General features: G+C 33.2%; 12 protein-coding genes, 1 long non-coding RNA gene and 1 pseudogene across 22 annotated transcripts in view; 5 read left to right on the top strand and 9 right to left on the bottom strand.

Annotated features, from left to right (window-relative positions):
* Positions 1–3,961, bottom strand: part of LOC138339638 (putative disease resistance RPP13-like protein 1) — a 4,007-nt pseudogene extending 46 nt beyond the window's left edge. Inside the window, exons 1-3 of the transcript XR_011212510.1 lie at positions 791–3,961; positions 514–654; positions 1–272 (exon numbers count right to left, since the gene is read on the bottom strand). The exon at positions 1–272 is cut by the window's left edge and continues 46 nt beyond it. The product of XR_011212510.1 is annotated as a putative disease resistance RPP13-like protein 1 (transcript). The remainder of the gene's footprint in view (positions 273–513; positions 655–790) is intronic.
* A 2,100-nt stretch (positions 3,962–6,061) lies between these two features.
* LOC101252656 (putative disease resistance RPP13-like protein 1) lies at positions 6,062–11,192 on the bottom strand. The gene is given in 5 exon segments (XM_026028244.2): positions 6,062–6,329; positions 6,412–6,478; positions 6,592–6,659; positions 7,044–10,906; positions 10,991–11,192. A coding segment is annotated over 1 exon segment (3,825 nt). The 5' UTR covers positions 10,898–10,906; positions 10,991–11,192; the 3' UTR covers positions 6,062–6,329; positions 6,412–6,478; positions 6,592–6,659; positions 7,044–7,072.
* A 5,248-nt stretch (positions 11,193–16,440) lies between these two features.
* Positions 16,441–17,450, bottom strand: LOC112940362 (uncharacterized). Its single transcript, XR_011212509.1, has 2 exons — positions 16,954–17,450; positions 16,441–16,875 (listed from the first exon to the last, which is right to left on the bottom strand). It is a non-coding gene; the product is annotated as an uncharacterized lncRNA (long non-coding RNA).
* A 4,895-nt stretch (positions 17,451–22,345) lies between these two features.
* I2C7 (putative disease resistance protein) lies at positions 22,346–24,282 on the bottom strand. Of its 4 annotated transcripts, none has more exons than XR_011212239.1 (3): positions 22,870–24,282; positions 22,614–22,658; positions 22,346–22,518 (listed from the first exon to the last, which is right to left on the bottom strand). XR_011212239.1 is itself a non-coding variant. In XM_069290701.1 (2 exons), exon 1 carries the CDS (start codon positions 24,148–24,150, stop codon positions 22,891–22,893), a length of 1,260 nt encoding a protein of 419 aa, XP_069146802.1. In that variant the 5' UTR covers positions 24,151–24,281; the 3' UTR covers positions 22,346–22,658; positions 22,870–22,890.
* Positions 22,346–33,292, bottom strand: LOC101256843 (pentatricopeptide repeat-containing protein). Of its 2 annotated transcripts, XM_069291495.1 has the most exons (3): positions 31,674–33,292; positions 22,614–22,658; positions 22,346–22,518 (listed from the first exon to the last, which is right to left on the bottom strand). In XM_069291495.1, the coding sequence occupies exons 1-2, from the start codon at positions 33,133–33,135 to the stop codon at positions 22,615–22,617; spliced, it is 1,506 nt and encodes a 501-aa protein (XP_069147596.1). In that variant the 5' UTR covers positions 33,136–33,292; the 3' UTR covers positions 22,346–22,518; position 22,614. The 2 variants fall into 2 exon arrangements, with proteins under 2 accessions (XP_069147596.1, XP_004251424.2); XM_004251376.5 differs by lacking the exons at positions 22,346–22,518; positions 22,614–22,658 and having other exon boundaries at positions 31,546–33,291.
* CLV3 (protein CLAVATA 3-like) lies at positions 30,315–31,194 on the top strand. The gene is made up of 2 exons (NM_001372139.1): positions 30,315–30,507; positions 30,787–31,194. The coding sequence occupies exons 1-2, from the start codon at positions 30,385–30,387 to the stop codon at positions 30,943–30,945; spliced, it is 282 nt and encodes a 93-aa protein (NP_001359068.1). The 5' UTR covers positions 30,315–30,384; the 3' UTR covers positions 30,946–31,194.
* A 7,983-nt stretch (positions 33,293–41,275) lies between the features above and the next one.
* Positions 41,276–44,705, bottom strand: LOC101256556 (aluminum-activated malate transporter 2). Its single transcript, XM_004251375.5, has 6 exons — positions 44,393–44,705; positions 43,854–43,997; positions 43,465–43,737; positions 42,798–42,913; positions 42,517–42,660; positions 41,276–41,961 (listed from the first exon to the last, which is right to left on the bottom strand). Exons 1-6 carry the CDS (start codon positions 44,652–44,654, stop codon positions 41,554–41,556), a joined length of 1,347 nt encoding a protein of 448 aa, XP_004251423.2. The 5' UTR covers positions 44,655–44,705; the 3' UTR covers positions 41,276–41,553.
* Positions 44,706–47,171: 2,466 nt separating this feature from the next.
* LOC138339583 (uncharacterized) lies at positions 47,172–51,403 on the top strand. Its single transcript, XM_069291392.1, has 2 exons — positions 47,172–47,314; positions 49,679–51,403. Exon 2 carries the CDS (start codon positions 49,680–49,682, stop codon positions 50,700–50,702), a length of 1,023 nt encoding a protein of 340 aa, XP_069147493.1. The 5' UTR covers positions 47,172–47,314; position 49,679; the 3' UTR covers positions 50,703–51,403.
* A 10,588-nt stretch (positions 51,404–61,991) lies between these two features.
* Positions 61,992–67,946, top strand: LOC101256254 (FRIGIDA-like protein 4a). Of its 3 annotated transcripts, none has more exons than XR_738659.4 (5): positions 62,169–62,977; positions 64,733–65,109; positions 65,853–66,028; positions 66,729–67,366; positions 67,745–67,946. XR_738659.4 is itself a non-coding variant. In XM_004251374.5 (4 exons), the coding sequence occupies exons 1-4, from the start codon at positions 62,505–62,507 to the stop codon at positions 67,299–67,301; spliced, it is 1,599 nt and encodes a 532-aa protein (XP_004251422.2). In that variant the 5' UTR covers positions 61,992–62,504; the 3' UTR covers positions 67,302–67,946. The 3 variants fall into 3 exon arrangements, 1 of the variants encoding a protein (XP_004251422.2); XR_003244364.2 differs by having other exon boundaries at positions 66,729–67,654; XM_004251374.5 differs by having other exon boundaries at positions 61,992–62,977; positions 66,729–67,946.
* Positions 67,947–68,241: 295 nt separating this feature from the next.
* Positions 68,242–74,104, bottom strand: LOC101251251 (uncharacterized). Of its 2 annotated transcripts, none has more exons than XM_010315154.4 (4): positions 73,783–74,104; positions 70,414–70,505; positions 68,600–69,000; positions 68,242–68,515 (listed from the first exon to the last, which is right to left on the bottom strand). In XM_010315154.4, exons 1-3 carry the CDS (start codon positions 73,933–73,935, stop codon positions 68,601–68,603), a joined length of 645 nt encoding a protein of 214 aa, XP_010313456.1. In that variant the 5' UTR covers positions 73,936–74,104; the 3' UTR covers positions 68,242–68,515; position 68,600. The 2 variants fall into 2 exon arrangements, with proteins under 2 accessions (XP_010313456.1, XP_004251193.1); XM_004251145.5 differs by having other exon boundaries at positions 68,242–68,506.
* A 628-nt stretch (positions 74,105–74,732) lies between these two features.
* On the bottom strand, positions 74,733–77,812 carry LOC101251545 (uncharacterized). Its single transcript, XM_004251146.4, has 4 exons — positions 77,654–77,812; positions 75,780–75,884; positions 75,378–75,502; positions 74,733–75,228 (listed from the first exon to the last, which is right to left on the bottom strand). The coding sequence occupies exons 2-4, from the start codon at positions 75,859–75,861 to the stop codon at positions 74,995–74,997; spliced, it is 441 nt and encodes a 146-aa protein (XP_004251194.2). The 5' UTR covers positions 75,862–75,884; positions 77,654–77,812; the 3' UTR covers positions 74,733–74,994.
* A 1,466-nt stretch (positions 77,813–79,278) lies between these two features.
* LOC101255958 (sulfite exporter TauE/SafE family protein 3-like) lies at positions 79,279–83,378 on the top strand. Its single transcript, XM_010315304.4, has 12 exons — positions 79,279–80,048; positions 80,851–81,010; positions 81,097–81,297; positions 81,379–81,443; positions 81,695–81,725; positions 81,836–81,915; positions 81,992–82,078; positions 82,204–82,254; positions 82,341–82,562; positions 82,658–82,751; positions 82,826–82,966; positions 83,074–83,378. The coding sequence occupies exons 1-12, from the start codon at positions 79,833–79,835 to the stop codon at positions 83,157–83,159; spliced, it is 1,434 nt and encodes a 477-aa protein (XP_010313606.2). The 5' UTR covers positions 79,279–79,832; the 3' UTR covers positions 83,160–83,378.
* Positions 83,379–84,383: 1,005 nt separating this feature from the next.
* LOC101244454 (transcription factor MYB3R-1-like) lies at positions 84,384–94,730 on the top strand. 2 transcript variants are annotated; one of them, XM_019211094.3, is made up of 12 exons: positions 84,384–84,526; positions 86,886–87,093; positions 87,924–87,972; positions 88,686–88,743; positions 89,263–89,357; positions 89,682–89,785; positions 90,397–90,525; positions 90,655–92,353; positions 92,723–93,042; positions 93,214–93,328; positions 93,453–93,656; positions 94,230–94,730. In XM_019211094.3, exons 2-12 carry the CDS (start codon positions 86,984–86,986, stop codon positions 94,356–94,358), a joined length of 3,012 nt encoding a protein of 1,003 aa, XP_019066639.2. In that variant the 5' UTR covers positions 84,384–84,526; positions 86,886–86,983; the 3' UTR covers positions 94,359–94,730. The 2 variants fall into 2 exon arrangements, with proteins under 2 accessions (XP_019066639.2, XP_069147699.1); XM_069291598.1 differs by having other exon boundaries at positions 84,395–84,526; positions 86,899–87,093.
* Positions 94,731–94,842: 112 nt separating this feature from the next.
* LOC101245918 (8-hydroxygeraniol oxidoreductase-like) lies at positions 94,843–102,663 on the bottom strand. The gene is made up of 7 exons (XM_004251126.5): positions 102,462–102,663; positions 102,214–102,356; positions 102,025–102,062; positions 100,886–101,288; positions 98,929–99,168; positions 97,538–97,696; positions 94,843–95,103 (listed from the first exon to the last, which is right to left on the bottom strand). Exons 1-7 carry the CDS (start codon positions 102,496–102,498, stop codon positions 94,993–94,995), a joined length of 1,131 nt encoding a protein of 376 aa, XP_004251174.2. The 5' UTR covers positions 102,499–102,663; the 3' UTR covers positions 94,843–94,992.
* Positions 102,664–104,657: the final 1,994 nt, after the last annotated feature.

Below are 104,657 nucleotides of genomic sequence, written 5' to 3'. Positions count from 1 at the left end.
TGTGAGCTTATAAAATTTGTAAAATTCCTTAACATATTTAACAATAGCCAAGTGAATACTAACATCAGCAGCAGCAGCATCAATATTAACAATCTATACTGACGTTGCTTTATTTTTCTACCATTCAACGGGGATCTCTTCAACGGTTATAATATCTTCGTTGGAGGTATAAACACTTGAAATGCATTCACAGTTCAAAGGAGAGAACGATGCTCACACACAAAACTTCAGGAATCAGGACTGCTGAAACTTGGAAGCATCGAAAAATTGAACTGTAAAAAAACATTTCATAAAACAAATTAGAAATCGGAGAAGTAACAGAAACAGAAATTTGAGTAAAATAATAAAATCGACATGGGTTTAGAGAAATATTTTCTGATCGAAACGAAGAAAGTGAATTAAATTAAACAAAGAAGAGCCAAGTCTGTGACATCTAATTGACTCGGACACACGTTATAGCTGTTATAAGATCAAAATTTTTAAAATGTGTAAATGAAGCATCATCATTTATACCTCAGGGCGAAGTTCTCTACGGTGATCTATATCAATATTAATACCATCGACATTTTCCTTGATCTTCCGCTATCTCGGAGGAGTCAGTGAGGTTGAGTAATGGACATAATTAGAAGGAAACTTCATAATTACCAAAGCTATCTGAACATCAAAACCATAAAACTCATGTAATAATTACACACATTCTTTCATAAAATTGTAACCAGTCTAACATATGTATATATAAAAAGAAACTGTGAACGCAAAGGGAAAGTAAAAAGGGGAAAGAACAACTTACATTTGTTAAAGAGCCATTTGTTTTAATCATTACAGGCATTCCCCATCGATGTATATGCTGGGAATTTGAGCAATTTCTGTCCAGTATTCCCCCTTTTCAAATTCTAGTAGTGGTGTGAGCAATGGACATTTTGAAATCGATAGTTTAGAGAGGGAAGAGGGCATCCCTTTTAATGGAAGGGATTGGAGATTAGAGCAATCATATATGGTCAGCTGAGAGAGGGAGGAGGGCAGTGCTGATTGAGGAAGTGATTGGAGATTACGGAAATTCATGATTAGTAGAGTTTGAAGCGAAGTGAGGTGCGAAAAGTGGCCTTGTTCCAGCATTGACTGAATTTGAGGTAAATTACCCTCAATACATAGATATTGAAGAGAGGTGAGGCTTTTGAGATGTTGGCTGCTTAATGTTTTCAGATTGGATACCTCAAGTCTTGTAATAGAACAAGGCAACTCCCAATGTTCAATATCTTCGTCACTCCCATCATGAGAGATCAGTAACTCTCTGAGACAGGGGAGTGTCTGTAAACGCCACTCCTTTCGGCGGTTCACCAGTTTCTTGCAATTCCAGATTACAAGTTGCTGCAATCGTCCTCGAGGAAAGGACTCTATTTCTGGACAATTAATCAGTTCCAGTGTCTTAAGAGATGGAAGGAGTTCTGGCAGCCAGTTCAGCTTCTTGCAGTCTCTAATACACAAATACGTCATCTGGGTCCCTCCACATGCCATCGAGAGTTTTTCACATTTCTGAATATAGAGGCTTTCAGTGGCAGTAGGAATAGATAACCTAGTAAGGTTGTGGCAATTCCTAATACTCAAATTGCGTGCTGTTGGGAGCAACTCAGCTGATATATCATCTATACAATCACTTTCAAGGAACTGGGCAGTATGCTAAAAGGTAAGGAGTTACAATCCCTAATATAAAATTCCTCAATCTGTTTCATCCCTTCATCAAAAACAACTCCAACCTTTGGACAACCGATAACATTAAATCTTTTTAAACTTGAAAGTTGGATCGGTGTCTCCAAACTGAGTTCAGGGCAATTTTTAATCAAAAGCTTCTCAAGTGTAGGAAACTCTCCTCTTCCTGGTAGGTGCCATTGCTTCCACTCAGGCATATCTTCAAATCTAAGCTCCACAAGAGAGTTAAAAGGCGACAAACTACCATAGAATTCTTCCGTCACCTCTGTTATTCCATGCATCCCTCTAATCCAAAGAAATTTCAAACAAGGGAGTTGTCCTAGTGCTGGCAACGAATAACAGTTCTTGCAGTTTCTAAGAGACAATTTCACTAGCTTAACAAACAAAGGATCAGCAACCCAATCGGGAAAGTTTGTCCCTCTATATCCAATGATTTCGACTTCTTTTATGTTTTTATGTGGGCGTAGCTCCTCAAGTATGTCTCTTTCTGTATGTGAATTGTCAGCACTAATACTTTCACTCCACTTCAAAGATAACTTGTCAACATGATTCTTCTCCCTCATCTTTGCCTTCTCAGCTTCCCTTCTATCAACCACATTTTCCAACTCTAGAATTGATAGAGATCCATATAAGTTTTGTGCTTCACCCAAATCTTCCGTTCTCCAAACACCTAGAAGAAACTTGGCTCCCACTAACACTTGGAGGCTTTTCAACCTGCTCAGATGTAGTGGCATCTTCAAGCGCCAAGTGTTGCTTATGTCAAGATGACGCAAGTTAATCAACTTGTCCATATGCAGCGGTAGCTCCTCAATATCTGCACAAGAGGACAGGAGAAGTGTCTCCAAGTTATACAACACACAAATGGAATCTGGCAACCTTTTAAATTTCGTGTGAGAGATATCCAAAAATCTCAGGAGCTTTAATTTGATAAACAAGTCATTTGACAACTCCTTAATACTGTAATGAGATAGTGATAATACCCTCAAGGATCTTAGTCTAGGCAGTATGTTAAGCTGCACCCTCTTGCTTAGATTATTGTTGTTATAATAGGGCTGGATATTGATTGGAAGTAATGTCCTCAGCTGCTCTGATTTAAAGAGTGATTTCAATTTCTCAAAGTCACCATCTTCTCCTATTAAACAGGACATGTGCCGACATTGTTCCAACATGTGCGATCCTTTTTTCTCTTCCAACCTTATACAAAGATTTGAAGATGCAATTTGGGACAAATCATTGACAAGGTCATGCATTAAGAATTTCTCTGAATTCCATTCAGAAGACTCGGGGGCCCTTTCGAAAAGTGATCTTGACCTCAACTCGAGAAAGTATTGGTTACCTGAAAGCAACTGCTGTACAAGACCATTAGCAATCCACAGGTGAATAATTTGGTCTTTGCAAAATTGATAATCTTTGGGATATATTGCACAATAAGCAAAACATTGCTTCAAAGGTGCAGAAAGATCATTGTAGCTTAACATCAACGCTGGTAATATACCATTCAAACAACTTGGAAGCTCCCATATTTCACTTCTTAAAATGTCTCTCCACTCATCCACCTCTGATTTGCAGCGTAAAGCACCAGCAAGTGCCTTTAGAGCTAAAGGCAACCCTTTGCATTTGCATGCAATTTGTTTTCCAATCTCTTCAAATTCTGGATGTTCTTTAGGATCCTTATATTCTAGTGAATGTCGTTTCAATAGATCCCAAGAGGCTTCATCAGACAGAGTCCCCACATTGATTGCCCCACTACCCATCATCAAGGCAACACTCTCTTTACGTGTCGTCACAATAATCTTACTTCCTATATCTCCTTGTACAAAAACATTTCTCAACTCATCCCACTCGGTGTAGTTGTCATTCCACACATCATCTAAAACAACAAGAAACTTCTTTCCTTTTAATCTTTCCTTTAATTTGACTTGTAGCTGATTAAGATTTTCATCAGCCTTCAAGTCATATGAGTCAATTTCTTGAAGTAAACTTTTTGTTATTCTAAAAGCATCATATGCCTCAGAAACACAAAACCAAGCTCTCAAACCAAAATAGTCCTTCACCTTCTCATCATTGTAAACGACTTTAGCAAGTGTTGTCTTACCCACGCCGCCCATTCCAACAATTGGAACTACAGTCAGCTTTTTTCCACTTGCATCTTCAGACAATAAACGGTCAATCAATTCCTCTATATCATTCTTCCTTCCAAAGATATCAGAATCATCAACCAAAGAAGTTGAAGGTGTTCTCGTTTCTTGTTTAGTCGAACCAAAATGCTCCTTTAATCCAAGGTCACCAATTTGCTCTTGCAAATCCTTCAATGTTTCAATAGTGTATTCCAACTTGTTCTTTATGTTAAGAAAGAAATCATCACTCAAGCACAGGTTAAGTTCACTTACTTGCTGGTTGCTTGTTTCTCCAAGATTTTGATGCTTACCTTCAGCCTCAAGTCTCAAAGCTTCATAATTGACTTGTTCAATCAAGTTTTCAGCACCATCCACAGCATCTCGAAGCTCATTAAGCCACTCTCTCACAAATTGATTTGATGCTTGCTTATTCTCTGCATCACTTAGCACAGCTTGAAGACCAAGCAAAGTCATTCTCAACTTCTTTAAGAGACGAACATCTTTCTTATGCTTCTGGAACATCTTGAGCAGATCACCCTTAGGTGCAAGCCTATCAAAGATAACTTGCAGGCCTGAGGAGAGAAATGCACCACCAACTGCTAAGCCAACCTCCATTTCTGAAATCTGCAAAGCAAAACACAAAATGATGTTTTAAGAATTTTTAGAAGATGAATGTCTCTAACTTCAATTACTAATAACTTTGATTTACTTGTTTGAATTCTATGAGTAATTTGCAAACAAGAATATTGGTACAACAATAGTTTCTACAGTGTACAACTGACAGCTATAGGGAAAAAAATTAAAGAATTTCTCTTTTCCATGAATATGACATTTCAGCAAACAACAAGACTTTTTTGTCTTCATAATATTTTTTTATACTTGAAAACATGTCAAGAAGTTGGGAATTTGATAACACCAAGAGCCACAGTGAAATGATAAAAGTTTTCCCGTATTTAATTAGAGTTTTCGAGCTTGAATGGTTGTGATGAAGTCCTCTTGATAGTGAGAGCTAAAACACTCCATAATAAATTATTACCAAGCTAATTCAGATTAGGCAAAAACATATTTGTATTTGTTATTTACAACAATAGGTACATAACAACTACATGTGTTCATGCAAAGACTTTTGGGGTTAATATTGACCTATTGGTATAGTGGCAATATTTGTAGAGTAACTTTTTAAAGTTTAGAATTTTAATTATTCAGATTCAATCGATTAAGTTTATTTATCTATTTTTTTCAAAAAATACTTTTAATAGATCTGAAAAGATCAAAACGAATCAAATTTTTTAACAATATTCAGACTTATTTAATACACAACAAAATAATCACGTCATTCACCTATCTCTTTGCGAAACTTCCCATTTCTTCGTTAAGACTTCCTTCCTCTCTTTTCTCGATCATACACCACTTTTTTTAACTAATAAATTTTCGTAATCTTTATAAACATTTTGTTTAGTATTTTTTTTTGGAGGGGGTGGTTGGAGAAAAAAAGTTTTAAAGACCTATAGTTTAGTCTTTGGTGGGGACTGACATACCACCAAATAATAGACATATTTTACAAAAAACGAATAGTGTAAATGCAATATATGATTAATAAATAATATAATGTACTTAAAATAATTGGAAAGAATATATATTTAATAAAGTAGTGATATGACTGATATTAAGGTAAGCAAAATACTGCATATCTCTTATTTCTTGAAAATGTTTGCGACGAATCTTGTATGTATTTCTAAGAAAAGAAATTTCTCTATTTTTTGCGGTCTTAAAAGATCGTGAAAATGCGTAAAAGTTCTTGAATGGAAAAGAGATGTAATTCCAGTTCCTTTAGAGTCAATTCTATATTTCCAATGGGGGCAGTTGACAATTTAATCCGATTTTGACGATTATTTTCATATCACAGTAACAATGCAGAACAAAGGCCCTGGTCCAAGTTGTTTGAGAATAGTGGTATTGAGTTTCTCGACCATCTGATTTAGGGGTTTAGTATTAGTCGCTTCTATTTCTGGGTGCGGATACCAAACACTGAATGAGAAAACAATACATCCAATAAAAAAATATATAACACATTGCTAAGAAAATAATATCCATATCCATCTTCAGTTGCAATTGTTGTTCAAAATCATCTAGTCATATCTCCATCAAATGTCTTCAAACTTTGTAGAGACAAACTCTTTAGACAATTCCAACAAATCTAAACAACACTTCAAATTTCTCACACACACACACATAGATTAAAATTCAAATCCACTTCTTCGAGCTTATTCAACCATTGCGAGTTATCTTTCTAATTTGATTTAATTTTCTGTACACAAATCTTACAAAATGAGTACTCTAACCACTAGTTGAGTCCCAAACATATTTAGAAATCGAGTTTGTCAACTTACAAAAGAAGCTTGCACTAGAAACATGAAATAGTATCAGCGGTACACTGATTGTAATCGCCCTTCTTTGATAGTCGCATCTCAAAGACTTGCCTATAACAACAGACCTGAAAATTCACTGTGGACAACATAATAGCTTTAGTGGAAAGATTTAAAAAAAAAAAAAAACTCGGGAACAGATGTAAAAATAGCAGCAGCACCTTAGAAACACTTCCTACGGACAATTAATGTACCAGACTTGTCGTACTCGCTCTTCAAAATCCACATCTGATTAAGCACAAAACATGTTTAAGTTAGCAACAACACATGAGTTCAAACTGTAGCTTAAAATTGCAAAAGTATATGCAAGAGAAGATATCTAAAGACAGGGATTTTCTAACTCGTTGGATTAACACCCTGCAAATGTATATCTATAGCCCTTACCTATCAAAATGTAGTTGTCTGGTCGCTATACGAAAGAAAAAAGATGTTTCGCTTTTTTTGTCTACCTCTTTTATCTATCAAAATTTCTAGTGACATAGGATGGTTGATGATTACAAGAACTAAAAACTTTTGATTAAACATGGTGGCAATTAAGACTTGAATAAAAACACGGTAAGAGCATAAACCAATAAGCCATGAGAAACATAAAATCATATAACATCTGACAATGGAAGTTGCAGTTATTTCCTAAAACTTGTGATCGAATTATCCTTTCAAAAAGTTAGATTCTGTATGGAGCTTACCTATAAAGCTATGTGTTTGATGATGAGCACGACATGATTTAAAATGAAAAGAATTAAGAAAAAAGCAAAGTGAAATAAAAAGCTTCTGAGGGTAACGAATAGCTTACATCAGTTGGAGAGCCATTTGTTTTAATTGTTAAATATATTCCCAATCGATCTGTATGGTGGGGATATGAGCAATTTGTGGCCAGTATTCCCCCTTTACAAATTCTAGTAGTGATCTGAGCAATGGACATTTGAAAATCCATAGTTTAGAGAGGGAGGAGGGCAGTGCTGATTCTGAAAGTGATTGGAGATTAGGGCAATTGTAGATGGTCAGGTGAGAGAGGGAGGAGGGCAGTGCTGATTCTGAAAGTGATTGGAGATTAGGGCAATTGTAGATGTTCAGGTGAGAGAGGGAGGAGGGCAGTGCTGATTCAGCAAGTGATTGGAGATTACGGATTCGTAGAGTTTGAAGCGAAGTGAGGTGAGAAAAGGAGGAAAGCTGGCCTTGTGACTGAATCTGAGATAAATTACCAACAATACGTAGAAATTGAAGAGAGGTGAGGCTTTTGAGATGTTGGCTGCTTAATGTTATCAGATTGGATACCTCAAGTCTTGTAATAGAACAAGGCAACTCCCAATGTTCAATATCTTCGTCACTCCCATCATGATGGATCACTAACTCTGTGAGTCTCTGTAAATGCCACTCCTTTCGGCCATTCAACAGTTTCTTGCAATATCTGATATCGAGTTTTTGTAAATTGAAGGGCAATTCTCCTTCTATTTCTGGACAATTAGTCAGTCGCAGTTCCTTGAGAGATGGAAGGAGTTCCAGCATATTTTCTGGCAGACACTTGAGCTTCTCACACGCCGAAATATTCAGTGACGTCAGCTGGGCAGCTCCTCCACATGCCACCGATAGTTTTTCAACATTCTCACAATTGAAAATACAGAGAGTTTCAGTGGCAGTAGGAATCAAAAACCTAGTAACGTTGTGGCAACTCTCAATACTCAATTTACGTGCTGTTGGGATAAACTCAGGTGACATATCATCTACACAATCACAATTACTCACACCCAAATACTCCACAAACATCTCACAAACTGGTACCTCAAATTTCAATTTTGGGCAACCAGATATCTGTATTCTCTTCAAGGTAGTGGGCAGTATGCTAAAAGGAAAGGAGGTAACAGAGTTACAATCACTGATATTTAATGCTTCAATCTGCTTCATTGCTTCAAGTTGGAATCTAAACAGTTGAGCATCATCAAAAACAACTGGACAACCAACAACTTCTAACCTTTTTAAACTTGAAAATTGGATGGGTCTCTCCAAACTGAGCTCAGGGCAATTTTTAATTGAAAGTTTCTCAAGTGTAGGGAACTCTCCAATTCCTAGTGCGTGCCATTGCTTCCACTCCGTCATATCTTCAAATTTAAGCTTCTCAAGACAGTTAAAAGGCTTTTTGGAGGACAATCTGCCATAGAATTCTTCCGTCACCACTCTTATTCCATGCATCCCTTTAACGGAAAGGAATTTCAAACAAGGGAGTTGTCCTAGTGCTGGCAAGGAGTAACAGTCCTTGCAGTAGCTAAGAGACAATTTCACCAGCTTAACAAACAAAGGATCAGCTACCCAATTGGGAAAGTTTGTCCCTCTATATCCACTGATTACAACTTCTTTTATGTTTTTATGTGGGTGTAGCTCATCAAGTATGTCTCTTTCTGTTTGTGAATTGTCGGCAATACTACTTTTACTCCACTCCAATGATAATTGCTCAACATGATTCTTCTCCCTCATCTTTGCCTTCACAGCTTCCCTTCTATCAACCACATTTTCCAACTTTACAACTGATAGAGATCCATATAAGTTTTGTGCTTCACCCAAATATTCCATTCTCCAACCAACTACAAGAAACTTGGCTCCCACCAACACTTGGAGGCTTTTCAACCTGCTCAGATGTAGTGGCATCTTCAAGCGCCGAGTGTTGCTTACGTCAAGATGACGCAAGTTAATCAACTTCTCCATCTGCAGCGGCAGCTCCTCAAGTTTATAACAAGATGACAGGAGAAGTGTCTCTAAGTTATACAATCCACAAATGGAATCCGGCAACTTAGTAATCCATGTACAAGAAAGGTCCAAAAATCTGAGGAGCTTTAATTTGATAAACAAGTCATTTGGCAACTCCTTATTCTTGTAATGAGACAATGATAGTACCCTCAAGGATCTTAGTGTAGGCAGTATGTTATGCAACACCCTCTTGCTTAGATAGTGCGATCTGAATTCAATACGTATCGGAAGCAATGTCCTCAGCTGCTCCAATTTGTAGAGGGGTGTCAATTTCTCAAACTCACCATCTCTTCCCATTGAATAAGATACGTGCCAACTTTTTTCCAACATAAAAGATCCTTTTCTCTCTTCCAACCTGATACAAAGTTTTGAAGATGCAATTTGGGCTAAATCGTTGACAAGGTCATGCATTAGGAATAATTCCTCTATGTTCCTTTTAGAAGGATTTGGGACCTTTTCAAATAATGATCTTGATCTCAACTCTAGAAAGTATTGGTTGCCTAAATCTTGATTTATTTCATCTTTCACTGGTACGAGACCATTGGCAATCCATAGATGAATAACTTGTTCTTTCCTAAATGGATAATCTTTAGGAAATATTGCACAAAAAGAAAAGCATCACTTTAAATGTGCGGGAAGATCATTGTAGCTCAACATTAACGCTGGTAATATGTCATTGTCTCGCAGCTCCCATATTTCACTTCTCAAAATACATTTCCACTCATCAATCTCTGATTTGGGGCGTAACATGCCAGCGAGCGTCTTAAGAGCTAAGGGCAGTCCTTTGCACTTGGCTGCAATTTGTCTTCCGACCTCTTCAAGTTCCGGATGTCCCATAGGATCCATGTTTTCAAATGCATGTCTTTTAAACAAAGACCAAGAGGCTTCAGTAGACAAATTGCCCATGCTAATTTGCTCATTTCCCATCATCAAGGCAACACTGTCTTTGCGTGTCGTCACAATGATCTTACTTCCTATATCTCCTTGTACAAAAATATTTCTCAAGTCATTCCACTCGTTGTAGTTTTCATTCCACACATCATCCAAAACAATAAGGAACTTCTTTCCCTTCAAACTTTCCTTCAATTTGACTTGAAGCTGGTTAAGATTGTTGTGGACATCCTTCGAGTCAAATTTGCCAATTTCTTGGAGTAAACCTTTTGTTATTGTGAAAGCATCATATACCTCAGAAACACAAAACCAAGCTTTCAAAACAAAATGTTTCTGCACTCTCTCATCATTGTAAGCGGCTTTAGCAAGTGTTGTCTTACCCAAGCCGCCCATTCCAACAATAGGAACTGCAGCCAGATTTTTTCCCTTTGTATCCATAGACAACAAACGGCCAATCAAATTCTCTATTTCATTCTGCCTTCCAAAGATACCAGAATCATCAACCAAAGAAGTTGAAGGTGTTCTAGTTTCTTGTTTGGTCGAAATAAAATGCTCCTTTAAGCCAAGGCGACCAATTTGGTTTTCCAACACCTCCAATGTTTCAATGGTTTCTTTCAACTTTTCCTTTATGTTAAGAAAGAAATCATCACTCAAGCACAGGTTGAGGTCACTTACTTGTTGATTGCTTGTTTCTGCAAGATTTTGATGCTGGCCTTCCACCTTAAGCCTCAAAGCTTCATAATTGAATTCTTCTATCAAGTTTTCAGCGCCTTCCACAGCACTCTGAAGCTTATTAAACCATTGGCTCACATGTCGATTTGATGCTTGCTTATTCTCTGCATCACTTAGCACAATCTGAAGACCAAGCAAAATGTCCTCCAGCTTCTTTAAGAGCTTAACATGATCCTTATGCTTCCGAAACATGTTGAGCAGATCACCGTTAGGAGCAAGCCTATCAAAGAGAACATTCAAAGCTGAGGAGAGAAATGCACCACCAACTGCTAAGCCAATCTCCATTTCTCAAATCTGCAAAAGCAAAACAAGGAAACACAATATGATTCTTTAACAAAATATATCTTCAAATACTGTCTGTTATGAGCTTTATTTTACCTGCCGAATGCTAAGAGTAATTTGCAAACAAGAATGATCAGCGATTGCTCTCTCTTTGTTTAGTACAACTATGTTCTAGCTAATCTACAAGAAGCAAAACTTTCCTCTTTTCTCTTTTCAAAAAGTTGAATAATTGAGGCAAGTATCTTTTGCTTTATGTCTATTCATTACTTTTGCTTTATGCACTTATTCATTTTTCAACAGCTCAGTGTAGTGTGCTTAATTGAGCCCAGCATATCATGAATACGTTTTAGAATTGGATTCTGTAACATTTTCCTTTTCTCAATGGTATTATTTTTTCTGTGTTTACTTGAGCTGATGGCCTTTCCGAAACAATCTCTGTACCCTACAGATAGTGATAAGGTCTACATACACACCCCACTTGTACGTGGGTTATACTTGGTATGTTGGTTGTTTCTATTTTTCTATGTTGACCTAACATACAAACATCCAACATATACTGTAGTTTTAGCAATATGCAAAACTACAAAATACAGACTAAGAAATAGCTTCTTCTTTTTTTCCTTTTACTGAAGCAACAACTCAACGGATTGAGTACAATTAGCATATGTTTAATATTAATTGTAATAGTGGCATATTTAGTTTTAAAAAATCTATCTCCAACCTTCTCACTCTATAGATTTTTCGCTAGATTACATATAAACTCTCTCTACCAGACACCAATATTTCGGCCATTCACCAGCTTCTCGCAATCGATGATCACAAGTTGTTGTGCAATCCTCAACTGTTTGTGTTATAACTATGTATTCTCTCTTTAAAAAAAAGAAACAAGAATAGGATTCTTATGTTTTTATGAGGAATAAAATGTGTACTAAAAAAAGGGAACTTTCGCAAATAACCAGTATAATAAATCTAATTATGCTTCATTGCTATAATTCACATATTTATAAATTGTAGCTATAGTTTAAGCTTACTCGTTGTATAATTCGCGAGTTTTTATAATTTGCAGGTTTATATAATTCGCGGGTACATTTGTATAATTTAGTTATTTTTGTATAAACTTGAAAAATAACGAATTTATACAATTTACAAACATTTGAAGTGTAAACAGTTTTACAAATTATACTATATGAAATTACATTATACAAAAGTTATACAAATTTCGATTTATACAAACGTGTGAATCAACCTATTTTTTCATTTCAAAATAGATTTGAATCAATTGAAGCATATGAAAATATTTTTGATTTTTTATTTTGTGGTAAATTGAGATTACTAGATAATAATGAGAATTTTTTAAAAGAAAACATTGTCTTAACCTTGAACTTTCTTTAATGAGTGTAGGCTGTAGTTATTTGGGTTTTTTCAAAAATACTAGTTTCTAACAACGTGCGTTGCACGTTTATTTTTTACTATTGTTATATAATTTAAAATTGTGCTATCAAATAGAAAATGTTTAAATCAACAATATTAATTTTACCAATTATATTTCATGTATCAACAAAAATAAATAAAAAGGGATTGCACATTTGGCATCAAGCAAAAAGTATGTAAAATTAATTAATATAATATAGTCTCTTTTAACTTTGTCTAAGTCTTTTTTATGATCTAAATATTAGTGATAACCTTTTATAGCCATAAATGGATATGAAAAATACATGCACACTTATTGATAAGATTGCCTATATTATTTTAATGAGAAATGATAGAGTGAAATATTTATATTATTTTTAAGTAAGGTTCTAAAATTAAAAGACAGTATTATCAAAATTATACAATATTAAAAGCAATTACATTTAAAATATAAAACTGACAGATATATAATTTAAATACTGAACTTCATATATACATCTACTTCAAAAGCTCATAATAATAGTTAAAAGATTACAACACCACAATGAGTTTATTAGAACGCAAAAGAAATTAGAAACAACAATAATCTTCGTGATGGAGAATATATATCGAAAGAGTTATGAGGACTTAGGCATGTCTAAAAAGAAGTCTTCAAGTTCTTCTCCCCACCTCATGTATTCTATTTTTTCATGTCTTTTTTTGCCTATCATAGATGAAATAGTTTTTTGATTATCAGTTGAATTACAATTTTTTTTCATTTTTCACTGGCTATCACCTAGTTCTTAAATAGCAGTAAAAAATGTCTGTTTAAATTCTATATTTTTCAGTTCTAAAATATATAGATAGATGGAAAGATGAAAAATATATGTCATAGTTAGACTTAATAAGAGAATTAACATTACAACTAATAATTATTGCTTTGAACTTGGAATTTTAGTCTAGTTTGAATGAATAATTAAAAAGATGAAAAACACAAATCATTGTAATTAGTAATAAGTGAGGCGATTACAAGTCATCTCAATAATTTATTATTAAGTCATTCATATATAATAACACTTTTAATATCTTAGTAATAATAAATCAAATAAATAAAACCAGTGGCATTAATCAGATAATGGGGGGTCACTCTTTTCATATGCCAGTAATTATTCTAGGATATACATACATGTACAATTAAAATATATCTTTTCACATTCTAAACATTTAATTATTTGCTTATATTTTAATTAAGAATTAATTTAAGGAAATGCAAAAGTCATCTATATTTTTATTAAAATGATACAATTTAACATTTAAACTAAATAATTAAATGCTTTTATAACATTTTAATTTACAGTAAGGGTAAAATTATAATTCAACGTTTAACTTCTTTTGGTTCCCTGTTATAATAATACAAGTTTCTGAGGACGTGCTTCGCACGTGTGTTTCATGTGAATTTTTATAGATACGTTGGAATGACTAAAATTTCATGGAAATATATTCGTAAATTGTAATGAATAATAAAATGTAATAATCAAAAAATAAGAATAAAGACTTACGACAATAAAACATTCATAGAAAACTAAATTAAGAAGTCTAAAAGAGTGAAAAAAAGACAAAAAGAAACAGAATATTTAAGTAAAAATACAATATAGACATTATTCTTATAAGATTGATATATATAGATGAAAATATAAGTACAAAATTAGTACATAACTCTCTGAGTTTTTATCGACTCCTTTCATATCCTATCAAAATTCAAGAGTCTTCATCATCTGTTTTTACTATAGATTAAAATAAATAGCCTAATAATCTTCATAGGGGTTTAATGAGATAAAGAAGTTGAATTTATATAAATAGAATAGAAGGAATATCAAAAGATATCTTAAAATTTTAGTTTAAATGTTTGGAGGTTATGAATATGAAAAGATGAGAGTTGTGAATATTAAGAGTATAAAAGTTAAATAAGTAATTAGAAAATAATAATAAATAAATGAAGAATATGAAAAAAAATTAAAGTTAGCAAACCATGTAAAAAGAACAACTAAAGTTCAAATCATGTAATTAAGCATTAATGAATTTAAATTTGTGAAGCTAGAGTCATTCTTTAATAATAATCAAGAGGACATTATCAATGTGCACCTCCATTTTGTAGATTTGCACCCTTTAAATTATTAAATTTCGTTGTTTCTCATAAAGGATAATACTTTATCCATATCAATTATATTATTCATGAGAGGGGTCAAGGAAAAAGTTATAAGAAGAGGAAAAGAAAAGAAATTTAGGTAAAGATTTTTTTTAAAAAAATTATAATTATTACATACATATAGATTATAGATGATAAATATTAATAGATTAGATATTTAATTAGGAATTAATTTTAGGAAGTCTAAAAGTCATTAACATTTAATTAAATTTATACAATCAAATATTTAAATATTTTATAACAATTTAATTTATAGAAGGGGTAAAACCGTAATTCAACTTTCAACTTTTTTGTTCATGCTTTTAATAATACTAGTATATGGGCAAGTGTGTTGCACGTTTACTTCATAACTATGAATAAAATGATAAACAATTTAATTTTTTTAAAAATGTTTGTAATGTATAGTTAACTTGAAGAATTTTTTTTACATTAGTCCTCCCTTTATTATAATTTTGATTATATATTTGTTTAAAAGATAAAATAAAGTAGCAAAAAACATAAATGGAGGCACACTATCTTATGATTAACTTTCTTAAAATGTCTTTTATGTCTCATAAAAATGTTGAAATTAAATTAATATTTATACATTTCAAGAAGATAAAATGTTTGACATTAATTAGTAAAAGATGAAATTCCCCTTCTCATTAAGTAGAATGCAATTAAGTAATTCAAATTTATAAATAAAAAACTTATTAGAAGGAAATAACTAAGATTTGAAGTGCAATGATTGATATTTAAATTATGTAATTGTACAAATAAAATATTTATATTTAATTAAATAAATCAGATTTTAATTTAATGGAGAGTCAAAATGACAATATTAGTTCTTACAATTAAAAGTTTGTTAAAATATATTTTACATTTTTTTGTTAGAAAATTAATAGGAGCAATATTTAGTCAAAGGATAAAAGATCTTCTAACTTCTTAAGCATTTTGATGTATCATTTTTTTGATTTTGGGATTTGGATCTCATGATAATTTTAATGAAAATTGTCGAAAAACTATAGATTTTATCCACAAGCACATGTAAGAATGATTCTTTACAAATATTTAAAATTTAAAATGCATAAATGTAATTATTAATAAAATTTGAAATTAGAAAATCTTGTAGGCATTAATTGTTTTGCATGTCTTATACACTATTTTTATGATTGTATTTGTCTCATTTTCTAAAGCAAAAATACACCCTTCAATCAAATATCCTTAAAACAATTACAAATACAGAGAAAAAGTATCATATATAGGAGAAAGTTTAGCATAACGCAACCAACAAAAAATAGAAAAATTCTATGACAATCTTTTTTCTTTTTTTTTTTTTTTTTTTTTTTGATAATGCAAATTGAAACAAAGTTATAGTAATAAACATTCAACTTTTGACCATAAAAAATTAAAATATTTGGAAGACAAGTTAATGGAAGTGATATTTAACTACATAAATGGAGGGATCTTACCATAGTTTCGATCTCGACAAATAATTTAAAAAAATAAATACATCAAGCTTCGATACTTCAGTAGAATCACATTATGCCTTGTAATCTTGACATAAATCCTCTTGACTTGAAATTTTCTTCACTTGATTAAAGCTTCTCTAGTCTTCCACACACAAAAATTGTATCACATATAAATCTTTCTATAAAAATAATATTAAGAGATTATATTTATAGGAAAAAATATAGCTTTGGAATGTGAAGATTCACTTACAAGTGTTATAAAAATTAAAGACAAATATTAATTAAGAACATAAATTAATTTAGAAGATAAACCATATACATGTATCTATTTAAAGGGTAAATATTTCAAGAAAATAAATTAAATTAGATATTTTAATTAAGAATTATTCTAAAGAAGTGCAAAAGTCATTAACATTTCTATTAAAATAATGTAACTTAATATTTAAATTAAATAGTTAAATATTTTTATAACATTTTAATTTATAATAAGGATAAAATCGTAATTTAACTTTTAACTTTTTTGATTCCCTCTTATAATAATATATGATATGATAAAATTTTTAGTTTACACTTTATATCGAATATAACTGATATGAGTTGGGGTGAGATAGTTGAGATTTTTCTATCCTTAATTAGAATTTAGGAGCATGAGTCGTAGAATGGGAAAAAATCATGTCAGGAGCGCCGCTCCTTCAAATGTACAAATTCGAATTTAGTTGGACTCCAATGTGGATATCAAGCACCGAATGAGCAAACAACATATCCACTATAAAAATATATCACTACTTCTTGGAGTTTAAGAGCTTAACATGATCCTTATGCTTCTGAAACATGTTGAGCAGATCACCGTTAGGAGCAAGCCTATCAAAGAGAACAGTCAAAGCTGAAGAGAGAAATGCACCACCAACTGCTAATCCAATCTCCATTTCTGAAATCTGTAAATCAAAACACACAAAATGATTCTTTAACACAATATATCTTCAAATAGTCTCAGTTAAGATATAAATTTCTACCCAGGGACAATTATATCATGAATAAGTTGGTGCAACGGTAAATTTGTCTACACGTCACACACAGAGTTGAGCTGTGAAGGCTAATAATACTAATTTTTGTATTAGGTTAGGTTGTATACATCACATTCCTTTGAGATACACCTTTTCCCCCAATCATATTAACGCGGAATGCTTCATATACCAACGTGCCCTTGCCCTATTCCTCTGTGTATTGAAGCACAATATCTTAATTTAAGAGCCTAAGATTGAAAAGTCTCATTTTATTTCGTAAACATCGTGCTCTAGTAAGTAAACTAGGACATTAACATTAAAACAGAGTGAGTACATCAATTCACTGCTATATGGTCTATTGAGTTATTATGAAGTAGTGGAAAAAGTACTAAAGCTTGGGATAAGACAACACAAGTTGTGCCAAAGTAATTTATAAAGTTCAATTGTCACCAAACCTAATAAAAATCAATGAAAAGTAGGGATGAAAATGGAGCGTGATAGATGCGGACCAGGATGAGGCGGGTTTGGACTTATGCGATTGCGGGGTGGGGTGGGTTAGAATAGTCATCGAAAAAAAAAATATCTCTACACAACCACATACACCACATCTGCAAAGCAAAATAAAGAACCACAAAATGGTCTTAAAAAATTAATTTTGAGAAGATAAATGTTTTTATCTTCAAAATTACTAAAGAAACTTTACTTTACCTGTTAATGCTAATTATAGGTCGTTTGGTAGCTTGTTTGGAAATAAATTATGCAAGTTTTAAATTATGTATAAGCGATATCATGTTTGTTAGTTGGTTAAGAGGTAAGTTATCATGTATAAAATTAATTAATACGGTATTTGATTATACTTAAGTATTTTATACGGAATATAAAGATTAAATAAGTAAAGCATGGACTAAATAATACATAGATTTCATTATAATTAATTAAAGGAAAAAACAAAATTGTCTTTATTTCTCTTTTTTAAAAAAAAACAAAATTTTTCACCCAACAAAAAGACAAGACTTTCACCTAACAAGAAGACAATTACTATTCATTATTTTCTCAATTCAATAATTGAAGCAAGAGGGGTAGGGTTATTAATTAGGGGGGACTAAAAAATAAAAGAGTTAAAATAGAAACTTACAATATAATTAACATGTATACTTTACCTTCTTGAAGAGTTCTTTTTATTATTATTATTATTTTTTTAAAAAAATCATTATTTAATAATTTTTTATACATAATAAACCATGACGCACTGCAACAAAAATTATCATTAATAGAATGTATTTTTAGTGGCAGTTGTCACTCTTCGTATATGTCCCTGAAGCCTTTAGCGACATTGGTTCTAATGACACTTAACTAATTTCGATAAAGACTTTAACACTCTTTATTAACGTCAATATTTAATGTCTCTAAAAGATATTTTTATTATAGTGACGTTAACATGTGAACATCATTTGTATGCTTTTGAAACATATTCAACACCCGCAAAGCAAATCAAAGAACCACAAAAAGATTTTTTTAAAAAAAAAAAATTGAGAAGATAAATATTTCCATCTTCAATTTCTAAAGGTACTTTTACTTTACTTTTGATGTGGGTCATTTCGTAGCTGGTTTGGAAAATTATACAAGTATTAAATTTTGTGTAAATGATAAAATGTTTGATATCTGGGTTAGTGGTAATTAATTCATATCTAAAATTAATATTGCGTTTGCTTGACAATTTAGAAATTCACACAAGCAATACACAAATCTATATAGTATTATTTTATACATAATAGAAGATAGAATAAATAAAACATAAATAAGTAAATCATGCATAAATATTAGTACATAAATTCCATTATAATTAATTTTTTTTAATAAGAAGACAAAAACTTTCACCTAACAAAAAGCTAAGACAAAGACTATTCAATAAAATAATTGAAGCAAGAGGTGAAGGGTTCTTAATTAGGGGTGTAGAAAAGGGGGCCAACCCCAAGTGGGGGACTCAATATTAAAAGAGCTTAAAATGATAAATTTTTACCCGAACTTATAATTATATAGTGTTAAAAGTGACCTATAATTTGCAATATTTCTTAAATATTACAGAATTTGAGAATAGAAAGAGCAAACATTAGCAATTTTAGAATATGTTTTTTTTTGTGAAAATACTATTAAGTGTAAAACTTAAATATATCATTGAATTATTAAAATGGCTTATATCTATGTCATTCGTATATAAATACATGCCCCTTGAAATACGCAAATCCAAATTTGGTTTGACTTCGACGTGGATACCAAGCACCGAATGAGAAAACGATATATCCACCGTAAAAATATATAACACGTAGCTAACTACGAAAACAATTGCAACGGTTGTTCAAAATCCGTCTAATCAGATGATTTCAAATTTTATAGAGAGAATCTCTTTAGGCTATTCCAACAAATCTAAACAATACTTCAAATTTCTTACATAAAAAAGACACGATTTGAAATTCAAATTCATTTCTCAGAGCTTATTCAACAATTGCGAGTTGTCCTTTGAATAAGAGTTCAATATTTTGATTTTCTGGACACAAATCTTACAAAATGAATACTCTAACCACTAGTTGAGTCCCAAACGTATTTACAAATCGAGTTTATCAACTTACAAAGAGGCTTGCACTGGAAACATGAAATAGTATCAGCGGTGCAATGATTTTAATCACCCTTCTTTGATAGCCCCATCTCGAAGACTTGCCTATAACAGCAGACCTGAGTTCACTGTGGATGAGATTGCTGTAGCGGAAAGAACAAAAAAAATAAAAAAGAACTCGCAAACAGATGTAGAAATAGCAGCAGCGCCTTAGAAGCACTTCTTGTAGACAATGGATGGACCAGACTTGTCGTACTCGCCCTTCAAAATCCACATCTGATTACTTATTCACCCAAATATTTCATTCTCAAACCACCGCGACTATCCACTACAAACCTGGCTCCTACTAGCACTTGGAGGCTTTTCAACTTGCTCAGATGTAGCGGTTTCTTCAAGCGAGAAGTGTTGCTTATGTCAAGATGACGCAAGCTAATCAACTTCTCCATCTGCAGCGGTAGCTCCTCAAGATCAAAACAAGATGACAGCAGAAGTGTCTCCAAGTTATACAATACACAAATGGAATCAGGCAACATCAGAAAGGTCCAAAAATCTGAGGAGTTTTAATTTGATAAAAAAAGTCATCCGGCAACTCTTTAATCTCGTAATGAGACAATGATATTGCCATGAGATCAATACATGTCGGAAGCAATGTCCTCAGCTGCTCCAAATTGGCGACGAATACAGATTTTGGCGGCAACTGTAGTTGCACTAATAAAGACTTTTAGGTGGCGACAAATATAGTTTGTAGCCGCAAGTATAGTTGCCACTAATAAAGACTTTTAGTGACAAATACTATATCTTTTGCGGCAATAATAGTTGCCACTAATAAGGAATTTTAGTGGCGACTAATATAGCTTTTACCGGCAACTATAGTTGCCGCTAATAAATACTTTTAGTGGCAACTAATATAGATTTTAGCGGCAATTATAGTATAAATACTTTTAGTGGCGAATAATATATCTTTTAGCGGCAATTATAGTTGCCACGAATAAAAACTTTTGGTGGCGAATAATATAGCTTTTAGCGGCGATTATAGTTCCTACTAATAAAGATTTTCAGTGGCGACAAATATCGCTTTTAGAGGCAATTATAGTTGCCACTAATAAATACTTGTAGTGGTGTAGCCTTTAGCGATACTTTTAGTGGCGACTAATAAAACCATTAGCAGCAATTTTAGTTGCCACTACTAAATCTTTTAGTGGTGACTGATAAACTTTTACCGGCAATTATAGTTGCCACTAATAAACACTTTTAGGGGCAACTAATAAACCTTTAGCGGCAATTATAGTTGCAAAATACTTTTAGTGGCTACTAATATATCTTTTACCGGCAATTGTAGTTGCCACTAATAATACTTTTAGGGGCAACTGATAAACCTTTTAGCGGTAATTATAGTTGCAAAATACTTTTAAAGGCGACTAATATATCTTTTTTAGCGGCAATTATAGTTGCCACTAATAATACATTTAGGGACAACTGATAAACCTTTTAGTGGCAACTAATAAATACTTTTAGTGGCGACTAATATATCTTTTAGCGGCAATTATAGTTGACACTACTAAATACTTTTAGAAGCGACCAATAACCTTTTAGCGGTATTTATAGTTGCCACTAATAAATAGTTTTAGTAGTGACTCATATATCTTTTAGCGGCAATTATAGTTTTAGGTGACTCATATATCTTTTAGCGGCAATTATAGTTGCCACTAATAATACTTTTAGTGGCGACTGATAAACTTTTAGCAGCAATTGTAGTTGCCACTAATAAATACTATTAGAGGCGACTAATAAACGTAGCAGCAATTATATAGTTGCCACTAATAAAACTTTAGTGGCGACGGTCAAACCTTTTAGCGGCAACTGTAGTTGCCACTAATAAATACTACCGACAAATAAACCTTTTAGCGGCAATTATAGTTGCCAGTAATAATGTACATGTGTTACATTAAACAACTTTATTCTCATGTACCTTAGGGTTTTATGAAATTTATACACTACATAACCGATGTTGCTTTATTTTTCTATTGGGATCTCTTCAACGGTTTTAATATCTTCGTTAGCGGTATAAACACTTAATATGCATTCAAATTAATAGGTTTGTTTATTTTATTTGAAGACAGTTTATGGGTGATAAGACCTTGGAGTGCGTAGTTAAGAATTCGATAATAGGTTGGGGGGAAATTTGATCATTTTCTCAAATTGTAACATTGTCCAGCTTTTAGTTGAGGTTACATTACTAACAATGCTAAGAATGTTGACAATACATCCTAAAATATTTCTCTGGATCTCGCAATTGTGTGAAGTAATGAGTGTAGGATTTAGGTATTCGGGTTTTTTCAAAAATATTTGCACGATATGAGTTGTGTTGAGATAGTTAAGATTAATTCTCCACTCAAAATTAGAATTTTAGTTGTAATGGAAAAAATCATGTCAAGAGAGCCACCCCTTGAAATGCGCAAATCCAAATTTAGTCGGATTTCAATGTGGATACCAAAGAGAGCACCGAATGAGAAAACGATATATCCACTATAAAAATATATAACACGTTGCTAACTACGAAAACAATTGCAATTGTTGTTCAAAATCGTCTAATCAGATCTCCATCAAATGACTTCAAATTTTATAGAGATAATCTCTTTAGGCTATTCCAACAAATCTAAGCAACACTTCAAATTTCTCTCTCTCACACACACACAAAAAAAAAGTCACGATTTGAAATTCAAATCCACTTCTCGAGCTTATTCAATTATCTAGAGTTATCATTCTAATTTGATTTTGTGGACACAAATCTTACAAAATGAGTACTCTAACCACTAGTTGAGTCCCAAACAAATATACAAATCGAGTTTGTCAACTTACAAAAGAGGCTTGCTCTGGAAACATGAAATAGTATCAGCGGTACAATGATATTAATCACCCTTCTTTGATAGCCCCATCTCGAAGACTTGCCTATAACAGCAGATCTGAGTTCAGTGTGGATGACATAATTTCTTTAGCGGAAAAGAACAAAAAAAAATAAAAAAGAACTTGCGAGCAGATGTAAAAATAGCAGCAGCACCTTAGAAGCACCAGACTTGTCGTAATTGCCCTTCAAAATCCACATCTGATAAAGCACAGAACATGTTCAAGTTAGCAATACCAGCCCCATCGAAGAAAATATAGAATTATATAACATGTGACAATGGAATGTTGCACTTATTTCCTGATTGTTATCCCTGATTTATCTATGTGTTTGATGATGAGCCCAACATTTGATTAAAAAATGAAAAGAATTAACAAAAAAAGCAAAGTGAAGTAAAAAGAATAGAGCTTACATCAGCCTTTTGTTTTAATAATTAAAGGCATTCCTCATCGATCTGTATGGTGGATATATGAGCAATTTGTGGCCAGTATTCCCCCTTGTCGAATTCTAGTAGTGGTGTGAGCAATGGACAGTTGGAAATAGATAGTTCAGAGAGGGAAGATGGCATCCCAAGAGATTGGAGATTAGGGCAATGGGAGATGTCAAGGTGAGAGAGGGACGAGGGCAGTGCTGATTCAGCAAGTGATTGGAGATTACGGAAACCCATGATTCGTAGACATTGAAGCGAAGTGAGGTGAGAAAATTGGCCTTGTTCCAGCATTGACTGAATTTGAGGCAAATTACCCTTCACACAAAGATGTCGAAGAGAGGTGAGGCTTTTGAGATGTTGGCTGCTTAACGTTTTCAGATTGGATATAGAAAGTATTTGAATAGAGGTAGGCAACTCCCAATTCTCACCACCAACAATCTCTTCGTCATGAGAGATCCATAACTCTGTGAGACAGGGGAGTGTCCACTCCTCTCGGCGGCTCACCAGTGTCTTACAATTCCAGATTATAAGTCTTTGCAATCCTCCTTGAGGAAAGGACTCTATTTCTGGACAATTATCCACATACAGATGCTTAAGAAATGGAAGGAGTTGTGGCAGCCACTTCAGCTTCTTACAGTTCCAAATAGTCAGTGACGACATCTGGGTCCCCCCACCGGATAGTTTTTCAACATTCTCACAATTCTGAATAAAGAGAGTTTCAGTGGCAGTAGGAATAGAAAACCTAGTAAGGTTGTGGCAATTCCTAATACTCAATTCGCGTGCTGTTGGGAGCAACTCAGCTGATATATCATCTATACAATCACATTCTACCACACTCAATTCCTCCAGAAACATCTCAACAAATGGCGGATCCAATTTCAATTTTGGGCAACCAGATATCTCTAGTCTCTTCAAGGTAGTGGGCAGTATGCTAAAAGGAAAGGAGGTAACAGACTTACAATTTCCGATATATAATTCCTCAATCTGCTTCATTCCCTCATAAACAAATCCAACTTTAGGAGAACGAATTACTTGAAAACTTTTTAAACTTGAAAGTTGGACGGGTGTCCGTGTCTCCAAACTGAGTTCAGGACAATTTATAATGTCAAGCTTCTCAAGTGTAGGAAACTCTCCACTTCCTAGAAGGTGCCATTGCTTCCACTCCGGCATATCAGAAAATTCAAGCTCCTCAAGACAGTTAAAAGGCTTTTTGGAAGACAAACTGCCATAGAATTCTTCCGTCACCTCTCTTATTCCATGCATCCCTCTAATCCAAAGGAATTTCAAACAAGGGAGTTGTCCTAGTGCTGGCAAAGAGTAACAGTCCTTGCAGTTACTAAGAGACAATTTCACCAGCTTAACAAACGAAACATCAGCTAGCCAATTTGAAAATGTTGTCCCTCTATTAGCGGCAATAATAGTTACCACTAATAAAGAGTTTTAGTGGCGAATAATATAGCTTTTTGCGGCGATTGTAGTTGTCACTTATATATACTTTTAATGAAGAATAATATAGCTTGCAATTATAGTTGCCACGAATAAATACTTTTAGGAAAACGACTAATATAGCTTTTAGCGGCAATTATTGTTGCCACTAACAAATACTTTTAGTGGCGACTAATATAGCTTTTAGCGGCTAACTTTTAGTGTCAGCTAATATAACTTTTAGCGGCAATTATAGTTGCCACTAATAAAAACTTTTAGTGGCGAGTGATATAGCTTTTAGCGGCAATAGAGTTGCCACCTAATTAAATACTTTTAGTGGCGACTAATATAGCTTTTAGCGGCAATTATTGTTGCCACTAACTAATACTTTTAGTGGCGACTAATATAGCTGTTAGCGGCGATTATTGTTGCCACTAATAAAGACTTTTATTGGCAAATAATATACCTTTTAGCGGGGATAATAGTTGTCGCCTAATAAAGTTTTGCGGTGACTTCATAACTTTTAGCGGCGATTATAGCTTTTAGCATCGACTAGAATTGTCACTAATAAAGACATTTAGGTGGCAACTAATATAGCTTTTGGCGACGATTAGTTGCCACTAATAAAACTTTTAGTGGCGACTAATATAACTTTTTAGTGGTGACTAATATAACTTTTAGCGGCGATTATTTATAATATATTGCCATTTGTCTGTTAACGTGTGTGAAACTCAATAGCCTAAATATATAAATAAACAATATGAAAAAGGATATATAGATGTATATGTACAGTTTGGTTTAGATTTTGGATAATAACATAAGTTTGGTGGAAAATTAATTCAACCTATTCCACTTTTTCGTAAGTCGGTAAAGCGTATTTCTGCATCTATGAACCAATTTTTAGGAATATATAAAAAAAACTATAAGATTGACGAATTTTTAAAAGTTAACTTCTAATGTAAAAAATATGCCTCAAAATGATGAAATTATATGTAATATTTCTATCATATCATTACGAAGATTTTTAAAAAGTTTTTTTTTTTAAAAAAATTTAGTACTCCAAGGCGTCAGATTCATGGACTAATACTCATGAGAAAATAAAAAAATCATCTTATTTATAAAAATTGGCTTGTGAATGTAAAAGTATGTGTTATCTAGGTTTGATTCAAAATCCAAGAAACACCAAATTCAATATATTATGCTCATTTAAGAAAAGCCAACATAACTTTTTATTATTCTACTCCTTTTGAAATATATGGAGAATTGTTGGAAAAATGAATTTTGATATCGAAAAAATGAAGTCTTAGAATTCATGTCTAAGTTAATTCTCTTAATATCATGTTTATGGATATGATTTAATTTTCAACATTTAAATTTCATAAAATCAGTATTCTAACCACAAGTTTGAGTCCCAAATATACTAACAAATCGAGAATGTCAACTAATTATAATTAAGAGGTGGAGGCGGTTGGTCCCAAGTAAAATAAAATTGGAAAACTTTCACATATAGCCACTTAAAAATAATTAATTACTCTCTATAGCTATAGTTTGATAATTACAATTTGTAGCTACATGTTATTTGGAGGAGAAAGGCGAGCGAGACTGGGAGAGAAAGAAGAGAGGGGTAAAAGAGTGGGAGACAGATAAATTGTATATGATATTGGTTAGATAATTGTATATTATACATATGTAATAGTATATATGGCAAGAGAGACTGGGAGAGAGAAGAGAGAGGCGAGCGAGAGAGGGCAGAGAGGTAAATTGTATATGTATATAATTGTATATAACTGTATATTATACATATACATTTGTATAAATGGCAAGCAAGATAGGGAGAGGGAGGAGAGAGGCGAGCAAGATTGAGAGAGGGAGGAGAGAGGCGAGCAAGAGAGGGCAGAGAGTGGGAGAGAGGTGAATTGTATATGTATATAGGCTAAAAAATTGTATGTTATACATATTTATTTGTACATCCTGGCGAATTATACATATACAAACATGACTTATTATACAAACTCGAAATCACCCCCCTTAATTAATGTGCAATGTTAGTCGCGAGTGATAATTATAGCAAATTATAGCTATGATGAGTAATTAAATAGTATAAATTTGCTTATCCGCGTAATTTTCCCAATAATAAAATTCAATATTTTTGTCATTTTCTACTTATTTAAACGTTGTGATGGACTAGTAATTAGTAAGTACTCATTTTTAATCAGAGTTCTTGATTTCAAGTCTTCTTGGATTAGAAGATCATCTTTGTTAGAGAGTGTATTACCTTTAACGTGAAACTTTTTGGTGTAAATCCAATTTTAATGAGCTAATATAGATATCGAATATTAAACAGGACCAAAGAAAAACTATACATTTGCTCCATATATTAGTGTTTGCCAGCTTGAAAAATCATGAAATTGCCTTTTGCTGGAATCAATTGCATCATATCTTTCCAATGATGTAAGTAGGATATTCTTCCAGAACTTTATGTTGATATATATATATATATATATACTATGATTTTAAAGGGAAAATGGGATGATATATCTTTCAATTTTGTCATTTAGAGATGATATATTCGTTGTTATGGAAATGGCTTGTATATATTTCTAGTTATAAACAAATGGCTCACATATACCCTTTTCCTCTAACGAGAATTAAAGATAATAATTTTAATCTAATTTTTTATTATTTTTTTCTAAAAAATATAATCTCATATGAATAAATTTTATCCTCGTCAAACATTTTTTTGACTTTTTTATTTTTCAATAACTAATTTAAAATTATTATTTTTTAATCAAATTTATTTATATTTCACTAATATTCTTGTAAAACTTATTGTAGATGACCAAATTTTTTTCTTCGAATACAAAAAATCAAATTACAATATAGAGAAAAAAATAGTTTAAATTTTTTCTTCTTTAAACTAAGGAATGAAAGAAAAAAATAAAATAAGAATATGAAACTCAAATAATTATAATAAAAGAAGTCAAAATAATTTATGTATGAAAAAAATTAAAAATATACCTTAAACTTTGATAGAAGAATCATATATATCCATAAATAATTTTTTTAAAAAAAATTAAAAGTAAAAAATATAAATTTAAAACTAATTTTTTAACTTCCGTTAAATGAAGAGTATATGTGAGCCCATTTTATAACGGCAGGGGTTATATGTGAGCCGTTTGTATAACGGTAAGGGTGTATATGAGTCACTTTCATAACAAGGGGTATATCAGCTCCAATTGGCAAAGTTGAAGGGTATATCAGACCCTTTTCCAAATTTTAAATATTTATAGTGTGATTTGATTAAATTTAAATTCACGTTATAAGGTGCGAGGGCTCATATTTACTGACAGTAACTAATAAAATATTTTTATATTTAAGAATTCAAATTCAAGATCTTTAATTAAATACGAGAGACTCGAATCATCCCTCCGCAATTCATATTGGTACAAGGATAGTACAACTACTATTTATTTGAGAATCTAAGTTTAACAGAAACTACAAGTTGTATGTCAACTTACATACAATCCTAGGTTCCTCTCTTCTTCTTCTTTTTTCCCTTTTTGGGCATATAGTCTTTGTACTTCCAAATTAATCACAACTTGAATTTTAAATATCGTGTATATATATATTACGTATTAACACTTCTTAAGTTTTATATGATTTTATTGAACATTTTAACATATTTTAGTCGATATTTTGGTTTCGTTATTATGGAGATAGTTCTTCCTTAATAAAAGGTATTAGATTGAAGTCTTTGATAGGGATCGTTTACGATAGTAGGGCTTTATGCGGTAAAAATCTGAATTAGTTAGACTTCATCGTAGATATCAGATGTCAATGAAATAATATTTTTTTAAAAAAAAAACTTAAATTTTAAAAATAAAAATGGAAGTGACAGTAGAGCCTTCCAATAGCTGGCTAGTGTTTCAGAAGGTCAATCCAAAGCATCAACTAAAGGTCTCTACTCTGTCTTTCTGGTTAAATATGAATATTCAATTTTATACGTTTTAATTTATTTATCTTATTTTAATTTGATATTAAAAAAGAATTTAAAAAAAGTTAAACTTTTTAATCTTATATCAAAAATATCAGGCAGTTTTGTAGTTTTAAACATAATATATACAATTTAAATTTTTTAAAATTGCTAAAAAAAAGAAGAAATAAAGATTACTTTTATGAAAGTTTTTTTTAAAAGATTAATCAGATTGTGAGTTTTTTTTTTTTTGACTTATTGATGTGATGTTTATATTAGAGAAGCCAGCAATGCAAGTAGCTGCAAAAGGGTACTAATATATATATATATATTATATTATATCATCAATCAACCTTAGATCTTGATATGATGCTAATAATTAATTTTATTATTATTTTTTATTGATATTCGAATTGCGATTTGAAAAAAATAATCTTTCATGTATATTCATTCAATGACGGAGACCAAATTTAAATCGAGTGGTGTCAAAATTATACAACGTAATCAATTGTTTAAAAATGAGAAGAAGAAAAAAACACTCAAGTTAAAACTTGAGCTAAGATCGAAAAACCGATCATTAAGAGTTTTTACAACTCGTTATCTTGTGTCACGAGATGTCAATATTAATATCTATCGAAAAATAATCAAAATTTGATTTATAATTTTCCGATAAACATATATTGTTGGACACGTCATAGACAACATATGTTATCAATAAAAGATCGGATAAATAAATTAAAACGAAAGAAATAAAGAAAATTAATCATATCTAAAGTAATGATTACACTTTGTTTAAGATATTGTCAGTAATATATATTTATCAGTACAACTTCAAATGTCAAAAATTTATCCTCAAATTTTCCTATTGGGTTGGGCAGGTGTCCTTTTGCATGAAATAATCCCTACTAATATTTACTTGTGATAAGATAGGTGCAGTTATTTTCAGATAATAAGCCGTCACTCTGTCTTGTTACTGCAGTAAAAATAATAATAACTATTTTCTTCGTTTTAATTTGTCTGATATTATTCGATCAAATTTAAAGATAAGTTTTATAATAAGGTTGAATATATAGTCAGTAGATCCTACTTATAAATATACAAATAGAGTTTACACACATCAACTTTCTCCAGATCCTATTTATAAAATTATACTGAATATATCGTTATCGGTTATCGATTTGACACAAATTTTAAACATTGAAAAGGTGACAATGAAAGAGATCCATAGTACAGTACTTGGTGGGAATCTAATTAGCATAACTAAAACTGAGAGTTGTATGGGTTTTATATACAGCTACTACTATTATATGATCACTACGTCACAATATCTTAATTATCATTGGTTTATAGTACTTTCATTATAGAATCACTAAGTACAGTTTGATGCCAAATATAATCCTTTTTCTAATTTTAATTTTTTTTTTTTTATACAATATTGTTTTCTATAGTGTCTAATTTAACCATTTAATATTTGAAATTCAATATCCTACAACATAATTTGGTGTTTCGTAGCTAGTCTTACCAGTATTCTCATAGTTTCATGTGTTTCGTATTTCTGTTACTTACATGTTATTTTTTGTGTTTCGATTATCTTGTATTATGTTGATATATAAAACTAATTCTGACTTTAGCTAATAAGTAACTCGAACGAAAAAACAATCTATCTAACCCCATAAAGGCAGGGGATAAGGTCTCTCGCCCTCCTCAAACTCTACTTGAGAAATTACACTGATGTATTGTCGTTGTTGTTATTGTTAACTCAAACTAAACACAAGATAAATTTAATCTCATTATTTCTTAACCAAAGCCTCTTAACTATTTTCTTTGAGCAAAGTAAAATTGAAAGAATCAAATAAATAACTGAGATGAGCTCATCTTTATGTATTGCCTCAGCATGTAGAGGATTTCAGAACTGCACTGTCATATCATAAAAAGTATACTTATGATATACAATAATGGCTGCATGGCTCATCATTTTCTTTTGTTCTATAAATTGGCTTTTACTATCTTCACTTCTTATGCACTCAACTAACACTGATCCATTTTGTTTCATTACACACTTAGATCAAGAACTTGCTTTTTCATTTGCTTCTTGAAAAATGTCTTTGATCAATGCTAAATATTTCAATCTCTTTGTCTTGCTGATCTGTTTTTTAGTAATTCAAGAATCTCATGGTCTGTCTCTAAAGGAAGTTGCTCCTGTGAAACTCCTAAACAGAAAGGTTTTTAACTTTTCATCTTATTCTCATACTATCTTTTACTATTGTCTAATTCATTTATACTGTCTATTCATTCGTGAGTCTTTACTGCCCTGTTTTTTTTTGTTACTTCCCTTATTTCGATCATCCACGAGGTTGTAGAAAGAGAGAAAGGGGGCGGGGTGGCTATCTAGGGGAGTTGTTTCGGTTGTATGTCACGAGAGGTCTCTATGGGGACAAGTGAATCATCGCTTAGATTTCCATGACTAAGTACTAATCGTTGAAAACTATATGTGAATGCAGGTTTTAGAAAGGCAGTGGGCTGCATTTGGGAAGGTATACTACAAGCATGCAGAGAAGATTAATGAGAAGTTTGCTGATTGGGAGCTAAGAGGAGTTCCAGCTGGTCCTGATCCATTGCATCACAATGGTGCTAGTCCTAAGAAACCTAAGACTCCATAATCATGCAATATTAGTATTGTTTTAGCTCTATGTTCAAGTTTTTAGTAAAGGGTAGTATATGGTTTCATCTTTCTGTTTTTGTTGTTTTTGGCCCAATAGAAAAGGAAAAAACAAAAAGAAAACGAAAATGTAAGTATGGGCTTAGGCTTTAGGCTAGCCAAGTTGGAATATTAGGATTTCATGTCTCCCTGATATGTATATAGCTTTGATGCAAAGTTTTCGTTTTTATAACTAGTACTAAGAAAACTCAAGAATGAACATAAGTTTTTGCTGTACTAGCAATGTCATCGATCCAACGAACGTTTTTGAGAAGAGACAAAGTCAGTTGAGGAACAACAACAACAACAACAAACACACATTATAGTCCAACAAGTGGGGTTGTGGAGTTTGGGAAGGGTAGTATGTATGCAAACTTATCCCTACCTTGTGAATATTGAGAGATTGTTAACGAATCAGTTGAGGAAGAAGAGACAAAAAAAACTCGAGTCCAAGACACATGTATAGAGCCTATTGCAAGTCCTTTGTAGTTCACGTAGAAAAGCGTGATTTTTAACCTTATAACGTGTATGTTATGTAGTTCAACTACGTAACTTGATCAGCTAAGTCCAAAGCGAAAAATTACTCTTCTTTATAATGATGTGTATGTAGCAACAAAAACGAAAGTAATCAACCACATTCATATAATTGACTAAAATCATCTTCAACATATCCAGACACTTTTAACTCACCTGACAAATGCTCAAGCATTGCGTAAACCTGCTCCGCATGTAAATGTGATCTATCTCCGGCCACAAATTCATTAAGGACACCATCAATCTCAATGGAACTAGTTCCCGGTCTCTTTTGAATCCCGAGCGCCTTCATTTTCTTCCTCACGGTACTAGCTCCACGCCAACTTCCCACTGCAGCATATATATTAGAAAGCAGCACATGATTTGAATCTCCATCTGGATCCAGTTCGTAGATATAATGCATTAGCCTTTCAGCTAATCTTACATCGCTATGATTTCGACAGGCTGCTAATATAGACCCCAATATAACTTCATTTGGCTTCACGGGCATTTTCTTAATAATGCCTAATGCATCTTCTAATCTTCCAGCACGACTGTAAAGGTCGACTATACAGCCGTAGTGTTCAATCCTAGGAGTAATCCTATGAACTCTCTTCATTGCTTTGAAATACTTCAGCCCTTTTTCGACTAAACCAGCATGGCTACATGCCGTGAGAACTCCTGTAAAGGTCACCCCATCCGGTTGAAAACCTTCATTTTGCATCAAATCGAAATATTGCAGTGCATCTATCGCGTGCCCATTGACTGCTAATCCAACAATGATTGAATTCCACGAAACCAAGCTTCTCCCAGTCATTCTATGAAACACCTGACACGCCAATTCTACACATCCACACCTACAATACATGTCGATCAACGAGTTATTAACACGAACATTATCCTTAAATTCACGTCGTAGGATAAACCGGTGTAACCATAGGCTTATACCAAGAGTCCCCAAATTAGCACAAGCCGAAAGAACAGAGATCATCGTTACATAATCAGGCTCCACACCAGATAACTGCATTTCTCGAAACCATACTAAACCTTCTTCAAAAAGGCCATTCTTGACAAATCCACCAACCAAAGCCGTCCAGGAAATAACATCTCTGTCAGGAATTTCATCGAACACCTTAACCGCGTTCTTGAAATCCCCATTTCTCATGTAACCATCAACCATCGTGTTCCAAGTCACCTTATTCTTAACACCCATATGATCAAAACTCAATCTCGCAAGCCCCACAAGTCCAAACTTCGAATACATGTCGATAACAGCAGTACCCACCTTCACATTCTGAGTATCCAACCCGAGTTTTCGAGCATACCCGTGAAGAGCAGAGCCAAAAGACAGAGCTTGATCAGGAAAATGGGCACAGCCGGAGAGAAGAGTAACGAAGGTAATGTGGTTAGGCTCAACGCCGGAATTCCTCATGCGAGTGAACTCGGCAACCGCCTCGATTAAACGGCCGTTTTTGCAGTGACGGGCAATTAACGAGGTCCATGAAGCTGTAGAGTCATTATTGCTGCGGTAGGTGGCGGCAGAGGCGGTGTTTTTATTATGGAGCTGGAGTAGTTGCAGCGGCGGCGACAGCAGCGGCGGAGTGGCGGCGGCAGTGACATTAATGGCGGGAAGGGCCATTGCATATTTTCAAATTACAGTTGAAGATCTATCCAATATATATATATATATTAGAGAAAAATAACCACTCTCGTTAAAAAAAAATAGACATTATCGTAGAGTTTCAAATTGGATCGAGTGAAAGGTTGAAAGCTTATAAAGGAACTTTAGGATATTATCGCAAAGTTTTACTCGTAAAATTTGAAATTTATGAAATAAAATTAAATAAAAATAATAGTAAGTGCTATTCCAGAATTCACACATACAGAATCATATATAACCACTTGATACAAAATAAAGCCATAATTATAAAGTTTCGAATAGCACGAGTGAGAGTAAGGTAAAACTTCGAATATTGTCATAAAATTTTGTCCGTAAAATTCGAAATCTATGAAAAAATTCCATAAAAAATAATAAACAAATAGTTTTCAGAGATTATAAATAGAGAACAACTATAAAATAGTCATTTTTCAATTATTTTAAACAAAAGTTAATCGATATTATGAAGTTTTAAATTGTAGATGTGTGGAACTTGAATCAATGAAAGTGGTTTCAAAGACATCAACGAAAAGTGATTGGTGGACATTATTTTAAAATTTAACAAATAGATATTTCATAAATAGCCTCTTTTCAATCACCATAATTGAAATTATTTTTGGTCATTTACTGATTCAATATTGATTTGACACTCTTCTTAAAGAAAATTAAATAGAATATTTCACCAATTTAATCAAACAATCTCTATATCATAGATTTTACTTTTGACAAATCAAATATTTTCTTTATTTCAATTTATATGACACTTTTCGTTTTTCAAGAGTCAAATATTTTAAGTTATAATCGGAAATTTACGCATGGAATTTTTTATTTTTTTTAAATAATAATGTATATAGTAGTAAACTACGTAAAAAATAGTATAAGTCACAATAATTGATGATTTAAAATGTTTAACAAATCTATTGAAAATTACGGTCAAAAATCGACTTGTTTGAATCTCAAAACTCGAAAAGTACCATATAAAATGGGATAACGGAGGAAGTATATAATTTAATGTGGACTCACTAATCCAATCATGTTTAGGTTCTATAGTTTGGTAAAAAAAAAAGTTATGTTTTTTAAATTTCATATACGTTTGTTTAGATGTATTTTTATGTATGTTAGATGCAAAAAAATTATTTAATTACTTGCTATCAATTCAAATATAGAATTTCTATTTGCCTCAAAACTTTGTTAATTAAACAACCAAAAAGCCTTTAAAAAAATAGTCATTTTTATACAATTATATATGTGCTTTGTTTTATGATCATTTCATTTGAGGACATTCATTGAAAAAAAATTAACCTTCAAAAATATTAGTCATTTTTTATAAAATAAATCAAGACAATACCGACCTTCAAAGGTTTGTGAGTTTATTTTTACTAGTGAAAATTGAAATTTGTCTTAAAAATAATCTGATTGTCGATTGTTGGATAGCTATATAAGTAAAAAAAAAAGTAATTCAAGATAATTTTATAATGTATATAGTTCGACTATTTTAAAATTAAAGTCAATATCTAATAATTATTATAGATTATTATGTAAAGTTATGTAAGAATCTATATATTATTTTCTAATGGATTTTACATCATGACTTATGCAGGGACAAGGTGTATAATATTAGCTAAGAATTTAGTCGAAACCAAGTGGTTATAGAAATAAAATTAAAAAAAGAGAAAGAGAAATTACCACAAGTTTTTGCATAAATACTATATATATATATATATATATATATATATATATATATATATATATATATATATATAATGCATGACAAAAATGATATCACTATACTTCCCAAAAATGTTTTTTCATAATTAATACCCTAAAACATAGGAAAAAAATACAACACAATTTTACCCCTTCAAGTCATTCAATCTTCATTTGAAAGTTGCTAGTAATATCCTCCTCTCTTTTTGGTTCCAATATCTCTATTAATCATCTTGGATTCCTTTTTTGCCTCTTTTTGAATCCTTTTCTTCTTCTCCCTTCGATTTATAGTCTCATCGCGTATGATTTCATCAGCATGAATAGTGTCATCATCAAAATCATTTTGATCATGACATGTTATGTTATCTTTGAAAACTATTAGTTTTAACACGAGACGCCCATTCTCTCGTGTAGCTTCAAGGTACTCATAATACTCCATGGTTTCATCTTTTAGGATTAATCTTCCATCGACATTATGTCTAGATAGAGACCATGGTACATCGCGAGGCAATGTGCCTCTCTGAGAAGGAATTGGTGGTGGATATTCTTTTTTCGTATTTTTAGGTTGTTTTTCTTTTTTAGGGATGTTGTTTTGGGGTAGTTTGTTGTGATATTGTTGTTCATACTCTTCTAGTTCACTAGGTGAAGCCTCGAAAACACCACTCTCTGAACCTATGAGATCACCACTTGTTGAATACATCCATGGAGAAGAATATGGTGTTGAATCAAATAAGGATGAAAATGTGGATGGTGGTGTGGTTTTTGATTTTGTAGGTGGTAGTAATGGTAGTGCTAGTGGTGGTAGTGGTGGTGTTGACTCGAAATTTGATGAAAATATGGATGGTATTCTAGTTGTTGTCACCCTTGTTGTTGATGGTTGTGGTGGTAGTGGTGGTGTTGATGTTGATGACTCGGATTTCCATATGGATGGTGTTCTAGTTGTCTTTGTCCTTGTTGTTGATGATGGTAGTGGTGCTGATGTTGATGACTCGGATTTTGATACGAATGGTGTTCTGGTTGTCTTTGTCCTCGTTATTGTCGTTGTTGTTGTTGGTGTTGGTGTTGTTGGTGTTGGTGTTGTTGGTGTTGCCCTTGGTGTTGATAGTGGTGGTGGTACTAATATTGATGATTCAGATTTCAATGAAAATGTGGATGGTGTCCTGGTCCTCCTCCTTCTCCTCGTTGTTGTTGTTACTGATGGTGATGCTGGTAATTTTGATGATTCAGATTTTGATAAAAATGTCCTTTGGGATTTATTTTGCACTACTTTTATAGCAACATTTGCATTAAAATGTGGAATGATAAAGTAAGTGATAGTATTTAAAAATGTAGAAATTATTGATAGGATATATCTTCCATTGTTAAGAATCTTTTTTGTAGTAAAATCCATGTTTCAAAAGCCACCAAATCTGTAAAATACAAAAAAAAAAAAAAAAGAGTGTGTTAGTGTTCAAAAGAAAAAAAAAAGTTATCCACGTGGCTAAAAAAAAGTAAAAATTAAATATTAGCTAGCTGGCGTACTTCATCCTATCTGTCTAGAGTTTAGAGTATGATGAACGAGATAATAAATAATTGCTGGCGTAGTTTATCCTATCTGTCTAGAGTCTCTAGCACGGTGAACGAAATGATAAATAGAGTTATTCTTCAAAATTTGCCAACTTAAAATTTTAAATTTCAATCATATAGTTTTGATATTCATAATTTGAATTTGAATACATGAAAAAAGAAAAAAAGTGTGTAGAAAATTATTATCATTCTGATAGAAATTTGTAAGATCTCAAAAACAAATGTTTGCTAGGTGGAGTTTTCCTATTTGTCTGAATTTTGAAAGAAACATTATAACTTATTACTAAAACTTTATTGTGTAAATTTTTTTTACCTCTAGGTAGAAAATCGTAAGATCTAAATAAAAAAAATAACATCAGTCAAATAATTTTTTTCTATTTATCTAAATTTTGATGGACGAGATGTAATAGGCGAAGTGCACCGATTTTACCTGTACAATCTTATCATATTTTTCTATAAAAAAATGCGCGGTCTAAAACTTACCCGCTCCTAAAAAATCATTAGCTAGTGGATTTTTTTTTTTCAAATGGCATGAGTAATTTTTTTTCTTCGATTTCTCCAAAAAAAAAATATACATATCGAGTTTTTACTACAGATCGATGTATTTGATGACTAAAAATCTGAAGAACAAAAAATAATTATTCTTGATACACATGAATAACAAATTCTTCAATGAAAAAAATTAGAAAAAAGAGCAAAAAATTGCAACATTTTAGAACTAAAACAAAAAACATGAGAATGAATTAAGAACAATTAAAAATAAATAATCTAATAATTAGAGTTACCCTTTTTCCAAGAATGTAACACTAGAATTGAAAGAGAATAAGCTCTTGCAAATTGAAAGAATTTTTTTTTATTTTTTTTTGTGAACTTTTTCTTCAATAGAAAAAGAGTGAGTACTCTTTTTCTTTTTTATTTATGATTAAAAAAGTGTAAAAAAAACTCTTCTTAAATAGAGGGTTTCATTATTTAGGTGGGTAACTAAAATACAAAAAAAGGTGATATAAGAACAATTTAGCATATAAATGAGATTCCTAGGCTTTAAACACCTAACCAAATTGGAGTTTTGGTTTTGGTAGGTAAAATAATTTCGAAATTAATTAATATCCATGGTAAAATGCGGAATAGATTAATTTTACATTTTATTTTGAGATTACTGTCCTTATCGCATCAATTAAAACGGCTTCTTAGTGTATTACATGTGTATGGTTAATGCATTATATGCACACTAACTATACAATGACTAGTATTAGTTATTTATTATGATTTTATTAAGTTGTTGCGAAATGTAAAATTCTCATTTTCTTTAGGTACACGTTTAAATTGAACGAAAACTTTAAATGAAGTAAGTAATATCCTACTCAAAAAAGTCTTTGTGGTCTTATTCTTATTTAGTTATCTAATATTCATAATCTACTAGCCTGATTGATTAATTCAGATTTGTGTTGAAGTTCGTTTAAGGAGAATATTGTCTATCAGCAACAAAGTGTTTAGTCTATTATACTTGAAATTCCTAAGATTAGTTCAAATTAATTAGTGTCTTCTTGTGTTTATTTCAGGTAAACCAACCCATATTAATATTTTTCATTTCTAGGGATCAAATACAAAATATTTAATTTAATGTGAAATGATATAATATAAATCTTTAAAACTTGAACATGTGTTACTTATTTCAAGTCGTATAGTTCATATAATAATATCTTGATAATTAAAGACAACGAAAATCAAACATTAGATGAAAAGTTACATTAAAAAGAAAAAGATCAATCAAATATCATAACATTTCTTGATTGTAATTCCATAAGGTTTTGTGCCTTTACATTCTTTTTTATTTGTAGGGAAAAGGGTCTGATATACCCCTTGTTATGAAAGTGGCTCATATATACCCCTACTTGTAAACAAATAGCTCACATATGCCCTTTTCCTCTAACGGAAATGGAAAAAATAATAATTTTAATCTAAATTTTTATTATTTTTTTCTAAAAAATATAATCCCATATGAGTAAATTTAATCTTTGTCAAACATATTTTTTTGACCTTTTTTTGTTTCAATGACTAATTTATAATTATTATTTTGATAATCATATTTATTTATGTTTCACTAATATTCTTGTAAAACTTATTGTAGATGACCAAATTTTTTCTTCGAATACGAAATTAAATTACAATACACACAAAAAAAATAGTTTAAATTTGTTTTCTTTAAACTAAGGAATGAAAGAAAAAACATAAGAATAAGAAACTCAAATAATTATAATTAAAAAAAGTCAAAAAATAATTTATATATGAAAAAAATTAAAATATACCTTGAACTTTGATAGAAGAATCATATATACCCCTAAATAATTTTTAAAAAAAATTACAAGCAATAAATATAAATTTAAAACTAATTTTTAACTCCCGTTAAATGAAGGGTGTATATGAGCCATTTTGTAACGGGAGGGGTATATGTGAGCCGTTTGTATAACGGTAAGGGCATATATGAACCACTTTTATAACGGGGGTATATTAGCTCCAAATGACAAAGTTGAGGGATATATCAGACCTTTTTCCTTATTTGTATTTCATTCGATATTCACTTTGAGTCTAAAGAAATTCGAATTTGTGAGAAAATGTGGGTAAAGTAATCTTTTTAGCATCCTATCAAAACGATGCCAATATTTAGTCACTAGATTTGTTACACTTGAGCAACAGATTTTTAAGAAACAACCTCTCTATCTTTATAAGGTAGTATAAGATTTGCGTACCCTCAATCTTCTTTAGATCTCAATTATGAATTTTCACTAGATATATTATTATAGTATTAATATTTAACCACTCATTTAACATAAAAAAGTTTTGGATATAAAAATTCGACTAAGACACGAAACAACTCTAATAAAATAATGTTGGAATTCAAAGGACTAACATAATTAAGGAACTACTCATACAATTAAAAAAATTTCAAATTAAACCCTAAACGATTTATGAAGTTCAAAACCAACAAACGAGTCTTCGATATTACATCCATCACACCATAATTCATGTCGATGACACGAGTCTTTTCATTAATTTTCTTTGCTAGCAAATATTTTTATTTTTGGGTAAAATTTTTTAAGTTCTAAGAGATTTGAGTTATTAGCTAAAATTTTTAATGGAGAATTGTATAGTAATAAGGGATAATAATTGGTTCCAAATATTAACTCAATTTTTACATTTTTACTTCGCTGTCACGAAATATCGTAATGGAATGAATATGATTTTATCTTTAATTATAAATATTAAATTTAAAAATATTTATTTTTTAACAAGTTTTAAATAATATGAATCTGAGTAGGTGCGACTTCAAAACAAATATAGAAAACAACCGAATCGAAAAAGAAAAAAAAAAAAAGGAGCCAGTTGTTTCCAGCTTCTTTTATTTTTCCCAACAATATTCAGCAACTTCATTAAGTACAATATTTATTTGTTTTTGTCCAAATTAGTTTCTAATTTTTGTCTACATATTTGGTTCACTAAAAAATAAAAATAAAAAAAGTTTCTAATTTATAAAACACTTGGCATACTTTATAATTGTACAAATACGGACAGTTTGAAGTATTAAAATTAAATAAGGTAGATCTAAAATTGCGTAAAAAAAAAGAGTTTTTACCAAAAAAAATATCATATCTTACATTTTATCAATACTTAAAGTGAAAGTATATTAAATCAAAAAAAAATAATGTAAGATCTAAGATTATTCGAAAAGGAGTTATATCGAAAAATCGATTATACCTAACATAAATGCATGTTCATGGAAAAAATATAACATAGTAAAATAACATCAAAAGACATACAACGATAACTGATAAATCAAATCAATAGAAAGAAAAATACTATATAGACTAAAAAAAATTCATATGGAGTTAGTCTTTAGAGGTATTATTTTAAATTTGGGATAATATTTCAAAAAAACCAATTATACTTCTTTAATTAAAAAAATTAGTTATAATTATTTAATTTAAACAAATACAATATGTATTTTAATTTTTAAAACTGTCAGATACATGTATTTTTGGCGAGTAATTATATATCTATCCAATAGACGAACAAAAGAGTTGAGAAGTTGCAAATTTTGATACCGAACTTTTACTTTTAGGCAAATAACAAAAAATCACATACTTTTAAGGTAAATTCAACATTTGGCCTTTGTAAGTATATGATTACAGAAATCTCTCAAATAAATTATATTAGCGTTAACACATTAATTTGATGCACGAGATACATTAATCGTTAAGTATGATACTTATACATTATACGCTAATATGATGCGTGATATACACTAATTTGATGCGCGAAAATGAAGAATTTTGAAGATTTGTAAAACTAACAGGGAATAATAATAATAAGAGAACTTAAAGGTGGAATTTTTGTTATTTTTTCTTTAATCTTTGTCTCTTTTCTTTTTCTTTTCTCTTTTGGGCCTTTAGGTTTGGACTGGGTCGGTTTGTTATTGTACGTAATTATTCGGACAATTATGTAAATTCAATTAGTTTAGAATTTAATTACTAAAATTTACGGTGGTTTTAAATTTCTTTTTTTTCTTGTTGATATATATATATATATATATATATATATATATATATATATATATATATATATATATATATTTGTGAATGCAAAGTATAAATTACAATTTGACCTTATTCACTCACAAGTAATTTATATTGCATTTCATGCCATCTAGATCACTCTATTTACAATAACAATATGTCATTAATGTATGAGTTAGCCATATATAATTATTCAATCATTATCACATAAACAAGATTTTGATATTTAGTCAAGTATAAAAATATAAATAAAAATATCCACTATCCATCTATCGAGCTTTTAACATGAATTTACGAACTATTATATATTTCATTTCATACCATCTCCTCATTTTACAATGACCCCTCAACCTTTGGTCTAACAACAAAAAATTCATAATTGATGTATGAGGTAGACGTACGTCACTAGTTCAAACTTTGTCATATAAACGAAAACCTTATATACTTAATGAGTGTGAAATGATATATATAAACGATACATATCCATTATTCATCTATCGAGTTTCAGACTGTTTAAAGTTTCATTGATTCTCAAAGATTACGATTTTGACCTTATTCACTCAACATTAACCACAAGGTGTGCTTCTCCAATATTTCCACTTGGAATTCTACTCTTGCTCCCTAATCTCTTTGGTTTTGATGACAAAATCTTGAATTTCATTAGTGTAGCAAGTTGATTCACAGAGTTCACAATTTCTATTGAATTTGACACTATGTCTAGCATAAGTGAAGCAATTCTTGTTGATGGGAGTAGTTTTTGCAACTCTAATTCTTCAATTAAATCACCATTTCTAATTATGGATCTTAGTTTTTCAGATGATGATTTTGCTTTTAGAATATGTGAATCAATTGTTGGATAAAGTGTCATTGTCTTCATTGACATTGCTATTTCCTTCAATGCACTACCACACTCTATGCTCATCTTTGTGCATGGTTCTTGAATTATTTTCCTTCCTTCTTGTGTCTGAAAAAAAAAATTAAACATAAATTAATCGACATCTGATTTAAGTTTTATACACTGATAATACATAAGCTGGTGTATAAAACACTTCACGTTCATATAATCATGTAGGATTTGAAAAAATAGTCAAATCTGAAAGGTTGTGATCCAGATAACACAAGCATCAGTGGTTGATTTAGTGGTACGGTGGAGCTAGGATTCAACAAAAAAAATATAATAATTAAATTTTTCTATCTAGCTATATAGTGTAATTATTCAATAAAAGGGGTTCAATTGACCCTAAAAATTTTACTGTTGTTTCAAGACTCCCTTTCACACAATATTCCGCTTATGTGAAGTATATTGATAGTGTATATAAGAAGGGGATCCTTGGACCAACAGTTAAATTGTATTTATGCGACTTATGTCGATCACTAATGCTTGTGTTAGGATATGATGTATCCATATTACACCCCACCCCTTAGGGTGAGACCTGTTAGAATTTTGAATAAACATGAAAAGTTTCGTGTATCGAACTGTTTTTCTTTCGAATAAATATATTGTGTTTAGTATGATTACCATATTGCAAGAGGTAAGATCTGAATTCAAAGCATTGATTTTAATGGCACATTCACGAACAAGATCTCCAATTTTCAAATATTGACCCCATGGATGTCTATATCTGAATTTTCCATGATGTGGCTCCCATTTTGCAAAATTGACCTATTAGGGACAAAATTGTAATTGTCATTAGAATTTTCTGTATAGAAATTAATTTTTCATTTATTAAAATTTTATTTTTAACTTCTCAAAAAATTGACAAAATAAGCTAATTAAATAATAATTTGTTTTTGACTAACCAGATTTTCTTCACTAGCTTTTGAGTAGACAACACATTTGTATTCCTTAAGAGATATTCTCTCTAATTCCTCTTCAGACTTCACATCTATTTTCTTGAAGTATTGTGTTCCATATCCTACAAATTAATGCAATAAAATTTAATAAATAAAATATTCAGTATAATTTTACGAGCGCAAAAATTATGTCTATCATATCAAATCATATAAATAAAATATTCAGTATAATTTTACGAACGCAAAATTATGTCTATCATATCAAATCATATATATATATATATATATATATATATATATATATATATATATATTGATTTGTAGCTATTGGTACACATAACATTGATTTGTTTAACATCTAACAATTTTTTAATACACTCGAAATGATAATTATATTTATTTTATATATATAATAATTTATTTTGACAAGAGGACAACATTTTGATGATACCTAGAATGTCACACATGGCTTAAAAAAATAAGTTGTGGTCTTATTATAAGGTAATAAGATAATTTAGAAATTGAGTTAGATCTGAAATTTACTTTTTTTCAATAATGCATTTAGAGTTGAATTCATTTATTCACATTATTGGTTTTATGTTGAATTTGTTGTTATACTATATATTTTTATAAATAATTTTTTTTAAACGAACTAAAAAGAAAGATGACAGACCTTCAAGAGAAATTCCAAGATCTTCAATATTTGTGGCAATTAAATTGTGTAGATCTTCACCGGCCCATACCGGGTATATAATCACATTAAACATGATCGCCGCCACGCCCCCAATGAGGATCGTAGTTACTCGGGTAATCGCCTTATCAAGCACCACAGGGTCTCGATACCCCGAGACAGATATCATTGAGAACGTCAAAATAAAAATGAGAATGCCATAATCATATCTCGCTTTTAATTTTGGTACGAATCTCAAAAAAGTCGCTATCGCAGCTGTTTAATCCAATCACCAAAATTAATCACATAGAAAGTACTTACACATTTATACTTATACAAATAAATATTAATCTAAAATATATCCATCGTCAGTATTTAAACGTCGATTTTACCTATCGAAAAAACAGATAATCCAAGTATTATTGGTTGCAATTTGTCTGACCCTGTAAAGGTAGCAAGTCTATGAACTGCAACACCTAATGAACCAGCTAAAAATGTTGCAAATCCTCTATTAACTCCCTTCCCAAGTGTTGCTCCTAATAAAATTAAATTAAATAAATTTAGACAAAAGTTAAGAGTGATTAATTCATAACCTCTTTAAACAAAATAAAATAATTATGATAACAATTTTTTTTTTCAGATCGCGAGTTCGAGTCACCAACAAAGCAAACATGAGAGCTCGTGAGAAGGGATTAAAAACACTATAGAAATTAGTGATGAATAAATTATGTAACTAAATAGCAAAATCGTTGTTAATCCTATTTAGCAACAGATTAGAAACAGATTATTAAAAAAAAAAGTATATAAGTAATATAACAAAAATTAACGACGAAGTTCATAGCTAATTTCAAATAATCTTCCATTTATTATATATGCGATGATCCTACGTGAAATTAATTAAACTCTTACGATTTAAATGGTAAAAACTTACCAACAGAAAATTCGAAGACGACAACAACAGTTAAAACAGCCCACATTGAAGAAACACCAAATCCTTCATAATCAAACAATGGTTCAAAGTAGTAAAACAATGAAACTAATGCAATTGCTAATCCAACTTTAATTGAATGAATTAATTTTCTTGGATCTTCTTTAGCTATTTTCTTCACATTACTCCCAAATGAATACATTTTATTAGAAGCTTCTGGAAATTTCTTTAAAATCCCAACATTTTCTTGATTTTTCATTGCCATTTCTTGAAATTCTCTATATAAAAAAAAAAATTTGTTTTGTTTTTTTGCTCTTCTATAGTGAAGTTGATTTTATTTTTGATATATATAGAGGAAAATTAAGGAGGACAAAATTGGAAATTAATTTTTAATTTTTAATCACTATCAATCAAGCTATAATTATTAATGTGTACAACAAAAAAAAAAATACCTGTAAATAGATTGACACGTTTACACATGAGGCCACCTTAATGGTGACAATTTTTAGTACATTTTGTAATTTTGTATTTATTAAACCATTATTGTTATGACTAATCTATATATTAAATTATTATGTTGGATCTTTCTTGAAGCATATGATTTAACTCTGTCGATTAATTCAAATTCGCGTTATATATTTTGTGTTTGCTTTCTACCAAAAAAAAAGTTCACATGTTATTTCTTTTCGAGATAGTTATTTAGTACATGAACTTTTTAATTATTTCTTCTGAATCTTAGGAATATGAACTATATTCTAAACTCTAAAGCTCGTAAGTTATTGTAAATATTAGATGACCTTATTTGTCTTATATATTATTTATAAAATTGAGAATATATAAATAAATATAATTAGATTTGTATCTAACGTTTAAACGTTATCATGATGTAATTTTATAAAAGCTCTATTTATACGACTTCTAAAATTAGGGACAAAATCTATATGATAAATGATAACCGATAGTCTAAAAGGGGTTATTTGCATAAACACACCACTTGTTACATGAATTTTTTTTCTTTAGATGAAGCTATTTAAATTCAAAATATCCAATTAATATCAAAAAAGAATTATATTATTATTATTATTATTTGTTTGTTTGTTTGTTGGTAAGTTGCAAGTAAGTATAAAAAATAAATAAATTAAAGTTGTAGAGTACTTGGATTCTTCAAAACTGTGTACAACTGTGTCTAGGTTGTTTGACTAGGAAGTTGCTTGTTGTTATACGATTCTGTTTTTAAAAACATAAAAATATAATTAAGAATTAAAAAAAGATTTTAATAAAATTATATTTCTCATCGTCTGAATTCTGCATTAAAGCTTTGATTTAGTTTGAATTTTATATTATTCGATTAATTCAGGAGTAATACTCCCAGTAAAATTTTTCTTCAATTCAAAAATTTCTGATTGAGAATGAAATAGTCTTGTTACTGTATCACGACCTAATAAAATCTCTTTTTTCATTTTTTATACTAAATAATGGTGTGCGTTTGATGGGAAAATAATTGTATATATATTTAGTGGCTGCAAGTGGAGAATAATTATATTATATTCATAATAATACAAAAAAATTTAGGTACTTTGTAGGCACCCTTGCTTGAGAATCTAAGGTATATCACTAGAATTAATATAGAATTAATAAGGGGGGGAAATTCATTTATAAATAAGTTGTTCGAAGAAGTTAAAGGAAGATTTAATATCTATTATATTAAAATATTTTTAATGAATCTTTATATAAAATTGTTTGAATTATTCATAATCAATATACTGTTGACACCCAATTTTTGACCCGCGTTGGTATAAATTAATTATCGAACTTCGTGAGTTTTTTTAAATTATTTAAGGTTAGTTAGTTTTATAAATCTTGCGAAAATAAAATATATGTACATATATACATATATGTATATACATATATGTATATGTATATATGTATATCTTAAACCCATTCAATTACCCCTCAACCCAACACTAACTTAATTCCTTTCAACTCAACACTGTCAAGCCCACTCCCAATTTCAGACAATTAGTTAATTTCCAAGCCCAAACTCTTAACAGCCCACTTCATTGCTTTTAAACAACAACCCAATCCAACTCCATTCCTCATCCAACCCAACACCAAACTTAAATAACCCACCCGCTGACCCGCCACCCGACCCGACCCAGACGACCCTTTCCCTTTCTTCTTCCCAAACGCTCACCTAATTCCCAGAAAGAAAACAGAAACCCATAATTCCCCAGAAATCAGGCAAAAAACAGAGAAACGCCAGCAACCCCATCGCGTCTCCCTCACGTTCTCTCTCCTCTCCTTCCCTCTCTCCCGCGTCTCCCCCACGCTCGCTCTCTCCTTCCCCTCTCGACCGAAACCCAGAAAAAACAGACCAAACTCCCCAGAAATCGCGCCAACAACCCCACGTTCTTCTCCCTTCCTCCTTTTCGCGTGAGCAAGACGCAACGACAGAGACCCATACCCTGTCAAGCAGGTCTGCGAAACGTCGCAGTCATCCTCGCCGGCATGCGATGGTCATGTGAGGTTTGACTCAAAGCGAATTTGAAATTTTTTGAATTCAAGAAGGGGCTAATTCTTCTCCTCTATAAATACCCCTTTTCTTCATCAGAAGGGTTAGAGAAATTTTCATCGAAAAATTCGGAAAAGCAGAACTTGGGAGACATTTTTTTTTTTTTCGAAAATTTGGTCGAAAGTTAAGGTTGAATCTTTGGTTGAAACTTTTGTTAGCATTCTAGGTGGGAAATTTTGTTGGAGATTTTCAGGAAGATAGGAACCTTAGACATTTACGTGTGAACTTATCGAGAAAAAGACTTCAAAAGGGTCGAAGGTCTCGATTCTGCTCTCGTCATTCGTTGTCTCGTCTGAGGGTGGAAGCTCGTTCGTGTTTTGCTCGCTTGTCTCGGTGTCGCTGCTCGCCAACAGGTAAACACCCTTCCATATAATCTCTTTCTCTTCTTGGGTTCAAATGTGATGGCTTGGGGTAGAGAGTTTCTGTCGTACGTCTTTGGGATTTGTTTGCCATAGTTGGGAATGATCATAACGTGTATGTTTGCCGGAGTTTGATCGTCTGTTTTGTTTGTTCATACAACTCTTCTTCTTTTGACTTCTACATCTTAATGAAAGCATGACTTCCCTTTGTTTCAAAGCATACTTTAGTTACAATAGTTTATGTGTTGTTGTCTATTGCTATCTTCGAATTTGCCGAAGGTTTCATACTTATGTATGTCTGAAAGTCTAAAGAACTCGTTCTTGCCTAATGCTTGCTTTGTTGAGGATCTTGTTTTAATGATAATATTTAAGGCTGTTGTTAATCCTTTTCTTTTGTTTTTTTTTCATTACATGTGACATCGATTCGAGTCCGTTTCGGACTCCACTCCCGCATTCCTCCGAGTTAAAAGATCTTTGAGTCGGCCCATCTCAAGTCTAGGAGGTCTTAAGACCCATTTACAGGTCGAAATCCGACATTGGAGAGCTGCTGGAAGTAGCAGTTTGCAGAATTCGACTGCATGTTTTTTTTTGAAGCTGTAAACCAGCTATATACATCTGATATACACTGGTATACATGTCGAAAATGCACAGGAAATCCGAACTCGAAATCTGGGTTTGTGGCAGTGAGGATACGCTTCGGAAAAGGAGTTTCAACTTTTGAAAGTTGAAAATCAGGCTGATATACAGCCTGTATACACTGATATACAGACACGATATAATATAAATATGTGTAAAAAATGTGAATTGCAGGTTAACGTAGAGGGACGCCTATTCTAATTAAAATTCGGAATTAGGCAAACAATGCGGACGTAGGGTGCAGCCCGTATACATTAGTATACATTATCGGGCAACGATATACACTTGTTAAGTAAGTTTTAAAAATTGTACAGGTACAAATACGCAGGGCAATACAGGGAAAAGTAGCGGAAAATATATATTCAAATAGGTGCAGGGCTTGAGAGGTCCAAATGGGTCAAATATATGCTGTATACAGCATGTATACACTTGTGTATACTTTGTGATTCTTTTTCAGGATTGGGTCAGGGCCCTTCAGCCCCCCCCCCCCCCCCCCCCTTTATTAACAGGCCCAAAGGCCATTTGTTTCTGCAGGTTTTAAAGAAGGCCCAAGTATAAGGATTAGTTTATGACAAGTGGGCCAAAGCCCAAATGAAAGAATTTGGGCAATCAAGCCCAAGTTCAAATATTTCTTTCTCTATTATTTATTTGTTTGAATTATTTAATATCTTGGTAGAATTTTAAAAAATCTCCTAAAGGGGTAGCCATTTTTCATTATTTAAATTTTATTATTTTTGTTTTACTTACTTGTATCACAATTTAGTTTTCCTTAAATTAATTCCCTCAAAATATCTCCCTTTAGAAATAAATAAAAATAATAACAATGAAATAAAAAATATTAAAACGAATTTCTTTTTATTTAGTTAACAATTTATTTTTAATAGTCATTTAGTCAAATCGCCGGTCAACCGCAAGTTAGCGGACATCCCGAGGGCCTAATACCTTCTCGGGATGTACATTGAACTTCGAACCTTTGTTTTTCAATTGATTTTAATCTGTTTTAAATCTTTTGAAATTTTTCTTGATTTTATCAAAATCAAGTGGCGACTCCGTAATTCGAAAAATCGATTTTTCTTAAATAATAAGATTAATTGATTTTTCGAAACCTAGTCAATATTTTTTCATTTTTAAACCAAAAAATAAAAAATAGTAATTTTTAAATAAAACAGAAATGGCGACTCCGCTGGGGATTAATTAAGTTCTAACCATAAGATTTGACTGTTTGACTAACTGTTTTTGTTAAAATATTGTTTGTACTGAATATGTTTAAATTTGTCATAAATTGTCGTTGCATTCATGACATATTTCCAATATATATGTATAGTATATTAAAGGACGGTTTGCGGAACCGTAGCCGGACTTTTTTATACTCACCCTTTTTCGAAATTAGCGGCAATTTATTGGTTCGTCAGGCGTCCAATGGTTGTCGCGAGTTTCAGCCCAAATTGTCCGTTTGGGTTCCCGGTCCTTTCAAAAGCCACTCTTAGTCAACTAGCGTAGAGCCGAGCCGAAATCCCGAACGTAAGAGCATTTGAACTAAGACGACCCAACGCCCAAGGCGTGTTGGGCCCATTAGAAGCCCACCTTGTGTCTATTTGGCCTAAATTGCCAAAAACGGACAATCATGCTTATGTGTTTATTGAAGGATGTATATGCATTTTAAAAACGCTTTATTGTCCACGGGGTGGGGGGTTGATTAAATTTTGTTCGCTATTTTTGTAGGATGAATCCGGCACACAAACCTTTGAAGACAAGAATGGTTACTATCCCCGACCCTTTCCTCAAAGTATGGTGGAGGTTCATGAACAACGATGATAAAAGGGTCGTTCAAAAACACATAGGTCATCTTCCGTCGTTGTTAGAGATGAATGCGTGGTCTGGCTTAATTGGAACGATGGTGAAATTCTGGGATAGCGAGAATATGGTTTTTCGATTCGGGGAAGTAGAGTTGACGCCGACTATAGAAGAAATTCTCATCAGTTATGAAAGTGTCGCCATGTGCAACAAAAGGAAACGACATCCAGATACAGATCTCCTAAATCCAATAACATGGGATTTCGCCAAAATTAAAGAGAAGTTGTCATTGGTTAAAGCCGAGTGGATGGACAAACTCCCTGGTCCGAATATACCTTTCAGAAAGTTATATTATCGATTTGGGCGTGCAAGGGCTTATGAGAAACACGAAGACGAGTTCGTCTCAAAAGAAAAATGGAAAGAGGCGCGTCCCCTTGCATTTGCAATATGTTTGCTCGGCACGATGGTTTTTCCCCAAGGGCCAAAATACACTATTCATCCTAGTGTATTTATGGTCACTCATGCCATTTTTTATGGAGTGGATTACAAAACATCGACGAAGTATTACACTTTAGCGCCTATGATTCTGGCCGACATCTACAGGGCTTTAGACAAGTGTCAGAACGGAGAACGCTTCTTTCAAGGGTGTAATTTGATACTACAGTGGTGGATGATGCGTCATTTAATCAAGACTCATAACCCCAAAGAACCAGATCCCTTAAGACGATCCGACGAGCTACATAGTCATGACTGGTGGTTGTATCACAATCGTTGCAACAAGACTGGAGGAGAGAGTTTTTGGTATCCGAGGCTTCAGGGGCTGAGAGAAGAAGACGTGCAATGGTCAATAGATAGTTTGGTGGTGACTAAGAATATGGTGGTTCGAACTGAAAAGGTCCCTTATCTAGTATTTGCTGGACTAAGAGGAACTAGACCATATGCTCCCGGTTGAGTTCTGAGGCAACTAGGAGGGAAACAAGAGTTGCCCCAGATTGCTGATATGAGGAAATTCGTAACTGACCACGAGAATGGGCGAGTGGCATTTTCCGAAGACATGCGTAGGATGTGGAGATCTCGAAGAGTGTTGGGTGAGCCTGTACCAGATAGGTTTCGTCCAGAATGTTCGAGGGAGTACAAAGAATGGTTGAAAAAGAGTCTCGCTGGAACAATTAAGCCTGATCCAAACGTTCCTCACATTATTGCCGATGTTGGAGCCAAACATCAAGTCCGACTTCACCGCCTTCAAGAGAAGCTTGATGAGAGTGAATTAGAGCATCAACGTCGTCATTCCGAAGATGCCAAAGTCATAGCTCGATTGAAACAAGAACTGCGAAGGGCCAGACAATGCATGACAGAGTTAGATGATAGCATGGAGCGACAGATTCATTCGATAGAGGGGTTCAGTCATCAAGAAGGAGCTCGATTGGCAAGAGATCATCTCTGGGCGAATAGATATGCCATGTGGGAAGAGGTCAACATCGCCAAGAGGACCAGACTTGGCGAAGGATCAGAGGAGGCATGATTTTTACCATCCCCTGCGTGGGACAGTTTTATTTGTACTTTGTTTTGTAATTTATTTTTCAGGACTATTTTCTGTTTTATGTTTATCAGACATTTTGGATGCTATTAATGAAATTTTGTGGGGGATAATAATCGGGTTTAAAAAAGCATATACATCCTTCAATTCGTTAGGCCTACCCTTGGCACAAAAGGGTCACATGCATGTTTAGGACACAATATATTTGTTTAAATGTGTATGTGTTATGTTGCTTTGATTGAGGATATCGTAAACCCACTCCTAGCCAAAATTCCAAAGAGTATACAGAAGCCAACACTACAAATGTCCGACAAATTCCCGAGTCTCAAGTTTCTCACGCAAAACCCATCTCCTACCACAAATCCTAAATACCGCTCTATCGTCTCAGGAAAGGTGAATCACCGCTATGGACAAAGGCAAGAACGTCCAGACGGAGCTCACTGGGGAGGAAGTGCGAAGAAAAATCGAGCGAGTCACTCGAGAAATTCAGAAGATTAAAGAGAAAGGGCTTAAGGTAGACATGACCACGACAATCTACAAAGCTGCGGTCACGACTTTGGATGAGGATCTGGCGTCGCAGATAAGAAGAAAGAAGGAGGTTGAGACGGAAGCCGAAAGCCTAAGGAAAAGGTTGAATTTGCTTCGTTTGGAGATACACGAAGGAAAGGCGAGAGAGGCGAAGATAGATATTGAAACTGCCGTAGCATTGGCCAGAAGTGCGGCACTCGACGAGGAATTGGCGACCCATAGCAACTTAAAGGGCGGAAAATACCTCGCCCGTGATCAAGGAGCAAATCACAGTGGCCCCAGCTGTGAAGTAATTGAGGAGGACGATGAAGAAGAAATCGTCTACAAGCCTCCATTTCCCACTGTCTGAAAAGCAGGAATGACGCAGCCACAAGACAAGAAATCGCCAAATGTTGTCTTCTAGAAATTTCAATGTTGTTTTCAATTCCCTTGTAATCACAACGGAAGAATGAATGGAAAATTTTCATCCTAAAATCCGAACTACGTCGGGCCTGAATTCTCCTCGTGAGATACGTAGGCAGCCTTCCCGGCCCAACCCCTATCACAGAAAATTTTCATTCTCCTCCATGTTTTGGAGATCCGAAGATAAGATCAACGGACGTCGAAAAGCAACTGCAAGAAGACCATAGCTCAACGTGATTCAGCTTTCCCGAGATGACGTCAAAACAAACAAATTCCTGTTTGTTCAAAATATATTTCCGTCCTCATTCGTGGGTTAAGATATCCTCAAACAAAGCGACTTGTGTGTTTATCTGTTTTATGCGCGATATTATGCATTTTGTACTCCGGATATGCACTAACAAATCTGCATTTGAGTTATTTTGCCTTTCAGGTACATCTTACTGATCTGTGTCGATAAAGCTAGCAGATCACCACTACTTCACCAGATCAAAGGGTCCCGCAGATTCCTGCCCCGGACCAAACGCAAATACAGCCATGGGAGACAACGATGAGGAAGTCAGCCTTACAGATTTTGTGGTGGCTCAACCCACCGCGGCAGATCAAAATGAGTTAATTATGCAGCTGATGCAACAGATTGCCGAAATGAGGGTCGAAATGCAAAGAATGCAAGATTTGTCTAATCGAGTGTCATCCTTCAACCCTCCAAGAGATGGAAGACCTCCACTCCACTATCCTCCCTCAAGCACGGAACAAGTTCAGAACCTTCTCTCTAACCCCATTCAAAATCCTCCAACCATTGACTTAACTACCCTCTATCCCCATCACGCCACCACATCGTGTCAAGCACCACATCGTTCTCACAATACCAATCAAATCCTTCATCTCCCTCGAAACCAAAATAACGATCCTCAAAATTTCCTCCAAAATTATCAAGCCAATCAAAATACCCAGAATCCCTCCATTATCCCACTCATACCTCAAAAGACTACTTTCCAAATCCCAACTTCAAATGAACCTCATGCCGATTGTTCCGAGCTTGATCACTGTGAGGAACAGGAGAGAGAGTGGAGCTCAAAAGAAGAGGTACCCAAGGCGAAAGAAGAGATCAGGAAAGCCATGAAGGAGTTACACTATTTTTCCGAAGTCGATGGATTAAGCTATGAGGATGTATACATCCATCCGAATCTCGACCTCCCAGAAGGGTTCAAGGTGCCAAAATTTGTCACTTTTAACGGGACAAGAAATCCTCTAACACATCTGAAAGCTTATTGTGATCAACTCGGGAGAGTTGACAAAAACGAAGCATTATTAATGCGTCTCTTCAGTCGAAGTCTAAGTGGAGAAGCTCTGGAATGGCTTACGTCACAGGAGTTAAAACAATGGAAAAGTTGGAAGGCACTTGCAAAGGATTTCAAAGAAAGATTTGGACATAACATAGAAGATGCCCTACTTGGAGAAGATCAGACAGAAGTCTACAGAAAATTATCGAGAGTACGCTCTTCGTTGGAGAAAAGAGGCTGCAAAAGTTCAACCTCCAATGTCCGAACGTGAGATCACTGAAATGTTTATTCATACTCAAGGGCCTGAGTACTACGAAAGAATGTTGTGTATGATGGGACAAAAGTTTGTCGAGATTGTCAAAGTGGGAGAAGCTTTGGAAGATGGTTTCAAGACTGGAAAGCTCACCAAACTCACCGCATTGCGATATAATGGAAAACCTGCTGGAATCAGTGAAATGGATAAATCAAAAGGAAAATTGGAGGAGGTAAGTACGATCACGGCTACTCATAGGAGGTCAGATTCTAAAAGGGAATACCAAAACCATAATGTCAATCAGGAAAAATTTCCTCGCCCAAAATTTAGGAAAGCTCCTAAAGTATTTACACCATTGAGGGAATCTCAAACTCAACTTTATGAAAGGTTGAAAGCAATGGGTAAGCTCTATCCTATAGAAGGAAGACCAGCCAATCCTTTGGGAAAATTTTACAGAGCTGACCACAGATGCTCTTATCATTCAGGAGCCGTTGGACATGACACAGAGAATTGTTCAACTCTGAAGCACAAGATACAAAACATGATCAACAACAACTTGATCAATATTGAGGAAACCACCTGAATGGAGGACAGGTTAAATGCTCAAGAGTGAGTACAAGACATTTCTGAACTGAATCATTTGGAGATATTCATTCGAGAAGAAGAATGCCCAACATTGGCCAAATTTTGCGTATGAAGTTTTGTTACCTTTCCTTTGAAAATGTATCGCACATTTCTAACGAACTACGTGCGACCTGAATTCTCAAGAATGAGATACGTAGGCGGCCTTTGTCGGCCTCGGTCGGTTTCTTTGTAAAATTTATTCTTGTTAACCTTCAAGGGGAACTACGTTTGACCTGATTCCTGCCGCAACGGGATACGTAGGCGCCACAAGGGCTCGGTCATATATCTCGTAGATTCTATTCCCCCCTTCTACAATAGAAACTGGGACAGAATTTTTGAGAGGGACTCAAAAATTCTCCAGAAGGAACCTTCTCTTCAGCGGATCAAACTAAAGACATTTCGAATTTGCAACTGGGACAGAATTTTTGAGAAGATCTCAAAAATTCCGAGATCTGTGCGATTACAATGGAAAGAGGAGCAAGATACTAAACTGGGACAGAAGTTTTGAGGATGGCCTCAAAATTTTGTCATGGGACTTCCCTACAAGTCCGGAATGCCTCTGAAATTCATTCGACAAGCGTCGGACTCAAAGAAGCTCGTTAAGCCTGACATGACATGACTTGGCAGTGACTTTTTCGAGATACTATTTCTTAAAAAATTTCTTGCTTCTCTTAAAAGTTTCCCTTTTATATTTCATCTGTTTTGGCATAAGATATTTTCTTATCTATCAAGAGTCGGGAAATCGAGAAATCAACCGAGGACGTCAAGACAAGGAGCAAACAATCGAAGGGATCGACACAGATCAGTATGTTTAAAACTGACAATTTTTCTGTGGATGCAGGTTTATAGCTTCACTTCGAAATCGGCCGAATTCTTCCGACTGATGAATACGGAGAAGGAGAAAACTATCTCCAAAGCCGGTGATTTTATTGAAAGCAAGAAGCATTTCATATCTTTATGCCAAGATGCTTGTGAATGTGTTTGTTTATTTCAAGCCATTCCCCAATACATGAAATTTACAAAGTGCCTGGCCAGATTCAAAGGTGGATCAAAAAGGAATCTTAGCGAAGATTTCACGATTTCTATAGAAGACGCTATTTGCATTGCGTTATCAAAGCAAGATGATTATTGTCGATCAAGACAATGCATTACCTCAGAAGAGACAGCTATGCAATTATTATTTTTATCATTATCAATCAAGTCGATATGTTATTTGGAGGTCGTCTTGCCGTTACTATTCACGGGGGCAATATAAATAATTATGCGTGACGAGAAGATTTCATGCCTCATCAAAATTCATACATCGCGAGAAGAATTTATGCCTCGCTGGAATTCATGCATCGCGGAATCATGCATCGCGGAAATCATGCATCGCGAGTCAATAATCATGCATGACGAGAAGATTTCATGCCTCGTCGAAATTTATACATCGTGAGAAGAATTTATGCCTCGCTGGAATTCATGCATCGCGGAATCATGCATCGCGGAAATCATGCATCGCGAGTCAATAATCATGCATGACGAGAAGATTTCATGCCTCGTCGAAATTTATACATCGCGAGAAGAATTTATGCCTCGCTGGAATCATGCATCGCGGAAATCATGCATCGCGAGTCAATAATCATGCATGACGAGAAGATTTCATGCCTCGTCAAAATTTATACATCGCGAGAAGAATTTATGCCTCGCTGGAATTCATGCATCGCGGAATCATGCATCGCGGAAATCATGCATCGCGATTCAATAATCATGCATGACGAGAAGATTTCATGCCTCGTCGAAATTTATACATCGCGAGAAGAATTTATGCCTCGCTGGAATCATGCATCGCGGAAATCATGCATCGCGAGTCAATAATCATGCATGACGAGAAGATTTCATGCCTCGTCAAAATTTATACATCGCGAGAAGAATTTATGCCTCGCTGGAATTCATGCATCGCGGAATCATGCATCGCGGAAATCATGCATCGCGAGTCAATAATCATGCATGACGAGAAGATTTCATGCCTCGTCAAAATTTATACATCGCTAGAAGAATTTATGCCTCGCTGGAATTCATGCATCGCGGAATCATGCATCGCGGAAATCATGCATCGCGAGTCAATAATTATGCACGACGAGAAGATTTCATGCCTCGTCAAAATTTATGCACGATGAGAAGAATTCATGCCTCGTCAAAATTTGCACATCGCAAGAAGATTTTATTCTTCGCTGAAAGTTATGCATCGCGAGAAGATTCATATCTCGCAGGAATTTACGTATCGCGGGAAGATATTCATGACCCGCAAGAAGACGTACTTGGATAAAGAAAGAGCAATACTTATCCATTGGCCTCGACTGCATTATGTTATTTCTTATAAAAATAAACATCATGGAGAGCATCGAAGATGACAACAAAAGAAACATCAATATCGCATCAGCATTTATTTATTTATTTCGACATCAAGTATGGAATACATTGAAGATGATATTGCAAAACACAAGGCATAAGCTTTATTTGCTGGACGTCAGACCGATCGAGTCGACGTCGAACATGGAGGAGAACAATGAAGTGTCGACATGGTAAAAGACACTGTCTCCCATCCTAATTGCATTTTTTAAGCTGACGAGTTTTATCTCAGTCTTTGTCGAGAGCATCCAAAAGGATGAATTCTCCAAAAACCACAGGTGCGGACGACATAAAAAAGGATGCAGCATAACGTGGAACTTTTTCTTAGCAACGAACTGGGACACAGTCCAAAGAGGAGTGTCAAACTCTTAGGACGCGAGCAGAGGAGCGACTTCCACCACGATCGAACCACCCCTCTCGAGGCATACGGGTTTTCTCTAGTTCTGTCAGTTTCTGTCTCGCTTCCGAAAGTTTTGTTTTATCGGAAGCAAGTTTCCAATCTGAGTGACAATACGCCAAAAGATTTGGAAATTATGTCCGTGTAAGTTCTTAATTATGGGTGTGAAGCGCGCCACATTCATGGCTAAGAGGTTACAAGCCTCTTTTTCATACTCGTTTAATGTGTCACTCGTCCAAAACCGAAGGTTAGCTAGCATAATAGTTTTCCTTTTCCAACGATCGAGTCGAACTACACACAGCCTGATTCCGAAGGTTTAAGGGTATGTAGGCGGATTCAATGTTGAAAACTCGACTGTATTCCAACATTCGCTCTCGAATTCTATTCTCGAGCATTTCGATACCTTCATAATTCGGTGTCGAGGTGACTTTTGATTCTTTGAAATCGTGCGGTAAATCAAGCTTATCGAACTACAAGTGGCCTGAATTCTCATATAGCCTGAGATATGTAGGAGACCCGTTTGCAAGGGTTCGGCCATAATTCCTAAACTCTTTGTCAAATCCTTCTTCTTAAAGGCGAGTGGAGTTGGTCAAAATTGGTTCGGTCAACTTCATTTTCCTCGAGTTGCTTGCATCAACCCAAGTAAAATGAGGGACAGTTGTTGACACCCAATTTTTGACCCGCGTTGGTATAAATTAATTATCGAACTTCGTGAGTTTTTTTAAATTATTTAAGGTTAGTTAGTTTTATAAATCTTGCGAAAATAAAATATATGTACATATATACATATATGTATATACATATATGTATATGTATATATGTATATCTTAAACCCATTCAATTACCCCTCAACCCAACACTAACTTAATTCCTTTCAACTCAACACTGTCAAGCCCACTCCCAATTTCAGACAATTAGTTAATTTCCAAGCCCAAACTCTTAACAGCCCACTTCATTGCTTTTAAACAACAACCCAATCCAACTCCATTCCTCATCCAACCCAACACCAAACTTAAATAACCCACCCGCTGACCCGCCACCCGACCCGACCCAGACGACCCTTTCCCTTTCTTCTTCCCAAACGCTCACCTAATTCCCAGAAAGAAAACAGAAACCCATAATTCCCCAGAAATCAGGCGAAAAACAGAGAAACGCCAGCAACCCCATCGCGTCTCTCCTCGCGTCTCCCTCACGTTCTCTCTCCTCTCCTTCCCTCTCTCCCGCGTCTCCCCCACGCTCGCTCTCTCCTTCCCCTCTCGACCGAAACCCAGAAAAAACAGACCAAACTCCCCAGAAATCGCGCCAACAACCCCACGTTCTTCTCCCTTCCTCCTTTTCGCGTGAGCAAGACGCAACGACAGAGACCCATACCCTGTCAAGCAGGTCTGCGAAACGTCGCAGTCATCCTCGCCGGCATGCGATGGTCATGTGAGGTTTGACTCAAAGCGAATTTGAAATTTTTTGAATTCAAGAAGGGGCTAATTCTTCTCCTCTATAAATACCCCTTTTCTTCATCAGAAGGGTTAGAGAAATTTTCATCGAAAAATTCGGAAAAGCAGAACTTGGGAGACATTTTTTTTTTTTTCGAAAATTTGGTCGAAAGTTAAGGTTGAATCTTTGGTTGAAACTTTTGTTAGCATTCTAGGTGGGAAATTTTGTTGGAGATTTTCAGGAAGATAGGAACCTTAGACATTTACGTGTGAACTTATCGAGAAAAAGACTTCAAAAGGGTCGAAGGTCTCGATTCTGCTCTCGTCATTCGTTGTCTCGTCTGAGGGTGGAAGCTCGTTCGTGTTTTGCTCGCTTGTCTCGGTGTCGCTGCTCGCCAACAGGTAAACACCCTTCCATATAATCTCTTTCTCTTCTTGGGTTCAAATGTGATGGCTTGGGGTAGAGAGTTTCTGTCGTACGTCTTTGGGATTTGTTTGCCATAGTTGGGAATGATCATAACGTGTATGTTTGCCGGAGTTTGATCGTCTGTTTTGTTTGTTCATACAACTCTTCTTCTTTTGACTTCTACATCTTAATGAAAGCATGACTTCCCTTTGTTTCAAAGCATACTTTAGTTACAATAGTTTATGTGTTGTTGTCTATTGCTATCTTCGAATTTGCCGAAGGTTTCATACTTATGTATGTCTGAAAGTCTAAAGAACTCGTTCTTGCCTAATGCTTGCTTTGTTGAGGATCTTGTTTTAATGATAATATTTAAGGCTGTTGTTAATCCTTTTCTTTTGTTTTTTTTTCATTACATGTGACATCGATTCGAGTCCGTTTCGGACTCCACTCCCGCATTCCTCCGAGTTAAAAGATCTTTGAGTCGGCCCATCTCAAGTCTAGGAGGTCTTAAGACCCATTTACAGGTCGAAATCCGACATTGGAGAGCTGCTGGAAGTAGCAGTTTGCAGAATTCGACTGCATGTTTTTTTTTGAAGCTGTAAACCAGCTATATACATCTGATATACACTGGTATACATGTCGAAAATGCACAGGAAATCCGAACTCGAAATCTGGGTTTGTGGCAGTGAGGATACGCTTCGGAAAAGGAGTTTCAACTTTTGAAAGTTGAAAATCAGGCTGATATACAGCCTGTATACACTGATATACAGACACGATATAATATAAATATGTGTAAAAAATGTGAATTGCAGGTTAACGTAGAGGGACGCCTATTCTAATTAAAATTCGGAATTAGGCAAACAATGCGGACGTAGGGTGCAGCCCGTATACATTAGTATACATTATCGGGCAACGATATACACTTGTTAAGTAAGTTTTAAAAATTGTACAGGTACAAATACGCAGGGCAATACAGGGAAAAGTAGCGGAAAATATATATTCAAATAGGTGCAGGGCTTGAGAGGTCCAAATGGGTCAAATATATGCTGTATACAGCATGTATACACTTGTGTATACTTTGTGATTCTTTTTCAGGATTGGGTCAGGGCCCTTCAGCCCCCCCCCCCCCCCCCCCTTATTAACAGGCCCAAAGGCCATTTGTTTCTGCAGGTTTTAAAGAAGGCCCAAGTATAAGGATTAGTTTATGACAAGTGGGCCAAAGCCCAAATGAAAGAATTTGGGCAATCAAGCCCAAGTTCAAATATTTCTTTCTCTATTATTTATTTGTTTGAATTATTTAATATCTTGGTAGAATTTTAAAAAATCTCCTAAAGGGGTAGCCATTTTTCATTATTTAAATTTTATTATTTTTGTTTTACTTACTTGTATCACAATTTAGTTTTCCTTAAATTAATTCCCTCAAAATATCTCCCTTTAGAAATAAATAAAAATAATAACAATGAAATAAAAAATATTAAAACGAATTTCTTTTTATTTAGTTAACAATTTATTTTTAATAGTCATTTAGTCAAATCGCCGGTCAACCGCAAGTTAGCGGACATCCCGAGGGCCTAATACCTTCTCGGGATGTACATTGAACTTCGAACCTTTGTTTTTCAATTGATTTTAATCTGTTTTAAATCTTTTGAAATTTTTCTTGATTTTATCAAAATCAAGTGGCGACTCCGTAATTCGAAAAATCGATTTTTCTTAAATAATAAGATTAATTGATTTTTCGAAACCTAGTCAATATTTTTTCATTTTTAAACCAAAAAATAAAAAATAGTAATTTTTAAATAAAACATATACATAGATTATACATTGATGATATACAATTATATTGTTATATATAAGTCATATGTGTACTTAATTATGCCTCGGTGAACAAAGCATGCTACATACTCTCTTCGTCACGTGTACTCTCAAGCTTGTCACACAAACTTTATCTCATGTGTTTATGAATAATTATCATAGAACGATATGTAAATTTTTTGTAAAAAACATAAAAATTATATTTCACCATATTTTGACGTTAAACAATCACATGATTTTGAATTTTTTTTGTTATTACATATCGGGTTCAACATAGTGAATAAACAAATTGTTATCTCTTTCTCCATGGGAAATAAATATCTAAAGATTTATTAGTATCATATATATTATTGATATTATTATAAAATATTGATGATTATATACAACTACAAAACTCATTATCATATAAATTGATTGATTGATTAATTAACATCATATTAATTAATAAGTAATGTGATAAGGAGAATTAACTATAAACTAAGGTATAACTTATAAAAATTGTCACTTCATAGCAATTGTTGCAAGTTGAAAATGATATATATATATATATATATATATATTAGACAACTAGATAAATAATTTTTCTAAGTTCAAGTTATGACATTAAAATTTCTTTGAAATAAATATAGTAAAAAATCTTTAATGAAAGGTATAAGAAAATACATAATAATAAAAATCAATTATATTTATTCACTATATGAGTAAGTGTCGATTAAAATTTAAAATTTTAATCGTAATTTTTTTATAATATGAATTTAAATTAGTTGCGATGGTAAGTTTTAAAATATTGATTAAAAAAAGTTGAGAAACTCAAAGTTGATGACAATATTGTTGACACTTTTGTCTTATCATTGTTATATATTAAATTTTTGGTAGTCTTCAAAAGTAATTGACTCTTTATTATAATCTACTACTAACTATATTTTGTCTTATTCTTTTAAACAATTTTAGTAATACTTCTTTTCATTTGTGCTTTTGAACAATTTTAGATTATGTGTTGTATGATTTTATTAAATAATATATCATCACAAAATGAGAAGAAAATATTAAGATAATATGTGATTATATTAAATTAATCGTTATGATAGAGATTTGATTTGTACTGTATTATTTAAATTCATCGTTAGGTAACGACAAAGAGCTTATTTTATATAACGATTAATTTGGTGCGATGACATGTTACCTTAGTATTTTCTTCTCATTTTGTGTTTATGTATTATTTAATAAAATCATATTTCATCTATTTTCCTACCTTTTTCGTAGTAGATCTACTTCGTACCTACTTTTCTTATACGTTTACCATCCAGGTTATGGATGTATGGCATTATATAACGACAGAAAACGATACAATCTATTAAAATATTGTATTCATTAAAACAATACAATGTGAAACAATACGATACATCATGAAAGAATACGTAACAACCATCCGAACAATGTGGAAATTCCGATCACATGTTTTGGAATTGTGCGTGTTTAAATCACGATACATTATGGGTCGTAAATTGCTATTTTTGAAATAATAAATCACGAAATAGAAATTCAGGATTATCTCGACTTTTTCGATAAATGACTATGGGCCTTGTTTGAGTAATTGTGGAAGTCCAATAATATGAACATGGGCTCAAAAGGCTTATTGTTTGTATATCTTCTTTCTCCCACACAAATTTGCAGTTGCAAAAAGCTCCATTTCCATGGCGGCAGATACTGTAACGAACCTTGAACCGATTCATACCTTCTTCAACAACCTCGAAGCTCGACAGACCTTACTCACAACCATAACTGACCTCAACAAAACCCTAACTACCCATTTCACTAGCATAAACAATACTCTCTGTCAAAAATCGGAAACCCTCGATACTCGTATCAGAACTTTCAAGGAGAAGACGGAAGATGCGTTGCTGAAGATCCAGAATCGAGAGAATGCGTTACCCGATAGGGAATCGAGCATGGGTGCTCGAATTGTGGAAATGAAGGATGCTGCTATATCTGAGATTGAGAGTTTGGGGGATTTAAGCGAGAAAAGCTTGGCTGAAGTGTTGAGGAGTTACTGTAAGAGAATGGATGCTAGTGGCCTTGTTGGATTTATTCAGAGCAAGAGGAAGGAGCCTGCGGGTTTGAGAATGGAGATTGCTGCTGCACTTGAAAGTTCCGTGGACCCGATGAGGTTTGATTCTTTTCGATTACTCTATCATGCATTTTGCTTAACACTCTTTTCGTTACGTATTGATTCATGATGTATTGTATTGTTTGAATGAACACAAAATTTAGATAAGAGTGTATCGTTCTTCGTTGTTACATAATGTTGCACAACAACTACTTGAACAATCAACTTACCAGAAAAGAACAGATTATTGGGTAGAGCTAAGGAAAAAATAAGATAATGACATAATCACACCAAATCAGTCATGCCAATTGGGACTTTTCGTCATTACAATACAATACAAGAAAATTTGAATAACAATCAAAACAAATATTGCGTTTAAACTTTAAACTAACAATACAATTCAATACAATGGGTAACAACCATCCAAACTAGGTGTAAGGATAATAATTCAGACTAATATTCTTTATATCAAAGATCAGTAAACAGTTGGTAACTAACAGGAGATATTTTCAGCACTCTAATGCCTAAGAGTGTTTTTTTATAAAGTGAAACCATTTCATTCTAGAATCTAACAAGTGATTCTTGCTCCCGATAAGCTAAGCAGTGAAATGACATTTAAAGAACTTAAGGGATCACTCACTTCATTACATAAATGGTAACATGTCTCACAAATCATGAACCAAAAAAAGATTGTAACTTGTAACTTCCAAGATGCTTGACATAAATTTTAAGTCCATCCTACTGTATTCAAAGACATAAAGCAGAAGCTTATGTTCATGTCAGCACATTTACATAAGCTTCTCCACTCCATCTAAGGTATCAGGGAAAAATTGATGCATATGTACCAAATAGAATTGTCAAATGATCACTTTAAGGTTATTCCCAATTGATTCAACATTAATCCTAGGGACTTAATTGACCCTATAATCATGGTTGGGTTGTCTTTAAATTTTTGCACCCACATACATATATACTATGCTGAAAGATTGCACCGACTGCTTATATGATGAATTAGCATCTGCATTCACACACTTATTTTTGGTTTTTGTAGTTACCTTTTTGTGATATGGTAAATAATTGGCACTAGGACAAAGGCAATAGTTAATAGCAATTCTATTAAATATCAAGAAAGGAATTATGGCGTTGAATAAAAATCAATAGACTGTGAAAGGAGTTTTATGAAATAAAGAGTAATAGTTTGTCGTACACTCCATTGTTAAAAAAAAGTTTGTCGTAGACTCTCTAGATATGGGTGTGCCTCAAGAAGGAGATCCAGATACTAAAAGATGGAAATATTCCAATTTACAGTTCTAAAATTATGTTGCATCTTCAACACAAACATGCAAGGCAACGCAATATTTCCAAATGAGCCAATGCATGTGTTGAACATAAAAGGATGAGCTAAACAACAGTGATCTGGATTAATAGCTCTTGGTTGCTCGACTCTCAGTTGTTGAATAGTCTGAGGAAGTTATCCATTTGTCGTTTTGTCTTATAGAAGTCTTTAGGAACTTTTTCTTTATCCTTTGACTTAAAATATTTATTTTATTGGAGAAGTAATTAAAATTAAACACCTAGAAGATTTTCTTCCTACTGTAACACTTTCCTTGGCTTTCACAGTTATGCATATTATAGGGTTTCTATGTTTGTTTTTTGTTCTTTTTTTGGGTTTGGAGACGGGGAAGGAGAAGGTTTGGTCAGAATCAGAGTTATCACTGCATTTGTCAAAGCAAAGTAGAGACTTTGAAGCTCATATTGTACGTCAGGTGTTTTTGGTCATCTTATTATTATCATTCTTTTTGCTGGGTCCTTCAGGTTGATATTGGATGCAGCAGAGGAGTTTGTGGGGAGGAAGGTAGAGAAGAAGGCGATACTGGCAGATAGGAGGTGGGCTTGTGATATGTTAATTCAGTCAGTTGTGCCAGTTGTGGAAGGGGGTTATGGTGCAGGGAGGAGTTTGAAGGAGAGGGCAGCAAGGGTGTTGGAGAAGTGGAAGGGAGTTTTGGGCGGTGGGGACAGAAACAGTGGAGTTTGCGCTGCTGAAGCAACAATGTTTTTGCAGTTGGTTATCGCATTTGCGCTAAAAGAGAGGTTTGAGGAGAAGTTCCTTAGGAAGCTGGTGCTGGAGTTTGCTAACAGGAAAGATATGCCAAAGCTTGCCGTTGCCTTTGGATTTGGTAACAAAATAGGAGGTAGGTAGTTGCTATTATCTGTGGAATTAATGTCATAGAAAACTTTGATTTCCAATATCCTCCATATAGGCATTACAAAATTTGAATACAGTTGGCTAGAGAAACGTAAACTGGATTGATGTGATAAGATATAGTATTTGGTTTAAGATACTTCTCTTACCTTGCTCTGGAAAATATTCAAATTGGAAAAGGACCTATTTAGTGTTTTGCTAGCAACTGCAATATATAATGCAGATTTTTTACCCTATATATTTTTAGGTTTTCTACTTTTTGGTATAGTTCTTGTTTTCAGGTTTTTTTTGTGTCCAAATATAAATCAAATTACTTTATATATAAAAAAATATATGAATGGTTGACACTTGCACTTTACTTTTAAACTTGTGCATGAAGATTTTCTTGATTCTAATTTCTGCAGTTGTCGGCATAAAATATGAGCACAGAAAGTGAGTTCTACTCCAATTGACTTTCTGATTACATTAGTGTTGTTGACAAAAAATACTGAATTAGAAAAACATTAGAATATGATAAGATCTGAGTTTCATCACTTCGAATCTGTAAATTATTAAATGTTGTCTGAATTTGTGTGTGGTGGAAAAGAGGTAGAGTAACTTTTCTAGGACCTGTTTAAGTTTGGAATCAGAAGTTGGCTGATCCAGCTATTTGCTTGGGCCATGAGCTTGAATATTTAACTTGCATTCGTTACAATAGGGAATGATGACTATTTATCCTTCCCTTTTGATCAGATATTATTGAAGAGCTCTTGAAGAGCGGCAAAGAGGTTGAAGCAGTTTATTTTGCTACAGAGTCTGGATTATCAGAGAGATACCCTCCGCTCTCACTTCTTAAGTTATCTCTCAGGAACTGCAGAAGAAATGCTAATAACATATCAAAGAAGGGAAAATTTAGTCCAGCTGCAGTGGTGTGTATATTCGTCCATCTTCCCTTTTCTCCTTCACTGTGGTTGCCTGTCTGTTTTCATTCTTTTAATTTCTTTTTCTCCCGGATGACAAAGTAATATTCAAGCATATTATTATGTTACGTAGATAAGTAGAGGAGTGAATCCCCTGCATCCAAGGAAGGGAGAATGAATTCTCTGTTCATTTCCTTTCTCTGCATTTTTTTCCCTTCTCAGTTTTAAGCTAAATCAATTGCTGGAAGATTGCAGATTAATTTGATGACTTCTAGAAGTAATTAATGTCATTCTTTTAATCGTTATGGAGGACAACATATAGATTTAGGCTGTCCAATGGAACGGCCATATGGGGGACAAACTTAAGGGGATAGGGGTGTGGCCGGGGGGGGGGGGGGGGGGACACTAGGGGAGACAAACTATTATTTCCATAAAAAAGTTTATTTTGTCGGTAAATTGTAAAAGGAGGGTAAACTATTATTTCCATAAAAAAGTTTATTTTGTCGGTAAATTGTAAAAGGAGGGTACGCACCGTAGACGGTAAGCACCACCTCAAAATTGTCCAAGTGCCTTCTGCTGTAAATCCTTTGTGAGATACTCAGTTATTCCTGTGTCTACTTCTTGAATCTGTTCTATTGTTCTTTATGTCTTCCCTCTGTGTTTTATATATTTGTTTGTCAGTATTCGATAAGACTGAGTTATTTCTCAGGAGAAAGCTAACAGCATAGAGTTGGAAGCTACTAAGGCTTTAATAAAATGTGTGGAAGATCACAAGCTTGAACAAGAATTTACTTTGGAAGGACTCAAACAACGGGTGACTGAGTTGGAGCAGGCCAAGGCAAAAAAGAAAATAGGCACAACTCCTGAGAGCAAGCCTTCAAAAAAGCGGGGTCGTGGAGGTGGCACTGGCAGGTCCAGTGGCCCGTCCACCTCTCGGCCTGTTAAATCTGGAAGATCGTCAAATGCCACACCTTTCCGCTCCAGGAATCCTCCTCAATCACATCAGGCTCCACCAATTAGGTATACAGGGGCACATAGCTACACCAGCCAGAGTGTATATGAGGCACCTAGCTCGGTCTCATACGCTCCAGCTTATAGCGGTACTCACACCCAAAGTCCGGCTATACTTGCTCCACAATATGGATATGCACTTCAAGAAGCTGGAGTTAGTGGAGTGCGGAGTTATCATGGATCATATGGAGGGGAGGCTGTTTATAGTGCATATGATTATACTCTCACTCCTACGGCGCCTGCATACCCACCTTCATACCCCCCACAGTAATACCAACTACTCAAAGAGAATCCAGATGACATTTGTAGCTGCACCTTCTGTTTTAGACATGGAAGGTATAATTTTAACATGTGCCCCCACAGATTTTGACTTTCTGAAGGCTATGCTTTGCTTAATTATCTTTTGCATCACACTTCTTGTTCTGCATATTTACTAGTAACCATAAAGATTGTTCCTCTTGCTATCCATCGCTCCTTTTGTTGTGTATTTGGACGTTTGGGTACTACGTTATTAACTTCATTTTGCAGAAGTAAGTTTACGTCAAGTTCCTTGTTCATTTGTAAGTAAGTGTTGATGAGCAGATTGTTGTACTCAGTTGACTGACTCATCCCGTTGAAGCAAGAGTGAGCGCGAGTGTCTGCACGTTGTTATAACTTCCTTTTTTGTATATAGTTTGTTACTGCAAATATTTATGAAGTGAATTGTCCCTGCAGATGCAAGTTCTGAAAATTTTGTGGAACAGGAGGAAGTGTTACAGATGGATGTTAATTCACCTCTTCTGTAGCATGTTTTTGGGTGTAACTTTAATGCTAAAACTATGTATAGTTTATTGAGGGGTTGTAGTGATTCATTTTAACTTCAAAGAGTCTGTAAAACCATCTTACTTCGATATTATGAAATTTTTCAGTTTGCAATGTCTCAAGTATAATTTACAAGTGGTTTTATAATGATTTGAGTGTTGAATGTTCAAATTATTGTCAGTATGTAGTAGTAGTAGTACAATTATTTCTTTGAAGCATGGAAATATGCCATTACAAAGGACAACAACATGTTATCATCTTACATTTTGGCTACATTTCCATATTCATGGCCAAGATTACCAGATACAGTCCCGTAAGACCGAAAATCGGACAACATATTGCTCAACCTCAGCCATGCCCATCACAGTTCATCCAAGAACAAAATATAACATTAACAAAGACAACAGATATCAGTGGTTGATAGCAAATCGAATTCAATTTCTCAATAAAAAGGAAAATGTCATTCTCAAAATTAACCTCAAATGTCAAATATGAGGCTGGAGCAAGGAGGGGGGTGGGACTAAGGAGAACAGTATCAATCAAAATGTAGAGTGGATACAGATGGGACCATAATAGCTATGTTAAGCTTCAATGGATTATAGAGTAGCTTGACAAAGTGCTATCACTTTTACTGAATCGAACTACCAATTTCCAAATCGACACTCTCCAAGATTCCTGTAAATACTTCACATGTCTCTATAACTAATATCACTATTCCCGATTAACAAATCCAAGGCGTATCACTAGTGAGATAAGGAAATCATCTACCTTACTCCTTTTGTTCCTTTAAGCGCACAATGTTTTTCAACCATTGCTTCCATGCAGCATCTTCTTGCTGTTCAATCCATGAAAGGAACGAGCTATCAAGCAAGCAGAAGAAATTGACGTAAAGGAGTTGATACCTAACTGGTATATAGCGGAAGTTGGCCACCTGGACAATAGGCCATATACCTCCCTCTAGTATTAAGGCCGGAAGAAAATCTCTCTTCACACCTTCAATAACTTGAGCAGTATTTTTGCCAGTGGAGTAACCCATGTATGTGAAGAAGACGAGTAAATCCAGGGGCCCAAAGATTATACCATCAAGTGCTACTTTTGTAGCAACAAACCGCAGGGATTTAGGTTGCATTTGAAATCTCAGTCTTATGACGCGATCCAACCCTTCATACCTAAACAGATAATATAGTCAGATCCATTCACCCCAAACATTACAGAAGTAAAAATTATCTGCAGTCTTTTCAAGTATAACTCGAGAATATTACTTCCAGTTGTCACAACATAACAGTAATTTAATGCTCTAGCACATCAAAAAGTTAGTTCCCAATGCACATCGTAACAAAACATAACATCACTCTACAAGAGACATAATTCCAACAAATCCTTTTTATTTGGTTTTGCATATTGTCAGTAAAGCTTTTGTCACCACAAGTTCAAGTACTTACGCCTGTCGGATCTACTACTAAATAAACTAGTGAAATTTTATTTGGCAGGAAATCCAATATCAGGAAAAGAATTCGTCTCAGTCTGACCCTGATTTAACAAACTAATGACAGTTTATTTGGCAGGAGAATCCAATATCAGGAAAAGACTTAGTCTCAGTCTGACTCTGATTTGGATGCCAAGTCTTCAAATAAATTTAGTCAAACAGACTAAAGGGAGGAAGAGGGCACAAGTCTCAGTACTAGTTAAATCTATGAGCATCCAGAGATTAAGATAGAATTTAAACCTTAAAAAACTGCATAATTAAGAGCACAATACCACAAGGCCCTAAATCTAAACTATAACTCCGGTATTTATCTATTAAATGTTCAAACTGGATCCAAAATTCACTAAATTCTACTTCAATGACGTGACATAAATCAATAGATTAGACATTTTGATTGTGGTCCTTAACGAGCCACAATAACGTTCTAATGCTTCTTTGATCAAAGCTTTAAAGAGATAGATGCGAAGGAAGACATAATTCCACTATGCAATTACTGCTAAAAAAGAAAAAATCTTTCTGCTAACCAACGTAAAGTTGCAGGAAGCTCATTTTATCAGAAGCCAAGATAAGAAATCTATCCAAAATTTCTTATTTAAAATAAGGTTCAATCATAGCAACACATATAAGAGCCAAAATAAGAGTACACCCCTCTGTGGCATTACTGAAAGGTTATGCAGCAAGAAATTGTTGAACAAAGTATAGCAGCAAGTATGAAATTGACCTCAAAATTACTAGTTAGTTACTGAGGTTTTCTAATATATAAAGATTCTAGATTAAAATTGATTCACATCAAGGCCCCATTTTGAGAAACCTCAAGAGGATAGTTGTGAAGGCCAAAGGTCCAGCTAAATTTGAGACTACATCTTTTACTGATTTGATATAGGAAACAAGTAAATTCTTAATACAGAGAACATTTGATAACTGTGACAGAACAATGCCAGTATGCCAGACATGAGACAACCCCTTGAAAAGAAATGCACCCCATGAAGTAATTACTAATCAAAGGATACTGCTAATCAAAGACAAAACAAGGTCCTCCGTGAAGGGTGGCAAACCAGTGACCTACATAGAAGCAAATGAATAAAGAAAGATCTACCAGAAGTGGCCAACGGGTCCAACAAATGCAAAGCCGAACAAGCTCGTTGTGGCAACTCGTCTCCAGTTGATTGCAAATTCTTTATTTTCATTCTGCAGTTAAGAACAACATTTCCCAATAAATAATATCAGAGGCAGTCCAAAAGGGCTAACACGGCTATTACAAGAAAATCAGACTGCCTAAATTTTTAAAGAGTAGATTCATGCAAACAACTTCAGTACAATTAAAATAGAAAGGGATCAGATCTGTCCAGATTTCAGCAATCACGAGAACTAACAAAGATTGTAGCGAAGGACAAAAAGAATGGGGGGAGGGGGAAGAAAGAACTTACAAAGAAAATTGACCTTCCCCCTTTGACAAGCAAACATTGAGTAAATGATACTCCCTCTGTTTCAATTTGTCTGTCGTAGTTAATATTTGGACAATCAAAGGATGTTTTCTTTGATCATACTTACTAAATACTTTTGATTAGTTAACTATTATGACTCATAGAACTTATAATGTAATTCTAATATGAAAGTTTTATTTCAAAAAAAAAAGTTGAAGATTATATTTCCGAATTCTCTCCAAATATTAGTTAATTTGACGCTCATACTCCGAATCAAGCCAAACAAATTGAAACAGAGGAAATAGTTGTGTATCAGTAATGCACGAAAAACGGTTAGTCCTTCATTTTGTTTCTTTTCTGTTAATTGAAACAGAAACACTCAACCACTTATCTAACATGCATAATAAGAAAATTCTGAATCAGCATTGCACTCCTCAGCAAAACTCAGAGTTGTTAAAAGTGGGATTGACCTAGCTAGCTGTTATTTATACTAGCTGCTTCATCTTGCTAAGGCAGAGCTCCAGTGCACACATCAAAAGGTAAGGTGTGTGATGCAATAAAAATCAGCCCATTATTGCTTTTTTACAAAAGGAAATTAGGTTAAACGGTTAAACCATGAAGCTTGTATGCCCTGTTATGAAAAAGGCAACACCAAACAACAAAATATAGCAGCAAAGTGTTTAATTATTACATAAATAACAAGGTTAGTGTGTAAGAATAGGAAATTAGAATGTAAAGGAAAACTAGTAATTAAGTTGGAAATTAATTACTAGTTTTAAAATAATTAATTTCCTGTTTTGAAAAGGCAACACCAAACAATAAAATATAGCACCAAAGTGTTTAATTATTACATAAATAACAAGGTTAGTGTGTAAGAATAAAAAATTAGAGTGTAAAGGAAAACTAGTAATTAAGTTGGATATCCCGAGAAAGGACGACAAAACTGGTCGTGAACTCTATATTAGAAACTTAAAATGAATCCAAATTTTCAACGGTTTTCAGTTTAGTTGACATGGTTCACCTTATATGTATTTAAACTTAGAACTGTATCGTTGTATGTGAATCCGAATTTACAAGGGTTTTAAGTAAGTTTGACACCGGCTTAAGCTTTATATATATTTAACTAAATTGTAGTTTTTCAGTCCACTGAATGTTGTTTGTTTTACAGTTATATTTTGCAAATTCTTCCAAATTCACTGTTCTTCAATTAAGCTGATGAACTATCAAAAAGTACCCTCCTAAACATTCTTTATGGGAGGGCCAAAAACAATGAACGTGGATACGACCAGCCTTTTTCATTTACGAGTTGAACAACAATGAAAGTTCTTCCGAGTAATACCTTTGACAAATTAAACTTCAGAAATTCCGATCTGCAGTTCACATCATTTCCACTCAATAAATGAGGAATATAGAAGAAATTAAATATTTTACCTCGTCAATATTTTTCCTGAAGGGGATCTAGTCAATATTTCATTTTGAACTTTTTTTTTTATCAGAAATGTATCTATGAGCAAAATTTGGACCAAGAAATTTTGAAGTGATTATCCTAATCTTCTCTATATCGTTCCGATTTTATCATTCTGTGGATGAATTAATCACTAATAGTAAAATAATAATCAATACAAAGAATGTGTCCTCAACTTGTAATTTAAAAGGATTGTAAACCCGTATCTTGGGGTTTCGTTATAAGGTTGTCAAGGCCCAAGGGAAAGAGATTTTCTGATTATTAAATAAAGTGAAAACTGCATGCCTCACGCAAAACAAACTCAAAGTTTAGCACTTATAAAGATTATTAGTAAGCTCAGATGAAAGAGGAGTAGCAATAGGACAGAAGATAAAAGAGGAAGGGTAAAAGAAAAATGGCATGTTTTGTTAGGAAGTAATAGAAGAAGAATGGAGGATGTTGAAATACATTTCCAAACACCTCGGAGAGTGGGATAAACACAAGGGAAGTAAAATTGTTTAGCCCCGTTCCTTTACCCTTCCCTGCTCCCTCCTTCAACCAAACATTGGTAGAAGCAACAAAAATATGTTTTTTATGAAGTAAGTTGTTTCATTACCAGCATCAAGAAGATGCAAAGAGTACCAAAGTAGATATGCCAGCTCCATTACATAATAAAAGTTAGAACCTAGAGCTAGCCACAAAATCAAAAAAGAAGCAACAAAAATGTTGTAGCAAGATGGTAGGAGGCTGCAGAATATACAAAGTGCTAGCATGTCAATTTTATACTACTCATTGGTCGATGATGCTATTTAAATAACTCTAGATGATAAGAATAGTCTTTTGTTGGTCCAACTACTCTTAGGTCCTTAGGGTACAGATAAATAAGTCCAAACTGGAAAACAGGGTACGGAACAATTGAGATCTAAACTCCTCCCACTACGATTCGACCATCAATGTTGCTCAGACTCTCCAAACACGTCGATGGATGCTTGTTAGATACTCCATAAATAGTGCATTTCGAAGAATGCAACACAAGTGCAGCAACAATTTTTGATAGTCCAACCAACATAGTCAACCATCACCTCTTTATCCCTCAACAGGAAAAACAACAACTATATCTTATGGGTGCAGCAACAATTTTGGAGAGCCGGAGCAACATAGTTAACATGGGTGCAGCAACAATTTTAGAGAGTCGGAGCAACATAGTCAACCATCACCCTCTTTATCCCTCAACTTAAAAAACAACAACCATATCTTCCTCTCAAACTAGTCAGGTCGGTTTTATAAATCATATAAATTTTGCTTTATTTGGATTTCTCTTCTAAAGGGGCACCAAGCTAGGACTCATACAAATACCAAACATACAAGGTTGTTGTTACTCTTTCCTTCCTAACAACTCCAAGAAAATCCACATACTAAAGTCCAAACTAACTACCAGATCACCAAAAAATCCATGTACTAATACACACACGAGAAACAATGAATCATATGCCGCTTTATTCCTCCAAAAATTCAATCTTTACCCCTTATTCCAAAACCCCATATGCTAAATTGACAAGAAAACAACCCCAATACACCAAAAAAGGGAAAAACTTACAGAATGAAGATGATGGTGTTTCTTTGCTGTATAATGAGTGACGGCTTGAGCAGATACATCGCCGAGACCCCATATAAGACCGGAGCTGATGACCTGAGTCTTCACCGGATGTAAAGCCAAGCAATTTTGGTACCATTTCCACAACCGCAACATGTAAAAGAATCCAAACCTAACACACAATGCACAAGAAAGATTGAATATTGATGGCTGCTGCTAATTTTTGCCTTTCTTTTGACCCTTTTTTGACAAAATAAATCCCAATGAAACAACCCTTTTCTTCCCCTTTCTTCTCTCCCAATTATTACCACTCTTATTAAATATCCTCGTTTCCGTTCATTTTTACTTATTCGCGTATTTCTAAAAATAATAATTATATAATAAAAAAAATTTACTACCATACATTTATTTACTTTTATTTGTCACACAAAATTTTATGAAAAATATTAAAAAATTTACTATCAATACATCTGTTTAATTTTATTCGTCACATAAAATTTTACGAGAATCAGCTCAACTGATTTTCGAAGTCAAATTATACTCATTAACTCAATATTTTAAATTTCGATAATAGAAGATTATACAAAACAATTACTTCTATATTAATAGGATTAAAAGATACATCTTAAAACAAAATTCTTAATTTTTGAAATGCAAAACGTGACAAGTTTTAATCTTAACAAAGAACTTTGAGGTATAAATAATTAATATTGACGACAATTTTTTTAATATATTAAAATTAACAAATAGAAATGAATATCTATTTTTAAAATATTCTAAAAAAAAAAATGAATGGAAGAAGCTAAATCTCTACTGTATGCCCAACAAAATGTGCTGCTCCTTAACTTCTACAGTCCTTATTGTTCCCTTCTATTTGTTTTTCATTTAGCATATACGAGTCCGCAACCTGTAATTAAGAGTGAAACAGTTTCACCACTATATCACAACCCATGTTGGTAACGTACACGAATGCGCGTAACGCAGATGATGCTATTTATTTCTTTTAGCTCATCGAACTGAACTATTTTGCACTTCACCAGTAACAATAAGTGCATTGATTCAAAACAAGTGAAATATGAACTAGAGAATACAAGGCAAAAATAACATTGTTTCATTAGCTTTAATCTAGAGGGGCTGGGTTGCTTTCTGAAATGATCTCAGATCGTTTTCGTTATTATACTCGTGCTCCATGAATGACTCAACGGTTAGAGAAGCTTAAGTTGCTGTGTTGAGCTCGGGAGCTCCAGTACTCGAGTAAACTGGGTGAAGTACATGGCCATCCTTGGGCTCAACATGAACCCACTTGCGACCACTCAACTTGTGGTGCTCAAACTTTACACAACCTTCTTTCAGAGCATAGAGTGTGTGGTCTTTCCCTATCCCAACGTAGTTTCCAGGATGGAATCTGGTTCCCCTTTGACGAACAATGATATTACCAGGTATCACTCTCTGCATCCAAAAATCGGTATCATAATAAGAAGATTGAAGAGCGCAAGGAATTGCCTTGAAGGCATGCGTGGTGCACAATGGTTTTGTCAAAATTTCTTTCAACGACATAATTCCATTGTCTCTATGTAATCAACGAAGAGAATCCTTACCTCTCCACCAAATTTCTTCACCCCTAGATTCTTTGGTTTTGAATCACGGCCATTCTTTGTGGATCCTGCTGTCTTTTTCGTAGCCCAACGTTTAAACATCAAGCTCAATCCATCCCCAGATACATCTGAAGTTGTCACAAGCAAAACATAGATCAGAAAATTCAAAGCTTGTTAGTGTCATTTGTTTGAGCTTTTGCACAAACTTTTTGTTTGATGAAGTAATTGATGGCATCTAGTAGATGCAGAAAGAGTACAAAGTGAAAAGAAATATAAATCAGCTCCCTGCAGAGAACAAAGTCTAACCGTTCTTTTTTTAATTAGATTTTTAAAACTGAATCAGTTCATCAAACAATTCTATTTTGAAAGCCGATGCTTCATGAAAGAGTACAATGAAATACATACCACTAGGGGCACTATATGTAGGTGTTCTTGATACCAGATCTCTGATATTTAACCTCCTAAATAATGATGTTGCAGTGTTCATCTTGTCATTCACCAAGCCTGACACTGAAGATAACAAATAATAATGTATGTTAGAGATGAACACTTAGCCGATGCATCAGCTTCAGGATATGCAACTAATAAATAGTTGTATTTGGCCCACAGAAAATAAAGTATGAACCCCAACAATAGTAAATTAAGCATATGACAAGGTAAAACGACTGCATTCCTGCACTTTTGCTCTCCCCTCCCCTTTCGTTAAGCTCCTTGGTGCATTAGGTTATTAATCTTTGTGGTCTCTCTAGATTCTTCAGTCACTTTACTCCTCAACCACATTTATTCTAGTTGAGATAATGAAATGTTTGAGAACCATGAGGTCTCATGTTCAAATCTCAGCTGAGACAAAAACACTAGGTGATTTCTTCTCTTATGTCCTAACTTCGGTAGGCAGAGTTACCAAGTATATCTCTAGTATATGTTACTCGTAGGAAGTTCTTCCTGCTGCTGCAAGTTCATCACACAATTTTTTTTCTTTTTGGAGGTTTGAGCAAGACCAAGGTTGCCTGGCTTGATAATTTGAAGTTTCATGAGCAAATTAAGAATTCTTTTCTTGGACGGTGAAGAAAGAGAGTGTTCAAGGGTACCCAACTCTGTTTGGACATGGAAATGCGAACTCCAAAGGTAGTTTTTCATCAGTAAGGAATAAGATTTTTTTTTATGACATAAAGATTTCAGTGAGGGATGATATTAAAAGACACATGATCAACTGATCCTGTTGAACCCAATGATCAAAGTTGGATTTGAGGACGAATAATTTGGCTTTGGAATGAGGGGAGCGGAGGGAGAAAAATTTGTGGTAGTTGACATGTTAGGTGTTTGACCAGGAGAAGACTCTGATACCTTAATAGAGCAAGAACAATCAATATTGAGTGGCAGAAATTTGTTTCCCTGAGGAATATACACGCACAGTAAACAAGAGTTCAAAATGCGTAGGAAGATAATATAGTTACAAGTGATAATAGACTGTTATTTTCTGTGACTGTGAGTCTATCCTAATAGAGAGGAGCGACTGATGAAGCATTCTACAAATGTTAAACAAAATTGGGTAGAAAGTTATGCATAACAAGAAATAGTAATTATCATGTTCTCCAGAATACTAAACAAGACACAACGACCCATCTGGATGAACTGATTCTGCTTTCAAGGATATATTAGACTGGTTGATATCGAAATAGCTAAAATTTCTGATGGCCAAAAATCCAAATTTCTCTAACAACTAGAAGGATCTGGTACATGATTCAAAACATATGACTGTCCCAAAGGACTGTACTCGCGATACGAGGATAAAGAATTCCATCTTTTGTCCCAAATCATTTACAAATTAACTTTATAGGACAACACAGAAAAATAATCAACACTCAAATGCAGATTGATGTAACTTTGAACAAGCCATTATCGAATAAAACTGAAATAACAGCTGATTTCCTAGTCACTGGAGAACCACAGAGTTCACAGTAATTGATTACTACTACTAAAAACAGATCAGTGCACCTCACATCTTCAAACTTTCAGTTAACTATGAATACACTCAGCTCCAAGGGACTCAGTTTTCAGTACTCATACAGTTAGACTATTTTAGCCTGACCGTCAACCTAACACAACACTTATGCAGCTATACTTCACACCAGCGAAACTAAAGCACAAGGAACAATATACATGGAGAGTATTGCAATTCAATTTACAATTCGGAGCTTATTATCGGGAAATCAAATGGATTAGGGTTTTTGCCTAGTGAGAGAAAAATGAATACAGCAAGAGACAAAGGAGGAACTTACCACTTGATTTGCCGGAGAAGGAGACGGAAAGGAGGAAGCTCGCCGGCGGCGGAGAGTGGTCTAAACGCGCCGAGCAATTTCAAATCGGAGCTAATATCAGTCAGTAATTGGATCTATTATAAGTTATAACCCACTAATAGCTTTTGGGCTTTGAGTTTGAAGTCCATTGGGCCTGTCTTCAATCTAATCAGGCCCAACGTGTTTTTTTGGGAGAATTACGCGGCTAAGTAAACATATACTATTTAAATACTCATTATAGTTACAGTTTGCTATAATTATCATTAGCGACTAACATTATACATTAATTACATGGGTTGACTTCGACTTTATATAATTAGTCAAGTTTGTATATGTATAATTTTTCACGATATACAAATACATATGTATAATATACAATTATTTAATCTATATACATATACGATTCACCTCTCTCCCACTCTCTGCCCCTCTATCGCTTCCTCCTTCTCTCAATCTCGCTCACCTCTCTCCTCCCTTTCCAAATCTCTCTTGCCATATATACATATGCGTATGTATAATATACAGTTATATTAAATTATATACATATGCAATTCACCTCTCTCCTCCTCTCTAAACTCTCTCGCTCGCCTCTCTCCTCCCTCTCCCAGTCTCGCTCGCTCATCCCTCTCCCAATCTCTCTTGCCATTTATACAAATACATATGTATAATATACACTTATTTAACCAATATACATATACAATTCACCTTTCTCCCGCTCTTTCCCCTCTGTCTCTCACCTCTCTCCTCTCTCTCCCAGTATCGCTCGCCTCCCTCATCCGTATAACATGTAGCTACAAATTGTAATCATCAAACTATAACTATATAGAGTAATTCATTATTTTTAAGTGGCTATATGTGAAAGTTTCCCTTTTTTTTCTTTTTGCAACCAATATGATTTTATATTTTTGAAAAGACTCAAATATGTCATCGAACTTTCGTCATTCGTTAAAAGTTTGGTCCATCTATGCCATTACCATTTAAGAAAAGGCTCATTCATGCCATTATTTTTTAATAGTGGTTTTGCAAAATTATTTTTGATACGTGATCAATTATAATTCGGCCACGTCATTAATTTTTTTAATGAAAACAAATCAAATTTTTGAACCAAATTGAATTAAAATAACCCACCCAAATTTTAAAATATTCCTAATCTTATTTAATAAATATCTTTTATCCCTTATACCAAACAAGCACTTACACCTTTGTTTAGATGGTTGTTACTAGTTGTATTGTTAATTTAAATACCATCTTTATTTCGATTGCTACTTAAATTTTATTGTATCATATTGTTTAAACCAGTCATTAGATAGCGACAAAAATTTTTTATTATGCGTAACGACTTATTTGGCGTGATCAGATCATTTTACCTTTACTTATTATTTAACAATCCTATTTCATTTTTTATCCCATCTTTTGATAATAGCTTTAACTGTATCCTATTTCTCTCGTAAATTTATCGTTCAAATTATTAATATGTAACATTATATAACGATACGAAACGATACAATCTATCTAATAATATTTTTCATCAAAACTATTCAACAAGATACTCATAAACTTTGTTGTTTCATGCATTTATCATGCATTTCATATTGTGAGACTCAAAGAGACCAAAGATCCACTCTTTTCTACTTCATTTCTCTCCTTCATTATTTTCCTTCATTTTCTCCTATTTCATCTCCATTCACACCACACAATACCTCTTCTTTCTTTAAAGACACAATCTTTATACTTCACTTTCTCTTTGGTTGTAACATTTCTCATCAACCAATCAAATCTTTAATTAATCCCTCACTTTCTAAGTAAAAAATTAAAAATATTGGTTTAATATACATTTTGTTTTCTTGAAATTTGTTAAAATATAAAGAAAAGATACATACTTTGTGTTTAGTGTTCGAAATGGTGTAAAAGGGTAGTTTCTTGTTTTTTTTTTCTTTTTGGGATTTTTGAGGAAAAAGTATATGTATTCTGTGTAGTGTTTGAAAAGGGTGAAAAAGGGTAGTTCTTTTCTTCTTTTTTTTTGGGATTTTTGAGAAAAGGTGTAATCTTTAAATTGTTAGAAGATAAAGAAAGATATATAGTGTGTGTATAGTGTTTGCTAAGGTGAAAAAGGGAGTTTCTCGATTTTTTTTTTTGAGAAAAGGTGTAATCTTTGTTTGGAATGGAGGGATTTGGAGGAAAATTTAAGATTTTAAGGCCAGTTTTGTCAATTTTATGGAGTTTTCTATTAGCTGCTGTTTTTGTATCAGCAGAAAGAAGAATCAAGAGGGAAGTTATTGAACAAAATGCAGCTGAGCTTTCAGATGCAGATTACCTTTCAGCTGTTGCCAACTTCTTATGGAGGCCTAATAAATCTGGTTACCAACATGTTTGGCCGGTAAATTTCGGAATTATTGGTTTGATTTTTCATGTTGATTGTTGAACAGTTGGAACTCTTTTTTTAACTTGAATCAAGATAAAACATACACTACTTTTGTAGGATCGGACAGGTACTAAAGCGTCCAAGCAACATAGTTTTTCATGACTGATTAGTTTGTTGAGTATAGGATTGAATTAGAATGGATATTGAGTATTCATATAGTCGATCTCAACTAGTTTGCATTTGAGGCACAGTTGTCGTTGTTGTTGTTTTGTGAATATTTGTTTGATCAGCGATACTGATCAAATAAGATAAGCTTCATGATCGAGCTACGAGAGAGTGAATGCAACACTTAACCAAAAGGGAGAAAAGTTATTAGTATGCATGCAAGGGAACACTAAGTTATTTTTTCCATGTATATTTAGAGGCAATGTTTAGTTCTTTTCTCTTTATTTTAGAAGCCATGGAACTTGCATGTCATGATGTGTGCTTACTTACTATTCGACATCAAGAAAATCAAGAGTAGCTTGGATGTTCAGTTAGAAATGAACAAAATTAGGAGAAGGAACCCAATGAATGGATAAAACTACAATGTCCATATGTACCTGAGCTGATGTGGAGTTAATGTTCCAAATTAGTATGTTAATTTTCCATTTGAGAGTTATACATAGCAGAGTGCTACCGACCTCCATGGAGAATCTGAGCTATGATTGAGCTGTTGAACACATGCAATATGTGACGTATGGTGTGCCTCGTATGGACTAGCACTTTAAGTTTATAACCACCTTGATCTCTGTTGATATATGGGGTGTCATTGCAGGATATGAAATTTGGATGGCAAATTGTTCTTGGTTCCACGATTGGATTCTTGGGCGCAGCGTTTGGGAGTGTAGGTGGTGTTGGTGGTGGTGGTATATTCGTACCAATGCTTAGTCTTATTGTCGGATTTGATCAGAAATCAGCTACAGCAATTTCAAAATGTAAGATTAAGGACAATTTCAAAAGTTCTGTTATGAACTTTTTTCTCCTGGTTAAGAGAGTCTTCGCTTCTGTTTCCGGTTGACAGGTATGATCATGGGAGCTGCAGTCTCTACTGTTTACTATAACTTAAAGCTCAGGCATCCCACAATCGCCATGCCTATTATTGATTATGACTTGGCTGTGCTCATTCAGCCAATGTTGATGCTTGGCATTAGTATTGGAGTTACTTTCAATGTGATATTCGCAGATTGGATGGTTACGGTTCTGTTAATTGTTCTCTTCCTTGGTAAAGCATCTCTCATAATATGCAACTGGTGCTTTTAAGTTATTACTCCTACACGACTTTGATTGTAAAAGATTGTTCCAGGCACGTCAACCAAGGCCTTTCTAAGAGGGGTTGACACATGGAAGAAAGAAACTATTGTGAAAAAGGTTATCATCTTTATATTGTCGGAGTGTCCTGGTTTTGCGATGCAGTGATCAGTGATCTGTACACTACTTTATGTTCTTTTATAGCATGTTAGAATCTGTAATCTTATATTGGTTCTTTCTTATGCATTCTAACACATGAAGTTAATATCAGAGATTATTTATCGAGTCAGATTCTAGTAAGACGGTGTTAAATTAGTCATGCATGTGAAGTATTGGGTTTTTTCTAATCATCTGTTTTTTTGTTACTTCAGGAGGCTGCTTCTAAACTTTTACGAACAAATGGTAGGTTAGGAAAATGAAGTTTTTTCTATTGTATTAAAAGTTTAGAGGGCATTTGACCTCGATTTTCCTTCTCGTGGAGATTAGAGTGTTTCTTTGTTGCATTATGCCAGGCTCGCGTGATGAAGCAGAATACAAGCTCCTTCCTGGCGGTCCAGCCAATGGTGCTGCCAAGCGTGCAGCTGAACCACGGGTGACTTATCCTAACTCTCGAAAGGAGAATTATATTTCTCCTGATATTATAACTCTATAAAGCCATGTTATTTTAGGTTCCTATCGTGGAGAACGTTTGCTGGAAGGAATTTGGACTTCTCTGCTTTGTTTGGGTTGCATTTCTAGCACTGCAAATTGGAAAGGTTTTCATTTCTTATCGTTTTGGCTTTGTTTCAATATATAGGAGTGACACTGTTGAATTTTATCATTTTTTTTTTTTGCTTTAGTACTAATCTTGAAACTCACTGGCCGTGTACGTTTGGAATAGATTTACACATCTACTTGCTCGGTATGGTACTGGGTGGTGAACTTGTTGCAGGTTTGTATTGGTTATCTCAAATTATGTTTGAAGCAAACTTCTAAGACACAAAGTAATTCTTATAATCGGTATGAAACGTCCTGCAGGTCCCAGTTTCTGTTGGGATATCTTTTTATGAAGCTATTAGCCTGTACAAAGGATGGAGAAGGATTCAATCCAAGGGAGATGATGGCACCGATTTTCGAGTGACACAACTGATTGCTTACTGCTCCTTTGGTATACTAGCTGGTATGGTTGGTGGACTTCTTGGACTTGGTGGAGGATTTATCATGGGTCCACTGTTTTTGGAGCTCGGCGTCCCTCCTCAGGTTATGTTAACATGAAAAGAACATCACCATCTGTCATCTGGTTTTCGTGCTTTCATTTCACGTCTCTCTTAACGTGTATCATATCTCTTACTTAGGTCTCAAGTGCTACGGCTACCTTTGCGATGATGTTCTCCTCATCAATGTCCGTGGTTGAGTATTACCTTCTAAAGCGTTTCCCGGTTCCTTATGGTATGAACACAAAAACACATCTGTTCTATCTCATCCATAACAATGCAGAACTGATCATTGGATCTTCGTTATAGCTCTCTACTTTGTTGCTGTGGCAACTATTGCTGCTTTCGTTGGGCAACACGTCGTGAGGAGGTTGATTATTGTACTAGGACGCGCATCGCTTATCATCTTCATCCTTGCCTTCACAATTTTTGTGAGCGCCATATCACTAGGTGAGTATCTAGTAACTTGACACCAGCTAAGTAGACACTTAAACTTGTATACTAAAAAGGACACACACTCATCGTGTCTGCATTCATTTGCTTCTTCGTTTTAACAGGTGGAGTCGGGATATCAAATATGATTGGGAAGATCCAACGCGATGAATACATGGGATTCGAGAACCTTTGCAATTACAGGATTTAAGAAATGGTGTGAAAGGAACTGGTTCATCAACAGTTGATTTTACTGTTAGAGATTTCTACTCCAGTAGAGCAAAATGTAGAAAATTAACAAGTAGAGATCTTTTTGTTTATGATTTTTCAATCTTTTTTTATGAATTTTTCTGTTATAAATATTTCCATATATTGAAATTCTGGTATATTTTGAACACCAAGAATAATAATGCAGAGGAGATTCAGATAAGTTTTTTTTTTTTTTTTTGGCATAATATTGTGTCACAAGTATATTGTTAAAAAAAAAAAAAGAGAAATATTATTAGATTTCTTAAAAATAAAATTAAAAACAAATAGCAATCAAATCGATAAATATTTTGATTTGATTTGATTAAAAATCGACGTAGACAAACATTCATCTTTTTTTTTTTTTTGAAGAATGACAACTTTATATATATTTTTTTCAAATATTTTATACATAAATTGTTTAATTATAGAAGATTGTGATATATTTACTCATTATAACAAAAAAAAAAGAACTTGGCAAAAAATATTTGACCATATAACTTGGCATTTTTAATAAATATTTTTGACAATAAATTCAAATTTATTAACATGGCAAAAATGTTTGACCATATAACTTGTTATTTTTTACAATAAATTCAAATTAAATATATTGGGCCAAATTCTATTTTTTGAAAATTTTTTAAAACAAAAATCAACCTTAAACTTTTATATTTTATAAGAAAATCACACCATTACAAGCTATTCACTCCTTTATAAGAGACCTAGAGTTTATACTTTATGAGTTTAATTTATTACGAAATATATTGATTATAAAGTAATAAAATAAATTTAAGTGTATTTTTAATATTTTTTAGAACTTCCGAATATAAATCATAATTTTTTATTAAAATTAAATATTTTCCACAAAAATTATGACAAATCACATGGTCAAACTTTATATTAATGATGGTTAATTTTTTTTGGTTTTTATGATTAAACAATTAAGAAATGAATATTTGTATTTATGATTACAAACCCAAAATAAAAAAAGGAAAAAAGAACCGGTAGTAACAGGTAGCAAGTAGAAATTACCGTTAGACTTGAAAATTTTGAAAAGTTACTAAAAATAGATACAATCTAACGGTTGAGATAATCTCGTCAACTAATAATTTACCGGCAACCGGTTAATCATAGGTTTTTTCATCTTCATCAGCATTCTTCTGTCATAATTTGAATACATAAACCCCCCACCCACCCACCCCTCTCTCACACCCCACCCCACCCCATACCCCCAAATTCTTCAAAATTTTTGCAGATCTTGCTGAGTTCATCACACCATTGATTTCTTGGAATTTCAGTCTGATTCGATTGAATGATTCGAAGCTCATTTCAGTTAGTACAACTTTTTTTCTGAATCTTTTTAAAAAATCTTGGTGTTTGAGTTTGAATTGTTGTTGATGATTGCTTGAATTGTTGAAAAAAAATCAAATCTTGAATGGGTTTGGTATAAAAATTGCATCTTGAAGCCTAATTTGATTTGATCATCTGATTTTAGTATGGGTTTTCTGTTGATCGGATAAATTTTGTGCTTTTTTAATTTAGCTAATGTCATTTGATTTGGAGCTCTTTAGGAAACAGGTAGAGCCTAGAGGTAAGGGTCTGCGTAGACTTTATCCTCTCGAGACTCTACTTTGTGGGATTTCAGTAGTATGTTGTTGTTGTTCATTTAGTAGATGATTTTCTTGAATGAAATGATCTGATTTTAGTATTTATTTTCTGTTGGTTGGATAAAATTTTATGCTTTTGTTTCATTTAACTAATGTCATTTGATTCAAGGGTCTTTAGGAAACAGGTAGAGGTAAGGGTATGCATAGACTTTATGTTGTTGTTGTTGTTCATTTAGATGGAATTGTAATTGAGAATTTTCTTGAATTGTTGAAAAAATCCAAAATTTTGAATGGGTTTCATATAAAAATTGCATCTTGAAGCCTGATTTGATTTATGGATCGAACCTGGAATTAAAGAATCCCAGTGAAGTGATCTGATTTAAGTTACAAGGTTAAGATACTTCCATAACATAGAAATGACCATGACAACAACACCAATTACGCCTCAACCTTAAGCTAGTTAAGGCCACCTATGGGAATGCTAACTTTCTATATAGCTTCATTTAGGATCCATTTCGTTCCTATGTTCAGTAATTTGAGTTTCTTAAACTAGATGTTCTCCACAATTTCTGTTGTCGTATAAATATCTAAATAAACTAAAGAAGACTCGTAGAAAATAGTAGGCCTAAAGTAAGCATGACACTATGGCTAAATCTTTATCTAACTAATTGTATGCTTATAAAGATACTTTCCTTGTTTTCATTTTTCACCAAGTCTGCATCGATTCAAGAGATTGTTGGTCTTTTAAGACAACTTCATCACCTGTGATTTTGGTCAACTTAGTCACTTTCAACATCTTGAGTCATCATATTGATTGGTTTAGACTCTAGATAGGACATGAACCATTAAAAGTGACTTTTTCCCGTTGTGTTTACTTGTACTCATGGAAGGGGGAATGAAGAACGAAAAACATTATGTTACCTTGTGGATGCAAACTTTGGAGACTGGAGTACATAAAGAGATAGGAAGTAGGGGTGGGCATGGTATGGTGTTGAGAACTTTGTTTCAGTAATTTAGGTACAAGCTAGGACTCGTGGAGGTTGGGGGGTGAGAAGTGATTACGCGTTCTCACTAAAATCATATTACCACAAAGCTTTTTGAGAGAGTTGAGTTGGTATTCCACATATTCAGTTTGGTTTTCTAGGGGGCCAGGTGTAATTCTTCATTTGGTGGGTTGTGAAGAGAGCGATTCAGACATTGGAAACTTGAGTAAGAGAAAGACTACATATGTTAGACTAGCTTTATATGTAGATGTTCAAACAAGTATTACATATGTTGCATTTTCGGGTGACCGTATGTGGTGGATTGTATTAAATGACATGTTTGTGTCCTTGGAAGAATATGGAGAGTTTGCTGGAATGGGATATTGCCCGTGACCGACATGTGAATCCTATGAGAGGAGAGAAATAATTTTATATATGTGATAAATAACCAGTTTCTCTTAGTGGGTTTTTGGTGCACCCATGAGGTTCTATTTTTATGAAAGATTCGGTGTCATTTGTAGAGAAGCACATTTTTGTGTAGGTTTTCAACTTTTTTGGCAGACCCATTGTATACTGGAGTCATTCCACATTAATAAAAAATTTACCTTATTGAGGAAAACACCTTGTTGCAGATATAAAATAGATAAATAATGACCAGTTCGAACACTTCGATTATTGGAATAAGAATCATTTGATAATTTATGAGAGTTCATTTTAAAAATATAACTAGTACATAGAGGACGATAATTTTATCCAAATGTTCTTGTATTTGATGTACTCTGCTCGGTTGATAATTCTGCCTCGTATTTTTCAACTATGCAAATTTGAGGTGAAAATGTTTACATATGTACATAACAGAGGCTTACATTATCTTTTGGATTTTGTTTTTTATTTCTAGCAAAAATCCATTGCATAGACTAATTTTTAGGTGCTAGGAATAAGGATTTAACTTGTTATGCTTAACTTTTAGCAGTAATCCAGGTTGCTCATTCTAAAAATGTAGCTCATATTGAATGCATTATGATGCTTTAGATGCTATTATTCCATGCTATTCAAATCATCTCGGTAGAAGCCATCACATTATCTGTTGTGCTTTAACAGTTCATGTTTTCAGAAGATCAGATAGTATCTCTTACATCATAGGGGGTGACACATAATGTACTTGGGAAGACATTTTCTAGAGAACTTTCGAGCTTTGGATGGATTATCAAGATTTGCCTTTGTCTCAAGCAACCATGGAAAGTGATGAAACAAGCAACACCCCTTCAGATGATATCAGTAGTCTGCAAAGTTCTCGGCCTTTGCATGGGTAATTCTCAAAGACTGCATAATCTCATCTCTTGTTTCATTTTTTTTTGGGTTTCATTCTGTGCTTTTGTAATTTCCTTATTGAGATTTTGCTCTATTTTACACAAACCCTTAATCCGGTTGTTCATTCATGTCACATAAGATTAAAATGATGTTGACCTGAGATCGAGTTGAATTTTGGCTAGTCACATTGGTTTCTTTGACTTATCCTAGGTAGTTAGAAATCAGAGATGCATCGGGAAAAAAAGTAGGTGAGGATGGAGGAGAAGAAGCAGTAATAAGATAGTTGGATTACCTCTATAACATATTGGAAGACATAATATAATATCTATGCTTTTCGATGACAAAAATAGCTGTCTAATGCTCAAACCGTTAGTCTGCCTGGTGCATCCCCGTCAATAGTACATGGAAAATAATATATAAGGTCTGTTCAGGTTTAGTCAAGTTACATTGGATTCTTTAGCTTTTAATACGTAGTTAGTAGTAGTTATAAATATACAAACTACATGAAAACAAGTAGAAGAATGGGGAACAGAAGACAAGAAACAATGACAAGTTTGCCGTGTCACACCAATAGCAAATGTGATATAAGTACTTAATGTTCAATTTAAGGAACTACATATAGTAATCTCTTTCCTTTCCAAAGTATGGCACCATGTCCACCTATCCCTTACTTTAAGGGTCGTTCTGTACTTTCCATGAAAATGAACTGAATTGAAAGTTATGTTTGATTGTGAGATTTGAGAAGACTATCATATTCACATCCTTTGTGTCATCATTTTGAACTTCCCAAAAGCTTCGGATTTTTTATTAGTCCTGCTAATGTTTCAGGAGGACGAGTGGTCCTAAGAGACGTTCCAGTCACTGGACTCCCGAAGAGGTAAGCAGGCATTTCCTAATGATCTAGAAAAATGTGCATGAGTTTCAGGGTTTTCTTTTGGTTTTATGTTCTTCTAATCTTTTTTTGGGTAATCGGGGACTTATTTTTACCCCCACCTTTATATGTGTAATGTTATATGTTATGTTAAAGTTACAAATAATCTAGCTCTATCTGTTTTTGGGGAGGGTGGACTTTCAATTCCTAGTTAACATGGCATGAATGCTGTTATCCAATTAAAACTAATTGTCTGTGCCTTCGAGGAGAAGACACTCAATTATGCTTCAAATGGAAGTTCGGAATTTTTCTTGCATAAAATCATTTATGTGATGGATTAGTGTACAAATCTATTGCAATTTTATCCCGTTTGTTTCATAGTTGTAACAGCATTTATGTTTGTATGGGAACTGTGTTTCACTGACAAGGATTATTTGGGTCATTTTTAGTTCTTTTCTGCCTTCCGTTAGTGATTTCAATCAAACATGTTGGAAAATGCTTGGCTTAGTAACTGCAAAGTCATGGATTTAGTAATGTTTTTTTGATGTAATACTTCTGGTTTTCACTTCTCAAACCCAAGTCTGAACTCTTCGTTCTTTTGATAGTTTCTCAATAAATTTTAAGTAGTGAAGTACTTGTCGGAGACAATGCAATATTATACATTTACGTTTTAAATCTTTTATGTTGTACTGAAGTGTAAACTTCTTATCTCCTTGCAGGATGAAATCTTGCGCCAAGCTGTCCAACAGTTTAAGGGGAAAAGCTGGAAAAAAATTGGTAAAAACACTGTTCCTCTTCAAACCTAGTATGTCTTACACTCTAAGAGGGGTGTATTGCTCATACTTCTAGGGCCTAGTATATGTTTGCTTGATGCAGTAAAAGTTGGAAACCAATAGCTTATAAGACTATGGTGCTATCAAGCTCCTGCAACAATTATTCATTGCTAACTTGCCTTATTTGTTCTACTCATTTAGCTAGTCATACTTTTCATTATCGTTCTTAGAGAAGTGCTTCAGGGTCATCTCTTCTGACACCATATACGGATGAAGTTACTGAATAAGCTAGAACATGCTACTCTTGTGGAGAAATATTTTTTCTGGATGAAGTTTTTTTCCAAGGCATTAAAATCTTCCTTATAGTACTTGTATGATTCGTTTGAATTGGTTAACCTACAACTGAAGTTGAAGATCTTTGTCACACCCAACGGTAACAGCAGAGATCTATTTGACAAACACCGCCCAACTATTAAAGATGACAAATGTTAAGTGCTTACCAAATCTTAAGTTTTACTTGCAGCGGAATGTTTTAAGGATCGGTCAGATGTTCAATGCTTGCATAGGTGGCAGAAAGTTCTTGATCCCGAACTTGTCAAAGGTTCATGGTCTAAGGAGGTAAAAAAGTGCATTCCTATTTGGCCTTTTTGAATCATATCTTAGTACTCCTTTTGTCCCTTTTAATATGGCACTGTAGTATTTGCAGAGTTGAGCTGAGATTTTCTCAAGTCATTTCCTAAATATTTTAATTTTAATTATAGAAAATGACGATTTGTATTACTTTTCACGTAATTTCCTAATGCATGTTTTATTTTCAGAATATGTGAAATCATTGTCAGAATTGACCATTGTTATCCACAACCTGTCATTATTTTTGGGACAGAGGAACTTGTCAGCCATGTCCTTATGTTAGCTAATTTAACTCTTTCAACTTACGTGCAGGAAGATGATAAGCTAATCGGATTAGTTAACATACATGGCCCCAAAAAATGGTCCACCATTGCACAAGAGTTAGCAGGACGTATAGGAAAACAATGTCGGGAAAGGTAAGCACGCCAATTTTTTGTTCATCTAAACAAATGAATGTATCTTTTTTTCTTCTATGACAGAGTTCCAAAGTTCTCAAAATATTAGGCAAGTCAGATGCCAAGACTGGTGGGGTTCCAACTTCCTAATTTGACATTATGTTCTCACTTACCTCGAATAAGAAATTTTTCATTCGTAGCTGCACTTTTAACATCACAAGATCACCTTATGCAGCTTTCCTGCAATGAACTTAGATTTTTCAAGCTTATGCAACTGATATCTTCCTATCTAATTTTATTTACTAACTGGTTAGAAGTTGTTCCTCAGCTTATATGACTCAACCAGTCTCTTAAAACTTAAAGATATGCATGCTGACGGCATGAGATGCTAGAGGCGGATAACTACTGCTACTTTCTATAGAAGAATAAGTCATTTTATATGTTGTCAGGAAATATAACTTGGTAACATGTATCCTTTGACTCAATAGGAATTTTGTGGTGTCACATTTCTTCTAGTTCCTTTGATTCATTAACATTGAGGTTGCAGATCACTCCTGAAAGAATAAGCTTTTAATTCACCCCCTTTATATGACTAAGAATGTTATAATGATTACTATGAGTGAACTTTTCAGATGGCACAATCATCTGAATCCTGCTATTAAAAAAGAAGCTTGGACGCAAGAGGAGGAATTGACTCTAATTCGTGCCCACGAAGCTCATGGAAACAAGTGGGCAGAGTTATCAAAATATTTGCCTGGAAGGTATTTTGAGGGTGTTAATTTTATGCTGATAAGAGCTTGTTTCCATCTAGACTTCCTTTCGAGTTCTTATTCTCAGCATTCTTTTAAAGTTTATAGTTGACATGTGAAAACTCTTATGGCTAATTTCAGGACAGACAATGCAATTAAAAATCACTGGCATAGTTCTGTCAAAAAGAAACGGGACTCATATATAGCATCAGGTTTACTTGCACAGTTACCCACTTTGTCTAATGTCAACCATCAGAACCAATCAATCCCTTCTTCTTCTGTGATGTTGCATCAAACTAGTGAAGATGAAAGTGTTCACAAAGAAGGAGCAGAACTGGAGGAAGTTATGGAATGTAGTCAAGGTTCAACTCTTGCTGGCTGTCCCCAGTCTACAAGTGACTTGGGCAACACATTTGTGCATAAAAGAGAGAACGGGGGGATGTCCATGGAAATAGTACGTGAAAAGGACACAAGCTCTAGCGCAGCACCATGTCCTACGTACTATACCCCAGCTTTTGAGGATGTTGGTTGCTCAATGCAAGAAGTTCCCAGTGAACTTGTGGATTCCAACTCCCTTGAGCAGCATACGTTCTCACATGACTGGGGCAATTCCACAGGGAATGATTGGCAGTTTAATATGGATGACTTTACGGAGTTTATTCAGGAATCTTCGGGACATTACATGCAGTGTTTGAATGGCAATGAAAACCATGATATGGTAACCAATCCATTGCAAAATGCAATGGAATCTGGAGCAACTTCTAATGCAGGAAACATAGTTGAGGGTCCATATAATCTCAATGAAATGTTTAATCTCAATGAATTGTTCGATGGTAGCAGGATCGAATACCCTGAGGTAGGAATTCCTCAATGCTCTCTGCCCGAAACTGGAGTTAATGGCAGTGGTGAACCTGCAGATTCTTTAATTTACCAATCATCAAACAATCAGATCCCTGAATCAGGAAATATGGCTCCACAAAACTGCAATGATTTTGAAGCTTCAACTTATCAGCAGTTTTCTGTTCCTTCGCACTTTTCGTCTGAGGATAGATCACTTGTGTTTGGTATTGCTTCAGATCAGTTCAATTATCCTCCTCTTGAGAACCCAGTTCAAGAGTCCTTCAGCAGTAGATGTGATGGTTTTATATGTCCAAGTGAGTTTGGCAGTCCTTCCAACGACAATGGCATAGACAATGCCGTCCTGAAAGATCATCCTGATTACACGAAAGATTCCTCAAGGTTAGAAGAACAGAAAGATGAAGGAGCTCTATGCTATGATCCTCCTCGCTTTCCAAGCTTGGATACACCTTTCTTGTATTGTGATCTTAAGCAATCTGGTTCAGATACACAGCAAGAGTACAGCCCTCTTGGCATCCGCCAGTTGATGACGACTTCTACAGACTGCTCTACTCCATTAAGGTTGTGGGACTCACCATTGCGAGCTGACAGTCCAGATGCTATATTGAAAAGTGCTGCCAAAACTTTTACTGGGACTCCTTCTATATTAAAGAAGCGACAGCGTCACTTGGTGACACCTTTATCAGAAAAGAGATGGGAGAAAAAGCTAGAAAGTGATCTCAATCAGGAATCATTCTCTAATATGGTTACAGAATTTCCCCGAGTAGATGACATGTTTGATGAGTCGGCAAATGAAAAAGCGTCTACTGAAGACAAAGAAAATCTACATCCATCCTCAGAAGATGGAAGAAAGGAGACAGGTGATGGAGTAACTGGACTTTCATGCATTGGAAATTCAGAGAGACAATTAGATGGTGGTGGTGCTAACTACCATAAAGAGCCCCATAGTGAATATGCTGGAACCAATGATGCAATGGGAAAGGTGAGTAATAATTTTTCATATATTTTTCTTCTCTGGCTTCACCTCTTTTTGTTTTTAGGAATGGGATGATGTGTGACAGGTAGGACCTCCATTCCAGATTGTATTTTTTGTAAAGAAATATATCCTTACAAGTTGGTGCTTGGGCATGAAATGGTTGATGTTTGGAAAAAAAAACAAAAGTTGTACTATTTGAAGTTAAGTTGAAAGCAGGTATTTGAAAGTTGAAGTTGTGTTTGGACTTGAAAAAAAATAAAATTAGTTGTGTTTGGAATTTGCTTTCAGCTGATTTGAACCGTGTGGTTTACAAAATAAACCATTAAACTTAATTTAGCTTAGATACAACTTTTGAGTTCTCATTCCTGTTATCAGGTAAAACAGCCTCCTGGAGTTCTGGTCGAGCTTAGCACAAATGACATGCTCTTCTCTCCTGATCGTTTCTTCACCAAGCATGATAGAGCTACAAGTTTAAGTATTAAAGCTTTAGGTAACCAGTATGCTAGACGACTTGAAGCTGCATCATCAAATCAAGCTACTGTTTCATCCTCGTCTATTGTTTGCTCTCCTGATGTACTTGGAAAGAGTCAAAGCGGTGCTTTCATAGCCACATCAATGCAATATACTACATCAACTGCATTGGAGAATACTACCGAAAATTCTGAAAATGTATTTGGTGCTGATACTTCAAACATGTAAGATTACTGCAATATTTGTTTTCCTTTGCTTTCTATCCTTTTTTTTTTTTTGTTACTTATCTCCCACAAATTTGTACCTGTTAGTCCATTTACCTAATGATTGGTTTAAAAGGAGTTTTGCTACTCCTTTGTTTCTTATGATTTATTTACCTAATTAATGGTTTACAGCTTTGGAGAGACGCCTTTTAAAATTAGTATTGAATCTCCTTCAGCATGGAAATCTCCATGGTTCACGGATCCTCTTCTGTCTAGCCCAAGATATGAAAAAGAACTTACATATGAGGTATATACATTATGTGTTCTACTCAGTGACTAGTTATCTCTGTGTTCGGTGCTTGTTGGTAATGGTGCATTTCTGTGCTCATGTTATATTGCTTTGATTTGTTTGTTTTTCCTTTATTTGGTAGGAATTTGCGTTTCTTCTGAGCCCCGGTGATAGAAGCTATGATGCTATTGGGTTAATGAAGCAATTAAGTGAGCAGACTGCACCTTCAATTGCGGATGCCCGTCAAATCTTGGGAAGTGAAACTCCAGAAACAATCCTGTTGGGAAGGAATTCCAAGGAACAAAAAGCAGATGAAAATCGTACCCTTCTGGCTTCAAATGCTATGGTATGTCTGGTCCCTATGTCAACATGATTACAAACATTTTTTCGCAAAGTGATCTATCCTTATACATTAGCCCTGCAATTTTTTGTTTAAAACATTTCTTTTCGTCATTTCTCTCTAGTCTTTATATCCTGTACTAATTTTGGCATGTTTCAAACAATAACCTTGCACTTTTCACTCAAAAACACTTACTTTCCTCTTTTTATTTCTACTCTTATGCTGAAAACTGATTGGAAGTAACTTACACTGCTCATTAGAACGAAAGAATCGATGAGACAATATAAATGGTCATTTTTCAAGTAACATCCGTTTTACTTTGGAGTAGAATGTGGAAATTGTGTAAGTTACGGCTTAGGAACATACTTTCTTGTGTAGCCTCACATAGTCTCTAGTATAGTAATAATTCTGTCGAGTGTCACTTCGAAGTCATCCAAAGTTTGGTTTTACTTGAAAATATCCCTGACTCAAGCTTACAGAAGCAGAATGACAATAAGAGCCTGAATCTGTTTATCTGGTTATATATCGTTCCACAGCCATGATCGTTTGTTGATTTTCCTACTGTTGGTTCCTCTGCAGAGTGAGAGACGCACACTTGATTTCAGTGAATGTGGAACACCAGGAAAGGGAAACGAGACGACTACCAAATTTGGCAGCAACGACAACGTTTCAAGTCCTTCCTCCTACCTGTTGAAATGTTGCAGATAGCAAGTACTTTTAGGATAGAAGACAAGTTTTCTTCCCTTAAAGGTACTTGTTTGTCGAAACATATTAGATTATATATTCATCCATTAAGCGTAATGCTTCATTCCCCTTTGCTAAATGCGAAAGCCAATATAGTACATTCCCTCCTCTTTGAGCTTCCTTTCGCAAGAAGCATGCTACTGTAAAAATGGGGAGAATAGAAAAGCTGTGTAGATTGGCGAAGTTCAACTTGTTTGAGACTTAGACGTAGTTGTTATTGTGATTGTCATGTTTCCGATATGTTGAAATTACTACAAAGGCACAAAAAAAAAAAACTTATTCGTACTCGTTGGTTGCATTTGCACCAACCAAATGAATGCAAGACATTTTGTCTAACTCCCAACTGTCAAAACTCCATATCTTCGTCCATGTTGGCTTGACGCGAGTATTTACTTCTCCCTTTCTATACACATTGTTGGATTGAAATCTTTATAGCACCATCTTGAAATAGTACAATTATGAATATATCCATTACCAAAAAAAGACAGAAGAACAATACAAGCTTTGATTATGTTCCAACACTTCATAACTTCATATCCTTATTGCTATTTTGTTATTGTTACACAGAAGGGGAAAAAAAAAGAAACTAAATATTAGCTCAAAACTTGATAAGGACCTTCACACAGTTTGGTTCTTTCAAGTACTCAAATGCCTTGTTTACATCATTGAATGAAACTTCATGAGTCAATAACTCATCTAGTTTGATCTCCTGCAGAAAATAACCAGGGCATCGAGTGAATCGCGAGTCAGTCATAAGTCATTATTGGTTGGATAGGGACAGGTAAGACCAATCCATTCTAACTAGAAAAATAGAAAAGATTTCATTTTTCGTTTTCTTTTTTCTAAATTCAAATGTTCGTATTTGAGGTTACACGTAAAAAACTCATATTCATAATGTCGTATAATTAATAATATCTTACAAACTTGGTGTAGGTATAAATATGTTGGGATGTTACTCAGACTTTTCAAAAGTATTATCAGGGGTGTTTTAGATACTTTAAAAGTAAGGTATTTTTGAAAGATCAGACACGAGTATGACAATCATCATATCAAGCATGAACAAAAAAAAAGTTGAAAGTTGAATTACCGTTGTACCCCTACTATAAATTAAATTGTTATAAAAACTTAATTATTTAATTTAAATATTAAATTGTATATTTTTAATAAAATTGTTAATGACTTTTACGCTTTTTAAGATTAATTCCTAATTAAAATATCTAATTTAATAATATTTATCATCTATAATAAGAACACTATCATAGCACTAATATGATACAATAAATTTATTTCAAAGTGACTATTCATGATAAACATATTTATTTATTAGCTAAAAATGTTATAAACTTAACTAAACTAATAGAAAAGGAAACAAATAGTAGTGATGGTCTTTATCTCTATTTATATAGTTGAATTGTTGTTTTATTTATAACTTGCTTTTAGTTTAAAATTTTTTGCATGTTCAAAAATAGATTGACTGTAACATTAGATTTTGTTATAATTTTCATCAAGACAAGATCGAAAAAAGAATAATTAATTGCATTTCTTATGTGTTTCATTTTTGTTCCTTGTATTAGTATATCACCTTTAAGAATAGATTTGATAGAGTGATCACTCTTTCTTTTTATTAAAGTTGATATGTAGAATTACATTAACGGTAGGTTCGATTCACATATCATTGTTCAATTTTTCTCTGATAATTTATATATAAATTATGAATCCACTATGGTATGTGTTTTAAGTCTATATTATATTAAGGGATAGATTCCCATCTGAATTTGTATCGAAAAGTCAGTTACACACTTAAATTATCATGAAGACCTATTACACACATATACTATTTAAAAATGAATTTTTTTTAACCCCCTAAAACTTATGTGGCAAAATAAAATAAAATAAAAATAAATCATGCGCGTCAGACAATTATTTATATAAAAAAAAGTTTTAAAAAATCAGAATTCTCCTTACACCCCACCCCCAGATCTCTTCTTCTTCATACGCTACTCTTCTCATCTCTTCTTCTTCACACCCAATAAGGTTAAATGAATCGGTAACAAGACGCAATGTAGTAACAAGTTAGTTAAAAAAACACTATATTTTTTACCCATAAACGTCGCAACAAGAAATCAAAATAGTACTAGGTGACTTAAGATTTGTGGATTTTGATTAGTGTTTGTTCATGTCATCGAAGGATAAAAGTTTGGGGGGTCTCAGTCGCGGAGTTATGATGAGTGATCTATTGAAAATGGGAAGATAATTATTTTTCTATAATTCCTATCTTTTTAGAAACCTCCACGGGGAACATAAAAAATGTGTTCGGATCTAAAAAATATTTGCAAAAAATTGGACGCTCGATTTTCATGGTCAATCAACGGAAGAAACTGAAGGAGTCTTTTTGGGGTTCATTTTGGAACAAAAGTAATTCTTTCACCATACCAATCAACTTCGAATTTCGAAAAATTTTCTTGGCGGTCATTGTAAAAAGCTTCTTCTTTGCAATTATGCTATGAAGAATGTATAATTATTAGAGAATTTTATCAATTAATTAGAAACTAATTAATGTAAAATATAGCTAGCAAAAGAAAAAAAGTTGATTAATAAAGATAAAAACAAAAAAAAGATATAAAAAAATTTATAATTTCTTACATGGCGCTGACGTATTGCTGATATCGCAGCAAGTGTAATACACCACATTATGTGAGAGTGTGATACACCTCGTAGGGTGGTATTAAAATTCACTTTTAAGTAGTAAATGTGTGTAATGAGTCGTCATAATAGGTTAAGTGTGTAACTGACTTTTTAGGACAAGTTCAGTAAGGAACTTATGCATTTTCTTATTATACTAAATCATATATATTATATCACCATTAAGCACGAACTATCAGTTGAAGTATGACAAGCAAAATAAAGCACGGATGACCATAGGAAAATTACCTGAAAGAGCAACTTTAATGAATGATTGGGATTTGACTTTTCGACCTTATGGTGATAGGCTAATTAATTGTAATCGAAAAGCAGATAGTCATAGGTATAGGGCCTTTTTCAAAATGAACAAATACAAGTGGACAAGGAAGCATTTACGTGTAACTTATTATTCTCAAATCTACTATAGAAAAAAACACATTTTAAAGAAATATCGTACGTACCTTGCTAATGCATTTGTCAATTATAGATGGAAGATCTGTGTGAGTTCTAATGCCACCATAGATTGATCCTTTGAGTGTTCTACCAAACATTAGAGGGACATAACTCATTTGCCAATCTAACACAAGTCCAGCTCCAAGCACTATCACTGTTCCATAACCCTAAATATGTTTTTTTTTAAGTCACACAACAATTAAAAACATAATTATTTAATAAAGTAAATACTAAAAAAAGGGATATAAAAATAGTTGTTGTTTTTTTTTTTTTGTAAATTATAAAAAGATAATTTGTACACGTTATATGAAACAGTGTCATGTGAAAGAAAATATGAGAAACAAATAGAGATGAGATAAAGAATATTGTCGTCTCGACTAGTTTGTGTGTGTGCTAATTATCATAGTGAATATTAAGTAAGCTCGTATAATCACGAAAAAATATAAAATTATGAGAGAAAAAAACGTGACGAATATATTCACTACGGGTGGTGGGGGTGGGGGTGGGGATGGGATGAAATGCAATGATTTTGATTATTTTTAGAAATTTATATCATTCTATTGTTACGATATTCATCTTAAATCTTTAACACCACCTTAAAAATAGTATTACTATAAAATACTTTATCGAAAAAAGAAGAAGATAGAGGATAATACAAGTTTGATCACGCTATACAAAAGGATGTCATATTATATAAGACGCAAAAGTAAACAGATAGAGAATTTTTTAAAAAAATAGATAAAGTAAAAATAATATTACTATAAAATATTCTTTACCAAAAAGAAAAAAAAGATTGAAAACAATACAAACTTGATCATGCGATACAAAGCAATGTAATATGATATAAAACATAAAAAGTAAATAGAAATAACATAAAGAATGATGATATTACTTGAAAAATTTGTGATTTTGATTATTTTTTTTAGAAATTCATATCATTCTAATATTACGATATTTATCTTGTCGATTTAAACTGAAATCTTTAACACATTTACGCTATTACTATGAATTATCACTATTAAAAAAAACAATACAAGCATAATCATGTTATACGAAATAGTGTCATATGATATAAAATACAAAAAAACAAAGAAAAATAACATAAAAATTGACGATACTACTTGGAAAATGTATATATCATTTTAATATTACGATATTCATCTTGTTAGTTTGAACTGAAATCTTTAACACATCTATGATATTAACTATGAATTATCGCCATTAAAAAAAATACAAACATGATCATATTATACGAAATAGTGTCATATGATATAAAACACAAAAGACAAAAAAGAATAACATAAAAATTAACGATACTATTTAAAATAAACATATATATATATATATAAAATTAATAAAATTAAATAAAAAATTAGTCGAGATAGACTCAAATATATACCATTCTAGTTGATTGAATAGCTTCATTGATAGTGAGTTGAGGCACATCTGTACACTCAAAGAAGTAGTCAACACCAAGTCCACCAGTAGCATCTTTAATTAATTCTGAAATTGAAATTGATTTTTCAGAAATATTTATAAAATCAGTAATTCCATAAATTTTTGCTTTTTCACTTTTCATTTCATGTATATCCATCCCAATTATTTGGGCTGCTTCCTTTTGTCTAGCTCCTTCTGCTACCTGTATTTTTTAAATACAAGATCGAAAAGTGATCGGTAAATATATTTCTATCATTAAATTTATAAAAATATTTGTATGTATATGCAAAAACTTATAAATCAACATTTTTTTCAATTTTAATATATTGAAAAATAATTAGTATTATTATCATAAAATAGAAAATTAATTGACTAATGCACAATCTTAAATATACTGATAATATTCACAAATTCACAACTATTTTTTGTACTCATATTTCATTAGTATTATTATCAACAAATGGAAAATTAATTGACTAATGAACAATCTTAAATATACTGATAATATTCACAAAATACACAACTATTTTTTGCACTCATATTTCATATGTATAACTTAAAAAAATTCTAGCTGAACCAACCGATAAACAATTTTAAATATACAAATAGCATTCACAAAATATATAACTAAACTTTTTGCCCCATAATTAAAAAAAAGCAAATGCAATTTTAGAATTTTTTTGTGCAATGATAATTGAATCGACTAATGAACAACCTTGAATATACATATAACATTCATAAAATATATAACTAATATTTTGTCCACCCCTCCACCCTCATAAATGAAAAATAATCGTTATTATAAAATATATAACTAATATTTTGTCCACCCCTCCACCCTCATAAATGAAAAATAATCGTTATCATAAAATAGAAAATTAATTGACTAATGAACAATCTTAAATATATTGATAATATTCACAAAATTCACAACTATTTTTTGTACTCATATTTCATTAGTATTATTATCATAAAATGGAAAATTAATTGACTAATGAACAATCTTAAATATACTGATAATATTCACAAAATTCACAACTATTTTTTGTACTCATATTTCATTAGTATTATTATCATAAAATAGAAAATTAATTGACTAATGAACAATCTTAAATATACTGATAATATTCACAAAATTCACAACTATTTTTTGTACTCATATTTCATTAGTATTATTATCATAAAATAGAAAATTAATGGACTAATGAACAATCTTAAATATAGTGATAATATTCACAAAATTCACAACTATTTTTTGTACTCATACTTCATTAGTATTATTATCAAAAAATGAAAAATTAATTGACTAATGAACAATCTTAAATATACTGATAATATTCACAAAATATACAACTATTTTTTGCACTCATATTTCATATGTATAACTTTAAAAATTTTTAGCCGAACCAATCGATAAACAACCTTAAATATACTAACAACATTCACAATATATATAACTAAATTTTTTGCCCCATAATTAAAAAATAGCAAATGCAATTTTAGAATTTTTTTGCGCAGTGATAATTGAATCGACTAATAAACAACCTTGAATATACATATAACATTCATAAAATATATAACTAATATTTTTTCCACCCCTCCACCCTCATAAATGAAAAATAGCAGTCATCATAAAATACGAAAAATAATCGTCATCATAAAATATCAAATTTCACATGTGAAACTTTATAAAATTTCTATGCAATACTTACTAAACTCATATACTAACCAATGAACATACTAATAACATTCAAAAAACATATACCTAATTATATTTTGCCCCGTCGTCATTGAAAAATAGTAACCAGTCATAAAATATCAAATTTCACATATGAAACTTTAGAAAATCCCTATGCAATTTATTATTTTTGAATTGAAAAATAATCAGTAAACGTTATTTCTATATCGAAGTTACTTACACCAAGCCCAACACCTCCAAGACCAAGGACAGCAACACTTGATCCCTTTTCAATGTTAACATCTTTCCATGTTGCTCCAAAACCAGTTGTAAAAGCACAACATAAGAAAGGAACATGTTCAATTGGTAACCTAGGATCAACCTTAATAACATAGTTTTCATCAAGAACTATGTACTCTGATAATGTAGAACAACTAACATGGTGATAAATCTTTTGACCATTAATAGACATTCTTGATGTTCCATCCAACAATAATCCACTAAAATTTAAAGGGTATTTATGGCATAAATTGGACTTTTTGGACTTGCAATTAGGACAATCTCCACATTCACCCAAAAAATGTGGCATCACTATGTCTCCTTCTTTCAAATCTTTCACACTCTCTCCAACACTTTCTATCGCGCTGCGGAAAATACACTCACAAAAAATACGTTAAGATAAGAAATTTTATATCGATAAAATAAATGAGAGATGTTGGATATACAAGTAAGTATTCTTACACTCTAGTGGTGGTGTTTCAAAGTCGTGCGGCCCTAGATCTAAAACGAACAATATCACCAGCGATCTGGATCGTTAAATCTATGATGTTTTTTGAAGTAGCCTTCACATATAATACACTTTGTCTAATTCCACGTCCATTATTTTCTTATTTTTAAAAATGGCAGCAAATTCGAAAAAATAGATTCAAAATTTTAACTTTATCATTCAATTTTGAGAAAAATGCAGAAGTATTCCGACCACACATATACTATATTAAGGTCCTAATAACCCCCTAAACTTAACTTATAAATAATTTTCTACCCATTTTCGGCCTACGTGGCACTATCAACCACATAACTTGACAAAATTGTCAGCACAATGTGGACCCACAAGATAGTGCCACGTAGACCGAAAAAGGGTTGAAAGTTATTTATAAAATAAGTTCAGAAGGTAATAGGACCTTAATATAGTATGATTCTCTCTATGGAATTTCGGACATAGGTTGAGGGTATTTTTGCATTTTTTCATTCAATCTTCATGAAATTTAGTATTGAAATGATTGTATTTTTAGAATTTTAAGTTCAAATAGATTATATTTATTACAATTTCAATGAACTTTTATATTTTTCTAAATTTAAAATATATATGATTATTCTTACCCAACTCCTTCGTGTCCAGGAATGCGAGGGAACAAAGGCTGAGAATTATCAACAATAAATTAGATAATTATTCGTTATGAAATTTATCGATAAAAAATAATAATTTATAGTTATCGATGATTAAATGAAATTAATAGCTATTTTTTTTATTATTTCGCGATAAAAATTTTAATTTCAATCCAAATATACCTTTGGAAAGCCATTGCAACAAAGAACATCAGTACCACATAAACTAGCATAAATCATTTTAATCCTAACTTCTGTTGATTTTGGTGGATCGACTTCTATTTCTTCTATTTTCAATTCGTCTCCCGACTTCCATACTATTGCACCTGTATTTATTTAACGAAATTTCTTACTTCATCATCTGAAATCATTATATTCATGACTTTATCGTTCATAATACAGACAGTATAGAGAGAAATTAAAAATCTCACCTTTGCATGTAATGACTTTGTGATTGCTTGAATTCATTACGGTGAAATCGGAAAACGAAATATAATAATATGGAGAAAGATAAAATTGTTCCGATGGTAGTACAAATAGAAAAATAAAAAGTTCACTTCTTTTTAAAGAGAGAAAAATAGGTAAGTCACGTTATAAAGTTGGAAAAATTATATTTTGACATGCCAAAAATATGTTTTTTTTAAAAAAAATAAATAACATACTATATTATATTTATTTCTATGTTACTAAATTATTGGATGATAAAGTAGTAAATTCATCTTACATCAAAGGATCCACCTTGATGTCACGTATCTTAGCTAGCTACTTTAATATTAGTGTTCTCTTAAAATATACTATAGAATAAAATTTATATATATATATATATATATAATGAACTATTTAATTTCGTCACAAAAATGTTACTCAATGATTTAGTATTTGATTTTCAATATAGAATATGGTCAATTGATTTTGTGGTGTTGTGTAATTAGAAGTTGTTAATATTATTTCATAATATAGTATATACTGTACATTGTATTATAGTATATTGTTTTAATAAATATAACATTTATAGTTCATTGTCGTTATATAATGTCACACTTCATAATTTGGATAGGAAACCGACGAGAATATCAATGTATGAGATGAAACTACTATGAAAAAGTAGAGTAAAAGATAAATTAAAATAAAATTTACTAAATAATAAATGAAGACAAAATGAGAATAAAATATTAAGATATATAATGACACAATCACACCAAAGCAGTCATTATATTACGTGAATTTTTTCATCGTTACCTAACAATGATTTTTATAAATGACACCGTAAATAATATGTGAATGGATTGTGTAGTACTATTATTGCGCCCCCCCCCCCCCCGTCCACCCCCACCCACCCATACAATTGGAGGGAGGAAGTCCCCATATAATTTGTTAATTTTTAAGCCCAAGATATTATAATAAATAATAATTAATATGCGTCAATATTACTTATCGTAAAATATGAGAAAATGATTAAATAAAATATAATATAACTGTAATATATCAAAGATATGCGTAATCTTAGATATGAATATTAAGTATCAAACCGATAAAAGGTTGGTAAGAAAACATATCAGAGGAAAATATATTAAAAGGGTAAGACATGTAAAACTCGATATTCATGTCAATTCAATAGTTAATTTTCTTCACACAAATATTAATTAATTAATTATCTGAAAACTTCACCTAACCATTTTTGTTTTTTCTATAATAAATAAAAAAATATATATTAAAAATTTTTCTATGAAAAGAGTTTTAAGTTTAAAATAAAAGTTTCATAGTGTCATTTTAAATATATATAAGAAAGTAATTTTTGTGATTAATATAGTCATATTTCTGTTTACATAAAAAATAATTAAGATTTATTGAAAGTATACATTAGTTATACAATTAAAAAATTAAAATATAAATTAACTATGCATGAGTTATACATTGAATAGATATGAAACATTCAAAAATTGAATACAACTTAATTATACATGAAGTATAGGCAACTATTTATCAAATTAATTTTTTAAAAATATTTATTCATCTAATTTAAATAAGAAAAAAAAGGATGATAAATAGTTAAAAGGAAGATTAATTACCAAAAAAAGGTAATTTCGAAAACAAAAACAATTTTATTGTAAATAATTTTACTTTTTTCTATTCGATCTCACCTACTTAAAATCTCCTCTAACACAATTTCAATTTTTTAAATTTAATTTTTTTTAGTATTTCAAATCTTTTGATATATATATATATATATATATATATATATATATATATATATATATATATATATATATATATATATATATGATGTGTCATCCACCATTACAATTATTGGACGATAATAAAATAAATTCATCTACATCAAAGGATCCACCTTGGTCTCCCATATCTTAGCTACTTTAATATTAGTGGCTTAAATTATACTATAGTAATTTTGATATAATTTCTACAAGTAAATTTGTAATGTATATATAATTTCGTAAACAAAATGTTACTCAATTAGTTAGTATTTGTTTTTCAATATAGAATATGATCAATTGATTTTGTGTTATTACGTAATAATTAATAATCAAGAAATTTGTACTTTAATCTAGTAATTGTTATAGTGCTACAACATTCTTAGAAGTCGTTAATATTCAAGAAATCATATA

This window comes from Solanum lycopersicum, chromosome 11, assembly GCF_036512215.1.
Source record: "Solanum lycopersicum chromosome 11, SLM_r2.1".
In the NCBI taxonomy this organism is placed as follows: domain Eukaryota; kingdom Viridiplantae; phylum Streptophyta; class Magnoliopsida; order Solanales; family Solanaceae; genus Solanum; species Solanum lycopersicum.
Note: the sequence above shows the minus strand (reverse complement) of the source record. Positions and strands in the feature narration are given on the sequence as shown.

Bases quoted from the DNA above. Each gene is read 5' to 3' on its own strand.
- CLV3 (NM_001372139.1), top strand. From the start codon at position 30,385: ATGTCTTTGATCAATGCTAAATATTTCAATCTCTTTGTCTTGCTGATC. The intron at 30,508-30,786 runs GTTTTTAACTTT...ATGTGAATGCAG, and splicing joins TGAAACTCCTAAACAGAAAG to GTTTTAGAAAGGCAGTGGGC.
- LOC101251251 (XM_010315154.4), bottom strand. From the start codon at position 73,935: ATGTTGCGGTTGTGGAAATGGTACCAAAATTGCTTGGCTTTACATCCG. The intron at 70,506-73,782 runs GTAAGTTTTTCC...TCTTAACTGCAG, and splicing joins AACACCATCATCTTCATTCT to AATGAAAATAAAGAATTTGC. The intron at 69,001-70,413 runs GTAGATCTTTCT...TTATCTGTTTAG, and splicing joins GGACCCGTTGGCCACTTCTG to GTATGAAGGGTTGGATCGCG.
- LOC101256843 (XM_004251376.5), bottom strand. From the start codon at position 33,135: ATGGCCCTTCCCGCCATTAATGTCACTGCCGCCGCCACTCCGCCGCTG.
- LOC101256254 (XM_004251374.5), top strand. From the start codon at position 62,505: ATGGCGGCAGATACTGTAACGAACCTTGAACCGATTCATACCTTCTTC. The intron at 62,978-64,732 runs GTTTGATTCTTT...TGGGTCCTTCAG, and splicing joins AGTTCCGTGGACCCGATGAG to GTTGATATTGGATGCAGCAG. The intron at 66,029-66,728 runs GTGTGTATATTC...GTTATTTCTCAG, and splicing joins AATTTAGTCCAGCTGCAGTG to GAGAAAGCTAACAGCATAGA.
- LOC101244454 (XM_019211094.3), top strand. From the start codon at position 86,984: ATGGATTATCAAGATTTGCCTTTGTCTCAAGCAACCATGGAAAGTGAT. The intron at 87,094-87,923 runs GTAATTCTCAAA...CTAATGTTTCAG, and splicing joins AGTTCTCGGCCTTTGCATGG to GAGGACGAGTGGTCCTAAGA. The intron at 88,744-89,262 runs GTAAAAACACTG...TTTTACTTGCAG, and splicing joins GAAAAGCTGGAAAAAAATTG to CGGAATGTTTTAAGGATCGG.
- LOC101245918 (XM_004251126.5), bottom strand. From the start codon at position 102,498: ATGAATTCAAGCAATCACAAAGTCATTACATGCAAAG. The intron at 99,169-100,885 runs GTAAGTAACTTC...TAAAAAATACAG, and splicing joins TTGGAGGTGTTGGGCTTGGT to GTAGCAGAAGGAGCTAGACA. The intron at 97,697-98,928 runs GTATATATTTGA...AAACATATTTAG, and splicing joins CTATTCAATCAACTAGAATG to GGTTATGGAACAGTGATAGT.
- I2C7 (XM_069290701.1), bottom strand. From the start codon at position 24,150: ATGCATGGAATAAGAGAGGTGACGGAAGAATTCTATGGCAGTTTGTCT.
- LOC138339583 (XM_069291392.1), top strand. From the start codon at position 49,680: ATGAATCCGGCACACAAACCTTTGAAGACAAGAATGGTTACTATCCCC.
- LOC101255958 (XM_010315304.4), top strand. From the start codon at position 79,833: ATGGAGGGATTTGGAGGAAAATTTAAGATTTTAAGGCCAGTTTTGTCA. The intron at 81,011-81,096 runs GTAAGATTAAGG...TCCGGTTGACAG, and splicing joins AGCTACAGCAATTTCAAAAT to GTATGATCATGGGAGCTGCA. The intron at 82,752-82,825 runs GTATGAACACAA...TCTTCGTTATAG, and splicing joins GCGTTTCCCGGTTCCTTATG to CTCTCTACTTTGTTGCTGTG.
- LOC101251545 (XM_004251146.4), bottom strand. From the start codon at position 75,861: ATGAACACTGCAACATCATTATTTAGGAGGTTAAATATCAGAGATCTG. The intron at 75,503-75,779 runs GTATGTATTTCA...TGACAACTTCAG, and splicing joins TACATATAGTGCCCCTAGTG to ATGTATCTGGGGATGGATTG. The intron at 75,229-75,377 runs GTAAGGATTCTC...TTTTGGATGCAG, and splicing joins TGAAGAAATTTGGTGGAGAG to AGAGTGATACCTGGTAATAT.
- LOC101256556 (XM_004251375.5), bottom strand. From the start codon at position 44,654: ATGGCAATGAAAAATCAAGAAAATGTTGGGATTTTAAAGAAATTTCCA. The intron at 43,998-44,392 runs GTAAGTTTTTAC...TAATTTTATTAG, and splicing joins CGTCTTCGAATTTTCTGTTG to GAGCAACACTTGGGAAGGGA. The intron at 41,962-42,516 runs GTAATCATACTA...TTTTTTTTTCAG, and splicing joins ATCTTACCTCTTGCAATATG to ACACAAGAAGGAAGGAAAAT.